Below are 144,179 nucleotides of genomic sequence, written 5' to 3'. Positions count from 1 at the left end.
TGTTCCCAATAAAATATTAGCATTTATTAAATGTAGTACGGTAGGTCAATGTTATCCTATGGGTGGTGTAGGCCTCGCAGAACTGAAAAATGAATTTGGGAGTTTTTGCTGCCAGGGCATGTAAGACCTAAAAACACATGTCCTACCTTTTAAGTACAATGCACCTTGCCGTTTAGGCTGTTTAGGGCCTACCTTAGAGATAACTTATGTTTATTAAAAAGAGAGATTTAGGACTGGCTGAAGGTTTATTTTGCCAGGTCGAATTGGCAGTTTGAAACTGCATGCAGGTTGCATTGGGAGACCTGAGAAAGGTTTTAAAGGGCTACTTAAGTGAGTGGCACAATACGTGGAATAGGAAACTAGTAGCATTTAATTTACAGGCCCTGGGTGGAAGTAGTACTATTATACTTGGGTCTTAAAAGTAAAATGAATATGCTAAGTGGATGTAAGCCAATTGTACTATGATTTAAGTAGTGAGCACATACTCTTTAATACTGGTTAGCAGTGGTGAAGTGCACAGAGCCCCAAAGTCAACAAAAACGAGTTTCAGCAAACAGGAGGGAAGAAGGCAAAATGTTTGGGTTAGGACCATACCAAAGGCTTTCCGGTCTAACAGGGCCTTTCTTTTGGGCCTAACTGGAAGGGAAAATAAAAAACTCCCTTCACCTCCTGTTCTGAAAGAAGAGCAAATAAGGTACTGGCACTACATAGTGTGCCCTGGTTTCAGCAAATTACACGGGGACGAATTAAGCATATATCCATGGGGCTGGCCTGGATTTCAGATCTAGCTCAATAATAGCTGCCAGATCCTCCCAATTTTTTGCACTGCATATTGCAGAACCCATACAAGTACCCGACTTCCTTTTTACTGTACCACTCACACAAAACCCTGACACAGATGTTGGATGTAAAAGTGAATGTAGTGTAAAAACCCTTTTCAAATTAGCCATAACTGTGTACCTCGTCTACATGAGAGTAATAACGACAGGTTTCTGCTCAGTTTCACATTTGTGTTTATCTATTAAGAAAACACTTTTAAACATCAGATACCTGGGAATGCATATTTTTTTCTCACAAGACAAATCAAAGCATGATCACAAGAGATTTTATGTATCTGATGGGAATATGGAAAACCAAAAATGTCAAATGGACACCCTTTTGGTGTTATTGTACCTTTAAAATCCTAGCCTCAAGATCTTGAAAACATTAAACCTAAGCAGAAAATACCAAGCCAATGACTTTAGGGGCTGATTCACAAAAACATTTATGGGTACAGGAAGTAGTACTACTGAATGTTTTTTTACGTACTCACATGCCTTTGTGAATCAGCTCTGAAGTGTCCATCACTCTCTTAGTTAAAAAGTAAAGGTTAAAATTGGCACAGTGCTTTTTATTTGCAGTAATTGAATTTGAATATTCTCGTTTTATTCCCATTTTAGATATTTTAGGATTGGCTCACAAATACATGAAGTCGTACATAAGAATGTATCATAGGATTACTTACTGTGCGTTAGGTGATACCAAATACATTTGTTGATAGCCCCCATTCATTTAAAAAAAAAAATTGAAATTACCCACCAGGTGGCAGCATTGCATTGCAGTAACATGATGTACTGTGACTTCATGATTAACTTCAAATATAATGTAAAACTAATGTATGCAAATAAAAGCAAAACTATATGACAGCTTTGTTTGCTGAGAATGACATGCATGTTGTTGGCCTTTCGTTTTGAAATTACATTTGCCCTGCAGAATGCTTCCTGACTTTGCAAAGCAAAACAGATCGGATGAACCAATGTGACATAATGTATCAAAAACGCATCCATATATTTTTACATTTGTAATCTGAGTGTAAATGTAAACGTATATTGCCCCGCGTCGCACTCTCAGTTTAGAATTAATGAGGAGCTCTAAAAAAGCCAATATAATTAGTAGCCTACACGATGGCACGAAGGTGATTTCATTAAAGACAATGGAGGCGTCTCTTTTCTTACTCTTTATTATGTACAGCACTTAAATGCACTACAACACCCACAATCCTGCTTTAAGTGACAAATTAACAACTAGTAAGAATAGAACCAATCCCCAAATGGCGCCCTTTAGTTTTGATTCATCTTTGATAATGTTGTAAAGTCTGTGCTTAAAGAGAAAGATCAAAAACAATAGTAGAAATCCAAACAGATGCCATGTCGTCCTCTTTCCCTTTGCATATTTTCTCTCGCAATGCTGACACAGAGTTCAGTTGGTACACTTCGCTGGTCCATCCAGTGACTAAAACCTCAGATTGCTCCCTGATTTGCTGTCCCAAATGCTAAAGTTACAAAAGAAATGCAGTCATTACCAATCAGTCTCTGGCAGGGTGAAATAGACAGGTGGGTTAATACTTGCCGCTGGTGTCATTAAAAATCAGGGCTCCCCTTCACAACGAGCTAGGAGAATCGGAATTTTATTTTATGACCCGAATCTCATATTATGAAAGTTCAAAGCTTATTAACAACTGCCATCGTTCCATGTTAATCAGCCTAACAGTAAAACATTTGATAGTGACACTTTAAACCAAACCACAGTTTTCAAGATGTCCTCTGACCTTGCACCATCCCAAAACGTCTTGGAAGCCATGCCTTCCCCTGCCTGAATGCGCCCCAAATCACCCAGTATTTGCCATGAACTTTACCTCTTGGTTAGAGATTGGGTCTCTAGTTGGCAGAGGTATACACCCTCGTCCAAGCAGAGACCACAATCCTAGTCAGTGTAAGTCACTACAGAACCTAAATTATCCTGTGCTAACCCACTGGTAACTTGGCATAGAGCCAAGTAAGTATTTGTGCAATAACCCATACAGTAACACTGTTAAGACACCACAAAAAGTACTCCACACCCGTTTAGGAAAATAGATAATATTTATCTGAATAAAATAAGACCAAAAGGACAAAAATCCAATATGCAAGTCAAGATATGCTTCTTAAAGGTTTAAATGAGCCTCAATCCTTAAGAATCAGTGGTTGTATCCCTGTAACATGCAGTACCAAGGATGCATCAAAAATAATGGTACACGGGGGCCACAGAGGAGGAGCTGCATTGAAAAATAAGGTGCTGTGTTGGATTTTCTGGTGCAGCACAGACAATCTGTTGTTCCTTTCCACACTGCCAGGTGATACGTCAATTTCCAGGAGCACAGCTTGGTTCCTCACTGTGCTGTGATGATATTTTAACACCCAGGGATGATGCACTGAAAATCCTTGACTCGCTGGTAAGAAGGGGCAAACCCTGCGTCGATCCAGTATGTGATGTGGTAATTTTTCACCCACGAAGCAGGCGCTGTGTTAATTTCTGCAAGTGTTGCGGGATTTTCTTCTCTTTGGTGAAGTCTTTGTGGTCTTGAGACCTCAGAACAGGAGTCAATCTCAATCCACGCCATTGGAGAGCACTTGTGGGTAAATAAGGCAGAGTTCTTCCAGCAGAAACAGAGGCCACCAGGCAGCAGGGCAGCAGTCCTTTCAGCAAAGCAGTCCAGATGAGTCCTTTGGGCAGCCAGACACTCCCTCTGACAGAGTCGAGTTGTAAATCCAGAAGTGTCCGATTTTGGAGGTTCACTAGCCCAGTATATATGCCCAAAAATGCCCTTTGAAGTGGGGAAAACGTCAGAGTGATTTTGAAGTCCACAGGGTCCCCTTTCAACCCATATCTGTCTGCAGTGATCCCTGTGGGGTGTTGTCAGTCGTTTGTGTGGGGTTAGGCCACTGGCCTTTGAAGTGTAAGTGAGAGCCCCTCCACCCTTCCTGCCCAGGGAGACCCATTCAGAATGCAGATGAATGCGGATGTGGCTGAGTGTCCTGTGTTTATTGCTGTCTGGGGCGAATGTACAAGGAGATCTGTCAACCAGCACAGCCCAGACATGGATTAAAGACAGCCTATAAGGCACAGAAGGCAGTAAGTGTAGAGAAATGCACATTTTCTGAAAGTGGCATTTCTAAAATAGTAATATTAAATCCAAAGTCACCAGTAAGCAGGATTTTCTATTACCATTCTGGCCATACTAAACATGGCAGGGCTCCTCCTTTTATATAAAAAATTACAATAAGGCAGTTCTAATGCTGGCCTATGAGAGGAGCAGACCTCACACTACTGAAAACACATTTGGGAGATTTTCACTACCAGGACATGTAAAACACATAAGTACATGTCCTGCCTTTTACTTATTTGCACCTTGCCCTGTGGACTACCAAGGACCTGCCCTTAGGGGTGTCTTATATGTAGGAACATGGGAGTTTAGGTCTCAGCAAGTAGTTTTAAATGCCTAGTTGAAGTGGCAGTGAAGCTGCACACACAGGTCTTGAAATGGCAATCCTTAGACATGGTTAAGGGGCTACTTATGTGGGTGGTGCCATTTGTGTGTACGAGGCTGGCCTGGTTTGTAGTGGGTACCAAAGGTACTTACACCTTATACCAAGTCCAATTATCCCTTATTAGTGAAATTTAGTCAGTGTCTAGAAGCCATGCTGTCTAGGGGTAGCTGTAGCAGAGCAGCCAAGGCTGAAGTAGAAGACATGCAAAGTTCTTGCAGTACCACTGTAGTCACAGAGTACTCATACACATGAAAGAGAATACTCAGTGTCACAAAAATAAAGGTACTTTATTTTGGTGACACAAATGCAAAAAATACCTTAGCGACTATACTTCCTTAGGAGGTAAGTAATATACACAATATATACAATAGTATCCAAAAACAGGTAAGTACACAATCAGAAAACTGTGCAAATAGTGAAAATCACAATAGGTTGCAATTGGCCTAGGGGGAACACAAACCACATACTAAACATTTCACCCTACCATGACCCACACAGCATCTAGACAAACCACACCTTGGAACTCCACTCCCATATCAGGACATTTTCCATGCGGCAATTGTAACATTTGTCCCCTTACTAAACGAACTGACATTTTGGATCTTGAGCCAATTGGTACATGGCGCCTTCTGAAACACACTAAGTGTAAAACTCGCAATTGTATTTACATGATTACCTGTCCCTGTGACCTCAGGTATATAGGTATGAGCACAAGACCGGTCAAGGTTAGGATTAATGAGCACCGCAGTAACATCAGGTGCAGTCGCTCTACCACAAAATTGAGCATTCGCTACCTTGATGCTAAACACACCACTGAGGTTATGTGGTGGGTAGTCTTTGACTCTCCCAAACATCTACCAAATGGACCTCAGTCCTTGTTGCAAAGGAAACAACGTTGGGTGTTTAAACTGGGCACTCACATCCACGGACTGAATGATGATATTCCGTGGATGAGTTTCAATATTAATACTTGAGTGGGATGATATTATTCGGTCCCATTTAATGTGCATGGACTAACACCACATACATTATCAGCATTTTTGTGGTAGTATTTATATATGACTAGCTTCCACTTTCTTGAAATAGCCCTCCTCTTAGATTTCACAATCTGGTCCTTCTTTCAATGAGTGGATTATCCTTTTTGGACTTATAACTCTATTTTATTTAGATTTCAGAAGATATTTTGGGAGCTTTTTTGAATATGGATTCTTCATATTTACATTCATTACATTGTCCTCCCACACTCACATTTAGCACACTGTGACTTTATTTTAGCCATTGCCCTGTTTCATATAAAAGGAATTTCCTCTTGTGGTCTACCTCTTTGTTGTCCAACATGTAAATGGACCCTCCCGATTCCGAGAGGGTCCTGTTTCTATTTTTAGTCCGATGGGTACTTTTTTTGATTTGTCTATCTTCTATGTCCTTTATCTGGTGCCGTGAGCTTTCCCTGACTGCCCAATCAGCGACTAGTGACGGTGCTTGGTGCACTAGCTGGAGACCGTCCTACTTTACCCGACAGACGTGTACCTTCCGTATTATTCGGGAATCTGTCCTCGGGGTAGGTCTTCGAGCTCGGCCTGACGTGACATAATGAAGTACAACCGCTCTCTCTGAGTATCTTACACTTATTTTTTTGCATGACAAGATTTCATGTTAATTACATTTTGTACTCCACACTTTGACTTGAGCTACCAGCAGAGCGTGTACTGTCTACTAAACTTAAGGTCCTGCCCGGGGTCTTATCGTTTTATCTTCCATCCACATGTGGATCGGCGAGGCAATTATACAAATATGACGGCTTGCTTGGAGCGTCTGATGTCTACTTGTGGTTCGGCATTACCGAACGTGATGCTTACTGAAGTGTACACTACACACATAGATTTAAGACCAACTACAGAAGTAGGGGATCACTCTTCCTGGCCTGATACTTTTGGTATCAAATACACAAGTGGGTATACAGTTGGAATACTATCTGATATGAATAATATTGGCCTGTTGCTCACATACTCCCTTTTAACCATTTTTTTCTAGACTTTCCATGGACATTCTTTACAGGTTCTGTTGAATGGAGGGTTATGTATCTTACAACACATCACCTAATCAATAGAGAACACATTTGCAGTATCTATATTACCCTTAGATGTACATCAAACACTGTCCTCCTGACCCTTCATCTGATTCAGGGTGCAACATGTGTATAACCAATTTTATTTAATAAATATATGTTTTTTCTGCATCTGTACAGAAATCACACCAGTCATATGGTACGCCTGTTCCTATAAAGCCTTATCCTTACCCATGGAGGGTAAGCAGTGATGCTTTAGCTGTCTTTACCTTATCTTCACTAACCATGGTAACACTTCGACCACTGAGTGCCACGTCACCATAAAGATTATTTGTCTTTTTTGAATATGTGTTTGATCCCGAATTGAGGTTGATCTTTTTAATGTGTTCATTTTTCTCCACAGGCTTCTTTTTCACATTACACATTTCATGTAGAATCTTACGATAAGTAAGTGACTTTCTGTTTTTGCATATACATCTCTAGACACACTGAAGTCTCTTTAAATAGCCTAGGAAAAATGTTTTGTTTTTGTTATTTGTTCCTAATGAAGCGCCACTAGATCCAAATGGACTTTCTAGGCGCAAAACATGTTGACCTGTGGTGACGGTTGAAGATAATCTCTTCTTCCTTCACTGTGTTTTGTTGGCAGAGTGGTTGAGCATTATCTCTGTTTCACTCCCTAACACCTTTTTTAACCTTGACCGAGACCCTTCGTCAATCAATAAATTGTGTTTTTTTGTAGGGTTATTGAGCCAATTTTATCCTCTTCTTCTCTCTCCTATCTTTTTCTGTGCGCAGGATTGAATTAATTCCTACTCTCTCTAAACCTTGGCACGGATCTCCAATTAAGATCTCTGGCAGAGTGCCCCCTTGTGGTGGACCCGTATGACATTGCAGCGCCGGTTGGACGAGGAGCAAGCCCTATGATGAAGTATGACATCCATCGGGTGTGTGAGGGCATTTGCTTCTAGATATAGAAGTGCCCAGTGGAGTTTAACACACATTTTCTCTGGAACAGTGTAGTCTTATATATTGTATCCAAATGTTCCGGAACCAGGGTCGTTTAGAAACAGTCTTGTGAGATTAAACAATGGGAACCTTTACTATTCATAAAAACAACCTAATGAAAATATTCATGTTAGAGAAAATAAATGATTCATCTTTTTTTACATGACTGCAAATACTAAGTTTTCAGGTCTAGTTATCCTAACACAAGAAATATAACACATTAATATTGTAATTAATAAAGCACATATAATATGAAAGCTTGTAAATTCAGCATTATTAATATATCATCAAAAAGAATAAAACGTCTCATTATGAATTGCACTATTTGTTAAAGCATCACATTAGGTACAACAGAGAAGTGCATTTATTTTTATGCGCACATAACTTTATACTCATAAATCACACATTAGAAAATAAATTGTGTTTTCACTACTAGCAGTTCATCTAATGTTTAAAACATACTTCAACGTTATTTAAATCTTGTTTAGGCCTGGGCTGCAGAACTCTGTGAAGTGCCAAAAATACTCTACTGCGATACACGGAGTTCTGCAAGCGGCGGAGTTTGGGTAAGGCGCGCTGTTCGCACTGATTTGCAACGCAGGAGTATCTGCCATCTGTAAAATCAGTGCAAACTGCATCATGTGGAGCGCCAGAAGGCGCAAACTCCTTTTTGCCCCTTGAGTAGATTTTGTACTTGAGCTGCAGCTTCCTCTGCGTGAGCGGCAGCTTTCTCATCGCAAGCAGGCGCAGCCTACTGGTCACATTCAGAAATCTTGCTTGCGCCCGCTAGCTTAGCGATTTCTCTCACTTGCACTCACCAACTTAACGTTGGCGAGAGAGAGAAAAAACTCGGCTCTGCGTCACTTCGCACAGTTTTTGGGAACTCCGCACTGAGCTGAGAAAACTCAGCAAACTCCATCGGCAGAACTGAATTCTTCACCCACCCATGATCTTGTGAGCACAGTGTCAATCCTGGTAGGCACAATGGTGTCTGCCACAAAATAAAACATAAGCACTTTCAAAATATGTTTCAGTGCAGCTTTTCTCTACATTAAACTTTCTAAATGAAACCATCTGCTGATGTCTGAGTCGCTAAAGGCAATACTAAATTTTACACTCCAATAGTCCCTTCTCTGGCGGCAATCTATGCCATCACAAAAGGACACTTTTATTTCTATGAGACAACTCAGAGCCTTGTAGTTTATTAACATTGTGGTCTACTGTAATTCTAAAGTCTCTTCAAGGTTTTGTAATAAACGCTCCTCATTTTCTCCATTTCAATCTCTTCCCTCCTCTGTTTGCTCATAGCTCTTTTCTTTTTTCATATTTTGTATAGTTTGTAAAATCTCAGTGCAACTAACGCACAAAATGCCACACTCAATACAGGTTTCAAGATCATTCCTAAGACTCTCTTTCCCAAATTTCCAAACCACTTTCCAATTAAAAATCATTACCTATCGCTTCCCATGAGCCAGTGGCTGTCACTCCTTTCAGGTAAATTTTCAAATGAGTGAAGTTGAAGATAGACTTCCTTATCTCCTTACTATTGTCACGTATGTATGTGCAACAATGTTGTGCATGCAAAGCTTTACAGACTCCGACTTCCTTCGCCAATATTATGTCTAACACAAGATGATTTTGCATAACCATTGATCTCACAGCAACCATCTCTGTATCCATTAGCAACATTGCTCCAGCATAATTAGTAGTTTATCTACTATTGTAGACAACTTCCTAATCCTGATATCTATCAAGATGATGGAATGATGGCACCAAATATATCACCAGTAATCTCTGCTGCACTAGCTCCTCTCTTAACTCTGGAATGTGGTTTCTCTTTCAGACTGGATTGTCCAGATGATAACCTTTCAGAAAAACTACCCATATATAACATGTACCATACCAGCCTTTCGGCAGCTTGTAATAGACATTCTTTCCACAAATAAAATAAACACCTGGTATGGCATGGTCTTGTCCATTCAGCATAACTGTCCAAACACTTTTAAACCAAAATACATGTCTACATTCACTAGTCCCTACAAAATGTGTGTTGTCTTTGACTAAAGCCTATATATACATAATTTCCTAACATGTAGCCAGTCTAAAACTAAGTATCCTTGCACATGGCTACCTGAAGCATGTACATGGTATTTTTGCCAGTCCTGTAAAACTACTCCTTTGTCTATCTTTGCTTTCATTGCTTTCCTTCTGTCATCTACTTGTCCACTGACTTCTTTCTCTTCTGGTGTGAGAATACAGGTTAAATTGTTCTTGTGTGCATATGTGGTTCCAAAAGTCAGGGTTCAAAGAAACCTCCCACACTTTCAATGTTTTTCGCTTTAGCAATACTACTCAAATGCTGATTTATAGTCACAAAAGAAAACACTAGGTGGAAATTAGAAAATAAATATTTATATACTCTTGGTTATACAATTGAGTTAGTAATGGACTGCAAGACTTTCCATATGTTAACAGCAAGCTGTGATATGTTATTCCTTCCGGTACTGATGAGGGGATCTGTATACAAACATAAAAATCACGCACCTCCATAGTCTCAATGTATTCAAACAGTAACCTGTAGTATTCATCTGAAGACAAATCTCCCTTTGAGTCATCAAGGTGAAGTAATCTCTCACCCTTATACAGGGAATCTTGTTCTGTATGCGAATCTCCTACCACTGGTGTAGTTGCGCTTTCAACCTTGTCTTTCACAGGCAGACTCAATCAAACTATCAATACAGTGCTCAGAATCACATACACTGTTGCTAATCCTATACACACATACTTACTTTTACTCCGATTACCTTAATCCAAACTCATGGCTTGTCTAGAGTCAGACCAAAATATAAAATTCAAAAATCTAAATCAAAAATGCAAAAAGCAGCTTTCAATTATTTACAGTGTACTTTTTTTCTTTAAGTGAACAAAGCAAAAACAAAATCAGAATGTCATTTCAAAGTCTTTTTGCACTTATTTACAAAGTTCTTAACCTTTTCGAAAGTTCTTCAATTTTTCTTTATTTGCAAATGTTTAGAAAGTTCAAATGTCTCTAATAATAAATCATCTTTTAATCACTGATTAGAGCTTCCAGCAAATAATGTCTCTGCTCATCAAGCGGCAATGAGATTTTAAAGTTCATTTCTAGAGCAATTTCAAGTTCCTACAAATGCATTTGAATCCGAATTGTCAGCACAAAAGGCAACAAATTCCTTTTCCTATTTGTTAGCTACAAAGTAAGTGCATTTAGGAGCTGAATATTTTCGGCTTGGCACTCTTTGTCTTTCTGACCTCCTTGTTGCACGATGTTCAGTGTCACTTTGATCAGATTCTTCAGTCACTGTTTGCCTAACTTGGACCCCTGCTCTCACCGTATCCAACCGTAGAGAAACAGGCACTGTATCTTCAATAGGACTTGGAACTATGAGTGTGTGGCTTGCATCAACCCAATTTGGACGACCAGCACACTTCAAAGCAGTTGTAGTCACCAAGATAACCTGGCAAGGCCCTTTTCCAGCGCAGCTCTAAGAATGACTTTCTGACATGTTTCTTCATCAGAACCCAATTTCCAGGACTCAAATCATGGCACTGTTCTTGTGGTGGCTGAGCAGCTGCTTCTTCACCTGGCGAGACAAAGAGCAAACCACATCAGCTAGTCATTTGCAATAATCCAGTACCAAGTCATCTGTAATGTTCACAGCTGCAATTGCTGGCACAGCTAGCAGCCTCATAGCTCACCCCATAATGATTTCATGAGGAGACAGTACTGTCTTTCTGTCAAGTGTGTTTCGAATGTTCATCACAACAAGAGGCAATGCATCCAACCTTTCCAGTGTTATGGATGCACACACTTTAACCAGTCGAGACTTTAAAGTTCTATACGTTTGCTTGGCTAATCCAGAGGCTTCAGGTCTGTAACTGCAGTGCAATTTGTGTTCAATTTGTAATGCAGCACAGAATAGTTTTATGATCTCATAATTGAAATAAGATCCTCAGTCTGATTCCAAAGAAGTTGGAAAACTGAATAGAGGAATCAATTCCCTCAAAAGTTACTTTGCAACTGTAAGGATATCATTTCTGTTGGTTGGACAAGCCTCGACCCAATGTGAGAACACACACACCACCACTAAAACACATCTCAATCTATTGCAAGCAGGCATTTGGATTAAATCAAGTTGCATTCTGTTGAAAGGACATCCTGATCTACCTATGTGGCTCAGATTAACCACAGTGTGTTTCCCTACATTCATCTGTTGACATGTTATACACCTGTGACACACTGCATCTGCAATCAGTCTGAATCCAGGGTTCTGGTCTTGGCGCCTCTGCCAATGTATGCCTGTCCATGGTAATGCCCAGCCGTTGAAGTTTACAGACTATTTGACAACACTGCTTTTCCTTCGCTGGAAACCCAAACATCATCTCTTTGAACACAACCTGCTCTACTCCAACCTCTATGTTCCTCTTCTGTCACTTCCTCCTGCAATTTCCTATCTTCTTCCCAAGTATCAATTGCTGTCATAAGGAAACTTTTGTTTGTCTCCCTGGTGCTGCCTCCATCGCTTCATTCCTCATTAAAGGATGTGCCATGGAGTGCACAGTATCTGGCCACTTGGTCAGCATAGGCATTGTCAAATGAGATGTAATCATTTGACTTTTGATGTGCTGCACATTTAACAACTGCAATTTTTACAGGTAACTGTAATACTTTCAATAATTGGTAAACTCTGTCACCGTTCCATATAGGTTTATCTGGAAGAGGTCATAAGGCCTCTTTGGGACCATAACTGTCCAAAGTCATGAACGATACCAAAACCATATTGACTATTAGTGAAAATGGTCACTTTAAGCCACTCAGAAGCACAGCATGCTTTAGTAAGAGCAACCAATTTGGCTACTTGGACAGAAAAGACTCCCTGAAGCCATGAAGCTTCTATCACTCCTGAGACTGTGCAAACTGCATAACCAGCTCTCAGAGCTCCATCATAGTCTCTTAAACAGGAGACATCAATGAACATGACATAGTCATTTTCGTCTAGTGAGGTATCTTGAATATCAGGTTTTGGTTTGGTGCACAGTTCGGTCACATAAAGGCAGTCGTCTTCCACTTCATCTTCACAATCATTTACATTTTTAACTGTACTGGATAAAATCATTGTGGGATTCAGTGTTTGGCACCTCTTGATGTTTACATTTGGGGAACCCAAGATAGCTCGCTCATAACGGGTTAAACAGCCTGGGTTAGGTATAGGGTCTTAGTTTGGGTCAAAATAAGTCCAACAGAATGGGGCAATAAAGTTCAGGAGGTGGCCAATAACAATGCTTTCGCACTGGCCAATACTGACACATGTAGCAGCAACAGATTTTAACAGCAAGGCAATGCACAAGCCAGAGGATGAAGCGTGGCGGAAAAATACACCATTGGTCTGTTGATATCTCTGTGTAACTGTCTCAAAACAGAAAGTGCACAACTGTCTCTTCAACAACAGAACAAAGAAAAACATTGGTTGTAATCAGACATTCCCAGAGCTGGACCTCGGGACAGACTTCTTTTTAGCTTGAAGAAGGCTTTCATGCATGTGTCATCAAATCGGACCGGATTAGACACCTTCTTGTGTGTCATTTCAATAATTGCTTGGACAAAAGTGAAAAATTTGGAACCCATTGTCTGCAGTAGCCAGCCATTCCCAAAACATTCTGACATACCTCTGTGTCACTGGTGGATTAATTTGCATAATTACTGAAATTCTCTCCTGGGACACCTTCCTTGCACCTTTTCTATGTGGTGAAATAAGTATTCACTTATTTTTGACAGTACTGCAATTTTGCGGGGGAAATGTTATGGTCATTTTCACCTAAATGGTTTAACAGGGCAATTGTATCTCTTCTACAGGATTCACGTGTGTTTGATGCAACCATCTAATCATCAATGCATTGTACCAAAACTGAATGAAAAGGCATTTTAAGAGACTCCGAATTATTTTTCAAAATCTGAATAAAAATGGATGGTGATTCCTTATAGCCTTAAGGCATACAGCACCATGAGAAAAAGACAGCTTCTGAATATAAATGTGAATACATTTTGGCTCTCTTTATGAAGGAGAATGAAGAAAAATTCCTGACACAAGTCAATGACAGAAAACCACTCTGCCTCATAAAGAATCTGGAACAAAATCACTGCAGGATTTGGTACCACATAGCAACATGGAACGACAATCTTGTTCACTTTTCTCAAATCCTGAACTATGCAGTATATGCCATTGGGCTTCTGCAGTCCTAAAATAGAGGAGTTGCCTGGACTTCCTAGGATCTCTTTCAGAACACCTTGTCCAATAAAATTTTCAATTACGGAAGTTATTCCAGCAATTACTTCTGGAGTCTTGTTTTAAGGCGATATCCTTGGATACAATGCATTTGGCTTCACTGTATTTTTAACTTTCTCAACTCCTCTGATGAGTCCAATATCTTTTCCTGAAAAATCCCAAACTCTTGCTATAACTGTATTTTGCAACCATTTGGGCAAATCCTTAACTGTCGTCACTGAGAACAATGAAAGAGAGGGTACATTTCTTCAATTGTACTGGGCATTTTATTATCAATATTTGCCTGGATTGCTATTCCTATGTGGCTGCAGCTATTTGAACAATATAGCTTACACTATAGATCACATCCTAACAGACTCACAGGACTTGAATCACAAACCACAAATTGGTGCTGGTCCTCAAATGAACCTATTTTGACTGGGGTATGCTTTGCAATTGGGTTAGTTAACTGCTGATTTGCTACACCTATCATCTGAATTATTTTTCCTAAGAAGGGCACATCTGGTACTTCTGCGGTTTTGACAGTGGAATGTGTTGCTCCAGTATCAACCAGGAATGAAACATCATGTCCCATTACGTTGGCATTTACATAGGGACCATGGTGATCTACCTATAAGGATGCAAACAACATGTATTCCTCATCATTGAAACTGTCACTGTTATATGTTTCTGAAAACCCCTCATCACTCAAATCAATTAAGGGAAATTGTGTTACTAACTGATTTACATTTGCATTTGCTGAGGAACCATCGCAAGCTGCTGTGGCATTGGGGACTGGGGAATCTGCATTTGCTGAGGGACTTGAATCTGCTGTGTAACCTGTATCTGTTGATGGGAGGACATGCATTTGCAGTAATACTGTAGGAACTGCTACATTTTGGATTCAGTGCCTTTGGATTCTCTGAATTTGAACTTGACCACTGGCAACAGCCTTAGCTATACCACCATTTTGCTCCACATTATTCACATTATCATATGGACATTCCTGCTTCCAATGCCCAAAGCTGCCACATGCGTGACATGGCTGCATTTGCTTCATTGACTGCACATCAATCACATTACCACTCCGATCTAATGAACACTGCGTCTTCTACCTCTAAACTGAGGCACGTTGTCAACCTGTTGTTGCACACCTTACATTCCACTAGTGTTCACCATCATCTGTGAGCTTTGATTTCCTGTCTGAGCAGCTTTCAATTGCATCACCATCAATTTCTCCCTCAACTTTTTCTGCTTCAATTCAATTTCATCACTACCGTACCTTGCGTACTGCAGTACTTCATCAACTGGTTTATTCTACCAATAAATCCAATGCTGCTGAATCATGTTGCTAATCTCAGATTTTAATACTTGCATTAAACTAAACACAAAAAACTCACATCTTTTGGCTCAGTAGTTTCCGAACCACTATGATATTTGAAAGCCTGTAGCAATTTTTCATAATAAGCATGACTCAATTCCTTCTTTTCCTGTGCTGTCCTGTCAATCATTTGCCAGTCAACACCTTTTGGGGAATATTTGTTTTTCAGAAATTCAGTCACTTTATAAAACCCTTTCATCACCTCTTCAGACAGCGCACCTATAACTGGATCTCTGGGCGGTTCACGAGTTGGCCAATCAGCACTCCGCTTGCACTAAACCCACTAGTCGACTTGAACCACAATGTCAAATAAAGTGTTTAAATCTCCCCACAGGCATTTTTAAAGTTTCACAAATCTTTCTGTCTGGTTATACCTCTCCACTGGCTTCTCCCTTAATCGTGGGTAATCAGTTGTGAATGACAATATGATACTTCTGCTCCATGGAACATGAACATAGCCTCCACCTGGAATCTCCCTCATTGGTAGTATTTTTATACAATCATTAGCTTGATTTGCTCCAGCTGGAGACAAATTCTGCTTTGCTTTCTTTTGATCTCTCTGTCCATCTGCATTCCCATTTAGCTAATGCTCCCCATGTTAGAGTTTTCGTAATTAAATCCTTAATATGCATTCTCATTCTAGGTGATCTCATGTTTACAATGTCTTTGGTACTGAATTCTAACCTGTAACTCCTTCTTAAGGGCTTTGACTTGTCTAAATCCACGTCATATTTTTCAGCAAGTTCTACTAATTTGTCATAAGTCAATCTTGCACTTTGTGTAACATCTTTGCACATTAAGCACAATTCATCTTCAATGTATGCATCCAATTGTTCCAGCTCAAGTGTTCCCTCAATTAACTCATTTTGTTTTCTGTCTCTCTCTCTGGTCTCTTCTGTTCTGGCACTACTATTTGTTGTGTCTGTTGCTCCTCTTTGACTCAGAGTGTCTAACCACTCAGTTAACTGCTGCACAGAAATACCGTGCAAGCTAGTATTGCTTCTCTGGGTCATACTTTCTGGGTTACTGCAATGTACACTTATAATCTGGTGTGGGCATACATGGAAGTGGAGTTCCCTGCAGACATCTCATATCAACTGTTGGTCCTGCTTGATTTAACATCTGGCTAGAATATGCAATTCATGTAGGGGTCAAAGTTGGAACATAGGAAGGTATTCTTTCCATTTCTGAATTGTTTGAATACATTGATCTCTGTTTATCACATAGTGACATCCCTGCAGATATATGATTAGTTATTTGGATATAACTTCCAGTGCTATCTGAAGCATACAATGGGACAACCGGACCTATAGTCACATGAATTGTCAGGGCAACGGGTCCTGTCAAATTTGTCTGATTCTGAGGAATTGCCATTCCAGCACTCTGACCAGTTAAGACTGTACTGAAAGTCTATCCTGTTTGACTCGGGGTAATATTTGGTGTTGTCTTCACTGGGGTATACATGGGCATAGTCTGATGCTTACTAACATTTTGCATGAGTGCTGTCACATTAGGTGTAGATACCTTTTGATTCACATAAGGGTTTGGCATTTCCTGATTCATGACTGGACTTGTAATGTGCTGTGCTGTACTAACAACTGGAACTGAAAGATAAATTGCGTGCACCTGAGTTACTGAATTCACAGGTGTACTTGGGACTACCTGAACCGGGATGTGTGCATTCGGAGCTGTTGGCACATTTGGGGTGACATTCTGCACTGCTTCCTCAACTGAATGATATGGTGAGGGACGATTCATTAAAAGCTGATTTATAAACTCATCTTCTGGGTCACTTTCATGTGTAACTGTCTTTTTACTCTCATTTGCTGTCTGTTTAGCTTTCTCTGTCTGCTTCTTCTTTGTTTTACGTCTTGTACTCCCATCATCTTCCTCTGTGATAGCTGGAAACATTCTCACCCCATCTAAGATCTCTGCTGTTCACATATTCAGATCTGCGTCCCATCTAGCTTCTGCTAGTGTTTTAGCTGCTTTCCTCATTCTGTTCTCAAATGTTGCCATTTCTTATTGTCTAGTAACAAGTTCCCAAATAGCAAGTGCTTCAAATTGTGTGGATCTTGGAGGAGGCTTTAATTCACCCAATATTCTCCTCAAATATTCTAAAATTCTTATATTAAAACAAGGAAAAGCTAATGAACCTTCTTTCTCAGTGATTTTGCACCATTGTTTAACCCAAATGCATGCTGAAGCTCCTCTCACTTCTGACACTTCATATGCTAGTGTTCCTTCGGGTGCTCCCTAACTGGAATAAAAACATCTCCTCTCAGCGCACTTCTTAAAGCCTTGGAAAATTGAATTTTTCCACAAAGTTAATTACTAACATGAATTTCAATCGAACCAGGAAGTAAATTCAATCCCATAATCCTTCTTGGAAGCTATTCTCAACCATTAACAACATAGTATTGTTCACCAATACAAGCGCAGCTTTCTCACTAACCAAGCAATCCCAGAACGGCACACATGATGCCATACTCACTTTATTCAGCAGCTGCAGTCCCCACACAATTGTCTCTCACACAATTACACACACACTAAATGAAAAATATTGCAAGCACTTCAAAAACCAAAAACATGTCTGCACACTACTGGTGGGGCTCAAACACTTTGAAAGCTGTGTAGCTTGCACATCTGCTGAGTTTCGCAAATACACAATAAGTGAAACTTGACCAGCAATTCTCACCCTGGTTAATTTTGGATCCTCCCTAGGCCTTGAGGATTCACCTGATACCGACCAACACATCACACTCACTCAAGGAAAACTAATGGCACTGTCAATGGGCCTCATGACCAGTACTTCACTGCAGACAATAAATTAATCAAGTGTCTTCTACACTTGTACGTTGCCCCGGGTCTTAGGCCTCGATGAACCCATCATTAACAACCGCAGACAATGTTTGAGCTCAAAGCGCTACAATCACTTTGAGTACGACAATCCACAAACACCTCACAAGATCACACTTCACCGCAATCTGTAGCAAAAAGCATTGCAAGCGCAAATACCTACTTATACTTATGCCTCATTACACCTCTACACACAACGCTGGAATTTCATCAACTTTTCAACTACCCCCAGAGCAACTTACAGGGTGGGCTATTTTTGGACTGACCAATAACATGTGCCTAATATTGAACAAACATATGGCTAGTCCTCTCATGGGCTGTAACCATCACTCTGCTATCGGAACTGCAAACGTGATTTATCATCCTTCGTAGGAATCAAGGGGCTACTTAGGTGGGTGGCACAATCTGTGCTGCAGACCTATTAGTATAATTTAATTAACCGGCCCTGGGCACATTTAGTACACTTTACTAGGGACTTATAAGTAAATCAGATATTCCAATTGGGTAGGAGCTAATGTTACCATGTTTAGGGAGAGAGCACCAGCACTTTAGCACTGGTCAGCAGTGGTAAAGTATGCAGAGTCCTAAAACCAGCAAAAACAGGATCAGAAAAATAGAGGGAGATAGGCAAAATGTTGGGGGGTGACCACTCTAAGTCTGTCAGGTATAACACTCTATTATCCATCTACTCAAAGTATTTGATGTTACGGGGCAGAAGGTTTCTTACAGGAACTGCAAACGCTTTTTCATTATCCTTTACAGGAATCAAAATGCTTCACTGAGGTTGACGGACCTCTGGACCCAGTGAAGAGTGTAGTTAACCATATACAATAATTTCAAACTTGCCCAACAAATTTAAGCACTGTGACCAATGTAGCCACAGAAGGAAAACTCCAAACAACAAAAGATTTAAGGCTATATTTCACATCCACAAATCTAAAGTTACTTAAATTGTGTGAAGAATCAAATTGCAAAAATAAGTCACTACCATTGGTTGCCCAAAACAGCGTAACACATTTAGGGGGTCATTCTGACCCTGGCGGCCGGTGGCCGCCAGGGCCACCGACCACGGGAGCACCGCCAACAGGCTGGCGGTGCTCCCACGAGCATTCTGACCGCGGCGGTTCAGCCGCGGTCAGAAGCGGAAAGTCAGCGGTCTCCCGCCGACTTTCCGCTGCTCGGGGGAATCCTCCATGGCTGCGGAGAGCGCTCCGCAGCCATGGGGATTCTGACACCCCCTACCGCCATCCTGTTCCTGGCGGGTCTCCCGCCAGGAACAGGATGGCGGTAGGGGGTGCCGAGGGGCCCCCGTAAGAGGGCCCCGCAAAGTATTTCAGTGTCTGCCATGCAGACACTGAAATACGCGACGGGTGCAACTGCACCCGTCGCACCCCTGCAACTACGCCGGCTCAATTCTCAGCCGGCGTCCTCGTTGCAGCGGCATTTCCTCTGGGCCGGCGGGCGCTCTTTTGGAGAGCGCCCGCCGGCCCAGAGGAAATGTTAGAATGGCCGCCGCGGTCTTGTGACCGCGGTGCGGTCATTTGGCGGCGGAACCTTGGCGGACGGCCTCCGCCGTCCGCCAAGGTTAGAATCAGGCCCTTAATCTACTTAACATCAACACCATTACGCATTGAAGCAGAATAATACATATCTTTAATGTTAATATTTGAGCAATAGTAACATCTCAAATCAGACTGTGTTGACATTTGACAAATCAAATTAGACAGAGATTAAGAATCAGAGTTGGACATGGGTTGTCCCTATAACTAATCAGATTAGGATATGCATGTGTGGGAGTGGACTAACATGTGGACAAAATACAAAAGAAGGCAAAAATAATTTGGAAACAATCTAGCTACGGCTAAAGGAAACTAACTAGAAAAAAAAATAGACAGGTGTAAGCATACTAATTTCTATGAGCAAAAGGGCATATTGAGGGAAATAATTAACAGGGAAATGTACCTCTCCTAGAGACAGCATTCAAGAGATGTCTTTGTCAGAAAAGCATGTAGAACATTAGCAAAGTCCATTAGAAGCACCATCAGGATAAGTGCAGAACACAAGCTGCACAGGGAACAGTTCTCGGGAATAATCACAGGACAACCAAAGAACAACTAGAGGACAGCTAACTGAAACTTACAAAGTCCATCCCTATAGTAAAGTAAACATATGTCTTTGATTTGACAGTTCAGTGGTTCGACATCACGCAAAAGGGATAATATCCAATCAGAGTCTTGGCATTTGTCAATTTTTCAGCATGGCTATGTTTTCTCAGGTTTGGTCAGAAGTCATCTTCTTCCGTGTTAATCCAATAGAATATTTCAAATTTCTAGCCCTTTGCAACAAGAAGAATTCTTCCTAGGTACATAATGGACCTGTTTTCTTCTCAAGTGAAAGTCCATGCTAAAAGAACTAATTTACTTCACCACAGGCCTTAATGTTCTGGAACCAAGGTAATTTAGAAACAGTCTTGTGAGATTAAACAATGGGGTCATTTACTATTCATAAAAACAACCTAATAAAAAAAACCAATGTTAGAGAAAATTAATTATTCAACACTTTTACGTGACTGCAAATACAAAGTCTTCAGGCCCAGTTATGCTAACACAAGAAATATAGGGGGTCATTCTGACCTCGGCGGGAAAAGGCTCTTACCGCTGGTCAGAAAGACCGCCATTCTACCGCCGCGTCCGCGGTAAACCGCCACGGTCATTCTGACCCACAACTGCCAAACCGCCAAAAACCCGACATCCACGGTGGCCGCCTCATCAGCGGTCAGCGATAAACTGGAGATGACCAAACCTCCACCGTCACGCCAACACAAACACGCCCATGCCATTACGACCCACAAATCCACGCGGCGGTCTTTCAACCGCGGTATTCCATTGGCGGTACACACCGCCGCACTCAAAATACACACACCCATACAAAACACAGCCACATTGGACAATTCAAAATACACACACCTGAGACACATACACACACCACTCCCACACACCCATCACCATATAAAACACACACCCACATCACCCACAAACCCCCCCAAATCGAAATTCAGAGACAAGGCGCAATACACAGAGAGAGAGCACAGGGAACGCAAACCACAACACACACAGGAACCCAACATCATCACCCACACCACATCTACGCACACATCACCACACACCACCACTCACATCACCACAAACACCACCCCACACCTCATCCACACCACCCCATGGCACCCCAAAGACACCCAGGTTTTCGGACCAAGAACTCAGGGTCATGGTGGAGGAAATAATTAGGGTAGAGCCCCAGCTCTTCGGCACACAGGTGCAGCACACCACAATAGCCAGGAAGGCGGAGCTATGGCAAAGGATCGTCGACAGGGTCAACGCTGTGGGACAGCATCCCAGAAATCGGGAAGACATCCGAAAGCGCTGGAACGACTTACGGGGGAAGGTGCGGTCGATGGTGTCAAGACATAACATCGCTGTGCAGAAGACTGGCGGCGGACCCCCACCCACTCCACCCGCATTCACAGCATGGGAGCAAGAGGTCTTGAACATCCTGCATCCTGAGGGCCTCGCTGGAGTAGGCGGAGGAATGGACTCTGGTAAGTCTAATCTCAACTACTTCACCCCCCCCAACCACCAGCATGCCAACCCACACCCCCACCCTCACCCCCAACCCCCCAGCACACATCCTCCCTGCCAATGTCTCACCAGCACAACCCACCCAACACAACACCAATCCCTGAATGCCAACACAAACCATGGACACCCATCACCTAAGCATGACCACTGCACATACCCATCCCCCCCCCCCACAAACCACCCTCACAACTCCTCCCACAAGGGAATGCCAGCACTGGGGGACAAGGGCACCCACAAATCGCACGCCATGGCACACACAGAAGCAATAACCATACTCTTTTACCCCTGCAGGGCCCGAACACCAACACACCGGCCAGGAGGGTCCAGATTTGTCCATCCCACCCCCAAAACAGGCCCCCAGTGATGACAGCAGCTCTGTCGACCTAGAACCTGATGACCAGCCCGGACCATCGGGGACCTCTGGACAGTCGGTTCCCCACACACAGACACAGGCCACAGCAGACCCAACCCCCTCTGGGAATACCAGCACACCTCCCACCCAGCGGGCCCATGCCTCTGTCTCCAGGACGCATCAATCAGCGGTGTGTCCGCCACTACAGGGCACCCAGGCTGACCCACCACCCCAACAACAACAGGGACCTGGGGGCAGTGGTAGTGGGCACACCGTCCAGGGGACAGAGGCCCGGGGAAACAGGGGAACTGGGAGGGCTGCTGTGCAAGAGGGGGGGGGGACCGGCCCAGGGAACCCACTCTCCAAGAGGCCCTCACCACCATCATGGGAGCATACCACCACTCCCAGGAGACGATGGCGACGGTACTGGCCAGGTTCCAGGAGATCCAGGCACAGCAGGAGGAACGGTACATGGGGTTCAGAGACGAACTCAGGAACATCGGTTCCGCAATGGGGACCATCGTCCTGGCCCTCAACCAGATAGTCACCACATTGCGGGACCATGTGGCACCCCAAAGGGCCCCTGTCACTAGCCCGGACCATGAACAGCCTACCACCTCCGCCGGCGCTAGTGGACAGGAGGCCCCCACACAACGACAGGCCACCAGAACCCCACCTCCTGCTGAAGATCAACCACCCCGCAAGCGGAACCTGAGATCACACAAGAAGACAGAGTAGGATGCCAAGACCCCTGCCAGCATAAGATACCCCCTGATGTCATCCCACTGTCCCACATTGTCACCCTGTCAAACCTTAAACAGCCCCTGCTCCATCCTTCCACAGGCATATGGACAATGCACCTGTGAGACTGAGAACTGGACTCTGCCATGGACATTACTCCACCCCCACCCATCACCGTTTTACTATCATGGACCTATATGCAGCACTTAAAATAAATCACCAATTGCACTTCAAAAATCAGGAGTCTGCTTGTATTCTTAACAAATGTATTACACATAACGGTGCAATAATGTTCAGTTACATTGTGATGACAACATACCAATGTCAATAAGCATTAGTCCATGGGCAAACAAAGCAGAAGTCACGCTGTGGGTCATACAGCTCTGAAAAGGGAAGGGAAAGTCAAAAATCAGTTAAAAGGAACTAGGGGGAAACACAGAAAGTAGAGATGCAGGAGGCCAGAAGTAAATGTAAAATGGCGTGGGTGATTCTTACCTGTGTGCTACTGAAAATACTGTGGTATAACTGTGTCCCTGTTGTCCGTGTCGTCCCCGTCGTCTTCCTCCTCTTCACTCTCCACAGGCTCCACAGCTGCTACAACACCACCATCTGGACCATCCTCCTGCAGGAAAGGCACCTGGCGTCGCAATGTAAGATTGTGAAGCATACAGCAGGCCACGATGATATGACACACCTTCTTTGGTGAGTACATTAGGGATCCACCTGTCATATGCAGGCACCTAAACCTGGCCTTCAGGACCCCGAAGGTCCGTTCTATAATCCTCCTAGTTCTCCCATGTGCCTCATTGTACCGTTCCTCTGCCCTGGTCCGGGGATTCCTCACTGGGGTCAATAGCCAAGGCAGGTTGGGGTAACCAGAGTCACCTATTAGCCACACACGGTGTCTCTGTAGCTGTTCCATCACATAAGGGATGCTGCTATTTCGCATGACATACGCGTCATGCACTGACCCAGGGAACTTGGCATTTAGATGGGAGATGTACTGGTCAGCCAAACAGACCACCTGGACATTCATCGAATGGTAATTTTTTCTATTTCTGTACACCTGCTCATTGTCTTTTGGGGGTACTAAAGCCACATGGGTCCCATCAATGGCACCAATGATGTTGGGGATATGTCCAAGGGCATAGAAATCACCCTTCACAGTGGCCAAATCACCCTCCTCAGGGAAAACAATGTAGCTCCGCATGTATTTCATCAGGGCAGACAACACTCTGGACAAAACCTTAGAAAACATAGGCTGAGACATCCCTGATGACATGGCCACTGTTGTCTGAAAAGACCCACTTGCCAAAAAATGGAGTACTGACAGAAGCTGCACCAGAGGGGGAATTCCTGTGGGTTGGCGGATGGGGGACATCAGGTCTGGCTCCAGCTGGGCACACAGTTCATGTATAGTGGCTCGGTCAAGTCGGTATCGAAGTATAATATGTCGTTCTTCCATTGTCGACAGGTCCACCAGCGGTCGGTACACGGGAGGATTCATCCTTCTCCTCGCAAGTCCCAGCGGACGGTGCCTAGGAAGGACAACATGGAGTACAGAGTCAAGCAACCCACAGGTACGTTCACCCAGCTTGCACAGTACACGAATCGCTATGCATTGAAAGGCTTGTATGAGTGGCAATGCAAGGCCTAGGCCTGTGTGACGCAGTAGTAATTAAGCCATGTGGGCCCTTGTAATGGCGGCTGCCTGACCTGAGAAGTGTGACAGTGGGATGTGAGGTCAACGCCCTGGCGTGGCACACCGTGGCGGTAGGCGGTCGAAGACCGCAGTGCGAAGGCGCATTGGTTAACATTGCACCCTATGGGTCTCAGGAGCCAATGACGATGTGCGCCGGCGGTCGCGGTACGCACCGCCGTGGGCGTGACCGCCATTTTCTATCTGCTCAATCACTCGAGAGCTGATCATCCACAGGAGAGGACCTATACTGCAAGTGCTGCTGTGACCTCGGTCTGGAAGAGACAATGGCTGCTGCGACTGGGGAAAGGGCCCCTGCCTTCACTTCAGAAGAGTTGGAGAAACTTGTGGATTGGGTCCTGCCCCAGTATGCGCTACTCTACAGTCCTCCAGACCAACAGGTAAGTACACTGGGTGCACGTTGAATGGGCCATGCCTGGGTTGTGTACGGTGGATGTAAGATGGTGGGGTGGGGAGCGAATGAGGAGTGCAAGGCACGACAGATGAGAGCATGTGCCACATGGCAAGGTTGGGAAGGGGGGGCAATCACATCTAACATGCAGAAAAATGTTGAAATTTCCTTTCCCACCCTGTACATGTCAAATAGGTCAGCGCCCATCAGAAAGTCGACATTTGGCGTGCCATCGCCAAGGAAGTCCGGGCCCTGGGGGGCCACAACAGACGGGGCACCCACTGCCGAAAGAGGTGGGAGGACATCCGCCGCGGGACCAGGAAGACCGCCGAGTCACTGCTGGGGATGGCCTCCCAACGTAGGAGGGGTGCCAGTCGTACCTTGACCCCCCTGATGTCCCGGATCCTGGCGGTGGCCTACCCCGATTTGGATGGGCACGTGAGGACATCACAGCAGACACAAGGGGGTGAGTACCAGCACATTCTGCTATCTTTACGCGCAGTGGAGGTGTCTGGGTGGGGGAGGAGGGCTGTGGGTGATATTAGGCCAGGGCGCTTTCTGTAGTGAAGTCCCCTCCTTTAGGCATGGCCCTGTGCCCCCGCCCCCCACCTCTGTAGGGTGCCAAGTACAGCAATCCATGGTCCAGCATCACCCATGTGTGCATTTGTTGTCCATAGACCTGTAGGCCTAGTCACAAGTACTGAGTAGTGTACCCCGATTGCGCGGCGTAGTGCTGGAGGCTCCTGTGTCTGTCCTCTCCGACAACGGTGTTGACAATACATGCACTCAACCTGTCTTTATTTCTCCCCCCACCCTTTTTCTTTATCTTCTTGTGCATGTGTGCATTAGCATCATCAGGCGGAGGAGAATTGGCATCGGAGCACGAGGGAGCTGCAACTCACAAGGCCCCGGTGGGCCATGCTACAGACACTGAGGTCACCAGTGATACGGAGGGAGAGGGGAGCTCCACAACGGGGACCCGTGGTGATACCAGCGACACTGACACGTCCTCGGAAGGGAGCTCCCTAGGGTGGCGGCAACATCCGTGCCCCCCGCCTCAACAGGTACAGCCGCCACCCAGCGCACCAGCTCCGCCCTCCCAGCAGCCCCTCAGCCTTCGCTCCGTGCCCGCTCGCCCAAGAAGGCGGGCATCTCCTTTGCTCCAGGCACCTCAGGCCCTGCCCCAGTTACCCCTGCTGCCCTCAGTGAGGAGGTCATTGACCTCCTACAGACCATCATTGTTGGGCAGTCTACCCTTTTTAATGCCATCCAGGGGGTAGAGAGGGAGGTGCATCGGAGCAATGCATACCTGGAGGGCATTCATTCGGGTCAGGCTACCCATCAACGATCGTTCAATGCTCTGGCCTCAGCACTGACGGCAGCCATTGTCCCTGTTTCCAGCCTCCCTCTTCTAACTGCCTCCACCGTCTCCCAGTCTCCTGTTCCTCAGACTATCCCATCCACACCATCAGACCAGCCTGCACACACCTCAACACCCAAGGGCAGCTCATCCAGACATAAGCACCACAGATCCCACAAGCATTCACCCAAGCAACATCCGGTTGCAGCCATGGCAACAGTCACTACCACCTCTGTGTCCCCCTCCTCCTCGTCTCCCTCCTCCCTCCCTGTCACGTCTCCACTCACACCTGCATGCACACCACCATCAGCCAGTACTTCCATCACCACCACACCCTCCAGTACAGTCCGCACACGTGCAGTCACCACCCCCACTGCCATTTACACGTCCCCTGTGTCCTCTCCCACTGTGTCTGTCACCCCCTCTTCCAAAACACACAAACGCAGGCAGCCACCCACACAACAGCCAACCACCACACGACAGCCTACGTCACAAGCACCTGCACCCATAGACAGCACACCTGACTCTCCTACAACCACATCCTCTCCCTCCACTCCCATACCCACTGCACCTACCCTTCCCATTGCTCCTAAAAAACTTTTCCTCTCCAAACTTGACCTCTTTGCACCACCTGACCCACCCCCTCCATCTGGTAAGAGTCCGAAGAGCACCTCAGCCACCACCAGCCCTGGATCAAGTCTGACCATTGTGCACGGGTTTTGGAGTCCACCCTTTCCCAGCACAGATACATCGGCCAGCAGCAAGGGGACAGCCAGCCCCCCCCGGAAAGAGAACCCGTAAAACCAAGGGCCGCCGTGAGAAGGCTGACACGGCTGCCCCCAAGGAGCAAAGTCGTGGTCCGTCACCTGCCACAACATCAAGGGGAGGCAAGGGCCAGAGAGCCTCATCGAAGGAGGGCAAGGGCAGCAGGGCGGAGAAGTCAGCCAGCAAGGGCGCGGACCAGGAGGGCCCCACAAGCCCCATCCCGGGTGTGACGGAGGACACCCACGGGCCCAGGACTCCGTCACAGGAGGGTCCAGCAACTGCACGGTCGGAGGGCGACTAAGCAGGGAGTCCTGGCCAGGTCTGGCTCCCTTGATAGACAAGAAAGGCACCGCTGAACAGGGCCCTGCCGTGAAGAAAGGCACCGCTGAACAGGGCCCCGCCGTGAAGACAGGCACCGCTGAACAGGGCCCCGCCGTGAAGACAGGCACCGCTGAACAGGGCCCGCCGTGAAGACAGGCACCGCTGAACAGGGCCCCGCTGAACAGGGCCCCGCCGTGAAGACAGGCACCGCTGAACAGGGCCCCGCCGTGAAGACAGGCACCGCTGAACAGGGCCCGCCGTGAAGACAGGCACCGCTGAACAGGGCCCCGCCGTGAAGACAGGCACGCTGAACAGGGCCCCGCCGAGAAGAAAGGCACCGCTGAACAGGGCCCCGCCGTGAAGACAGGCACCGCTGAACAAGGCCCCGCCGTGAAGAAAGGCACTGCTGAACAGGGCCCCGCCGTGAAGACAGGCACCGCTGAACAGGGCCCCGCCGAGAAGAAAGGCACCGCTGAACAGGGCCCGCTGTGAAGACAGGCACCGCTGAACAGGGCCCCGCCGTGAAGACAGGCACCGCTGAACAGGGCCCCGCCGTGAAGACAGGCACAGCTGAACAGGGCCCGCCGTCTCAAGCACCGCTCCGCTAGGCCCTTCCTGTCATGCACCGCTCCGCTGGGCCCTTCCTGTCAAGCACCGCTCCGCTGGGCTCTTCCTGTCAAGCACCGCTCCGCTGGGCCCCGCCGTCTCAAGCACCGCTCCGCTGGGCCCCGCCGTCTCAAGCACCGCTCCGCTGGGCCCTTCCTGTCAAGCACCGCTCCGCTGGGCCCCGCCGTCTCAAGCACCGCTCCGCTGGGCCCCGCCGTCTCAAGCACCGCTCCGCTGGGCCCTTCCTGTCAAGCACCGCTCCGCTGGGCCCCGCCGTCTCAAGCACCGCTCCGCTGGGCCCTTCCTGTCAAGCACCGCTCCGCTGGGCCCTACCTGTCAAGCACCGCTCCGCTGGGCCCCGCCGTCTCAAGCACCGCTCCGCTGGGCCCTTCCTGTCAAGCACCGCTCCGCTGGGCCCTTCCTGTCATGCACCGCTCCGCTGGGCCCTTCCTGTCAAGCACCGCTCCGCTGGGCCCTTCCTGTCAAGCACCGCTCCGCTGGGCTCTTCCTGTCAAGCACCGCTCCGCTGGGCCCTTCCTGTCAAGCACCGCTCCGCTGGGCCCCGCCGTCTCAAGCACCGCTCCGCTGGGCCCTTCTTGTCAAGCTCTGCTGGCCCATTGACAGTGCCGGTTCTGTGTCGAGCTAGTGTTCACGCTGCACTCTGGGCACCCTGCCTCCTCCATGACCAGTGGAGTCTGTAATCCACCTGATGGACTGTGGCTTTGCACTCCCCAGGATGGCACAGTGGGCAACCCACCCACTGTAGAGACTTGAGAGACTGTGGCTTTGCACTCCCCAGGATGGCACAGTGGGCATGGTGGCCCCTTCGTGGTTCTGGCGTCGTGGACTCCTGTGGCTGAGGTGCCCCCCCTTCCCTTCCCCCTGAGGTGCCTGTAGTTTTGTCATCTGATGCCCCAGCAGTGTTCTCTCCAACGGACTCAGGTCTCCTGTGTGGGCTTTACCCATGTGTTTGGTAGACATTGGCCCACGGACTGTGGATATTTGACACACTGAGCAGGACTTATTGACTATGTACATAGCTTTCGCACTGTTCATTATTTTTGCTTTGATATTTCATAAGGATAATTTTCCATGACTTCAATGAACCTAATTTATACATAAATTTAAATTAAAATTTTTATTATGTCTTTGCATTTTTCAGGGGGGTTTGGGGGGTGTCACTCAGTTGTTGCCCTGCATTGGTATGTTGATAGTTGGGGGGGGGGCGTATGTGTGTGCCCGTAACCTTTCGTCCTCCCCCCTCCCCTGTGTCGTAGGTGCAGTACTCACCGTTGTCTTCTGCGCCGGAGTTCGTACTCGTGGTAGATGAGCAGGTAGACAAGAGCTGGTAGGATGTTTAATTCGGGTTCCATGCTGTCCTCCGTCCTCGTGGAGTGTATAGAGGTGAGCATTTTCCCGTTCGTAGTCTGTTTCCGCCGTGTTTTTATCGGCGGGGCTCCCGCCCCGGAAAAGGTGGCAGATTGGTGAGTTGTGATACTGTGGGCGGTACATTGTCTGCCGCCTGCCTGTTGGCGGTGACCGCCGCGCTGTTTGTCTGTCCCGCCGTGGCGGTCGGAGTGTTAAAGTGGCGGGCTGTGTTGGCGGTTCCCGCCAGGGTCAGAATTCCATTTTTTTGACCACCTGCCTGTTGGCGGGTTGGCCGCCGCTTTATCACCGACCGCCAGGGTTGGAATGACCGCCATAATGTATTAATATTGTGACTAATAAAACACACATAATATGCAAACTTATAAATTGAGCATTGATAATATATTATTGGAAAGAATAAAGCATTTAGGGCCAGATGTAGCATGCATTTTGTATGGTGCAAACTGCGAAAATCTCAGTTTGCGCTATGCAAAATGCTGATTGCCATGCTCATTCACAATTTGCGAGTCGGTACCGACTCGCAAATTGTGAATGCGACTCGCAAATAGGAAGGGGTGTCCCCTTCCTATTTGCGACTCGCATCGCTATGCTAAATTGCTTTGTGACGGCGAATGCGGTCGCAAAGCAATTCGCAGTTACCACCAGTGTCACACTGGTGGTAACCCATTCGCAAAAGGGAAGGGGTCACCATGGGACCCCTTCCCCTTTGTGAATGTTGCCAAAAAGGGTTTTTCAGAGCAGGCAGGGGTCCAATGGACCACTACCTACTCTGAAAAACCGAAACCAAATGGTTTCGTTATTTTTTTTATTTTGCAACTCGTTTTCCTTTAAGGAAAACAGGCTGCAAAATAAATAAAAAAATGCTTTATTTAAAAAGCAGTCACAGACATGGAGGTCTGCTGTCTCCAGCAGGCCACCATCCCTGTGAGTGCAGGGACTCGCTATGGGGTCGCAAAATGCGACCCACCTCATTAATTTTAATGAGGTGGGTCTTTGCGACACCATAGCGACTCGCAAACGGTGTCTGAAACACCGTTCTGCATCTGAATTTGCGAATCGGAAATTGTGAGTTGCACCGACTCGCAATTTCCGATTCGCAAAATCGGAAAATGCTACATCTGGCCCTTAATTATGAATTGTAATCTTCAGTTAAGCATCACATTAGGTATGACAGGGAAGTACATTATATTTTATGCGCACGTAACTTTATACTCATAAATCACACATTAAACATTATAAAATCAATTGTGTTTGACTACTAGCAGTTACTCTAATGTTTAAAATATACTTAAACATTATTTAAATCTTGTTAGCACAATTTGAGTCCTGGTAAGCATAATCGTATCCGCCACAATATAAAACTGATCACTTTTAAAATATGTGCCAGTGCAGCTTTTCTCTACTTTGCGCTTTCATCATCAAACCTTCTGCTGACCTGTAGGTCACTAAACGCATTACTAAATTTTACGCTCCAACACTATCAGAAGATCAGATACAGATGTCCTCACTTCCTTTTTTATGTGGATATACTGTTTGAGGCACCGCACTACTCAAAACTTTGGTTGTGAAGAGAAACTTTAAAACTCCACATATGTTGATGCATTCTCCTTGTAATATGAAAATGAACACTCCGCAGAGTGACCTGCACGGTGGTAACATCCAATGTCCTGACCTCTGACACACTTCAGAGAAAATAAACATAATAGAGTTACTAACTTAGCAGGTAGCAGATTACTACCAACCTTGCAAATTGCCTACTTATTTGGGCTAGCCTCCTGGAGATCACAGAGGCAATGTATAATACATTTCCAGAGACCAATCCTGGAGAAAAGCATTCATTGCCAATGCCTCCAGATCTGGTCTACAGCTGAAATATGTGTCCAACTGCACTGTAAGTCTGGAAAAAAAGAAATCCATATCAAAAGGCCTCCATACTTTTTCCAAAGTCCTGAACACCTGGAAATCTAGGCTCCTACCGCTGCTGTTTAACATATTTCTTGATTACCAATCTACCACCATGTTAGTTGACCTGGCAGATACTCTGTCACTAATGCTATTTCTTGCTTGAGGCAAAACCTCCACAGAGCCTTTGCTAACTCTACCAGTGCTTTTGACTGTGTCCCCCTAACTTGTTGATGCATTGACTGCAATCTGGCCGTCCTTGCAAAGAAGCATTGCATACTCTTCTTTCACTTTTACCACATTTGTATTGCAAAGGAGCCTGCAAGTAGCTCTAAAGAATTTATATGATTGGACTACTCCTTTCTGGACCATCGTCTTCCAGTCCAAAAGGTGGCACACCTTGCTCCCCATTCCTACAGACTTGCATGTGACTCAGTACAAGACCTGGGAATAAAGGAAAAATTGCCCGTCCATTTCAGATATCTGTGTGAGACAGCCACTAAGGCACTTCTGCTTTTGTCTCCTCATCTAGTGAGACCATTTGAGAGTAACTTAGCCCCTTTTATAGATGTCTTCTTTTCAATCTGTAGAGTGCTCTATAATAAGGTGCACTGGCAATATCTCCTGCCTGAATGAAGAATGTGGGTCTGGGCTGGCAGTGTCCTTAACTCCTTCATGAGTATTCTCAACTTCGATCCTGTAAACATTATTGGCCCTTTTTCTGAATCTACCATCAAATCCAAGAAGTACATTTTTTTAATAGAAAAAGATCAGATTTATCTTTGTGTGTTATAAACGCCAATCTCTCAGTAAGGTTTACTGCCTCGTGAACTAAGACAAAACTCTTCTCTTAAATTAGGAAAATCATGTGGTCTAAATAAACTATCATCCTTAGTCTGAGGAATGCTGCCACCGGCTTTGACTGCTTGGTGAAACACCAACAAGGTGCTGACAACAGACCGAAAGGAAGGGACTTGAACCTGTATAGATCACCTTGCCAAATGAACTGGAGATACTTCCTGTGCCCATAATAAATGGGAGTGGTAAAATATGCATCTTTTAAATCAAAGCACACCATCCAATCAATGGAAGTAGAATATCTCTTAAACAAACCACCATTTGCTTCTTGAAATGGCAGTAAAACACAAAATGTTTCAGGTCCCTCAGGTTTATCACTAGCTTAAACATTTTATTTTAATTTTGTTTTTTGGTCCCTCAGGTTTATCACTGGCTTGAAAGTTTTGTTTTCATTTTGGACCAGAAAATATTGCTGACAAATGCGCTAGGATGCCTAGACTAGCGCTCTGTTTCCCTCTTCAAAAGGAGGTCCTTGACATGGGAACCTGTGTTGACGAGGCACCGCATAAAAATCTATTTTGGAAGCCCCTTTCTGTCTGCAGAGCCCATGGATCTTTGAAGATAATTTCCCATGCCTGCACAAAAAGAAGCAACCTGCTTCAAAGTTATGTAAATAGGAGAAAATGGACCATTACCTTATGTTCCTCCTCCCCTTGCTTGACTTCCAAAAATAACCAAAGGGAAAGTGCCCGCCCCTTCTTCTTTGCAGAAAGAACACTAGTTTAGTGTATCCGTGTTGGTGGTGGTGCCACGGACTGAATGGGAGTGGTCAGCCAACAAATCTGCTGGCCCCGGAAGAACCCTCTCCAAATGTTGTTTGAAGAACAGAAGGCCTGAACATAGCGCCCTAGTTCCTTTAGAAATTCGGTCCCAAAAAGAGAACCTTTGTATTCAATGAAACTTAATAGCTTATTAAATTCCCACATTTTGGGTCAATCCTTAACAATAAACCCTTCCTCCCTTCATAGGAGAGATCAGCATTAGCACTCCCTAAGAAGCAGATAGCCCTCTGGGCCCATTTAGATGTGATTTCAGGGTTCAGGCATTCCCCGAACTTTTTTGATGCTCCGCTTAACACAGTTGTCAGGCTAACAAACTCAAAATGTCCAGTACGTTCTCCTGGCAAGAAGCCCAGGCCTTGTCCACCCCTTTTCTGGGGTCCTTATCACTCTTAGAAAAGCAATTTAATGCCATCTTGTCAGAAATCTTAGATCTGGCTAATGTTTTGCTATTGTAGTCCGATCCATTGTGCTTGTCAGTCTGGATTTAATGTAACCATCAACAAAAAATGAGGGAAACCACTCCACTGAATTTGGATGTTGTATCAGTGGGGAACCAATAATGATTCCCCTCAGAATCCACCATAACCTTAGTAGATTTATGTGTTCCCCCCTTTTAGATGGATTAGAAACATTGTACTCCACATGGTATGTATCATCAAAGTGCAAGTCATCAATGCTCAAACCATTTAAATCATCATACTATGTCTTGCGGTGACCAACTTCTGCCCCCATTTCAACTAATACAGGGTCCACATCACCTTGCAGAGTTGAACTGCAATTATTTAATGCTCTTGTCCACCTTGCACCACTTGGTGTTTAGGTTTGACATTTTCTTACCCCAGCATGGGCATGGATAATTAATTATTTATGATGGATACCACCAACTTACCTATATTGGAGGGCACGTTTGTAAACAAGGAAGACAACGTTTTTGCAACAGAGCTTGAAACCGAGTTGTCAAGTAACTCAAATATATTTCCTTTAAATACCTTCTCTGTGTCACCATTATTTTCCATAATGATCCATTGACCATGTGGCTCATATTTCCAAGTATGGAACACTCTGTTGACCGAAACCCTTTAGAACCTAGCACTACCAGTGGCACAATTTCAAGTTGCTAAAGAAGCAAACAAATGTCATTCCTCACAAAGCACATCTGGACGCTCTCAATCATAAAAAGTACTCCTCTTACACGGCTGCTTCTTACACAGAAAATATAAACCCAGGCTACTTGGTTTCCAACATGCCTAGGCCAGTGAGGCCTTCCTTCAATCATCTGCAGCTCTCAGTTCCAATATTGAAATTCCACTAAGCATGGGTGTTAGACCTGTCAGCTTTAGGGTGGTATTCCAACAAATGTTTGCCTTCCTCCCCCATTTTTGCTGATCTCGTTTTTGCTGGCTTTAGGACTCTGCACACATTAACACTGCTAACCAGTGCTAAAGTGCATAACCTTGCTCCTCAAAACATGGTAACATTGGCTCATACCCAATTGCCATATTTAATTTACTGGTAAGTCCCTAGTAAAGTGGCACTACATGGGCCCAGGGCCTGTACATTAAATGCTAGCAGTGGGCCTGTGACACTGATGGTGCCACCCACTTGAGAAGCACTTTTAAACGTGTCTCAGGTCTTCCATTGCAGCCTGTTTGCAGTTTTAAACTGTTATTTCGACTTGGCCAAATAAACCTTTTGCCAAGCCCAAACTTTCCTTTTTAATACATATAAGGCACCTCTAGGGCATGCCCTAACGGCCCACAGGGTAGGGTGCAATGTACTTAAAAAGTAGGACATATACCTACACATTTTTCATGTCCTGGTATTGAAAAACTCCTAAATACGTTTTTCGCTACTCCAAGGCCTTCCTCTTCTATAGGATAACATTTGAATTCCCTTATTACATGGAATAAGCTGTAACTTCCAAATGGGAGCAGGTAATCAGTTTTTGTTTGGTGTTTTTGGAACCATACTGAAAAATTATCTTTCATGATAAGGTCAGATTTAAAATTACAATTTTGAAAATACTACTTTTAGAATATTGGCATTTCTCTGCCTTAGCCATTTAGTGCCTGTAGTCTGTTTTGGGTCACAAGACTGGGTACAGCTGACAGTTGGCCTTTGTGTATTCCTCCTAGACAGCCACACACAAAAGGAAGCTCAGCTGTGCCTGAATGGGCCATCAGTGGTAGGATGGGAGGGCAGAGCTATACTTCCACATGACTTGGCTGTGTCCTCTCTCCACACAATGGTTGCATACCCCCTTTAGTTAGGCTAGATACAGGACAGGGAAGGCAGGATGCCTGGGGGACTTAAAAGAACATTTCTAGAAACTTCTCTGACCTTCCAGAGGAAGAGTACCAGGTATAAATATTGCACTTCAGACACCACCTCTTCAGTACACTTCTGGACCTGTGGATACTCTGACAGGAAGAATGACTGTTGTGCTGTTGAAAGTACTGCCATTCTTCTGGACTGCTGCTCTGAAGCACTGCTGCCCTGCTCTGCTGACCTGCTGCCCTCTTCCCTGGGTGAGAAGGATTGGACCTGCATCTTTTGAATCCAGGACCTCAAAATTTACTCCAAGGGCTAGTTGGCTGGTCTCCTGACTAGAACCTTAGGGACAAAAGGCTTCAATAACCTTTAACCTAGCACCTGGGCTCTGCCATCTGTGATTCTACCCTATCAACTGGTGCCACCCCAGTCCTGCACCCTTGGAAGTGGGCCTGAGATGTTCTGCCAGTCTTTGTAGACCCAACAGATCCAACACGTCTCCTCTGCTGCGCAACGCAACCCAGAGCAGAACAGACGCAATGCAGCTGCCGGATGGATTGGACTTGTCACAGAGACCAGCATTGCCTCAGCAGTCAGTTCGGAACTGCCACTATGCAACGCATCATTGGTGCATGTCCTCACATCCATCAACAACGAAGCCGGACTTCGCCTCTCAGCCTTGCGGCTCATCAGAAACAGCACATTGCTCTTACTACGTGATACATCCTCAACGTTGGACGTCACATCACAAGCCCTTGTCAATGCGATCTCTTACGCAGGACCTCACACCGCACCTTTGAACCAACGTTTTGCTTTGGCTGTGCAAAGTATCTTTGAAGCAGATCCTTGCAACGCTTGGCAAATCAGGATTGTTCATCGGGTCTAGTTAAATTTATAAACCTGCCCATTAAATAGTTAACTGTGAAGGATTGAGGTCCTGGCTCTAATGTAGGCATCACTTAGAGAATAATTTTAAAGGGAGAATGATCAGCAACAAATGTGTTTTTAGATAATAATGTTAATATATGTTTATTTTAATTTGGAATTCTTCCTCTTCAGAATAGATACTTTAAACTTAAAGGTCCAGGCATATACATGTTTTAACTAAGGGCTAATTCTGAGATCTCACAATCCTACAGATGAGTTGCCCCGACAACTGGATGGTCCTACACTATTTTTAGGAATTTTTGAAAACTTTTAATTTTTTGACATTTTACTGTTTGGCCTGACCTGTGTTTGTACGTTTTTTTCAAGTTAAAGGTAAAAGGTTATACTCAAGTGCTTTCTCAAAATTGTTTTTTAAGGGGCCAGGAAGATTGAAATCTCCACTCACAATAAAAATAAATGTCTAATATGCATGCACTGTACATTCATATCGAAATGAGCTAACTATTAATTTCTTAAAATGAGAAAACATTTGTTAACTCTTTAAATAGACCTGTAGAACAACATTGAAAGAATGGCTTCTTCTGACACAAATATGATGAAGTTATTTTCTTATTGCTTGATGATGCCCTGTGATATTAAACCCAATAAAATGTGGTTAATAAAAACAACATTGAATCAATACTAAATCTTCGAGCCCAGGCTAAATTCCTTGACGCGGTCAAATCTCTTTGTCTGAGCAAATGCTACCAGAAAGAAATAAAATATGTGTCTCAAATACATGTCTGTGGGACAGCCCTCTGGCTAGCGCTCGACCCGCTGGCAACAGAAACAATCATAGAGTATCCTGAAACACACACGCTTGACCGCGCGTCAGTTTTTTTGCAAAATCAAGCTATTGCAGACTTTGGGAGGTAGAAACCTTCACGGGAGTACGGCTATTTTGGTTATAGATTGATTCAACCGTTTTATTGAGTTTCGTTCATTTTAAGAGACTAAAGCCCACACTTAAACATGGCTCGGCATGTTTATGCAGTTTTTCTGTTTGGGAAATAGAGATACTGCCAGGGTCAGCTGTACCCCCATCCCTAGTTCAGAAGGTCGGAATAGGGTATACCCACAATCCTGCTGCTTTCCCCTTGCGAGCAATGAAACTACGAATATTTTGTTTTTTTTCCTTGCACAGGTGTCACCAGTTGCACCCAAATCTGGATCATCAGTCCGATAAGAATGAGGACTCTAGGTGTGTCCTTTGGGATTATCAAAAATCACCTCCACTTTTTTTCTTCACTTTGCCAAACTACTGCTTACTTAGATGGGGTGTGATAATTTATGCTGGAAGAAATTCATGGGTTAATATGAGCACAAAAAACTTGAAAAATACAATTTCTAAAGGCAGATTCCCAGCCTAAGCATCCTACAACAAGTACCCCAGAAGTGGGAGCATATTATTTTATAGTCATTTGAAAACATCATTCTAGCCCAGGTTTGAAGCCGGGAGTATAATGGATCTCCTTGATGGACTGTACATTGAATATTGTAAACTTTAATTTGAATAATCCAGTTGCCAGGTGACTTGGTAAAAATAACTAAATACTGAGGCCCGTATTTATACTTTTTTAGCGCCGCATTTGCGTCGTTTTTTGACGCAAAAACGGTGCAAACTTGCAAAAGACCATTGTATTTTGTAGGTTTGCGCCGTTTTGCGTCAAAAAGCGGCGCAAATGCGGCGCTAAAAAAAGTATAAATACGGGCCTGAATACCTTTACCCACGCTTCCCTCGTGCCCAAAGCCAGAGAATGGCGCGCTTAAGGACCTTTTAAAAAGTTGGTTCACTGAGCAGTTGATGGTTATTCCACACATCTCGAAGACTCTTATATCAAAGGGTCGTAATGTCAGGCAATATGTTTATCTGAGTGTTGGAGCCCATATTGTTAGGTGTGCTTCTTGCAAAAACATGCAAACAAGTTTAGTGTATATGTTAGGTGTCTGAATATGTTTACATCGGTTAAAAAGAAGTATGGGGCATATGTACTTTTTATGTTCATGGAAAGTATGCTCTTTCCCTCCCAGGAAATTTGCTCCTTTGCCTTTGATGTCACTAGCTCAATGCATTTGTGATCATCTGCTCCCACTACTTTGACACAGTTTGTTCCTATACTGCATTGACACGTTGTCTGTAAATGGGGATGTTAATTTGACTGCCCATATGTCCTAATAAGTCGTTTAGGAACTGATAGAGTGTACGAGGCAGAAACCTGAATATGTTATAATGAAAACTATGTTTGACTGATCAATTGAAGACCGCTAGCTGCTTAAGCAATTTTGGTAGCATTGCTGTTGATATTCAGTCGGAGACCCTCCCGAATTAGACACAGTATGTACCCAACACTGTCTATTTCAAATCTATATTTGGTCTTTCTGTTATGCTTGCTCTGATTTACATGAGTGCGAAACATACCTTAGGTAGGGTAAAAATTGAAACCATCCACTCCCTCAACATCCTCAGGAATCTTTCTTAATGGCAGGCATTTATAAGAATGATGCAAACGTGATGGCCACATAAATCACAGAAGCTGCAGTATCTAAACGTGCTCACTCTACCGTTTCCTTATCTTGAGACAAAATCGTCTTCATGAGAACTATGTACACCTGAGTGGAACACATGGTTTTACAAGCCATCTGAGAAGTGATGTAAGGCCCTTTCTAGGGTCGAGCCTGTGTTGCATGCGCTCGCGCATGCGTATCGCAGCGAGACGCTTTAGGGTTTAGAAAAGGGCTTGGAGCCCTGTCGACGTCACGTCAGGATTTTTCATTGGTTCGTGGGCTTGCCTATTAAAATCTGCTTGCTTTCATTAGTCGAAGGCATGCATACGTCATGCCTTTTCCGGTGGCTAGCCCTCCTCGAGCGCATCGACCAAGTACAGAAAACATGCGAGGCTCGCTGTTTTCTGTCTGGCTCGTGGACTACTTTTTCTCTATTTTCCTAGCGCGATTTCGCTTGGCAGAAGTCGAGCACTTTACACAGTTAATTGCACTTATTTGGGTTGCGTACATAAATGCACTTTTGCCGATAGGTGAAAAGTCAGGTTAGGAGTTTACAGCGCTATCAGCTCTAACATGAGCAAACGCGAGACCCGTTGCATTGCAAATGCTTGTTTGACAAGGCAGTTCCTTTCGTTGTAGAGGAATCTACTTTTCAACCGTATATGACTTATTCGCAGGGAGCACTGCATCTACATGATTCTAGTATCACAAATCCAGTTTGGAGCCATGTCGGAGGAGGGAATTCCAAATCTAGTACACCACTCTCCACCATGTAACAACTGTCAGCAGAGGAAAAGGAATCTCCATCCTACCAGTTCGTAATAGGGGCAAAAAAGAGGATTTGTGAAGAAAGAGAAAGCACACTGGAGTAGATGTCAAGTCTCCCAGACATTTTTAGATGTTTTACGACTCGGGCTTGCACTCTTTTCCTTCGAGCTCTTCAAGCAATGAAGCACATCACTGGTACAGCATGTCTGACTATAACAATAAAAGCATGTAGGTGCGTAATTGCAGTGGTGTCAGTTATTCCGTCCTTTTACTTTTACCTGGTACTCCTACAGTGAATGACGACAATGAACATTCTTCCCCGAGCTCAGGAGCACCAGGATACTTTGAAAAAAGGCAAGTGCTTCAATATCACACATCAGTGCTCCACTAAAGTGAAGGCCTAGCCACTTCATTTTTGGTTAGGTGGAACTTTAGTATGTAGAGAAAAGAACTACCTCATCTCCTCCGCCACCACAGAAGCAGTAAAGACAGTAAGAAATTTGGCCATTTTGAAACTTTCAATGCATTTACAGGAGCCACCATGATGACTGTTTCATCTCTAAATTTGGTGGGCAGGCACTGCCTCAGGGAAGCAGAGTATTTTACCCTGTCTGCATGACAGACTAAATTGTCCTTTGTCAAAGTCAAAATCAGGCCCTATGTCTGAAAACAAGATATTATAATACATTTGAAATGTAGGGTAATAACATGGATGTGAATGCATCTCAATCAATCAGGGTTCTTATAGAGCGTGGCTAATCACCAGATCGGGTCTCAAGACACTGGTGGTGGGGTGGGGTATTCTGCAGCTCACTCGATGCACTGGATGGCCGGTTCAGTCGAAGAGCCAGATCTTGAAGTCCTTCCCGAATTGAGGTAGAGAGGGAGATTGGGTGAAATGAAAAGGAAGAGAGTTCCAGGTCTTAGCAGCAAGAAAGGAGAAGAATCTTCTTCCGGCTGTGGTCTTGCAGATCCGTGGGATGGTGGCCAGGGCTAGGTGACCAGAACGGAGTTGTCTCGTGGGTGTGTGGAAGGCGAGGCAGTAGTTAAGTTATGCAGGTCCAATATTGTGGAGGGCCTTGTAGGCTTGCGTGAAGAGCTTGAAAGTGATTATTTTATTGATCGGGAGACAGCGTAGGTCTCTCAGGTGCCCAGAAATGTGGCTGCGGCGAGGGGTGTCCAGGATAGTCTAGCGGCGGAATTCTGGATTCTTTGCATCTTCTTTTGGTGCTTCTGGGTGGTGCCTGCGTAAAGTGCATTGCGGTAGTCGAGCTTGCTGCTGACGAGTGCCTGGGTGACTGTTCTTCTGGATTCGATGGGGATCTACTTGAAGATCTTTTGGAGAAGGTGTAGCGTGTGGAAGCTGGAGGATGAGATGGCATTGATTTGTTGGTTATAGACTGCGAGGAGTCGAGAATGATGCTGAGTTTACGTGCATGGTCGGTTGGTGTGTGGAGGTTCAGAGCGCTGCGGTCACAAGGAGTCATCCTACATGGGGAGGGGGTGCCCAAAATGAGGACTTCTGTCTTGTCTGAGTTGAGCTTGAGGCAGCTGTCGTTTAGCCAGGCAGTGACTACCTTCATCCCATTGTGGAAGTTGGCCTTCACGACTGTAGGTTCGTAGGTGAGTGAGAGGATCAGCTGAGTGTCGTCAGTGTAGGATATGATGTTGAGTCTGTGATTTCTGATGATGTCTGCTAGTGGGGCCATGTAGATGTTGAAGGGAGTGCAGCTCAGGGAGGAGCCTTGGGGGACGCCACAGCTGATCTCTGTAGGTTTGGATGTGAACAGTGGGAGCCTGACTCTGGGTTCGGCTGGTGAGGAAAGGGAGGATCCATTTCAGGGCTTTGCCTAGGATGCCGGCATCGTGGAGTCTTGCACAGAGGGTGGGAGACAGTGTTGAAGGTGGCTGAGAGGTCCAGGAGGATAAGGGATGCGTTTTAACCTTGGTCCAGGAGATTGCGGATGTCATCTGTTGCAGCCAGGAGAGCAGTCTCAGTGCTGTGGTTGCTTCTGAAGCTGGATTAGGAGGGGTCCAGGATGTGGTTGGTCTCAGTGAACTCAGAGAGTTGGGTGTTGATAGCTTTCTCGATTACTTTGGCCCGAAAGGGGAGCAGTGAGATGGGTCTGTAGTTCTTGAGGTTCGTTGGATCTGCAGAGGGTTTCTTCAGGAGGGGATTCATCTCTGCATGTTTCCAGTCTTCAGGGAAGGTGGTGGTCTCAATGGAGCAGTTGATGGTGCGGCAGAGCTTGGGGGGCAATGGCGTTGCAGGCTCGGTTGAAGATATGGTGGGGGCATGGGTCCGAGGGGGCTTCGGAATGGACTGTCTTCATGATCTGTAGGGTATCATGGGTGATAAGGGTGGTCCAGTCGGTCAGGGTAGGCTGTGGTCTGGGTGTGGTAGCTGCTGGTGGGACTAGTGGGTCCTGTGTTGTGAAGCTGTCGTAGAATCCAGAGATCTTGCGGTGGAAGAAGGTGGTGAGGTTGTCGCCGAGGGCCCGGGATGGGGTGATATTCGTGGTGTAGTGCTGGGTTCGGTGAATTGTTTTGTTCAAGATGAAGAGTTCTTTGCTGTTGTGTGCGTTGGTGTTGATTTGTTCTTGTATGGCAGTTTTCTTCATAGCTCTGATGAGGCGGTGGTGTGATATTATGGTATTTGTGAAGGCTGCTGGGGTCTTCCTGCACCACCATCTTCTCTTAAGTCGTCTACAGGTGCTTCTAGACTCTTGGAGGGTGGGGGAGAACCACATGGCTTTCGCAGTGGTCTGTTTGCTGGAGGGTTTCCTGAGAAGGATCAGAGTTTTGGAACAGTCGGAGATCCATCAGTAGAAGAGGCATGCAGATGTGATGACATCTGTGCAGGTCGGTGGTGGTGGGTTCCGGAGGGTGGTGGCGAGTTGGTCATTGGTGACATTGTTCCAGCTTTTACGTGGGTGGCGGAGGACGTGGTGGTGATGGGTGGGTTTGGTGAAGGAAGAGTGGATGCAGTGATGGTTGGTCCATAGGAGTTCAGAGGTGTGGCTGATGGAGATGTTGGTTTTGGTGGAGAAGACGGGGTCAAGTGTGTGTGCTGGTGAGTGCGTTGGGAGGTGACCAATTGTTTGAGTTTGATGCTGATGAGGTTCTCCAGTAGGGATGGGGTGTTGGGGTCGCTCAGGTTGTCCAGGTGGAAATTGAGGTAGTTGAGGAGGATGTCCTCTGTAGAGGCAAGGGATTGATGTGCGATGAAGTCGGCTATGGATTCGCTGATAGTGGGCGGGGCCCGGGGGGGTCTGTAGATGAGGGTGCTGCATAGAGTGGTGTTCGGGTTGGTTTGGATCTGGAAGTGGTGGTGCTCCATGTTGGGTGCGTGGTTGTCGGTGCTGGTTGTGAGGCAGAGGGTGCTCTTCTTTGTGACGGTGATGACTCCTCCTGGTCGTTTGGCATGATCCTTGTGGAGGATCTTGTAGCTGTCGGGCATGACGGTGGCACGGTCTGGTTCAGAGGTGAGATTTAGCCAGTTCTCTGTGAGGAATACGATGTTGAGCGTGGTGAAGTCGAGCAGGTCCCACATCTCCACGGCATGTTTGTTGAGAGAGCATGTGTTAAGCAGGATGCAGCTGAGGTTGTTGTGTCAGTTGGAAATTGAGGTCGCCAAGGAGGTTGGAGTCTGTGGAGGGAGGGATTGATGTGCGATGAAGTCAGCTATGGATTCGCTGAAGGTGGGTCAAGGCCTGGGGGGGTGGTGCTGTAGACGAGGGTGCTGCATAGAGTGCTGTTCGGGTTGGTCTGGATCTGGAAGTGCAGGTGCTCCATGTCGGGTGCATGGTTGTCAGTGCTGGTTGTGAGGCGGAGGGTGTTCTTGTGTATGACGGTGATACCTCCTCCTTGACGCTTGGTGCGATCCTGTAGCTGTCGGGGATGACGGTGGCGCGGTCCAGTGAAAAGGTGGGATTTAGCCAGTTCTGTGTGAGGAATATGACGTTGGGGGTGGTGAAGTAGAGCAGGTCTCACATCTCCACTGTGTATTTCTTGAGGGAGCGTGTGTTGAGCATGATGCAGCTGAGGTGGTTGTGTCTGGTTCTTTGGGGCTGTGTGGTAGGCAGTGCTGGTGTGCGGCAGCAGGAGAAGGCACAGTTGCAAAAGGCAAAGGGTCCTTGGGTGTCGCTCAGTGGTGTGTGGTGACAGGCGGTGTTTCGTCTGGCGTTGAGGGTGTTGGGGAAGTTAGCGTCTTAGCGGTGAGGGGTGCAGGGACCAGGGTCCCTGGCGCTGGGTGCGGTCCAGACTGGGAGGGGGTGGGGCTGCAGGTGCAGGCAGTGGCGAGGGCAGGAATGGAGAAAATACAGATAGGAGAAATACAATAGAAAATAGCACAGAAAGAGAAATACAGATAAAAGAAAAATACCGAAAAAATAACAGAAAGACAGGAGAAACAGAGGCAGAGACGGACAATACTCACTACTGGACCTCCTAGGATGAGGGGAAGGCAGGATCCTGCAGGTGGAGGAGTGTCCTGAACACTGCAACTAGAGTACAGGGGGGCACACAGCTACCAGGTTGAGCTGCACAGCGGGGGATCAACGCATGCTGATGAGGTCAGTGAGTTCGCTCCCTCACCATGCAGCGGGCGCCATTTAGTAGTGGTGGGGAGTTGGGAGATGCTGGGCAGCTGAGAGGCGGGAAGCAGTGCTGGAAGGGGCAGGGCCGCAGGGGCAGGCAGAGGTGAGGGCAGGAAGCGCAACGGAACATAAAGGGCCACAGAAAAATACAGATAGGAGAAATATAATGGAAAATAGCAGAAAAAAAGAAATACAGAAAAAAGATAAACACAGGAAAAACAATACTCACCACTGGACCACAAGGGATGAGGTCCAGGCAGGAACCTGTGGGTGAATGAGGGCCTCGAACACTGCAACTAGAACGCATGAGGCACACAGCTACCAGGTGGAGATGCATGGCGGGGGAGCCATGCATGCTGACAAGGTCAGTGAGGTTCCAAGCATCTGCTTGTCATGTCTGTCTGATACATTTCTCATGTGAAACAGGTGGACTCAATGCAAGTATTTGTATTTGGGAGCATTTTCTAATTATCTATTGCCAGACATTTATTATAGGAACTAGAGACACCTAAAAGTAAAAAGCACAATGTTTATGATACAGTATTAATTATAAATTGATTGAAAGTAATAATACAACACAATAATTACTGAAGGTCCTGTTTTCTCATGAAGGAGTAAGTGGCTTCTGTTAGACCGGTTAGCCTTAGGGTAGTCTTCCTCCAACGTTTTGCCTGCTTGCCTCCATTTTGCCTGGATTTTTGCTCTTTTGGCTTTAGGACTCTGTGCACTTTACCACTGCTGATCAGTGCTAAAGTGCATGTGCTCACTCCCCTCAACATGGTCTGATTGGCATACACCTGATTGGCATATTTAATTTACATATAAGTCCCTTTGAGAGTGGTATAACATAACTGTAAATTAAATGCTACTAATGGGCTTGCAGCACTTATTGTTCCACCCACTTAAAGAACCCCTTAAAACTTGTCCCAACCCTGCCATTGCAGCCTGGAGGCAGTGACCCACTGCCATGTCAACTTGGCATTTAAATACCTCCCCTTTTAATACCTATAAGTCAACCCTAAGGCAGGTCTTAGTTATCCCATAGGGAAAGGTGCTGTGTAATTAAAAGGTAGGAAATGCACTTTTTATTTTTCCATGTCCTAGTAGTGACAAAACTCTCAAATTTGTTTTTTCACTACTTAGAGGCCTACCCCTCCCATATAGTAACATTGGCGAATTCCCTATTAAGAATAATAAACTGTAATTCCTAAACCAGAGGTGGTGGATATGTCTTGTTTGGTACCTATGAACTTGTAATGATAAACCCTCTTTAATGGTAAAGTTAGATTTATCATTACAAGTTTGTAAAAAACACTTTACAGGGATCCACAATCTACTCGACCACTCGCAATGGCGAGTCTTATTTGATCTGGTGAAGCTATTTTTAGGACTTACTCGCCCCTTCTGGCAGTTGACAAAGAACAGGTGTGTTCAGTTGAAAAGTGGAAGGGCAATAATAGATGCCTTTAAATCTTGTTCTTATGACACATTTGTTCTATGTTCACAGACAGAGGTCAAAAGTCAGTTTGTCTTGCAATTAATTTTCCTGCTTACTGCAGAGTTCCAGGACTTTGAAGATGAGCTGTGTGACCTGCTGTTTAGAGTGTAAAATACAAGTATATATGGTGTCAGGTTTTTCCTAACACTCAACATTTAAATAACTAAGTCATCTGTGCAAACATTTCAAAATATATTCCAGTAGCTGTGAAAGCTCATTTTTATATTTCTATGTGATGAAAAACATATTTCAATGAAATGAAAACAAATCAGAATAGTTTAAGTGTTGATTTACAAAGGATCTGTCTTATAAAACCCAATTTTCACATATTGTTAATCGATTATATAGTTTTATCAGTAAAGCTGCAAGTTAGTTGAAAGGTTTTTGGTCATTTCTTGGAAATTTAGTGTGTGTAGATGACAATATGCTACCAAATCATGGTTTAGTAATATATTTATTAAAAGTGAGTGTTTAAACAAACTGAGAAACACTCCTGCTGTGATGGCAATGCTGTTAGTAAACAAAAAGAAGTCAGGGATCATGTGTCCCCTATATGTGGGCTAGATTCTTTTGACAGATGCAGCACATTTTAGTGTACTTAACCAAAAAAAGAGGGGTTTTTGTACTGCAGAAATGGTGAGCTCACATATTTGAAGGTGCAATCATATGTGAGAATGAAGAAAAAGGTGACTGTAAACTATTTGCCTTGGATCACACAATTTGAGACCCGTTTATGGGTCAAGTACATTACAGTTAGGTTGAGTAGATTATTTAAATTACTTAATCTGAAGGTCTAGTAAAATGTCTATGATTTTTTGAGGCCTGCTTTTAAAAAATTGGCATTTTCCGCCCTTAGCACTCTATGGCTATAACCTGCCTTAGGTCACATGCCTGGGTGTAACTGTCAGTTGGGACTTTGTGAATTCACCCCAGACAGTCACACAATAGGGAGAGTAGCAGAGCCTGAATGGGCTGTTAACTGACTTGATGGGGGCGGGCTAAGCAGAGCCCCACTTGCAACTGAATAAGCTGGGTTCTACCACCACACAATAGGCTTAACAACCCTGCATTGTCAGTATAGCCAGCCATGGCAGTGGAGGCAAGGAATTCCTGGAACTTAGAGGAGTCTTCTGAAAACTTCTCCCACCTTCTAGGGGCAGGAGCACCAGGGTATAAAATTGGGACTCTACTGGACCTGTTGAAGGACTCCTAGAGGACTGCCTGCTATTTTGACCTGCTGTGCACGCTGCCAGCCTGCTGCTGTACCTGGAGGGACTGCTTCTGTTGCCTGGAGCCTGCTTGGGACCTTCAGAGACCATCCCTGTTGGAGAGCCCTACGTCACCACCCACACCCAGGACTCCAGAAGTCCAGAAGTAATTTTCAGATTTTTAAAACCTGCAATCTAGGAAAATCAAATGTATTCTGTAATTCTCCAACAGATAAATGTGCTTCTTTATAAGTGTCTGATGTACCATATTTGTGTCTGTCGCCAGACCCATGTTTCTGTGTTATTAAAAAATATCAGGGAGAGTGGGGTTGTGCTACATAGGAGGATACTTAGCAGTCTTAAAGACTTCCAAATACCTCAACATTTCCTCCCTCAAATTAGTAAAATACTGCAAGTGCCTTTAACTGTTTTCTTTACAATATGAGGGTTTATATAGCCTGCTTCTTGGAAAGTTATCACCAAATAAATTGTGGAGGGGCCAAACATTTTTTCCTAAATCCCTAATTTGAGTATATCTGTTGAGGATTGAGTCCCACTATTAGAAATGTGAATGTGGGATAGCTCAGACTTCACAATGTAAATGCAGGTCCAGGAAATGGCCATTGTTTGCACTGTGTAATCCCAGATATTTGCCCTGACTATTTCTGTTGACTGTAGAACTCTCTCTGAACTTTACCCCTATTAGCCAGGGATATAGTACCTGTGCTTCCTCATGACATTGGTATACTCCAACTGGCATAATTTTAACTTACTTGTAAGCCCCTAGTATATGGTACACATTGTATCCAGGGCCTGTAAGTTAAATATTACTAGGGGGCTGCAGCACAGATTGTGCTACCCACTACAGTGACACTGCAGACATGACTCCAGGTCTACCACCGTAGCCTGGCTGTTGCAAAAATAACCCTTTTAAACATACCTAGACCTTCCTTTTAAATAATAATTCACCTCTAAGACTTATTATTTAAAAGGATGGTTTAGGCATGTCAATTTAGTACATGATAACACTTACTTAAGTAGTAATCTTTCATGTTTCACCCTTGGTGGTGCGACCTGTACTGTGTAACTCTAGACTTGTGTTTCTGGATTAATTCCTTCATCAGTATAGTGCCTGTGCTCCCCCTTCAACACAATGACATTGGTATACCCCTAACTGACATAATTTTAACTTAGCTGTAAGTTAATAGTATGTAGTACAAATTCTACTCAGGGACTGTAGGTTAAATGTCTCTAGTGGGCTTTAGCACCCACTATGTGTGACCTGTCAAAATAACCCTTTTTAACATACATAAACCTTCCTTTTAAATAGTAATTAGTCAATTCTAAGCAGGCCTCTATGCCTATAAGTAGGGTACATGGGGCCAGATGTACCAAAACTCCAAATTGCGACTTGCAATTTGCGAGTCCCTTCGACTCGCAAATTGCAAGTCGCAATTTGGAATGCAGAAAGGTGTCTCAGACACCTTCTGCAACTCGCAATGGGGTCGCAAAGACCCACCTCATTAATATTAATGAGGTGGGTCGCAATTTGCGACCCCATTGCGAGTAGGGGCACTCACGGGGATGGTGGCCTGCTGGAGACCGCAGACCACCATGTCCGTGACTGCTTTTTAATAAAGCAGTTTTTTTTTTTTCTAAGTGCAGCCCGTTTTCCTTAAAGGAAAACGAGCTGCACTTTGAAAAAAAAAAAAAAACCTTTTGTTTCGGATTTTTTCAGGGCAGGTAGCAGTCCCTTGGACCACTGCCTGCTCTGAAAAAATATATTTTTGTCCAGTCACAAAGGGGAAGGGGTCCCATGGGGACCCCTTCTCGTTTGCGACTGGGTTACCATCCACTTCAAGTGGATGGTAACTGCGATTCCATTTGCATAGCATTGCGAGTCGCAAATAGGAAGGGAACACCCCTTCCTATTTGCGAGTCGGAAATGCATTTTGCGAGTCGGATCCGACTCGCAAAATGCATTTCTGCATAGCAAAGAGGCATTTGCGCCTTGCAAACGGCGATTTTCGCTATTTGCGAGGCGCAATCTCTTTGCTACATCTGGCCCTTAGTGTTTAAAAGTAGGAATGTAAGGGTCTAATGTTAAACATGTCCTTACAGTGAAAAATACTCCCAAACTATTTTCACTGTAGCAAGGCTGGTTGTTTCATAGGAAAACACTGGGTTACATTATTATATTTAAAAATGCTATTTTTGCTTAGGAAACAGAAATATAATTCAAATAGTCTTGTTATTCAAAATCCAATTTAATAGCAAAATTGTTGTTTTAAAAACTGTTAAATAAGCAACACTTTTAGAAAGTTACAGTTTCCCTGCCTTAAGCCTCTGAAGGCCTATTTGCATTATCTACAACTATCACCTGGCAGCTGAATAGCCCTCATGACGACATATGAAAACTATTGTACACTGTATTTCTAAGTTGGTGTGAGATTTATCTTGTGTTGTATTTTGATAGGGCCTAGGTGTAATTTTAATTACTCTGGAGTAATTAGAGTAATGTGGTAATTCTCTTGTGAGGTGGAATTCCTGAATTTAATGCCTGGTGCCATGTTGCAGAACTGATTCTCCACTACAGGGAGAATTTCGACCGAAAGAAGCACTGCAACAATACATGAGTGCAAACTTTTGTGTTTATGTTTTGGTGAATGCGATTAGGATGTTCAATAATTGTTTCAAAGGTAAGCTGCAGCATTTCGAGTAGATTTTTTACTCAAGCAGCCAGAAATTGCATTTTTGAGTCGATGTTTACCCGAATGGACAATTTCGGTATTTATATAGCTCAAAATGTACTTTTTATTTTATTTTTTTAAACCTGGCGGGAATGTCATAGTGACTGGGTGGGAGGCTTTATGAAAGAGATTGGGAGGCTGCTGTACATACAGTAGCAACTTCTTCTTCCTATCCAGAAGACTCCTCTGTCTCCTTTATCAAGTCATTGGTCACTTTGGATTTGGGGTTTGAGAGGGGCCTATCAATCTCTCTTTGTCTGCAATCTTTGCTGTATCCACACCATTAGAATCTCAACATTTTGGGATAAATCAAGTAACTTCAATGCAGTACTTTGGAAACAGGCTGTTTAAGGGAGGGCATGAAACCCTATTGATTGTTCCTTTTTATTTTTTATTTTTTAAATTTTGTTTCTTTGTTCATGGGTGGGCTGGAATTCGGGCTGGAGTAGGGAAGAGAATATGAATTAACTTTTTTTTAGGGGTAATGCTTGCACTTTTCTTGATGGTGGAGAGATGGTATTGATTATAACGTTTTCTCCATTTTCTTCGTATGTGGGTGATTTGAATTTTACACTGATTTTTTATCAATTTCCTTTGATGTTGTTAGGAGGCTAGTCTGTCTTGCACTAGGCCTTTGTATATTTTTGATCTTTTTGTCACATTCTCACTGCTACTGTGCTATATGCTTTTGAAAAAAAATCAGGGCCTGTTGACAGCTTTGGATTAATTGCAAACAGTGAGTTATTTTACTTTTTGTCTCCATGTGCCTGTTGCTGGAGAGGGTTGGGTTGGCTCCTGAAGTCCATGCCCATGTAGTCGGACATATTCCTTTTGTTTTCAGCTACCTTCTTTTTGCCCTCTATTTTTGGTGAGTTTTGTGTATGTGTGACTAGGTTGATATTGTGCTTGGGGAATTTATGAATTTTTTTTTTTTTTTTTATATTTCTGATTTAATGTTTATGGGTAAAGAACAGTTGCATGTTAGTGCCCAGACTCATTGGTTAAATAATATCTTTGAGGTCCTTTTCCCACAATCCTGTAAAGATCTTTTTTCCTGAGAGGGGAAGATGCTCCAGGCACAACAGTCCAACTGCCTTCTTTAGTCTCCATGTCTGTTTCTTTCCACGTCATACAACGGTGGCCATTTGTTGAAGCCAGTGTGTGTGTGTGGTGGCCATTTTGTCTTTGTTTTTATGCCTCCTTCTTTGCTGGCCACTCAGCAACCACCATTTTGTGGAGCCAGTTAAAGTAAATGTGTGTGTGTGTTTGGTGGCCATTTTGTCTTTGTTCACTCTTTTTTGTTGGCCATGCGGTGACCATCATTTTGTAGAGCCAATTAGTGTATGAATGGCAGATGGCCATTTTGTCTTTGTTTTCAATGCTTCCTTCTTCAGAGTCTCTTTTTTCCTAATGTATTTATATGTGCTTGTGGCTGACTGACGTACAGTGTTTTTGTTTTTATTAATTTCCTTTGCCTGCTTCCTCCTGCCTGCCATGAGCCCTAGAGGGGCACCAGCAATTCTTTATTATACTTTCTTCAATGTTTGCCTTCCTCCCGCAGAGTTCTAATGGGTGCTGGTGGGGAATCAGCAGTTTTTTATTGTTTTTTTATATTATTTTTGACAGCCTCCTATTGCCTTTCATAGAGTTCTCTTGAGTCCTAGTGAGGCACCATCATTTATTTATTTAATGCATTTGTTTTCAGTTTTTGCCAGCCTACCTCTGCTTCTCATAAAGTCCCTGTGGGGCCTGGTGGGAAACCAGCAATTATTTAATGTTGTTATTAAATTTTTACGCTGCACCCCCTGCCACCAATAGTGGTTTCATGGCTCTGGAGAGACACACACTAAGTTTTTCTGTAAAATAAATGTTATCAAGTGAAAACATAGTTCATACATGTTTTGGGAACACTATTGGTAATCATTAGGGGCAATTGTGTCACTTGTGTTACATTGGCTAGATCTTTCACTGACTCTTGTTTTTTCTTTGTTTGCAGGTGTTGCAGGTACTGCAGATTAAATCACACGTAGTACTGCTACAGAGAGAAGTCCGCAAAGGAATCAGTTGAGGGCTTCTAGATGGACCCAAAGAAGGAGGTTCTTGCCAAGAAAGTGACCAATTGGAAGGAGATGAGGCTGGTTGCTGCTACTGGCTTCAACCCATCATTGTTTTTCAGGAAACTTGATGTACCTGCTGTACCCTAATCTGGGCAGAAAGAGGAGGCAAGGATCGCTCCTACATCGAAGGCATCACAATACCAAACCAAAAGTCATATCTCTCAGCGCTCCAGTGACTACAGTTATGGAGAGCAGTGAATCTGAAATGGAATTATCTCAGCCACAAACCAAATCATCAAAGTAATTCAACAACAGGAGCCACATTCACAAACATATCCACTGGAAGTAGATTTTAAAGGAGATTGATTATCCTGCTGAGAATGATGTTGTTGAGAAGGGTTTTCTTCCCCCATTGGCTTCACAATGTCAGGCAAAGAAAAGAAATAGTACTCCACCATCTTCTCCTAGCCTCCCTCCTGATGACCTGGATATGGTGGAACCCCTGCTGAGTCAAAGAGACAAGGGGAAAGGAAGGTTCCTGAAAGCTTTGCAAGTGAGGAAGATGCAAATGATGATGAACCAGTGATCATCAGTGTGGAGAGTGGCAACAGCAGAGGTACATATCACCTCTATTCAACCTGCTCAAAGGCATGTGGCCCAATCAACACCACCAACTCCCATACTACAAAATCTCCGAATCCTTCAGCCTCCACTACCACCAACCCTACCACAGTTGCAGCACGCCTTACAGAAAGGCAAATAACAACACAACCACCTAGCTGTAACACCAATTCTTCTGGTTTTAACACAATAAGTAAGTTTTCTTCCCCAGTTTCAGACTTCTTTACACTTAGCCAGCATGCAAATAACATTACACTATGCTCCGTTTGCCACAAGAAACTTTGTTGTAGTAAACCAGGTAAGCACTACGGTACTGGAGGTCAACTGTCCCATTTGAAAAAATAACACACAGTCATGTGGGGGAGAGCACCTTGAAAACAGAGCTGCTGGTAGTGAGAGAGAGTGATAGAAGATTGCAGAGGAAGAAGAGGAGAATGCTAGCAGCATCATGCAAATTAGCCCTATAAACCTCCCAAAGTAAACAATCCTTCCTCACCCCCAGCAACTTCTGCATGTCACAAGACACAGTGGGATATAATAACTTCCACCCCAAAGCAATCAGCTAGTCTAACTGCTGCTGGTACCACTGTATTGTTTGTGGCAGTAGTACCACCAGAGAAACAGCCTATTACTAAGGCTGTGTTTCCCAAGGAGTCGCTGTACCATCGGAACCACAAAAAAGACTGTTTCTACAACAGGAAGCTGCTTAAAATATTAGAATTTGACCTCCTTCCTTTTTCTTTTGAGCTTTCAGGACATTGTGGAGGCCTTCTGCCCAAAATGGAAGGTTCCCAGCTGGACATATTTTGCCGATGTGGCTATGCCAGTGCTGCATTATGAAGTGCTGCAATTGATTGGCAACCCTAAAAAGCAGAGCGCTGTTCAGTGCATCTGCATCACAACAGACATGTGCTTCAGTTGTCAAGCAACAGATAACCTGTACATCACAGCAAACTGGATCTCTTTCCAGGGAGGTAGGCAAAGGCTAGCTGCTGGTCTCTCTGCCAATTATGCTTTTCAGGGTGCTCAGCACCATACAACAGTTGTGATGTTTGCCATGAAGGAATCACACGCAGCTACCAACACTGTGGATGAGTTCAGTGCCAAGGTCTATGAATTGTTGCAACTCAGAGGTCTCATATTTGGATTTGTTGTCACTGACAATTGCAGCAATGCAGGCCAAGCCATGGAGTCCTATATTTTGTGCTTTGCACCCACCTGATTATGCAGGGCTTTCTCAAAGAAGAAGAAGAAGTAGTCAGCAACATACTGGCCACCTGACGAGAATATGCATGAAGTACAAGTCTATGAATGATTATGTAATTCAGAGGAGAGCATATGCAAGCACCAAAGCAATGACAATGGAGGTGGACAAATGAGGGCTACTGAAGTGCCTAATGCAAATTATGCTTCCTTTCGAGATTATGACACGGAAATCAGTGAGGAAGACAGTACCTTGAGCTAAGCAGTCCCATTGTTGCATCTACTACAGGATCATTTGAAAAAGGTGGAACAAACACTCACCAGTATCAGTGAAGAAGCATCTTCTTTGGTAGATAACTTAATCCTTAGCTTGAACATTAACCAAAGGCTTACATACTTCTGTGCCACAATCTTGGATCCACTGTGCAAAACAACTCTGGCCACTTTCATTCCTTTAACTGAAATGGATGTCTTAGTTTACAAGACTTGGGTTGTCAGTACAGCAAGTGGCCTACAAGAAGAATGACTGCATATTTGAAGTTGGGCAGAAGTTCTGAAGTGTAGCCTTCAACCTCCACACAGGGAAGTGCTGTTCGCTAGCAGTCTCTTCAGCATTAGCCAGCACCATTGCCAGCTATTCTAAAACCCATAGCAACACCTTCATCAAATTCACAGGCAACCTCTGCAGAGGGCTGGTTTCTTTAAGCAGGACTTGGGTCAATTTCAGGAGCGCAGACACAGCAACTGGCAGCATTAATGACAAGTCAGAAGATGGTCCATGGTTATCTGGATGACCCAACAGAGGTGTACCTGGATCACAACACATTGATCTATTGATATCAGAAGAGGGCACAGTGCTTAGAGCACAGTAGGCACACAATCAAGTTTTTTTCTTGTCCAGTAGCCAGTGTTTCTTCGGTTCGTGTTTTCAGTGCAGCTGGCGCAGTTATCACAGTCAAAAGGACCAGTCGCTCCTCCAAATGATTAAAATGAACAAACACTTCATCCCAAAGGATTATAGTGGTCCTGAAACAACTGAGGATGACGAGGACAAGTGGTCTGACATCTCAAGTGTGGCCAGTGACTATGTTTCGGATGCCCCACCACAAGTTTGAAGACAAACTCTACTTTCCAGACTAATATAACAGGAGGTACACATAGGAGGACTATTGACAAAAATTAACAAGATAATGATATAAACAATAAACTGAAATAGAGTGGAACAGTTTGCTTCACACAAATAGCAAATCAAGAAGGATACAGGGTTAGAATTGGGGTCGCTAGTTGGCAGTAGGTTTGCTCCCTGTACAAGTAGGGATCCTCACTCTAGTCAGGATAAGGGAGCTAGCTGGTCAGATAACCCCTGCTCACCGCCCTGGTAGCTTGGCACAAGCAGTCAGGCTTATCTCAGAAGCAATGTGTAAAGCATTTGCACATAACACACAGTAACACAGTAACAACACTACAAAAGGACACCACACTAGTTTTAGAAAAATAGCCAATATTTATCTATATAAAACAAGACCAAAATGAGAAAAATTTACCATACAGCAATAAAGATATTAATTTTGCAAACATTAACTTAAAAATACAGTTCCTTCAAGCCTATAGCTCCACCTGGGGCTATCACGGCTGCAGGCACACTAATAGCATTTGCCCTGGGCACCTCTAGTGCACTTTACTAGGGATGTACCAGTAAATGAAATATGCCAATCATGGATAAATCAATCAACACAGAGAGCATTTACACTTTAGCACTGGTTAGCAGTATTAAAGTGCCCAGAGTCCTAAAGCCAACACAAACTGGTCAAAAAAAATAGGAGGAAGGAGGCAAAAAGTTTCGGGATGACCCTTCAAAAAGGGCCACTTCCAACATACAGCACTTATTTGGCCAGTGCTGGCTGAGCAGTGAGAACTTAAAAAATACAAATTCAACCTTCTGCTCAACCGCTGACTGAAATGAGCAAATAGTTTGCTGCAATAGCACACCTCAGTTTCTTAAAATTTAAAGGAACATGATTGTGTCTCCAATCCATGTCCTTTGGTTAATTTCTTTGCTGGGTGGCCAGTGAAGATTTAAAAGATTGCTCTGTAAGAAAGTTTGTCATTGATTGAGGTGGGTGGTAACCCCACTCAGACAACAACCACAGAGTTAGTCAGGGTGAACGACAAAAGTCAATAAATTACATATGTTTACTCTTCTGGTGGCTTGGCACAAACACAGACAGGTTTAACTTAGAGGCAATGTGTAAAGTATTTATGAAGCATACAAATAGTAATAAAGTAAAAACACAGCACAAGAAAAATCCCAAACCACTTTAGAGTTTTTTTAAATTGAATTCTAGCACCTGAAGGATCAAAGCGTGAACTACAAACATCTAGTTGCAGAAGACCAGGTCAAACGTTGAGGCCGACTGTGATGGAGTGCAGGTTGGATACGAGGCATGGATTGGATCCACTTGGTTTATCTTCAGACTTGGAAAAATATTAGTCAAAAAGACTCATAGAAGGTAGAGTTCAGCAGAGTAAGGCAGGAGACTGTGTCCAAGGAGGAGTTGTCGATGCTGGAGAGCTGCTAAATGAAGTCTTGGTGTAGCTGTCGACAATGGCAGGAAATGTTGGATTTTCAGGCTGAGGAGGTCATTGTCGTTAGTTAGGAGCTGGTCGTCATTGAGCCGATGAAGATTTCTACCTTCAACAACTTTTTAAAAGTCAGATTTCTCTAGAGGACAAAACTGCTGACCGATGAGAGTAGCAACGAGAGGTCACGCTGAAAGGGATTTGCTGCTGAACAGAGGAACGTAGTGGGAGCTACCGCTGATTCAGGTTAACCTGCGATGCAAGTTGGGTGGATCGGCTGGCGGGTAGTTGTTGGTTTTTGTCCGTTCTCTGGGAAGTGTTTTGTTGAAGAATTTTCCAAGTCCAAACTTTTAGAGTTAGGCAGGAGCAGTATGATCAACATCACTCCCAAGGGTCAGAGACGTAGGGGCACCACTTGTGGGAAGAAGGGGTTAGGACTCACTACAGCACAGAGCAGCAGTAGGGCTCAAGGCCGCAGGAGCTTGTTATGTCCCTATAGCTCACACAGGAAGCCAGCCAACTAGCCCCGAGTCACTCTGATTTTCCTATGTTGAAGAAGCTGGTCCGGTTGTGCTTCAAGGCACTCCTTATGGCATCAGTCAGGCAGTCCTTCTGAAGTCTTCCCTAGGTCCAGAAGTGTAGTGATGGGTTGTTCTGGGGATCCAATATGTACACCCCGGGCCAGCCTTTCTATGTGGGAGGAACTGTCCTACCCCACATCTGGTTCTTCACTTCCCCTATAAAGGCCTCAAGAAGTCTAAAGAGACAAAAGGCTAGTGTCAGGCTCCTTTGTGTTTGCTGGAGGCAGGGAATTTGGACGGGGGGTCACAGCTTCACCCCAGCCATCCTGGCAGGATGGTTCATCCTGCCTACACTAGTCCCGTTTGTGTCTCTCCCTGGGAGGAATACAGAATACAGGAACCCTAACCTCAGAGCCATTCACAGCCTTGGCAGATAGCAAAAATAGTTAGGGCAGGGAAAGCATCAGCTTTTTAAAAGTGTATTTTTCAGAATTTACAATTAAAAAGGATTTTAAATGACAATTCATTTTAAAACATATGACATCTCGATTTGCCCCCAGTTTATTACTTATTAAATGTAATAGGGTAACTGAGTGTTAGTCACTGGAAGATATAGGCCTCACGGTAGTCAAAAATGACTGCAGAGGTTTTTCACTACCAGGACATGTAAAACTTAACGCAACATGCTGCAGTTTTTAAATACCATGCACCCTGCCCTGTTTACTTTTAGGGCCTACCTTAGGGGTTGACTTATGAATATTAAAAAGGGCGGGTTAGGCCTGGCAAAAGGTTTATTTTGCAGGGTTAAGATGGCAGTTTAAAGCTGATCTACAAACTGCAATGGCAGGCCTGAGACATGTTGTGCAGCGCTATTTTAGTGGTTGGCACAATCAGTGCTGCAGGCCCACTAGTAGCATTTTATTTACAGGCCCCGGGTACAAATAGTACCATCTACTAGGAATGTAGAAGTAAAATACATTTGGCAATCAGGCATAGGCCAATTGTACCATGTTTTAGAGAGACAGCAGAAACACTTTATTACTGGTTAGCAATGGTAAAGTGCACAGAGTCCTAAAACCAGCAAATCTGCTTTAGCAATGGAAGGACGTCAAGGCAAGAAGTTGACTGTGCAGATAGGGCCAGGTCCAACATGCTTTACATTGTGTATTGCTTCCACAAGTACCTTACTTCTACTAATGAGTATCACCAAATAACTCACTTCTGTTGTGATTGATGGAAGGGTCTGGTAAGCTACATTTGATAATGTAATATTTGGGGGATCAATCTGCATCAATACTTGCCTTGCTTCGAATATATATTTTCATTACCTTCAGTTGAACATTGCTAGGTTATTCTGAGACCAGTTCGTTTATGTATGAAGATTAAACTAATCCTCAAATTCTTTAAATTTTCTTGTAAAAAAGAAAGTACTGTCTCTTTCAGCTGAAACCGTTGACAATGACCAAAAGAACGACCATTGCTTATCTGCTTTAGTGGGAAACAAGAGGACTCAGAGACTTACCCTTGTGTAATTGAGAGGTACGTTGATTAGGAAAATGCAGGGTAGTGGCTCAAACAGCAAAGTATAAATAAGCAGTTGCTTTGTGACGCTTTATGGGATACGGCAAAATGTTTTTTATTGTTAGAGCAATCAGCCATGTACATGAAACTAGTTGATTGAAATTTGTGGGAGGGTATTGGTTCTGCACCAGCCTATGCCCTCTTGCTCCTCCTGCACCATCATGTTTACTTTGACTAAGACTTGAGGGAATGATTATGCTTATCTTATTAAGTAACTCAACACTATGGGGGTTATTCTAACTTTGGAGGAGTGTTAATCCGTCCCAAAAGTGACGGTAAAGTGACGGATATACCACCAGCCGTATTACGAGTTCCATAGGATATAATGGACTCGTAATACGGCTGGTGGTAAATCCGTCACTTTTCCGTCACTTTTGGGACGGATTAACACCTCCTCCAAAGTTAGAATAACCCCCTATGTTGCTAATTGTTGTTTTATTATGGTAGTCTCAGTCTTGGTTTTTCCTCTCATTCTGTGTTTTATTTTAGCCAACTTGCTGGTTGTGATGCACTAGTTCACCTCACCATATTTATTTGGAATAGGAATGATGCCCTGTTGCAAGCCCTGTGAAGTTGCCCCTTTAAGTGCAGTTGGTCCACCATCTCTACTACTAGGAAGGCCCTTTGCAAAACCTTGCATTAAGGTATGGAGCGATCATAGGAGAGGTATTATACATTGTGTTATTTACTCTGGTAAGAATCAAAGCTCTCTGGAAGGAAGGATTGGTATTTTTGCAGTATCAGTGGTCACTAGTTAAAGAGGGTAGGGCAAGGGCAGTAAGTAGTTACAGGTACCTAAATATGTGTGTTATTTTTGGTGGATGCTGCTCATCCTGATGACGCAAGGGTAGTAATGTTGTATATGGTCACTCATATCGTGATGTAGAATACTGTTTGCAGGAGGCTGTGGACTAGAAAAGGTAGGGTAAGTAGGGTATTCTACTTAACAACACACGAAAGGGAGATTGGGTAGGAAAATATTAAAATTCTGAAGGGGATGGACACATTGGGACAATCGGTTGTAGATAGGTATGGAAAATAGCCTTTGTTGTCACTGCATTGGTAGCACTTCCTCTTTAACTGTATGTGATACCACTCTAACCAGTACTGGAAATGCAGATATTCATGATAATAAACAAACATTTTTGTTTGACAAAAATATATAAATGTCCCACCCTCTCCTCCCACAACAGGCCCATCCCCTCACATAAACTCAAAAAACCCTGTCCTTAACTCCCACATTCTCTCCTCCCACAACAGGCACAACCCCTCACCCAAAGCCACAAAACCACAAGAAACCCTGTCCCTAATTGTCCTTCCAAACATCACCACCCACAATTCCCACCCTCCTTAGAAAAAATTGGACTCCACAGGCTCCAACTGGTGCTAAAGATCCTGCTGGCCACTCGTTATCCCCTCTAGGTCCCTAGTGATTTATTGAGGAGGGCTAAATCTGGTGATGGTGGTTGGTGGAGGGGCAGCGGTTTGGGTGGCTGGAGACCTTGGCTGCCTGCAGTGGTGGAAATGTTGTTGCCAATGTCCCTCTAGCTGTCACTCCAAGGCAGCGGGAGCTGCCTCCTCCTCGAGCACCACTAGTCGGCAGCAGTCCACCGCAATTGCCTTCATTTGGAGAAGCACAATTGAGGAACTGTGTCTTGCCAGGAGTGGCCCTACAGTGCAGGTCCTCCAGTAGGAGTATCTTGATGACATAAAGAAAAGGCAAAGAACATCAATTATAATACTTAACACAGTGTACAGTAGTCACAACATTGCTGTTCTCCCAGGGTTATTGAAAATCTTTTGATGCAATTCTTGGTCAAAGGGTAACATGTTTCCTAAACATACTTCCTATAATGCAGTAGCAGAGTGTGGTGTGAAAATCTGTGATCACCACCTTAAACAAAAATATAATTTTTTACCAAAATGATGTATAAGTTAAAATGATTTCATGTGGTAATACCTGCATCCCACATGTAATGTGTGTTCATTAAAGAATGAGCCGCTAAATATAAATATATATTTCTATTGACGGATATACCATATTAAATTAATGCTGCAGAATTACTTGACTTTAAAGTGCAACATTATTCAAGTCATCCTGTTTTTGGGACAGCTAGTGGCATGTCATCATAAATTCCAACGGCCCAGCTCTTATTCTTCTTACTCCCTCCTGAGTCCCACCTTGAGTGTGACTCCAGACTGAGTTCCACATTACTCCTTCCACCCAAAACATTACCTTACATATAATTTTTCCCTTGGCTATGGAGTAAATAAGTGACGGTGTAGGGTGAAGTAAGTTGAAGAGTACGCCTTTATGTTTGGGTATGGATTGGTTAGGTGTCATTTACTAGCAGGCTTACTTGCATGGTTCATGGGAGGTAAAGGCTAGAACAGTCATAGAAGCCATGTAAGTAATTACTTAGGGTGAAACTGTGAGAGAAATGTGGCACATGCTGAGCTGGTATTACAGTTTACGGGCTGGGTTGGACAGGAAGAATGATATAGGTTTTAGGCACATGGGCACTTGGCATAGCATCTTTTCTTCTTGAATGGTAGCGTGGATGAAACAAAATCATAGAAAGCTGCATAATTTATAAAATAATTGATAAGTGGATTTGGAAGAAAGAAACACCTTAACAAATGCAGTGCTTGACATTAAAAAAGGAAAGTGATGTGCCTCTTGGGCCAGCAGCCACCCCTTCTTCCCTCCACTGGATTGTCTTCTCTCCTCTAAAAGAGCCTGGGGTACTTCTGGCCATATACAAAAAATAACACACATATTTAGGTACCTGTAAACATCACAATATTTTGCACAAATTGCAAAAGCAATACATCACAAATTTTAGGTTATCTAATACCCAAAATATTACTTTGAAAGGTTTAATGTGCTAAGTAAGTCATCAACCATTCAACACAATATTATCTTTTTTTCATAATGCAGGGACATGGCACCAAAAGAGACAGAAAAGATATGAAGGAGTGCAAAGAAATGGAATTGGTGTATCATGTTAAACTGCCATCCTACACTGTCAGGACACATTGGAGCCCTGTATGACATGGCATACTCTTGGAGCCCATGCAAACCATCTGTGTACCTGTACTATGGACTAATTGCTAAATAAAGCTTTCTGTCAGCCTCCATGTAGTGCATACATAGGCCTCTTTACAATACCAACAGCGTTCTGTTAACACAAGAATAGGCATGTAAAAGAGGGATGAAGGAAAGGATTTCTTTGATGGGCCCTGGGTGCAAAAACAAGATGGGCCAAAATGGGGACACCCGTTTTCCCTATTCTCGGGGGGCTCCTCTGCTCTGCTTTCTATACCAAGTAGGGGTCCAGCGGGACTGGGGCCTTCCGGTGAGGTTACTACTCCGCACGCGAGCCACAAGAACAGTACGGGGGACCCAGCGAAAACAGGGGACCTCCATTGAGGTTTACCTGCCCGTTAGTGAGCCTAAGTTACTTCACTGGGGAAGGGGGGCCCGGCGGTGCTGACAGGCTCCGATGAGGCTTCTGCTCTGCCCACGATGCACACAGACTAAATCCGAGCCCAGCGGAATTAGGGGCTTCCAATGAGACTTCCACCATGCCTCCATTCCTCAAATCAAGAAGAGGAGGGCCCAGTGGGACGGGGGACCTCCGTCGAGGTTTCCTGCCTGCGAGCCTCACAACAAGAATGGGGGGCCTGGTGGAGTGGGGGGCTTCCAATGAGGCTTTGTCCCCATCCGACGGCCACGTGCAATGTGGTGCATGAGCCTCTCTCTCCTGGGCCGCAGCGGAGAGTACACAAAAGGAAGGGCCCGCCGGTTCCCTGGGGGCACTCCTATTAGCTTTCCTTGCCCCGGGGCACCTTCACAATCACGCTCTGGATGCGCTGGATCACCGCAGCTTTCCCGGGCCGCGGCGATGATTCTTCCCAGCAGCAGGAACAAGTAAAGCGCTCTCCAGGAGCTTTAGTAAATAAAAACAAGACGCTAAGGAAATAAGTAGAGTGCTACTCCCTGTGCTCTAATGAAATAAACTGAAGTGCTCCTCAGGCACTCTGCCCCACTACAGGAGCCTCTAGGTGCAGCACTATCCCTGTGCTGAAAAACAAGTAATAGCGGGGGAGCAAGGGCCACAGCACCCAGCCCCTGGGGACACAAGTGAAGCACAAGGCGGCAGGGCCCAACAACTGCCCAGCACAAGGGAGATGTCACAGATCATCACAGCAGCAGCAGTCCAAGGTGGTTCCTAGTGAGTCCCTCCAGCAGCATTCTGTGTCCATTTCTTTAAGATGTTTCTTTCTGCGTTTTACATGGGGAAAATCCCACGTACTTATACTCAGTTTGGCAAAGCATTCATAAAGAGGGGGAGAAGAGCTTTCAACCAGTTACAACTGGTCCTAGGAGTGTCGCCTCTCTCCTTCAGCACAGGCTCCAGACATCAGTTGGGGGTAAACAAGCCCTTTGTGTGAGGCCAGGGCACAGCCTTTACAAATGCAGGTGTGCCCCGCCTCCCCTTCTTTCAGCCCAGGAAGACCATTCAATATGCAGATGCACCTCTGTGACAACTCCACCCATCCTGTGTACAGGCTGTCTGAAAAGTATGCACAAAGCCCAGCTGTCACTCTGCCCAAGACGTGGATTGGAGTCAAGCTGCAAAACACCAGAGTCTTAAGCACAGAGAAATGCTAATTTTCTAGAAGTGGCATTTCTACATTGGTAATAAAAAATCCACCTATACCAGTAAGCAGCATTTCTCACTACCAATAAAACCATACCAAACATGCCTTCGCTACTCCTCATAAATCAGACAATACCCCTTAGACATAAGACAGGACATTTCCAATGCAAACCTATGAATAGGGCAGCACTCACAGCAGTGAGAAACCAAATAGGCTGTTTGTCGCTACCAGGACAGGTTACACAACCAGGCACATGTCCTGCCTTCTACATACCTATCACCCTGCCCATAGGGCTAGCTAGGGCCTACCTTAGGGGTGACTTACATGTTGTAAAAGGGGAGGTCTGGGCCTGGCAAGTAAATTTAGATGGCAAGTCCCTGTGGCAGAAAACTGTGCATGCAGGCCCTGCACTAGCAGACCTGAGACAGGTTTGAAAGGCTGCTTCTGTGGGTGGCGCAAGCAGCATTGCAGGCCCACTAGTAGGATTTAATTTACAGCCCCTGGGTATAGCGATACCACTGTACAAGGGACTTACAGGTAAATTAAATGTGCCAATTAGGTGTAAGTCAATCACACCAACTTTAGTAGGGAGAGTACCTGCTCTTTAGCACTGATCAGCAGTGATAAAGTTCTCAGAGTCCTAGAGCCAACAACAAGAGGTCAGAAAAAATGGGAGGAAGGAGACAAAAAGTTTGGGGATGACCATGCAAAAAGGGGAGGTCCAACTTAGGCACTCTCTGATGCAAAAAGTACATTTATTTATGTGAGAGGCAGACATCAACATTAAAAACCTCCAAAATGAACCCTGTTCACTGCGAACACTGTACAAGAACGCACATCAATAATTGTTTTTTTCACACCTGAGGGCACATCTGTGCACACCCATACTTTTTGCTGCAAAAATGGGCAAATGAATTACAATATACAATTAAAAAGCATATATACATACTTAAAAACATTCTTGTTGCGTATTTTATGAAATATGATGTATAATAAATACATAACATACACACATATTTGCTGACATCAATATATACATAAATTAAAATGTTTGAATATATTTAAAAAAATGTATTTATATGGCAATGTGTGCATATATATTGTGTATGTATCTATGCATACATAGCACACAAAAACAAAACTACTTATCTACAGATATGTAGTTCTACATATATATAAAGTATATATGTTTATAATAAATAACACATTTAAATATATGTAAAATATATTTCATATTTAACCCCTTCGTTACCAGGCCTTTTCTCCTTCAGGTGGCAGGCCTATTGGGGCTATTTGGGGCAGTTCGCGCTTAGGCCCTCATAACGTTTTGTCCACATAAGCTACCCAAGCCAAATTTGCATCCTTTTTTTCCAACATCCTAGGGATTCTAGAGGTACCCAGAGTTTGTGCATTCACCTGGAGGAGACCAAGAAATTAGCCAAAATACAGCAAAACGTTCATTTAAAAAGAAATGGGAAAAAGGGCTGCAGAAGAAAGCTTGTGGTTTTTCCCCTGAAAAGTGCATCAACAAAGGATGGGCAGTGCTAAAATCACCATCTTCCCAGCTTTCAGGAACAGGCAGACTTGAATCAGAAAAACACATTTTTCAACACAATTTTGGCATTTTACTGGGACATTCCCCATTTTTTGTGCTTTTAGCCTCCTTCCAGTTAGTGACAGAAATGGGTGTGAAACCAGTGATGGATCCCGGACAGCTAAATATTAAAATGTAGACAAAATTCTTAACTCAGCAAGGGGTCATTTGTATAGATCCTACAAGGTTTTCCTACAGAAAATAACAGCTGAAATAAAAAATATTGAAATTTAGGTACAAAAAAGGCAATATTTCTCTACGTTTTACTCTGTAACATTTTCCTCTGATGTTAGATTTTCAAAAGCAACGTATCTTTTTGTCTGCTGGATGTTTCTGGTTGCAGGGATATATAGGGCTTGTAGGTTCATCAAGAACCCTAGGTACCTAGAGGCACAAAAGGAGCTGCACCTTGCAATGGGTTTTCATTGTATACCTAGGTATACAGCAATTCATTTGGTGAAATATAAAGAGTGAAAAATAGGTATCATGGAAACCTTTGTATTTCCACAATTGGCACAAGATAAGGTGTTGAGAAGCAGTGGTTATTTGCACATTTCTGAATTCCGGGGTCCCCATACTAGGAATATGAAATTCAGGGCATTTCTCAAATAGACATCTTTTTTAGACATCTTTTTTACACACTGTATCACATTTGGAAGGAAAAACTATGGAGAAAGACAAAGGGCAAAAACAGTTGTTCTGCTATTCTGCATTCCCCCAAGTCTCCCAATAAAAATGGTACCTCACTTGTGTGGGTAGGCCTAATGCCTGCAACAGGAAACGCAACATGGACACATCAATTTTTAAAATGAAATCTGATGTGTTTTTTGAAAAGTGCCTAGCTGTGGATTTCGGCCGCTAGCACAGCCAGCACCTAGGAGAATCCGGAAACCTGGGCATTTCTGAAAATTAGACACCTAGTGGAGCCCAGGATGGGGTAACTTGTGGGGCTCTCACCAGGTTCTGTTACCCAGAATCCTTTGCAAACCTCAAAATTTGGCCAAAAAAAACACTTTTTCCTCACATTTCGGTGATAGAAAGTTCTGGAATCTGAGTGGAGCCACAAACTTCCTTCTACCCAGCCTTCCCCCAGGTCTCCAATAAAAATTCTACCTCACTTGTGTGGGTAGGCGTAGTTCCCACGATAGGAAATTCCCCAAAACACTACGTGGACACATCAAAATTATCGAATACGAAACTGCCTGTTTTTGCGGGGGCACCTGCGTTTTTGGACCTGGGCTCAGCAGCCATCTAGGGAAATCTACAAAAACCAGACATTTCTGAAAACAAGACACCTGAGGGAGTCCAGGGAGGTGTGACTTGCGTGCATTCCCCAGGGTTTCTTACCCATCATCCTCAGCAAACCTCAAATTCAGCTAAAAAAACAATTTTTTCCCACATTTCTGTCTAGGATCACTGCACCTGCACAAATTTCCTACCACCCAATGTTCCCCTCAGTCTCCCAATAAAAATGATACCTCACTTGTGTAGGTGGGCCAAGGGCCTGTGACAGGGAAGAGACAAAAACATGTTGAAATTGATCAGGAACCAAAGCGGGTTCAAAAGGGTAGTTTGGAAAAAAAAGTTTTTAGGCTGACATGTGGGGCAAACATTTTATCGATATAGATGCAACAATGCTGGGTGGTAGGAATTTTGTGGATTCCTGCAGATTCCAGAAGGTCCCATCACAAAAATGTGGGGACAATGTGTGATTTTAAGCAAAGTTGGAGGTTTGCAGGGCATTGTGGGTAGGAAAATGGTGGGGTGTGCATGTAAAGCACACCACCCTGGACTCACCCAGATGTTTAGTTTTCAGATATGTCTAGGTCTCGTAGATTTTTCTACATGGCAGCGTCCCAAAGTTCAAAAAGTGCAGCCCTCACCATTCCAAGTGGGATTTTGAGAGTAAGACAAGCTCTCATGTCCCAAATGTAAAACCAAAACCCAAAATAATCAAATGTTCTCTTGCTTGCCATTGGGATAAGGTCTTCTACTGTGTGGGGGGGAGAGTTGAAAAACTGTTACCCCCTTTACTGTAGTTGGGGTAGGGGCATAACCATACCCATACTGGTTGGTAGCCACTAACCCACTTTTTTTTTCTTAATTCCCTGTCATCTAGTAGGTTTTCTCCCCCCCAGGGAGTGGATCGGGGGTAATTGCCCCATCTGCCCACCGGTGCACAGAACAACTTTGTTCCCATTTATTTGGGGTAGGGGTATGGCCATTTAAAAAAGAATTCTTCCCTGGTCCCACCTGGGGTTTGTGCTCCCTTAAGGGCAGATGGGCCTTCCACAAATAGGCCAATCTTCCCCCAAGGGGCGCAAAAACGGGCAACAGTAATGTGCCCCCATGGGGAGCGACCCTTGCCAAGGGGCTGCTTCCCCCTAACAATGCACACACACACCAATCCCTGGTGCCTAAGTGCTTTATGTCCCCCAGGGGTAGTTCGGCCTAATAATAACAGGCCGATCTGCCCATCAAGGGGGGCAGAAATGGCCTAAAATAAATGTGCCCCCCAGGAGAGCGACCCATGCCTAAGGGGTCGCTCCGCATTTGCAAAAATAAATAATAACAATCCCTGGTGCTCCCCATTTGAAAAAAAAACCCTGGTGCCTAGTGGTTTCTGCCCACCTTGGGGGCAGATTGGCCTAAGAAAAAATAAAGTAAAGTTTTCTCCACAGGGGAGCGACACTTGCCTAAGGGGTCACTCCCCATCTGTAAAAAATAAAAAAAATAAAAATCCCTGGTGCCTAGTGGTTTCTGCCCCTCTTGGTGGCAGATCGGCCTAATTAAAATAGTCCGGTCTGCTCCCATGGGGGGCACAAATGTTCTAAAATAAATTTGCCCCCCAGGGAGGTGACCCTTGCCTAAGGGGTCACTCCCCTTGCATGTAACTGACCTGAAAAAAATATCCCTGGTTTGTAGTGGTTTCGCAGATTGGCTTAATAAAAATAAGCGATCTGCCCCCATGGGGACAGAAATGGCCTAAAAATAATTTGCCCCCCAAGGAAGCTCCGCCCCTACTGTAAAAAAATAAAAAGTAAACAATCCCTTGCATATAGAGGTTTCTGCCGCCCCCCGGGCAGAGCGGCCTAATTACAATAGGCCAATCTGCTCCCAGGGGGGCAGAAAAGGTCTGAAAAAATGTCCTCCCCTGGGGAGCGACCCTTCCTCAAAGGGTCGATCACCTTACATATAAATATAAAAAAACAAACTCCCTGATGTCTAGTGGGCATTTCTGCAGAAATGCTCACAGAGACATGAAAGGAAAGGAAAGGCCTTTCCTTTCCTTTCATGCCTCTGCCTGCCCCCATCCCTCGATCAGAAGAGAAATGCTTTGCATTTCTCTTCCGATCCGCGCGGAGCTTTCAGCGCGGTGGAGGTGCGATCTCTAATGAGGAGGGGGTGTGGGCCGGGTGCAGGACAAGCTGGTCTCGTCCTCGGCACACGGCAACCGTGGCCGAGACCAGCTCGTACCGGGCACCTGAGGGGTTATATTGGGAATACGCACATCATATTTATAAGACATATCATTTTTCTAAAGAATAAAATAAACAAGTATATGTGTGTGTGTATATATATATATATATATATGTATATAGATATATATATATATATATAAAGTCACATTACTCACTGCTGGTTGCCAGTAGGGAGTTATAGTTAGGAACTAATTCCCATAGACAAAGCATTCATTGTTTTGCCAATAACTTCTGGCACTGTTTGGCGAATCTTTGATGAAAATCAGTTGGTTTGGTTTTTACGTGTAGTTTGATGAATCTTCAAAAAAATGACAAAACTCGTACGGTAATTATTTCAGCTGCTGTCTTGAAAGTTTCAGGGTGATTTGTCACATGGGGGCTGGGAAAAAGGGGGGGTGGTCCCAAAATAAATTTTCCCAATGTAATTTCCCATAGGAATTTTGAACACGACCTGAACCGCTGAACGGAATTACACCAAATTAGCCAGAAAGCTAGATATTGGTCCAGAAAGATCTCTTTTTGTAATTTGGTGCAAATCCATTTAGTAGTTTTTCAATATTAAAATAAAAAGAAATATAGATATCTAGGGACATGGATCCTCTGCTCATCCGACAGACCTTATGCTGAGATGTGATTGGCTGCCAACACTTCAACCAGGAAGTGTTGGCATTCATTTTGGGAATAGGACTCAGCCGAGTCCCAAAAAAAAGTAAAAAACAAAAGAGAAGGGGGCAGGGTAGAAATATCGTGGCCCCCTAGGCCAGCTGGTGGGTTCCCCCAGGGACCCCACCAGGGCCCTAAAGTTTTTTAAAACATTTTCCTGTGAAAATCACAGAGGATCCAAGAACCTTGGGAAAAATAAAAAAAAACAAGTGCAGTCTCCTACGTTTGTTTATAGTTGAGCCCCGGGTGGGCCAGGTCCTGAGAGCAAAAGTCAATAATGATTTTGAGGAGGGGGAGCATATGGCCCCCCTCCACATGGCTGATATCGGCCCCGGGGACCTTCAACTCCCTTGGGCCAGGCCATCGTTAAATGAAGAGGAGGGGACCATGCAGACCCCCCTTTCCATGCCATTTGCTGCCCTAGGGACGCCCCTTTCCTGGGGCAAGGCCATACTAAGACAGGGGTGGGGGGGCACACTGACCCACTTCCTGGGTCCATTATAGCCCTGGGCAGCACCACCTCCCTGGGGCCAATCCGATTTAGGAAAAGGGGGTAGGAGCCATGTGGCCCCTGTCCTGGGTTGTTTTCAGCCCCAGGGGCCACCACATCCCAAGGGCAGGCCCTGCAAAAACAAAGGATACTGGAGCCATTAATGTCCCTGGCGACTGCCACCCCCTCTGTGCCGACTCCTTATGTCCTGAGGTACCCAACATCGGAACATAGTTTTTTGCTGTCACTTGGCGGGAGCTTTGACAGCTCCCGCCAAGCAAGAGCGAACAGTAAGTCAGTTTCCAGCATGCAGGAGCAGGAAAACTGCTCCCGCCCACTGGGAGTGGACTTTTCTTTTGTTTTCCTTCCAAAAACAGATTAAAGAATTGCTCCTGCATGCAGAGAGCAGCATTCGTAATTCACTAAAAACAAAGGATAGAGGGACTTTATATTTAGGTACAGATTTAACATGCACAAAATCATAACACTTCAACAGTTATAGTTATAGCTATCTCAAGAAACTGTACATTGTGCCCTAAGGTAACTATAACGTATGCCCTTGCCATGCACTGCTACTTACCCCACATATTATATCAGTTATAGCGTCTTTTATAACATAATTTATAATATAACTGCAACATTTGCAAAAAACATTATTGATGAGAAAACTGTGCAAGTTATAGTTATCTTAGGGTACGAGTTATAGTTTCTTGTGAAAGCTATAACTGTTAAACTTCTATGGTTTTACACATGTAAAATCTGACCCTAACTATAACATCCCTTTAACCTTTGGTTTTTTAGTGAACTTTGAAGGTTTTTTAATTCTAGTTCCTAATCACAACGCCCCTGTAACCTTTGTTTTTTCAATGATTTTAGATGTTTTATTTAACATTAAGTAATATTTAATTACCTTATCTGAGAAATTTGGTTGTTGGTTTACTGGGGTATGGACCCTGATCAAGCAACAGTCACAATTCCTTGTAGGATGAACCACAAAAAGTCAGTAAATTAACCGGTGCTTTAACCTGGGTAGCTAGGCACAAAAAGCAGTCAGGCTAAACTTCTGGAGTCCTGGGTGTAGGTGGTGATGCAGGGCTCTGCAGCAGGGCTGGTCTCTGAAGGTCCCAAGCAGGCTCCAGGCAGCAAAGATGTCCTTCCAGGTACAGCAGCAGTCTGACACAGTGCATAGTAGGCAGTCCTCTGAGAGTCCTTCAACAGGTCCAGGAGTGAACTGAGGAACGAGTCTGAGAGTGTTCTTTTTATACCCTTGTGCCCTGCTCCTAGAAATTGGTAGAAGTTTCCAGAAGGGTTTGCTGAAGTTCCATGAATTTCATGCCTCCCCTTCCCTGGCTCCTAGTTAGCTGCACTGACAATACAGGGCCGTTAAGCCTATTGTGTGGTGGCAGAGCCCAGCCTATTCAGCGGCAAATGGGGCTGTGCTTAGTTCCACCCCCCATCAAGTCAGTTAATGGCTTTGCTAATCCCCCTATTATGTGTCTGTTTGCTGTGAATTCATAATGCCCCAGCTGTCAGTTACACTCAGTCATGTGACCTAAGGCAGCTTACAGGCACAGAGGGCTGAGGCAAGAAAAAGCCATCTTTTTAAAAGTGACATTTTCAAACTTTTGATGATAAATCCTCTTTAATGATAAAGTCTGATTTATCAGTAAAAGTTCATAGGTACCAAACATGGCATATCTACCAGCTCTGGTTTAGGAATTACAACGTATTAAGTTTAATAAGGAACCCCAATGTTACCCTATAGGAGGGTTAGGCCTCTCAGCAGTGAGAAAATTTATCTAGGAGTTTTTTCACTACGAGGACATGTAAAACTAAAAGGTGCATATCCTACCTTTTAACTACACAGAACCCTGCCCTATGAGTTCCTTTGGGCCTACCTTTGGGGTGACTGATATGTAATAAAAGGGAAGTTTAAGGCTTGGCAGGGGGTTTTAAATGCTTCAAGCTGCAATGACAGGCCTGGGACAAGTCTTAACCTTTTTAGTGCGGGCGTCGGCCAGTGGCCGACGCCCACACTCCCTCCCTGGTGCGGGTCACGACCAGTGGCCGACACCAGGAAGGGTATTAATATCCCCGGGAGACACGGAAGCTTCCGTGTCTCCAAGCCCCCCACCCCCCACCCGCCCCTTTGTGACGTCAGCGCGCCGCGAGGCGCGCTGACGTTACAAAGGTGTTTTCCCCATCAAAGCAGGAAGCAGCCTTGTGGCCGCTTCCTGCTTCAGTGGGGAAAACGGCCTTCCCCACGTTTCCCCATGTTTCCTGGCCCCCGGTCGCAGCACAGCTGCTGCGATCGGGGGCCAGGAAACACTTTCAGGAAGGCCTCGTAAGAAAGGGGAGACTCTCCCCTTTCTTACGAGGCCTTCCTGAAAGTGTTTCCTGGCCCCCGGTCGCAGCACAGCTGCGATCGGGGGCCAGGAAACACCACTAGACGCCAGGGATTTCACAAAATGTATATTTTATTAAAAAAAAAAAAAATGGGGGGGGGGGGGGGTGGGCGCGATTGCGCCCCCCCAGGGGAAATTTTATTTAAAAAAAAAAAAAAAATGAATAAAATAAAAAGACAGGGGGTCGCCCGTGGGCAGGGTGAGCCCCTGTGGGGGCAATATTTTTTTTTTAGATGTTGTAGGGTTTCCCTGGGGGCCATTGTGGCCCCCAAGGAACCATACAACAACTAAAAAAAATATCTAACTATATATAGATCTATATATGTATAGATATATCTATATAGATATATCTATGTACATGGATATATCTATAGATATATCTATGTAGATATATGTAGATATATATATAGATAGATCTATATATATCAATGAATCAAAGAGATTTATAAAGCGCGCTACTCACCCGTGAGGGTCTCAAGGCGCTGGGGGGAGGGGTGGGGGGAGGGAAAGAGGCTGGGAGGTTCACTGTTCGAAAAGCCAGGTTTTGAGGCCCTTCCTGAAAAGAAGTAGGTTTTGGGTCTTGCGAAGGTGGGTTGGGAGGGCGTTCCAGGTTTTGGGTGCAAGGTAGGAGAAGGATCTGCCCACGGTGGTGGTGTGTTTGATGCGGGGGACAGAGGCGAGAGAGGGGTCAGCTGAGCGGAGGTTTCGTGTAGGGGTGTGGAAGGTGACTCTCGTTGAGGTAGGCAGGGCCTGTGTTGTGGAGTGATTTGTGTGCGAGGATGAGGATCTTGAATGGGATCCTTTTGTCAATGGGGAGCCAGTGGAGGGATTTGAGGTGTGGAGAGATGTGTTCGTATCCGGGGAGGTCGAGGATGAGTCGTGCTGCTGAGTTCTGGATGCGTGTAGTTTGCGCTTGAGTTTTAGAGTGGTGCCGGCGTAGAGGGCGTTTCCGTAATCAAGTCTGCTGCTGATGAGTGCGTGAGTGACAGTTTTTATGGTCTCTGTGGGGATCCATTTGAATGTTTTTTTCAGTATAAGGAGTGTGTTGAAGCATGAGGAGGTGAGAGCGTTGATTTGTTGGGTCATCGAGAGGGAGGAGTCTAGGATGATGCCGAGGTTGCGTGCGTGGTTGGCGGGGGTGGGTGCAGGGCCTAGCGTGGTGGGCCACCATGAGGGGTCCCAGGTGTTTTTGTGTGGGCCAAAGAGGATTATTTCGGTTTTGCTTGAGTTGAGTTTCAGGTGGTTGGCTGTCAGATATATATCACTTTGTCAATATGTGTATGGTTTCCCTGGGGGGAAAAGGGTCAGACTTGTCTAGTGGCAGTTTTAGTGCCATAAAGAAGCACAGAAGGTTAATATGCCTACTGCAAAGAGCAAATCTGTATTTTATTTTAAATAGCTGAGTACATTAGTAAAGTCAGCCATTACCTGCGCTATAATACCAATGAAATGTATGTGCGGGGTGGAGGGCGGCTATGGAGAGATGAAGGGCACTTTTGCTGGGTGGTAATAAGGGAATCCTAGGAGGAGGGAGTGGGAGCACCAATAATGATTGTTGGACTGGGCGCAGGAGGTGCTAAAGACTGTGACGAATGGTATGTGACAAGGTGTTTTTTGAGTGTCTTGAAAGAACGTGCTGATTGAGGGAAGAAGCACAGGTAAGGTGGCCTCTACTGTTGCACGTATCTCACACACACCATCGATTTTGTGACTGTCTACGTAGGCTAGTGTTTCTTAGAGCAACAGTTTAGCCAATAGCAGAGATGGCATCTTGATGGATGACTGCTGCCTGCACTCGGGTTATGGAGGATCAGAGACTGAGACATCAGATACTGAGACAGCATCTGAGGGATAGGACAATGGCGCAGACTCTGGGAGTGATTTTTCAGTCGGAGGAGTCCCATTCGATAACTCCTCTTCCAGTACATTATGAGGGAGGTGATGAGGACAGTCCTGCTGTCCCTTCGCAAGCTGTTTGTGCAACTGGGTAATAGTGGGTTAGCCCAACCCAGAGAGCAGGTGAATGCGGCGGCAAGCAGAGAGAGAGAGAGTGCTCTCTTGGGAGCTTCTCAATTTAGTTCAGCCCCAAATTCCACCACCCAAATCGCATTGTGGAGACATCAAAATTATCTATGGCAAAAGAAACTGGTTTTGTAAGGCAGGCACCTGTGTTTTTGGTCCTGGATTCGGCGGCCATATAGAGAAACACACTAAACCCAAACATTTCTGGAAACTAGACATTCGGGGGAGTCCACAGAGGTGTGACTTGTGTGGATTCTCCAAAGTTTTCTTACCCAGAATACCCTGCAAAGCTGAAAAGTTGAATAAAAACTCTATTTTTCTCGCATTTCTGTCACACAAACTACAGGAATATGCTGGGATCCACAAAATTCCTACCACCCAGTGACTCCTCACCTGTCCTGATAAAAACACTACCCCACTTGAGTGCCTACACCTAGTGCCTGCGTCAGGAATGGATTACCCCAGGGTCAACAGCTGCCTCACGTAAGGACCAACATTGACCGTTGTGTGATCTATTCCTGTCGCGGGCACCAGGCCTACCCACACAAGTGAGGTATCATATTTATCGGGAGACTTGGGGGAACGCTGGGTGGAAGGAAATTTGTGGCTCCTCTCAGATTCCAGAACTTTCTGTCACCGAAATGTGAGGAAAACGTGTTATTTTAGCCACATTTTGAGATTTGCAAAGGATTATGGGTAACAGAAACTGGTCAGAGCCCCACAAGTCACCTCATCTTGGATTCCCCTGGGTTTCTAGTTTTCAAAAATGCACTGGTTTGCTAGGAATCCCCAGGTGCCGGCTGAGCTAGAGGCCAAAATCCACAGGTAGGCACTGTTTTCTATGAAAAAATTTGATGTGTCCACGTTGTGTTTTGGGGCATTTCCTGTCGCGGGCGCTAGGCCCACCCACACAAGTGAGGTATCATTTTTATCAGGAGACTTGGGGGAACTCTGGGTGGAAGGAAATTTGCGGCTCCTCTCAGATTCCAGAACTTTCTGTCACCATAATGTGAGGAAAACTTGTTTTTTTAGCCACTTTTTGAGGTTTGCAAAGGATTCTGGGTAACAGAACCTGGTCAGAGCCCCACAAGTCACCCCATCTTGGATTCCCCTAGGTCTCTAGTTTTCAAAAATGCACAGGTTTGGTAGGTTTCCCTATGTGCCGGCTGAGCTAGAGGCCAAAATCTACAGGTAGGCACTTTGGAAAAAACAGCTGTGTTTTCTGTCAAAAAATGGGATGTGTCCATGTTGTGTTTTGGGGCATTTCCTGTCGCGGGCACTAGGCCTACGCACACAAGTGAGGTATCATTTTTATCGGGAGACGTGGGGGAACGCTGGGTGGAAGGAAATTTGTGGCTCCTCTCAGATTCCAGAACTTTCTGTCACCGAAATGTGAGGAAAACTTATTTTTTTAGCCACTTTTTGAGGTTTGCAAACGATTCTGGGTAACAGAACCTGGTCAGAGCCCCACAAGTCACACCATCTTGGATTCCCCTAGGTCTCTAGTTTTCGTAAATGCACAGGTTTGGTAGGTTTCCCTATGTGCCGGCTGAGCTAGAGGCCAAAATCTACAGCTAGGCACTTTGGAAAAAACAGCTCTGTATTCTGTCAAAAAATGTGATGTGTCCACGTTGTGTTTTGGGGCATTTCCTGTCGCGGGCACTAGGCCTACCCACACAAGTGAGGTATCATTCTTATGGGGAAACTTGGGGGAACACTGGGTGGAAGGAAATTTGTGGCTCCTCTCAGATTCCAGAACTTTCTGTCACCAAAATGTGAGGAAAACTTGTTTTTTTAGCCACTTTTTGAGGTTTGCAAAGGATTCTGGGTAACAGAACCTGGTCAGAGCCCCACAAGTCACCCCATCTTGGATTCCCCTAGATCGCTAGTTTTCAAAAATGCACAGGTTTGGTAGGTTTCCCTATGTGCCGGCTGAGCTAGAGGCCAAAATCTACAGGTAGGCACTTTGGAAAAAACAGCTGTGTTTTCTGTCAACAAATGGGATGTGTCCACGTTGTGTTTTGGGGCATTTCCTGTCGCGGGCGCTAGGCCTACCCACACAAGTGAGGTATCATTTTTATCGGGAGACTTGGGGGAAGCTGGGTGGAAGGAAATTTGTGGCTCCTCTCAGATTCCGGAACTTTCTGTCACCGAAATGAGAGGAAAATGTGTTTTTTTAGCCACGTTTTGAGGTTTGCAAAGGATTCTGGGTATCAGAACCTGGTCAGAGCCCCACAAGTCACCCCATCTTGGATTCCCCTAGGTCTCTAGTTTTCAAAAATGTGTTTTGGGGCATTTCCTGTTGCGGGCGCTAGGCCTACCCACACAAGTGAGGTATCATTTTTATCGGGAGACTTGGGGGAACATAGAATAGCAAAACAAGTGTTATTGCCCCTTATCTTGCTCTACATATTTTCCTTCCAAATATAAGAGAGTGTGTAAAAAAGACGTCTATTTGAGAAATGCCCTGCAATTCACATGCTAGTATGGGCACCCCGGAATTCAGAGATGTGCAAATAACTACTGCTCCTCAAAACCTTATCTTGAGCCCATTTTGGAAATGCAAAGGTTTTCTTGATACCTATTTTTCACTCTTCATATTTCAGCAAATGAATTGCTGTACACCCAGTATAGAATGAAAACCAACTGCAGGGTGCAGCTCATTTATTGGCTCTGGGTACCTAGGGTTCTTGATGAACCTACAAGCCCTTTATATCCCCGCAACCAGAAGAGTCCAGCAGACAAAACGGTATATTGCTTTTGGAAATCTGACATCGCAGGAAAAAGTTACAGAGTAAAACATAAAGACAAATGGCTGTTGTTTTCAGCTCAATTTCAATATGTTTTTATTTCAGCTGTTATTTTCTGTAGGAAAACCTTGTAGGATCTACACAATGACCCCTTGCTGAATTCAGAATTTTGTCTAGTTTTCAGAAATGTTTAGCATTCCGGGATCCAGCATTGGTTTCATACCCATTCCTGTCACTAACTGGAAGGAGGCTGAAAGCACCAAAAATAGTAAAAATGGGGTATGTCCCAGTAAAATGCCAAATTTGTGTTGAAAAATGTGGTTTTCTGATTCAAATCTGCCCGTTCCTGAAAGGTGGGAAGATAGTGATTTCAGCACCAGAAACCCTTTGTTGATGGCATTTTCAGGGAAAAAACCACAAGCCTTCTTCGGCAGCCCTTTTTTCCCACTTTTTGGAAAAAAACGAAATTTTCACTGTATTTTGGCTATTTTATTGGTCTCCTCCAGGGGAAACCACAAAATCTGGGTACCATTAGAATCCCTAGGATGTTGGAAAAAGAGGACGCAAATTTGGCATGGTTAGCTTATGTGGACAATAAGTTATGAAGGCCTAAGCGCGAACTACCCCAAATAGCCAAAAAAGGGATCAGCACTGGGGGGGGAAAAGGCCCAGCAGCTAAGGGGTTAAGGTACCACTTAAGTGGGTGGCACTATAAGTGCTACAGGTAGCATTCAATTTACAGGTCCTGGGTATATGTTATACCAGTCTATAATGGACCTACTTGTAAATTAAATATGCCACTCAGATATATGGCAATCAAACCATGTTTAGTGGAGTGAGCACATGCACTTCAGCACTGATTAGCACTGGTACAGCGCACAGAATCCTAAGGCCAACAGGGCAAACATCCAGACAAAATGGAGGCAAGCAGGCAAAAATTTGGGGGAAGAGCACTCTAAGGCTGACAGGTCTAGCACCTTACATTACTTCATACCTGAGATGTACTGTTACCTGAAAATTAATAAATGTATTAATAAAATAAATTTTACAAAACATCCCTTACCTAGTCCCTCCTTTTCCACTCCCAGCTGATCCATGGGGGGTCCTGTTCCCAATTGATATCGGGTGAGCGATGAATCACTTGCTGCTGGGGATGGGAGATCCCAATGGAGCAGTGCATGCAGTGTTGCACTCTCCCCCACTGTAGCCATTGCTCCGCTAGGCCCTAGCCCTGGCCAGAACTACCGCCTTCCACCAGCATGAGGGAAATGAGGTGCTGTCCTTCTGCCAGGTTGTAAATGTAGTGAGGCATCACCCCCTTGTGCCGCCATCAACCACAGATAGGTGTTGCAGGACTCGGCAGCACTGCCTGCCTCGGCCTTAGCTAGGGGTTTTGGAGGATGAGTATAAAAACAGACTAACCGGACCACAAAAATGTAAAATAAACATACGGGGAGGGGGGAACTATTAAATGAAAATGTGGTGAGTAGTGAAGCAGAATCAGGTGGATTTTGTTGAATGGGACCTAGGAAGCAGGAAAAACAAGGGTATGTCTGAGGAGGAGCAGGCCTAAAGAAACTAAATTTGAGAAGCTTTGAGAACCTCAACATGACAGATTCTAGAAGGATGTGCAGGGAGAGAAGGCTGAGGCTAGCGAAGGAGTGTAGGGGACTATCAGATTGCTCTCAGAGCCTGAGAAGAAATAAGCCTGCTTGAGTTCACCTCGCAGGAATAAGTGAATGATGAGGAAAAGGATGTGGTGGATTAGATAGAGGCAGAAGAGGAGATTTACATTGTACTAGCTCCAGTGCAAGAGGAAGATTTGTCCACAGGAGTCGGGTCCCCTGCATTGTCCAGAGCAGGGAGCAGTGTGTCCTACTGTACATGGACCCAGCCCGAGTTTGAGGGCAAACATGCAGAGAGGGCCTAAAGTTGTAACCGGCTATTCTGGCCAGGGAACCAAAAAAAGCAGCATCAATACTGGTCTTGGAGGAGAAAAAGTTTAGACTGAGGGAAAATTAGCTAGAGCTGGTCTTTAAGGCAAAGAGGTAATTTGAGTTCAGTGATGATGGTGGCAAGTGACAGTGACAATGAGGTGCCTAGGAGAGGCAAAACTTCCACATCCCCAAAAGTTAGTTTTTGGGTACAGTGCAGGGTGTACTGTTCCTGGGAGACAGGGAGATGGTACCAAAAGCTCACATGACTGATAACACTGAGAAATACTAGCAGTGGCTTACCATCAATGGACAGAGGGTAGAATATCTGTGAGACACTGGAGCCAGCATGACTATTGTTAGGTATCATCTGATGTATTCAAAGTGGTTAATCCCTTTTGTAACAGCTGACAATCAGGTTAGCACTATCCTGAAGGGCTTAGTTCTCCTGGAGTTGGGTGGTGTCTTTGGTTCTCTAAATGTAGATGTGAGTCTAGCAATGCCTGTAGATAGCTCTCTGGGGAATGACATGGAGCATATTATCTGGAAGGAGATGGAGCTCAGGTCACACCTTTTGATGTTAGGATTGTCTGGGTGGGTGCTTTCAACCACGCAGTCCATGACAGCCTAACAGGAGAGTCAAAATGAAATGAAGCTTGAAACATTGGCCCAGGTGCCTGCCAGAAAGAGAAAGGGCAATTGTGGGAAATCTACTCTAGTAGTTACCATGGTCTAGTAGAAGGTTAACTTTAAGCCCTGGAGCCTACAGTTGAAGATATTTCTGACTTGGTAGGCCTGTCTGAGCTAGCCAGGTGGCAGGATGTATGAGGACCTTCTTAGACAGAGTTGTGCAAAATGCAGAGTGAGTACCCTCTCTTGAGGGCCTACGGCAGCAGATCAAGGCCCAGAAAAATTGTGACATGTCTGGTGATCACCACATCTATGTGGAGAATGATCTGCTGCATATTGAGCCAAGTTCCCTGAGCCTGGGCCAACCAGAGTGTTGGTGGTCCCTCAGTGCTGTAAGACATCTGGGGCAGGCCAAAAACTTTGACCATCTGGTCACCCATGTCATTTGGCCAGAGATGAGGACTGAGTCAGATGCATTTTATACAACCTGTGTGACGTGCCAGGCCAAGGGTCCCCTCTAGTCTTTCCTCCTGGTGGGAATACACTGTAAAAGAGTGGGAGAGTGCGAGTAGATATTGTTTGGCCTCTGGACAGCAGGACAACCCCAGGGAACATCTTTATCTTGATAGATCATGTTATATGGGACTGTAGTAGGCTATGCTAAAGAAACCTTTTTACTGCTTCCGTCCCCTCCAAGGTGTGGGAATAATAGGTGACTATAAGTATGTATACAATGACACTTTTCTTTATTTCGACTTATTGATTACTCTCCTCAAGATCTACTGTTGATTTGTTCTAAATATCCTCCTTTACCATCTCTCTAGTATTTTTCTTCCATTTCTTTTCCCTTCTTTTTCTTCTTCTCTTCCCCCCTCTTTTTCCCTGTTATTGTCTATTCTTCCTTCTGTAGTGGTCTGTCTCCTTTTTCCTTTTTTTCTCTTTTTAATGTTATCTTGTTTGGTTTTCCTTTTAGGCGCAGCTCAGGGTCCTTTGGTTCTTGCTCCGGAGCATGAGGAGAGAACAAAAAGGACATAAGAAAAGGAGGTAAGTCTTGCGGTCTGGTTCTCTACTCGTTCTTATTAGAGTTACAGTAAGTGAGGATGAGTGAATAATTGTGAATCCTCTTGTACTAACTTTTCTACCCTTTATTTCCCCATGAATGTGTGCAAGTGAAAAAAAAAAAAAAATTAATAGTTGGTATAGTTCTTTGTGCATTGTTAGAATTTCGAGTAGCTGATTATATATATTCTCCTTGCGTCTCGCCAAAATTTATGTCATATTTTTTTACCGCCTCCCTTTCCCACTTTTCTTTCTCCTTCCCTCCCGGTTTGTGCCTTTTGTCTTAAAGCAATGGCCTAGCCACGTATACGGGCACGTACCTGCTCTAGCCATGTCCCTCCGGGGATGTGGTGGGTTACCGGGTTCCACATCCGGAATCTGCTGCCACTTTCGGTCTTTCTTTTGGTCGAGGCGCTGTTTTCTATTTTCTCCTCTCCACTCGTCCAAGCTGTCTTTTGTCTCGCTGCTGCCTCAAAACAAATAAGGTTTTCCTCGTCCTCTTGCCTTGGTTGTTTCCTCTCTCTGGCTCTCTCCCCATTCGCGCCCTCTTCGTCTTCTTCCTTTTCTTGACCTGCACTTCCTCTTCCTGCTTTTGGAGGGCATCACTTCGTATGGATGCGATACTCTCGGAAGTGCCCCCGGGACACTTCTCTATCAGCCCCAGTTGCGCGTGAGGTTCCCGGATACCAGGAACTCTGTTACAGGGACTGTAGTGAATCCTAGTTTGTTTCAATGGGATAACAAGAGTTAGCTTAGCCTCCGGCTTGCAGACTCGCGCCCCGTCACCTAGTGACTTTTAACCTACTTAGCTTGCTCTGTCTTAGCCCATTTAATTATTTAATTTCTCTAAGATGGCTGCCTTGCTTATAGTTAGGCCACTTGTTATGCTTTGCATTATCAGTGCCACCGCGTTAAGGCGTCAAGATCAAGTGACAAAGACAAACAAACAGTAGGTGTTCACACTTAGGGACTTTCCCTCTCTATACTTTCGAGGGAATTTTTTACATTAATTGCCGCCCCAAGCATGCCTGTTATCTATTGTTTGGGAACACACCTACGTCAGGGGTCCAAGTAGATCTGTATAAATACATCACACTTTAGACAGCTAATCAGAGGGATTCCGATTAGAGGGCATCACCACCATCGATGATATTGATGCTGCACGTCGTCTTGACGCTGACCCAGTCTTCGTGTCCCTGCGGAGTCTGAGATAGAGACCTCATTCCAAGGTAACGAGGGTTGGGGGCTCCTCATGGACATGGCATTGGCAGATTAGGTTTAACATACCCAGCTCTCCTTTAGGTAGGAGGTTAGCCCTATCATGATAGGGTATTAGGACATACTACACACCTTATGTCTTTCCATGCTATTGCAAGATGGTTGGGGTCTTTATAATAATGACTCTTGTCTTTACAATTCCGTTTCTTGCACCGTTCATTATCCTAATCATTGCAGCCCATGCAATATATCGCAGATTGCAGTTGTGTTAAATAAAAACTATTGAAACTTTACAGCATCTTCGTTATTGCCTGTGTTTGGATGAGACATGATGTTTCTGTGAGAAAGGGGTAATCTCCGTTTAACCACGACACTCCCTGAGATGTCATACTCTTGAGTCCATGCATAAAGGTTGCCACAAATCACCTCTTAATACTTGGGTTTTTGGTGAGGTACTGCTAGTGAGCCGGAAGGGTTGGGACGACAGCTGCGACTTGTTGTAGGATAGGCATAGTCGCCTACAAACATAAGTACTGTCATCCTTAAACCAGCAATCTTGCCTAGCGCAAGAGTCCAAACTACGACAGGACCCTGAGACATTAGGCTTTAGAACAGTGACTGGGCCTGTGGTAGTCAGGGCACTGACGGGGATCTTTACTTGAGTAGGTTACTCTAAGGAGGTAGTGTCTGATAGTGTCCAACTTCATGTCTTTCTACATGAAGGCCATATGTGTTGAGTGTCAGGTTAGATTCTCCACCCAATTCCAACCACAGTGGGCTTGTTGAAAGATTCAACAAGATCCTGAAAGTCATGATCTTTTTTTAATATATATTTTTGTTAATATAGTAGACCAGGTTATCGCTACATGATGGCTGTTCATTAAGATTGTAATGAAAATTAACTGTGTCACAAAAATACCCAGATTACAGTCAATCATTGGCATGTTAGGACCAGAATACACAGATTACAATCAATCATTGGCACGTTAGGTGCGCATTCCTAATCAGTTTGTGAATATTGTGTATGGCTCTAATCCTGCAGTGCTATCCACGTGCAGTGTCTCAAATGTGCGGCTGCTAGTGCTTTCTGAGCTTGACGTTGGGGCTTACACAAAATACTTTTTGTCTCAGGGTTCCCAAATGATTCTGGGTCCAGAATAAGGAAAGAGGGAACTTGGGAAAGGTAGGAAATAACATTGATAACTTTGGGACCAAAAATTAATAAATCATAATTTAAATAAAAAATATAGGGGGTTATTACAACTTTGGAGGAGGTGTTGATCCGTCCTAAAAGTGACGGTAAAGTGACGGATATACCACCAGCCGTATTACGAGTCCATTATATCCTATGGAACTCGTAATACGGCTGGTGGTATATCCGTCACATTTGGGGCGGATTAACATCTCCTCCAAAGTTGTAATAACCCCCATAGAGAGCAACTGAAGTGTCTCAGGGCATTCAACTCTCAGATGGTAGTTAATAGGTTGGGAGGGGTGTGGTTCCACAGGTGCTAGCGGTGTGTGTGTATCTGCTAGCCTCTATAGTAGAATTCTCCATGTCCAGTGATAGGGTAAGTGGCATGATACATAAGGTGCTGTGGGAGGTGCAGTCCATGTAGCAGGTGGAACGTGGTGCAACACCTCAGCTATCAAGTGTTCTAGTCATCTTTGTGTGGCTCCATTTCATCTCTCCCCTCTGAGTTTCCTTCATGGCTCTACTACTCCTGGTCATCTTGACCAACCTGTTCTAAACCTGTATCACTTCCTGGATGTTCTGAGTTCCCCAGTACCTCTGTCCATAATTAAGCAATAGGGTGTCTCCTAATCTCCCTGGTGTCTTCCCTAAGGAGGGCTCTTTCTTCAGCGCTGGCCCAGGTGGTAACACTTCTGACCCATGCTTCAAGCATGGGTCTGGTCCCTGATTTCCATGCTGTTGCTATTCTAAGTTTGGCCACTATGAGGGCCAGGTTGAAAAACCCAGTGCCTACTTTGCATGCTTTTGGTCTGGGGAACCCTCCCAGGGGGAAGGTCTCCATCGTGCAAGGTAGAGAGCGGCACAGCACAGTCTGGAAGTGGAGGAGAACTGCAGTCCAAAACAACTGCAGGATAGGGCATCCCTATGTTATATCTGCATTGGGCAGCCAAACACCTGGGACATTTACGAGGCTCCCCACCGTATACGACCTGCAGTCTATGGGTTGAGATTGGTCATGTGCACAATGTTAAATTATATGTATTTCAGTCTCACATTTTGCAATACCTTCTTAGGGTAGGCTTATATCTTACTCCATTCACAGGAGTTTGCGGCCTAAAACCCCATCCCATCTGGCCCTAACGGTCATCAATGGTCTCTGCCCCATATTGTTCAAGGTCTTATAAAACCATGCCACTAGGTGTCGGGCCGAACCCATTGAAAGCAAAAGCTGGAATACTGCATGGGGCACAGGTTCGTCCTGTCCCCTGCCCCAATGATCTGCACAAGTCAATGCCAATGCTTGATAGTTCAGAAACTGACCTCAGGGCAGAGTGTATTGTTCCGATAATTGTTCTAGAGTTATGAAAGGCACCCAACTGGTAGCTGTCTCCTACTGTCATCAGTCCAGCCTCTGTCCAATATGAGAGCTGGGTGGCAATAAAATAAGCAATAGGGTGTCCATAGGGTAGACCCACCAATGGCAAGGCAGGGGCATAGAGCAGTGATTTCTGGGTCCGAACCATTAAGGAGCACCAACATTGCATAGCCGCTAGTAACTGGGTGCTCGTTTGTGGAATAGGCACTTCATGGCATAGCAGCCGGGCCAGCAAGATTCCCTGATAAGGGGTCAAGCCTATAAGGTCCATCTCATCCCTTTGGGACCCATCAAGCCAGTGGGTGACCCACTGCATCTGTGCTGCCAGAAAGTATTGTTCAAAGTCGGTTGACCCCAGTCTTCCTTCTTCTGGTGGATGTCTCAGGATTTCAAGTGATACTATATGGTGGCCCCATCCCGTAGCAGGTCATGGAGCAGGATAGCCAACCTTTTGAATCACTTTACAGGCACCCTAACCAGGAGATTTGTGAAGAAATATAGCAGGCAAGGGAGCATCACCATTTTGGAAAACGATATTCGGACCATAATCGGCAATCACAGGGATCTCCAAAAAGCGACACTGGTTTTAGGGAAGCAAAATGCTCCCTATAGGTTACCCTCTCACAAGTTGTCCAGGCTGTGATATATCTGAATGCCCAGATAATTTAAAGATTGAGGGTTACCATGTAAGTCCTGGGAAAAAGTCAGGAGGTTGGTGAGCTCCCTGTCTGCAGGAAGACATGGAGGTTTTGGCCCTATTGACACATAGGCCTGAAAGTGCCCGAATTCCTCCAAGCAACGGATCATATCTGGAGCCTCCGCAGGGCCACCAGACAGGTAGAGGAGGTGGTCATCTTCATAAAGCGTGATGATATTTCAATGACCGTCTACTATAATACCACTACCTCACCCTCCCTTTGAAGTAATTCTGCTAGGGGTTCAATAGCCAAGGCACATAGTAGGGAAGATGGGGGCAGCCCTGCCTCATGCCCTGAAAAATGTCATACATGTTGGAAATCGGAGTGTCAGTCTTAAATCTTGCTGTTGGCCCAGAGTAGAGAAATGTGACCTATTTATTCCAGCCTTCCCCCAGTCCCATCCTACGCATGACCCTTGTTAAGATGTCCCACTGTACCAAGTCGAAGGCCTTCTCTAGGTCCACTGACATGAGCATTGCCTCTGGTAAATCCACCCAAGGGCAGGCCTATAATCTCAGGGGTAAACTCTGTTTGCTCCAAATTGGGAGCTTTGATTGACAAAGAGCTTCAACCCTTCATGATTAATTTACCTTCTTACGTCAGAGACACCAAAGACATTCTTCAGAAACTACAGAACATAGATTGGCAACCTGATTTTCTCCTAGTCACTATTGATGTAGTTAGCCTCTACACCTCAATTAAACACAGTGATGGTCTAGCGGCAGTAAGCAAATGTCTCTCTACCAAATCAGTTCAATATATGGCAAGGAATTCCATGATACTGGATATGCTCAAATTTAGCTTAGAAAATAACTATTTCCTTTTTGACGGCCAGTTTTACCTACAGCTCCAAGGTACAGCGATGGGGGCAACATTTGCTCCCCCGTATGCCTGTATCCTAATGGGAGCAGTGGAAAATTCATGGCTTTGGAATGACCAATCAGAGCACTTTACCGAACACATCATATTTTGGGGTTGTTACATCGATGATATCTTGCTAATCTGGCAGGGTCATCAGGCTCTCCTTCACCAATTCATTCAGTCTTTAACACCTAATATTTGGAATATTGACATCACCTACCAAATTTCCAACTCTTCAATTGAGTATTTAGACCTATTGATATTCGTGAAAGATAATAAACTTCAGACAAAGTTCTTTCGGAAATCCACAGCAGCTAATTCGATTCTTCATGCTACCAGCTGCCATCCTTCCAGCACCATCCAAAATATTCCCAAAGGAGAGCTTAGGAGAGCGAGACTTAACTGCACCAACATCTCTGATTATGATACTATTTCCACCCAAATAATTGAGAGACTCACTACTAGGGGCTATAATCGCAACTCACTAGACATTACTAGGGGACAACTGAGAGATATGGACCGCAATCTTTTGCTTAATAAATCTAAACAGACCAGCAACCATCAGGTAATTAGGTTTATCACAGTATTTCACAATGGCCATCACCGCATTCGGAAACTGCTCAGCAAGCACTGGCATTTACTTTTCAACAACCCTTCCATCCGTCAATACATCACACACTCTCCCCATATTGGCTTCAGACGGGCCCCAAACCTATGCAATAAACTTTGCTCATCATTTTTTCAACAAAAGACAGCATCCACCTTTCTATCGCCCAAACCAAAGGGATTTTATACCTGTAGCAAATGCTCTGTTTGTAAATTGGGCCTTTCTAAATCCAGAACTGTCACCATCAATCATTTAGTCCACCATATCCATGATTTCATTAATTGTGACAGCTCCTATGTTGTTTATGCCATCTAGTGCCCATGCAATCAGGTTTATATAGGCAGTACTATTCGGCCCTTAAAGACAAGGATCCAAGAACATTATCGTAATGTACAGAAACTAGACAGCAAAGCACCATTAGTAGATCATTTCACCGAAGTCCATTCTCAACAACGTACATTCACTTTCAGTGGACTCCGCCATATTACATCATCCCCACGAGGCGGTAACATACTGCTACGACTACGTCAGGAGGAAAGTCGTCTTATTATTAAGTATGATACAGTTAATCATGGATTGAACAAGGACCATGAATGGCACTTCTGGTTAATGTAATTTCAGCACTTTTTCCAGCTCTAGGCTGCTTTACCTGTTTTACCTCAGAGAGTTTGCTTAATTACTTATGTTTCGTTTTCTTAATCATATATGTGTCCTTTTTGACAAACAAGAGTTTTTGAACAGGAGTTGTACAAATAACATGGTAATAGTTAGTCCGCGCAGTTTTGCTTGCCTTTATTCTTTTCTGCTCATTTCCCTTAATGATAGTTTGTTTTTTCAAACTCTTTAATGGTTTAATTTTATTCACATTATCATTTTCCATCTTACTTGGTTCAATTATTGACCTTTTACTTTACTCACCTCACTTCGCCACTTTATAAAGGAATATGTATACCTTTGCCTGTTTTCAAAATGGAGCCGCCCGTCATGGACCTTTGTAGTCCTTTCTTTCTTTTTTTGTACCCAGCTTTCCCCATTAGAGATAGGACCATAATTCTCCTGGTATTTATACACACTGTCGGCGCCCCCGCGTCCGTCTCGGCTTCTTACAAGGAGACGAACGCGTTTCTAGGTTCGTTGCCGGTTTCCTGAGGTGAGTCCGATGGCTACTTTTCATGCACCACCGTTCGCTCACCTATCTGCTTTCTAATAGCATTAATGCGTTTAACTTTTGGCTCGTATTTATTTTTATTTTAGCTTACATTCTACCGCACTTTGCCTCCGTCTAGACGAGGCTTTAAATAACTTTAATTACTTATAAGTCTTTCAACCATATCGCACCCGCGCTACTGGTGTTATGCCTTCTCGTAAACATTTAGATAAATTTACGTTCTCACTGTATACTTTTCACTAGTTATTTCTACCTTACATGGTAATTGAACTGCATTTCTATTTTTCCATTTTTCTCTTTTCCCTTGTTCCTGAGGTTCACGACACTTACGTAAAGCCCATGGTTTTCTGTTGCTTTTACCTTAATATCCCAAATGTAATTATCACTACAAGGAAAAAGTATTATAAAGTTGGGAATGTTCTAGTTATGTTTAGGTAAGGCTCTTTCTGCTGTTTTCATCTTAACCAAAAAGCATACAATTATGTGTATTTGTTGCAGATTAAGGACAGACCGCATGGTTATATATATTACAGAGTGTTCTGCATTGCTCTACTTTACCAAATATGGTATGTCTGTTCTAAATGCTTATTTCCTTTGTACAACCTATTTTCACTTATCATTTTATAACTTTGGTTACTATTTTGCATTCAGTATTTGCATCTAGGCACTATATTGGGGTCCACTTCTTCTAATTTTTCCGATTTTTCTAACATTTCTTACCAACACTAATTTTTTCTAACATCTCTTGACTAACACCGTTTCCTCCTCATGCATCTCCTTTCTCAGGTTTATCGACCGCGTTGATTATCTTTCTTCACATCAATGTACATTGTCTCTTTTGATTCCCGGAAGATTAACACTCACCATGTGTTCATTGAATTGCACTTTGGATTTCTCTGGATATTTCTCTTGGGATCACTTTTACTTGAGAACGCCAATGATCAGCATGCAACTAGGTATTCCCTCACTCCCTGGTGTTTTTTCTATACTAGTCCTTCGCTGTCTTAATATTAGACCCCCCTAAAGATTATTTGTCTGAGTGGGATCTTGTTTCCCTTTTTCTTCCAGCCTTGAGAAAGCCCTGGCTTACGTGCCCCTGGGGCAAAACACGTGTTGGCTGAAGTTTCACATGTTGTTGTTCAGAGTTCATGATTGATGTTACCTACACTGGAAATCTTTGTCCTATCAATACTAACTAATAAGGAATTTGTGGACCGGCTGAAGTTTCACATGTTGCTGTTCAGAGTTCATAATTGATGTTACCTAAACTGGAAATCTTTGTCCTTTCAATACTAACTAATAAGGAACTTGTGGACCAATAATGAAGTGGAAAACTTTTTGTTCTACTCATATCATTAAATAAGGAACTTGTGGACAAATCACGAAGTAATTGCGTTTACTATATTTTTCATCAAATCCTAAGTATTTGGACTTTTTTTGTAAAGACTTTAATTTTAAGGGACTTTCCCATATATTTATTTTCTACTTTTGCCTCTGGTAAAGCCTGCACGTCTGAGTGGTAGAGAACAAGGTACAATTTCCTGAAGTTAAGGGAGGTACTGTGGTTCGGCATGAAACTGGTTTGGTCCCATTGGACCAGAGACGATATAATTAGGAAAAATCTGCACACTAGCACCTTACTTAGTATCTTGAAGTCCATGTTAAGCAAAGACAGTGGGTGGAAAAGGAGGTGGGTGTGCCTTGATCTTGGGGAGAAGTACCTCTGTTGAGTCGGGTAACCAACCCATCCTCAAGGACGTAGTCTATAGTGATTCCAGCTTCTGGGTTAATTGATCTACAAATGAAAACTGCATTGGGAGTCCATCGTGGCCCGGGGTCTTTGCCAGAGGCTATTTACTTAATGACATGCCTTATCTCCAGCATTGCCACTGGTCCTCCAATGACCTCCCTTACCTCAGGTGGCAGTGCCAAGAGTGGCAGATGGTCCAGGAATTCATCCTGTGAACCTTTTGGGAATGTCTATGAACAGCAGTAGATTGCCTCATAGTAATCCCTAATGCTTCATTGTTGGCCCCCTGGGAGTAGATAAGCATCCACGCAGCAAATTGGAGGTACGTAATGAGTACACCCCGCAGTTCAGAGCAAATGAGCCACTCCAAGAGCCCCCCAAATTTGCCCTCCTCTTTGTGAGCCCGGGCTATGTCATTTTTATAATTGTGACATCGCAGGCATTCCAGAGTGATATTATAGTGTTCCTTTGCTTCAAGAAGCTTATGATGTGCAACAGGATCTACTCCTAAACTATTTTCTAGCATATGAAGTGTGGCATCACGAGTATGTAACTCCTTATCCAGTTTCCTGCAGACTCCCACTGACTGCCCCAGGCAAAGGCCATTGATCACCACCATAAAGGCCTCCCATTTTATAAGGGCAGATGATACCAAGCCATGATTATTGGTAAAATACTCAGTGATGGCGGTGTGTAGGGATTCCCTGTGGCAAGTATCTTCAAGCGCCATTGGCAGGAGTCAGGTATCACCGATCTATCATTAATCGTCCAGAACCGTATAAGTATTGGGCTGTGGTTGGGGGTACAACCTAGGTATTAAGTAAAAGTTGCGTATTGTCTGAGCTTCTCCAAGCACAAAAATCTGTCTAGCCTAGTTTGTAGTGCATAAATGTGCTGAGTGCCCCACATGTCAGCCAGCTCCCTGTGTTGTAACCACTCCCGCAAACCTGCTACTATTCTATGAGCCTTTGCTCCGGGTAAGGAGGGAGTAGAACGGTCCAGGAGCACATCTGTGACACCGCTGAAGCCATCCACCACGAGTAGGTCCTCGCCTGCTAAATGCTCAAAGGGTGCCAATAGTGAATGGAGGAACGTTAGCTGGTCCTGATCAGGCACATAGATGCTCCCCAATGTCACCTCCTTCCCAAATAGTGTGCCCTGACCAGAACATATTGCCCTTCCTTATCTATTGAGAGGTGAATACGTTTAAATGGGGTCCCAGCCTCGATTCACTCCAGTGCCCTCCCTCGCAAAAGCATAGTAAGAGGAGATATATAATTGACTGCACCACTTACATTGCAGGCACTCCACTTTGATCGCTGTGAGACAGGTCTCCTGCAACATTGCAATGTGCACCCCCACATCTATGATATCTATACATTTTGTGTCACTTAGATGTGGACCCCATCCCCCAGATGTTCCAAATTATACAAATGAGCCCTGGATTCCTAGTAGACATATATTCAATCCTATCAGTATCTCCAAATAGCCACACCCACACCAAACCCAGACCCACACCCCCCTCCTCAATAAGCATTGCTCTCCCTGAGACAGACAATAACCGATGCCCCAACTTTAAACTCCCCATCCACAGGGCAGGTCAGCCACAGCTGTCTGCCCAAACATAGTGTAACTAACAACCAGAGTCATATGTAAGGCTCCACTAAACCCCCAGGAAGGGCCAAGTGGTGAGGAGCAATCAAAACTGGTCAGCATGTCCGCTCCAGCCTACACATGGTATGCTCACTGGGAGCAGGTTGTGGCCCCTATTAAGGTAAGAGGGAAGCCCCTGTTCCGGATGTTCAAGGACTTCAGTTTAGACAGTCACCTCATCGTCCATATGCAGTGTTGTAGCATAGTTTACAGCCATCCTCCAGGGGGCAGGTAGTGTTTGTAGCTGTCGTTAGTACCTCACCAACCATATTGTAGTGTCTGTAGAGGGGACAAAGGACAGCATATAAAGTTCTGCAAAATCAGATCGAGTCATCAGCTGATTGTGGGGTCATGACAGGGAGACCACCACCGTCCAACACCAAACCCTCCATCTCTGATTCCGCTGACTGTCTCTCAGATGGAGAGCAAATCTCTTATTCTGAAACTGACTGTACCATGATGTCCACCATTACTTGAAGTGCTGCTGAACTCTCCAGTTCAGCTTGGGTTTGCAATAAAACAATCAAACAGAATTTGTATATCGCTACTAATTTCCGGTGAGGGCATCCAGGTTCTATGACTTGCCTACACGGTAGGGGAAGGAACCCCTCCACTGAGGCTTCAGCAGATGCGCAGTGTCTGTGCGAGGGCGAGGGCAGTGGAGTGAAGGTCACTGGATAGTTGGTGAAATTTCAGGAAGTGGTTGATATATGCTGGTCCTAGGTCATGGAGGTCTTTGTAAGCATCTGTCAATTTCTTGAATTGGCATTTTTGCTGGACAAGGAGCCAGTGAAGGCTCCTTAGGTGTGGTTGGTTTCTTCAGTACTCCTCTGCTTTTGGGCCCTGCTAGGTCTTTTCCTAGGTCTCTGCTTGTTCTCCCCTTTCACCCATCAAGGGCTGGTAGGGTTGTCCCTGCTTTGTAGGTATGCAGCCAGTCCCATGCCACTTGAGGCTCTTCACAAAAGTGAATTGTGCTATCCAGGAGAATCTTCAGCTTGGCTGGGAACATCAAGGAACACTGAAGGCCCTCTTCTCTAGGTGCCTTTTCTACCTTTAGGGAGGAGGCCTTCGTAGCCTGCACTGCAACGGTGTAGTCCAGGAACAGCAAAACCTTCCCATTTCCAATGATGTATGGGGCCTTCAATTTGTGGCTTTTGCAGCAGGACATCCTTATATGTAAATTAGTGTGCCCTGAAAGGCATGATGATGGGCCTATTAGTGCTCTTGAGGCATTATTGGTGCATTCTATTATGCTTTTTGCAGGAGAATCTTCAGCTTGGCTAGTAACATCAAGGAATGCCAAAGGCCCTCTTCTCTAAGTGCCTTTATTACCTCTATGAATGAGGGCCTCAAAGCCTACACTGCTGCAGTGTAGTCCAGGAACAGTGAAACCTTCCTATTTCTGATGACATATGCACCTTCCATTCATGCCTTCTGCAGCAGAACATCCCTATACCTGAAATGGGGTACCCTGAAAGGCATGATCATGGGCCTGTTAGCTCCCCTGAGGCATTACTGGTACATTCTATTATTATGCCTTTTGTTTTCCTACAGGGAGATACCATAGATTGGAGGTGGCTTCAACCCATTTGAGCTTCTCTTTAGCCACTCTGTGAGAGGACCACCCAGTCTTGTAAATGAAGCATGGGAGTTTGCTCCCAAGAAGTCCCCTTGAGATCTTGTCAGTTACTTGTTGGCCCTCATAGCCAAGATTGGGTGCTACACAAAGAAACCCCTGAAAATGTAGAGGTCAGCCAGGAGATCATAAAGCAATGGTACTACCAGAAGGCCCCCTGGTGAAGTACCAACTTAGCTAGAAATAGTAGGTCATGGAGCCCGTGGAGTCCTGAGGATTCTAGGACCAGTAAGCAGGGTCTTATGAGGTAAAAGAAAGGAAGGGTGAAGTAATCTACCTGGTGGAATACCAGACATCCAGGGCCCTGTCAACGGTCCTGCATGTAAACAAACTCAAACCTGGCTTTGAGGTGTCTGAAGCAGCAATGCAACAATGCACATGGTGACATATGGTTGTGAGGAGGAGAAGGTGAGTACACTCCTCCCAGACCTCCTGTCTTTCAAAGAGCAAGATGGATCAGTGCAGGTAGAGATCCTTTTCCCCACAATGACAAATGAACAGCATAGGGACTGTCGCCAATTAGTGTACCTAAGTTAATACAGGGGACAGCATGCCTGTCAAAGATAAGATTTACAGGCTGTCTGACAAAGTGAGAGGAAGCATCAAATAAGAGATTTCCAGGATGCTGGAACTGGGGGTGATTGAGCCTTCTTGCATTCCTTTGTCTAGCTCAGTGGTGCTGGTACCTAAGGCTGTCCCCCCAGGTAGCCCCCAAGAGCTGAGGTTCTGTGTGGATTAAAGGGACCACAGTTCAGTCACCAGAACAGGTGCTCACCCCATTCCCTGAACTTATGAGCACAATGACTGGTTAGGGGCTGCCAAGTTCTCAGTACCTTTTATTTGACGTCAGGGTTTTGGCAAGTTTCACTAAGTGAGGAGGCCAATGAGAAGTCAGCATTCTAACTACTAGAGGGCACCTCCAGTTGAAGGTTCTGCCCTTTGGGTTGAAGAATGTCCCTGCCACCTTTCAGAAGTTGGTCAACCATGTCCGGACTGGGTTGGCGAAGTTCAGTGCCACCTACCTAAATGACATTCCTGTCCTCTATTCCAGTTGGGATGATCACCTACACCACCAGAAAGAAGTTCTTCAGTCCATGCAACAGGCAGGCTTGACTATCAAGGCCAGTAAGTGCTAGATAGGACAGGGGACTGTGGTATACCTGGGCCACCAAGTCGGTGGAGAGCATGGTCAACCTCTCCAGCCCAGAATACAGACTATTATGGCCTGAGAACATCCCAAGGCACAGACCATGGTGATGGCCTTTTTAGGCCTCACTGGGTATTACAGACTTGACTGAGTTGACACTCAAAGAAGCAGCCAAAGAAGGTTATGTTATACTAATTTATATGGTGCATGGCTGCCATGCAAGGGTTTCTCAGAGATACTCGCTTCTGCTGTGACCACCTCCCACAGAAACCCAAGCCTAGGCTGCACACATCGATGTTCTTAACTGTTTCCTGAAGTAGAGGAGATTAGGACTTTTCCACAGATGTGTAGGCAAATTATTGCATAACACTGGCACTCTCAATGGAAAGGAGCGTCATTCCTTCTTCAACAATATAAAAAGGGGGTACCACAACCAAATTGGAATCCTCTGATCCTAATGGCCTGGTTGGATTGTAGGGCTGGAACAAAGGCAGCAAACTGAGTGAGCCCTGCTTATTTATGATCCAGTGAGACACCCCACACAAACCTTTTAACTGGATACACTTCTCTAATGGAAGCCAATGTAAATTGTAAAATTGCTAAGAGACTGAACAGACTTTAGGCAGGCAATATAATCTCCAAGCTGCCTTCTGGACAGACTGCAGTCTGTATTCTATCTGTCTAGTGGTACCTTAATACAAGAAGTTACAATAGTCAAGGTGTGAGATGACTAAAGGCTGAATGATCATCTTGCACAGCTGAGTATAAAAGAAGCCAGTAATACTTTCAAGGCTTCTAAGGATGCTAAAGCAAGTAGAAGTTAGTGCTTTGACTTGTGTCTTGAAAGATAAAGAATCGTCTAACAAGATGCCTAGGTTTTTAACAGGATATTTAGGCTTTGTTTGAGACATTAGCACACTGGGCCACCAATGATCAACCACTCTTGTCAGTGTTTCCCTAGCAGGAGAATCTCTGTTTTATTGGTATTTAACTTCGAACAGTTAGAATGCATCCATTCAGCAACAGATGTCACACAGGTATTACCAGCTTCAGTCCCTGCAGATAGAGATATAATAAGCTGGGTATCATCGGAATAGGATACTAAAGATAACCCAAACAATTTGACCACATCTGCCAGTGGCCTTACATAATGTTAAAAAGAGTAGGAGTCGAGGCTTAGCCTTGTGGGGCACCGTACTCTAAAGTCCTCTTAGTAGAGGCAAAATGTGGAGATATCACCTGAAAAGACCGAACTTTTAGAAAAGAGGCAGGTCAGGAACACACATTGCCCCTCATCCCAATCTCATACAGTTGGTTCAGGTGCACCTCACAGAACACTGTATTAAATGCTGTGCTTAAATCTATCAGAATAAGTGATGTGAACCCTCCATCATCAGTAATTTGTTGAAGGGCCTCTGTCACTTTAAGAAGGGAAATTGTTGTACTATGGGCAGGTCTAAATCTGTTGTGCAAACGGTCTAACAGCTGATGCTTTTCTAAGAAATCCACAAGGAGACTGTTCACCTGTTTCTATACTACGTTCCGCTGGAAGGGAAAGAGAAATGGGGCTATAATTGTCAGGCAGCGAGCGATCTATAGGTCTAGAGTGATGGGAAATACAAATCTTTTCAACTTTATGTATCAGATCTGGTTTAAGCAGATCATCATAAGAACTCTACTTTTACCATAATGGCTTTGAAGGAAGTGTTATCCAACAATTCAAACTCCACCATCCTGTGACAAGTTACCAATGTTTGAAGTTGGCCATCCAGGACTGGAAGTGGGGCTCTCACCCAAAAGGTGTGTCTAAATATCCTTAACTTTTTAAATAAATTGATCTAAAAGTTTCTCCATGTGCGTTCAAGCACCTTACAGCAATCTGGACAGATGTGTGCGAATAGGCATTTTACCCTAGCGGAAGCCACGTGTTAAGCACCGGGCCCATGACTTCAGTAAAGAATTCCTTGCGCCGACAGATGCTTCAAAGCATGGTATTGGGACTGGTTGCAACTGAATGATGAGAGCCTGGACCAACCTCTGGCCACCTTCATCAGCAGATGGCTACTACTAAGAGATCAAAGGTAACATTACATTAAAAAAGAAACATTTGCAGTGGTCTGGGCGCTGAAAAAACTGAGCCCACACCTGTTTGGGACTCATTTGCAGGTTCAGACAGACCAGACACCTTTGATGCCTTTAGTTTTGGACTCCACGAAGGAGCATAGCCAGGGAGTGACTGTGCCGATGCTGATCCGGGATATGGACTCCACCATGGAAAATAGTCCTGGGAGTGACTATGCCAATTCTGATTATCTTTCTAGGTTTTTGTGCCATAGCACTCGGAATTCCCATGGGGTAGCTACTCACTGCCTTCTGCTTCAGGTGGGACAATGTAGGAAATGACCATCTTTTACACTGTGTACCCCTAGAGTTTTGCCCTTACTGTTTTTGATGGCTGTAGAACGTTGTAGACCTTACCCCTGCCAACCTGTGGTAAAGTGCCTGTGCTCACACTTTCACAATGATGAAATTGGTATACCCCCAAAGGGCAAAGTTTTAACTGAACTACATGACCCTAATATATGGTGTAACAGTCCTGCAACTTAAATGTCACTTGAGACTGTAGCACCCATTGTGACAGTATGAATATGACTGCAGGTCTACCATGGTACCCTGGCTGGTGTAGTTTCTAACTGCAAATTCGACCTGTTAAAATAATCCCATTTGAGAGGCCAATCTCCTTTTAAATATGAGTAAGTCACTATTAAGGAAGCCTTACTGCCTATAAGGCAGAGTCCTTGGTATTTAAAAGTAACACATATAAAGGTTGAATGTTAAACGTGTCCTTACGGTGAAAAAGCCCTAAAAGCTATTTCACTGTAGCGAGGCCGACTGTTTCATATGAAAACAACTGGCTTACATTATTACATTTAACAATGCTAATTTCTCTTAGGATACAGCTAGAAATATATTTCAAATACTCTTTTTAATAGTTGTTCACAGCCCAATGTAGTAGTAAAATCAATTAAGGAAACAGTAAATTTAGAAAGTTACCTTTGTCCTGCCTAATGTCTCTGGGGGCCCAATTGCATGTTCTCCAGCTTTCTCCTCACAGTTGATAACCCCCATGAGGAGGTGAAAAAAGTCCTCCGAGATCCAGCAAAAAGGCCTTGGGTGTGGGGAGGTGTTTCTGTTCCACTGTCAGGATGAATATTTGTGCTGCTCACAGGAAGATCATAAACTTCACAGAGGCCTACCCTATCTCAGGCAAATGTTATCTGACACCTTGGCAGAATCATTCTGTGTAGGTCTGGGAGTAACTTGCAGTTTAACTCCATGGAATTCTGCGGAGACACATTAAAACTCTGTGAGATTCCGCAGAGTTCTGCGAGTGGGTGGAATTCACAGAGGTCACACTGCTCGTGCTAGTTTCTAGCGCCGGGTGCTTCTTTGGCACTCTAAAATCTACACTCATGGCACCATGTGGTGTGGCAGAGGGAGCTGCTTTTTCTGCTGCTCAGGTAGATTTTCTACTTGAGCAGCAGCTTTGCTCAACTTGGGCTGTCACAACCTACCCGAACTGCCCGTGTTAAGAATTCTCACCAGGAGGTGTTCTAGCACCCGAAAATCATGCTAGGGTATGGAAATGATCACTCGCATTTGCCAACTTAATCTTGGCGAGCCATGCGTGACAACAAACTCCACCACGTGGCAGTTGATGGAGTTTTGCCGGAACTCTGCACTTCAAGTCAAACTCAGTGGTGAAAACTCCACAAACTCTGCCAGCAGAGCTCAATTTTTCACCACCCCTACATCTTTGTTCCCCTTGTCAGGCAGGCATCAGTCCCCATGGGAGAAGCAGCATTGCCTCCACAACTGGTTTAGAATACTGAAAAGAGGAATTTGCTTATTTTCACTGCCACGTGTCTGGGGTGTGCACACAGGCTCTGCACAAGGGAAGAAAGATTTTGCCATTTTGGATTTTGGCACTGTGGGATTAGTTGCTATAGGGCACAAAGGAAGTACAGCAAAAAACGAGAAGGGTTACCCCAGGCAACTTTTACTGTATGGTTAGGGATGGGCTAGGAGCCCCCCACCCACAAGTCGCTATCAGGCATAAATGTGGCATCTACTGCACCCTCTTCAGAACACTACTGCACCTGCAAAATCAGAAGAGGACTCAACCTGCTGTCTGAGACCTGAGAGGAACTTATAAGTCTGCACCTGCTGTCCCCCTTATAACAGGACAAAGAAGTGGACTCAAAGAGCCATATAGGAGACCTCCTGTACAAGCTAAATTGACACAACAAGCAACAAAAGGCCTTTCCTGCAACTTCCCAAAGGACCAGTTCCAACTGGACCTGCCTTAGACACATGGACATAGATTTGTCAAAATTCCATGGGTAGAGGAAGTGAATCCACACACTCTTGACCTTAATGACATTGCAGGAAGTGACAACATATGATTTTGACCCGCAATCTTCCTAGGAAGTGATGTTACTTGACCATAACCCTGGTCACTTCACAATTATTGACATTACTTAAGTTGTGTGTTAAATGCATGATTGATATAATAGGTCAAATAGATCAGTGTCTGTTTTAGATGAAAAACTCTAGCTGCATTAAAACCTAATTTTGTATACAACAAACTGTCATGATTTATTAATTCTCTGCAATGGGAAGGTTGTAGGTACATCTTAGGGAGGAAAAAAGAGATTCAAATAAATCAATTTTAGCTATGTCTATATGTACAAACCACTTAACTGCTGAGGCTTTTTCATCCCACTGGTGAAAATGTAATAAGGCAACTCTCACATTATCCAATGGGAAAGATATGCCTTGCAGTAGTGAAAAACAATTTATGAGTTTTCATTACTAGGACAAGTAAAACTTAAAAGTACATGTTAAACTTTTTAAATACACTGCAACCTGCCATTAGGGCTGTCTAGGGCCTGCCTTAGATGTGATTCACATGTATTCAAAAGGAAGGTTTTGGCCTGGCAAAAGGTTTATTTTGCCAGGCCGAAATAGCAGTTTAAAACATCACACACAGACACTGTAACGTCAGGCCTGAGACATGCTTAAAGGGTTACTTAAGTGGGCGGCACAACCAGTGCTGCAGACCCACTAGTAGCATCTATTTACAGGTACTGGGCACATGTAATGCCGCTTTACTAAGGTTGCATAAGTAATTTAAATATGCCAATTAAGTATAAACCAATTCCACCATGTTTTAGGAAGAGAGAATAGCACTTTAGCACTTGTTAGCAGTGGTAAGATGCACAGTCCTAAAACCAGCAAATAATCAGCAAAAACAGGAGGTCTGAAGGCAAAAAGTCAGGGGGGGCACGCCAAAGATGCCAGGTCTAGCAGTACCAATACTAGCATGTGATTCAGAGGGCATTTTTTAAAATGTATTCTTTCTTACACACTGGCCTATATTTGGAAGGCATACATGCAGAAGACATCACATTTTCCACTGAAAACTGACCCTTTTTTATGAAATGTAGGTAGCTGTGGACTTTGGGCCGGCAGCGCCATAACCCTGGCAAAACAAGACATCCAAGAGAATCCAGGAAGTAGTGACTTGCCTGGTTTTCACCAAGTACTTTTACCAAGAAGCCCTTGCAAGCCCCAAACATAGGCTGAAAACACATATTTTCCTCACAATTATGTGACCGAAAGTTCTGGAATCTGCAAGAAACCACAAATTTTCCTCTCACCCAATGTTTCTTTTCCCTGATGTCTCCCAATAAAATGGTACCTCACTCATGTGGGAAGGCCTAGTGTCAGGAAAGGGCCCCAAAATGCATCCGGGAAAGATCAAATTTTTTCACTGAAAATTGACTCCTTTTTTGCAAAGGGAGTAGCTTTGGATTTTGGGCCCTACCTCAGCTGGCTCCTATGGAAACCTAGCAAACCTGTATATTTTCTAAAACTAGACACCTTGGGGAATCCAGCATGGGGTGACTTGTGTGACTTTCACCAGGTTTTTTTGCACAGAAGCCCTTGCAAACTTTTTACTTTGGGCAAAAACACACTTTCTACTCACAAATCTGTGTGGGAAAGTTCCAGAACCCTTGGAGATCTACAAATGTCATAATACCCACAGTTCCCACATGTCTGCTGATAACAACTGAAAAGGCCCTAAAGTGCTGCATGTAGATATCAGTGATAAGTTTAGCTGCGGTATTTGGGGCCGTGCTTGGCCATAATCCATGGAAACCTACGAACCACAGACATTTAAAATAAATGAATAACCAGTGATTCTAGGGTTGTGTGCCTTGTGTGAATCCCATGAGGTTTTCTTATCCACAATGCCTTGCAAACCTCAAACTTTGCTTAACATCACAATTTTCATTACATTTCTCTGATAGAAACTTCAGGAATCCACAAAAGTCATACCTTGCCTTACCTCACTGCCCTTCAACTCACCCACCATCACCAGACCTCAACCCCAGACATCGCATAGAAACTGGACAAGAATAACCGACAATCAGCTCACCGCCGCCCTCTCCATCGCCGCACTCACCATTGCACGCAAAGAGGACCCAAACACCGCAACACGGACCTTCCACAAGTGGCTCACTGACTGCGCCAACACTATGGCCCCCCTTAAAAAGAACAACAACACCCACGCAAAGAGAGCCAGCTGGTTCACCCCAGAACTCTGGGAATCAAGAGGCACCTGTCGCCGCCTTGAGAAAATCTGGAGAAACACTAAATCCCGAGAAGCCCACTGCAACTTTAAAGCCGCCACCACCGCACACCACAAACTCATCAGAAACACCAGAAAGAAGGCTATCCAAGACAGGATCTCCTCACAACCAACCAACAGCAAGGAACTCTTCAACATCATCAAGGTGTTCGCCCAACCCAACAGCGAGACAACGGACATCCCACCCTCACAGGATCTATGCAACAGACTCAACACCTATTCCACCACAAAATCAAGACCATCTACGACAGTTTCAACAACGACAACCCACGCGCCGAACCCCCCGTACAACAACCGACACCAACAAACCCACAATCTCTACCTGGACACCCCTCTTCACTGAAGGTACATTGAAAACCATGAAATCCATCCACTCCGGGGCCCCCCGCGGGCCCATGCTCCCATCACATTTTCAGCAGAGGTGCAGACACCATTGCCCCCAAGCTCTGCTTCACCATCAACTGCTCACTAGCTGCTGCCACCTTCCATGATGACTGTTAACACGCTGAGATCAACCCACTCCTCAAGCAACCATCAGCTGACCCTACCGACCTCAAAACTTCAGGCCCATTTCCCTACTTCCATTTCCTGCGAAAGTCATAGAAAAAGCAGTCAACAGCCAACTCACCATGTTTTTAGAAAACCACAACATCCTTGATATCTCCCAATCCGGACTCAGGTCAAACCACAGCACCGAAACAGCCCTCCTGTCCGCAACAGAGGACATCGGCTCCCTACTGGACAAGGGAGAGACGGCGGCACTTATTCTACTTGACCTCTCTGCAGCGTTTGGCACAGTCTCCCATCACACCCTCATAAGAAGACTCCATGAAGCCGGCATTAGAGACATGGCCCTGGACTGGATCCAATCCTTCCTCTCTGGCATAAAGCAACGAGTGAGACTCGCCCCCTTCCTCGCAGAACCCAAACACACCACCTGGTGAGTGCTCAAAGGATCCTTCCTCAGCCCCACGCTGTTCAACGTCTACATGGCCCCGATAGCCACCATCGTCAGAAGCTACAGAATAAACATAATCTCCTATGCCGATGACACCCAACTCATCTTCTCCTTCTCCAACGAACCAGACAAGGCCAGACACAACTTCCACGAGGGCATGAAAGCAGTCCCCAACTGGATGAGTGATAGCTGCCTTAAACTCAACACAAACAAGACTGAGGTACTCATCCTGGGCCCCCAGCCCAATGCATGGAGCGACTCCTGGTGAAAACCAACCCACCCATGCCTGCCATGCCCGCAACCTCGGAATCATCCTGCACCCCGACCTCAGCATGAACCATCATATTAATGCAGTCACCTCCACCTGCTTCTGCACCCTCCGCCTCATGCGCAAGACCTTGCAATGGATTCCCCTTGAGCATAGAAAGATCGTCACACATGCCCTCATCACCAGCAGACTGGACTACAGCAACGCACTCTACATTGGAATCAACAAAAAACACACCTGCAAAGTGCAAAACATCCAGAACGCCACCGCCAGACTGATCCTTGACCTACCCCGACACTGCTACATCTCACAACACCTACGCACACTGCACCGGCTCCCTATTGAAAAAAGAATAACTTTCAAAATCCTCACCTATGCACACAAAGCCCTCCACAACACCGGACCTGCGTACCTTAACCAGCGACTTAACTACCACATACCCCACAGTATCCTACGCTCAGCACAGCTCTCCCTCGCAGAAGTACCTCACATTAGGAAAACCAGAACAGGAGGACGCTCCTTCCCCTACCTTGCCGCCACCACCTGGAACATCCTACCCATTCACATCAGACAAACCACCTCCCTCCCCAGCTTAACAAAAAAACTGAAGACATGGCTTTTCTAATCCACCACTGGTACACGCTACACCCCCACCCCCCAGCGCCTTGAGACCCCAACGGGTTAGTAGCTCTGCTCTATAAACTCTGATTGATTGATTGATGGAATTGTGTGGCTGTGCCTAGTGCTTGTGACAGCAATGGCTCAAGCTAGGTATTTTCTTTTTTGAAAATAAAAAAAATGCCCCCTTCCCCTAACCGCTGGGATTTCTCCTGTGGGTGGCCGGCACTGAAAATTGACCTGTATGTCTACCCATCTATATTGGATGGGTGGACATAAAGGTCAGCCTCCCAAGGGCCATCAGAGGAATGTAACGGTGACAGAGAAGTAGTCTTTACCACGGTTACGCCAACGGTTTGCCTGCTTTTAAATCTGGCGGGCAGACTATTAGCTTGGCAGTGAGGATACTTTGTTACCATTGTGAAAAAGTGTCCTTACCTCCAAGCTATAAATCTAGCCCTAAGTCTTTGAAGTTAACCAGCCATTACACTGTTTGGCTTTGGCACCTTCAGAACTGCAAGCTTCAAAGAACATATACTAATTACAGTATCTGAATATTGAAACCAATACTACTGAAGGTGAGCTGTATAGCCACGTCCAGGCACCAACCACAATAAGGACCATGTACACACTATTCACACACCACAAAAAAGATGTTCATACTGCCAGCCACAGCCGCAGACACAGTCCAACACATCAGGGAACTTACATCAACATATTGCTGCAATTTAAGGGATCATCACATTCATTTGTCCCAGGGCTGAATCCCCAATCAAATGACCTCTCACCCAGTCATCATCCAACTTGCACACAAACAATCCACAGGCAAACCAGTAGACACATATGTCCGCAAATATTAGCGGTTGGTGGTTCAACGACCTTCACAAATGAAACAAATCTTTGCCTACGTTTTTACTACCTGTCAAGTATCTACCTCTGTTGACATTCTGAAGGCTACATGAGGCTAAGAAGGTTATCTTTCAGGTGACTTTAGCACACTCACTGTGCTTAATCCAACTCCATCCAGTTTGCAGATGTGAGTTGGGGGGTGTCCGAAGAAGCATGGGTGCCTAGATTACTCCAAGAGGAAGCATTTCTCTCTCTGAAACTAAGATAAACTTGCTGGGGGAAACAATCCTAAGTTCCTTAAAAAGCATGTCCTAAACTACAAAGAATGGTACTTATTGTCACACTGGTTAGTCAAAGAGAATGTGGCTTATGTCTTGTCCACTTTTATGCTCAATGGTGTGACTGTAAGGCACTTGTGATACAGCAAATAGAACATCTACTACATTCTGACAGATGATGAACATGACAAGCAGGGCACAAATATGACCCATATGGCTACTGTTGGGTGCAGAGTTCTATGTAAAGTGTACTGTCACACAGGAGGGTATTCTGCCTCTGATGGCTAATTCAGGGACTCCCCTAGATGAAGAGCCAAACTTTCAACTTCGTATGGAGAGCAACCATTTTAGAAGCGCATAGATTTGTAAGTGCAGGTCATTCTAGCCTTTCAGAAGAAGGTAGGATAAGTCACTGATGCCCGTTCTGATGCTGCTTATGCATGGGAGGCTGCAGAACAAAAGTGTCTTGATGGTTTATATAATCTGAGATGGTTTGGTATGCTGGGCCAGTGTTGTGTAAGGCTTTGAATCTGTGTGGTCAGAGTTTGAAGAAACCTGTAGATTGGGGAGCCAGTGAAGCTCTTTGAGGTGCAGGGTGTGTGTCTGGTGGAAGGTTGAGGGAGAGCCTAGCTTCTGTGGTCTGTATGGTTTTGAGTCATCTGCTTTGTTGAACGAGGGAGTAATTAGGTATCGAGGTGATTGTGGCACCAATCTGATTGAGTCCCTTGGTCAACATGAAGTGACAGCATGCCTATCCCTACTACCTTGATATCTTCCTTCTAAATGTGCGATATCCATGTAAAAGCACACCGAACCTGAGCTTTTCCTAGCTGTTCATATCTGTCTCCTTCAAAATTCTGACTAATTCTTTATACTTGATAAGTGAATCTTTACTAACGCCTTCCATTGCTAGGTACCTGAAGCTCAAGCAAATGTGTCTTTGAAGTGCCTTTACTGTGCTTACTGTACAAAATCCAGCTCCTTTCAGTTTGTGGAATAAAGTTGGTGATATCAAAGAACGCCTTCTGGGGCCTAAATTCCTCCAACTGAGCGAGCGTTTCTACCTTTGAAACTAAGGCAAACATGCTGTGAAAGACTAACTATGTGCCCTAAAGATCACTTCAAAAACTATTAAAGACTTTAGGTTTTGCCACACAGGGTACTCAGTGGCAATGTGGCCTAAATTCCATACACCACCTGTGTACTCAAGTATACAGGCGAGCTTGTGAGCTTCGGCCAACTGACCCTAAACTCTATCTGGGAAAGTGCTTCCATCATTGATTGTGGTGAGCATGTACACATCCTGCTTATCAGAGAATTTGACTGCAAAGAGTTTGTTGGAATGCAACACAGTACTCTGGGAGGTTCTTACAAGCAATCGTCTAGGAGAAGTCTTTGTGGTGACATCATACTGTATCACATGCCGCAGTGCCAGCTTTGTACAGCTCGCTGAATAGCTCTTCTCCCGTTCAGAAGTTATTCATATAAAGGTTATAATCTTAATGAAGGAGTGGTTAGACAAGCTCCCATACAGTCTTTGCTGTGGCTCCTAGCATGGAAGGGCAAGCTACAGGATTCAGAGCAGAGTCCTTTCATGAATACACTCTTAGGCTGCTTATATAACCAGTAGAGCTCTCACACAGCATGTACATTTTCATGCCACCATGAGCTGTTTTGATCGGTATGTACTGCATGAACAGAAGTCACCTTTTGTAAAGGATGAAGGGCTCATCAATGAGAAGATTGTTACCAGGATTATAAATCTCTAGAAACCTGACAGACAAATGTTCCAAGACAGGCCGAATTTTGAACAACCTATCATGGCCAGTATGGTCCGGGGGCAATGCAGCAGAATTACCATTGAAATGCAACATATGTTGCAATAGCAAAAAAGGATCCGTGCTTATGACGGGCGAAAACTGGGAGTTACCCAAACCATATGAGCAGATCACTAGGACGGTATGCTTGGTCTGTGCACTAACCCTATTTTGAGCGTGAAACTCAGAAATTTCTTCAACTGCCCAAGAGAGGTGGCAGTCCACCAGTGTGCCCTACAATGAGGCCTAAGGGTGCCTCCATGCTCCCTCAGAAACTGTCTTACGCACACATTTATTTGATGCACAATTTACTGAAGAAGTCAACATCCAAAAAGAGATGGTTAACAGTTAGTAGGCAAACAAAATGCTGCATCGACTTTATGACAAGCATCTGCAGTGAACAGGTGAATGTGACACTAAACTAAATTAGGGGGCTGCCAAAAGAGCTGTCTGTACTTGCTGCTGCACATGCGTACTGTCTTGGCTGATCTACCCTTCTACTGTCTCTCCACTGCACAGATTGTGCTTGCAAAGGGACATCACAACCTCTATTACCATGCTCCTTACCATCACTGGAAGGCAAGTAATTGTTAGGAACTCTGCCCCATGAAAAAAGTGCTTCACATTCTGCTCCATTTTTTCTTCCCCATCAGATGCTGTGCAGTATTTGATCCTGCATCAGAGCTGTCCTTCATAGGTCAAGCTTAGGGCTGTGGAGCAATGACCTACTGAGACACCATATGTGTTGACAGTCTAAAATCTTCTTTCTAAAACACTGTCCTACGTGGAAGGCAGAAGTATGGTTCTAAATCAGTCGGTGAGTGTGTGCAACTGTGAGATGTGTAAAAGCACAATATGTAGGTGTGTGCATCTGTGAGATGTGTATGATACTAAAAACGCAACAAAGCACGTTCCAATGCAGCTTCTCCGAAGACATTAAAAACACATCATCCTTCAGAGAACAAGGGTTGAGCCCACTTCAGCCACTGTTCATTTATTATGGCACTGGCATGCTGCAGAAACAATTTTAGGTGGGAAACAACTAAAAAGCACAAATTTGAGTCAGACCCAAAAAGAACAATAAGTGCGCCCCATTAGCAATCAGATAGCTGAACAGCCATTTGCATGGCCAAAAGACTGGCAGAAACTCCTATTTGTCAATGCTTGTTGTGCCAAAGCTTTTGCAAAACTTTATTATTGAGGGAGCTGCTGGGTCATTGACAGTGTAGCAATAATTTACTGAAGGCGAAAATCAAACTTTGATCTCTAGCAGCACTCCTTTACATGGTAGCCTCCGGAACTTAAGATGTATACTTTGTGCACAGGTGCGCCCCTTGTGAAAATTCACATTGCGGTCACCTACAGTGGAGTCAGCAACTGCAGAAGTAGCCTGAGCCATCACCACATGCCCCATGCTCCATGCTGCACTGGGTGGAAGAATAATGTGAACGGCACAACAGACAAATGGACAAAGAGTGCTGGCTATAAACCCAACGAGTAAACCCACCATACATATATATATATCTATATGAAACAAATAATGGGTATCAGGAAAATTGCCCGGCTCTATCTCTCAATATACTGGTACCCCACCCTACTGGTGTTTGTAAGTATAATACTGTAAAAGTCAGTCTGAGATGAAATAAAGATAATGTTCCAAGTACTTGAAGACAGGAAAAGCATTTTTTGTTTTCCTAATAACTTCGGTGCTGTTTGACATATCTTCATGAAATTTTCAAAACTCGTGTGACAGTCAATTTAGCTGTGCTGTCTGGAAATTTTCGGGGTGATTCAACCCCACTACTAAGCCTAGGGGAACAGGCATGTCCAGAGTCCCAAGATGGCTGCCACCACTTCCTGGTTGAAGTGGTGGCAGAAAATCAGATCTCAGTGTGGTATCTGTCAGATCTGTGGATCCTCGGCATCTGTAGATATACATCATTTTTATTTCTTCAATAACTCCAAAACTACTGAACAGATTTACACCAAATTACAAGAAGCGTTCTTTCTGGGCCAAGATCTAGCTTTCTGCCAAATTTGGTGTAATTGAGTTCAGCAGTTCGGGCTGTAGTCATGTCTAAAATCCCTATGGGAATTGCATAGGGAAAATTCTTTTTGAGACCCCCCATTTGTCTCTGCCCCTGCTTGACGAATCACCCCAAAACTTTTCAGACAGCATAAAAAACAATTCCTGAAGATTCATCAAACAGTGCCAAAGTTATTAACAAATCAAAAAACATGTTTTCTATGAAAACAAGGTCCAAATTATAGCTACCTACTGGGGATAACCAGTAGGTGATATTTATATTCATAATCTCTATAATTCGTATATAGATAATATCCAGTGGAGGCACAACTGAGTAGTTATAGTTAAGTCTGAGTTTCCATAGGAAATGCATTTTTTGGTTTGCTAATAACTTTGGTGCTGTTTGATAAATCTTCAGACAACTTTCAAAAAAAGCGCTTGGGGAAAGTTTCAGGGTGATCCATCAGGTGATGGTCAAGACAAAGGAAGAGGTCCCAAAACGCAAAATCCACATGCATTTTCCATAGAATTTTTTTAAAATTTTTTAAAAAGGGCTACAGCCCAAACAGCAGAACGGAATTACACCAAATGTGGCAGGAAGCTAGATCTTGATCCCAAAAAACATGCTTCTTGTGATATGGTGTAAATCCATTCAGTATTTTTTAGAGATTTGTGAGAATCCTTCTGTCATTTGAATTAAAAAAAGAAGACATCTGATTAGGGACTTTTTTCCCATTGGCTGTCATGCTTCCACTTGAGCGAGAGGTTCCATGCAAGTCCTGCGGCATTTTGAGTTTTGATTGGTGGGCTGCAACATGAACAGAACTGTGGCGGCCACCTTTCCAGGACACAGGGACTTGGTGCCCTTATCCTGAAAATTAAAAAAATAAATAAAGTATAAGGAGGCAGGGTAGGGGTACCATGGCTCACTCTGGGCCCAAATACAAAAAAATATTGTTTTGGTTTTCTCCATCCCATGGGTGTTAACGAGGCCCCTGGACTACCGCTGGAGTTCCCTGAGTACTTCTATCATGGGGCTCCCACAGGAGTAAAATAATATATACATAATAAAAGGCTGAGCTTGGCTTGGGGTAGGCCAGGCCCGGCAGCCAACACCATGCTGTACACTGTCAAAGTGCATGCACTGTGGGGGATTGGCTGCCCACAGCATTGGCTGCAGGTCATCCTGCGGTCAACTTCATGCTGCACACAGCCAAAGACGCCATGATGGACAAGCCATGAGCAGGAAGCTGTTTGAGGAAGGCATCACTGGAAAGAGGCACTCTCGCCTTTCTAAAGATACCTCTCTCAAGTGGGGGAGGTATCCTTTCCCCCAAAAACCCCACTGGGCAGATGGGAGAGAACTCTCCTGCTGCCTTTTTCAAGTACTGTGGGGAAGTGGGACTTTGGTGCCACTCACGGCACACCGACGCCACAGATGGACAGGAGCGAAGGGCGAGTGCTAAATTAGAAGCAATTCCGCTTTGCCTCTAACTCTCTCTTAATAAAAAAAGAAACCTTCAGTGCAAGCACAGAGGTTTCCTTTAAACCCTCTCACGCATCGACCAGTGACTTACATACACTGGGGCCGATGTACACACCAAAAGGGTTCATTCATGTAGACCAGATATTGAACATGGACTATGTTGTTGGTTCACATTATTCGTTACTCTTAATACGGAACTGACGTTTTTATTCAGATGCTTTTTATTATTTTGATGTTTTCATAGTAATGACATATGGCAACAACTCGTTGAAAAGCATTGACAAAAGCAATAGCTCTTGCCTACACAAGGTTTGTCAGTGTTTTTAGCAATGTTGGCTGAAAGCCTTTTTTTGTTAAGCACTATGGTGCAGCCGGTGCCATATAGCTATTTTGTCATTGCTGGCGGGCGTGACAGGAGGCAACACAGACAACAACACCAACAGAAGCAAAGAAAGCTTTGCAATTGTGAAGGATTCCACCTCATCAGCGCCTGCCTCAAACTCGATCACCCCCATGCAGGAACTCTGTAACAATCTCTAAATTTTTCAGCAACAAAATCAGCACCATTTACAGCAAATCCAACCCCCAATGAAATCCGACGGATCTCACTAAATGCCTCCTGATCCCATCCAAAGAACCAATGCTAACCACCTTGCCCATCATCACTGACATCACCCCAGAGGAAACCACCACCACAATGAAGTCCATCCAGTCAGGGGTCCCATCAGACCGTTGCCCCCACCACACCTACTCTAGAGGACTGCAACTTCGTTTGTGAAGTTTCACAAGGATCCTCCCACAGCCCATCATCCTCTCTCACAACATTAACATCCTCTCCTATGTCAATTACATGCAACTCATTTGCTCCCTCTTAAACAAGACACCCAGCACCCGGATAAAAATCAACACCTAAATGAATTAAATTGCCCACTGGATGAAGCCCAACTGTCTGAAGCTGAACACCGACAAGGTCAAAATCATGATCTTCTGGAAAAGCACTTCATTGTGGGACTCACGCTGGTAGCCGACAGACCTAGCATGACACCCACACGCCAAGAATTTGATGTAATCAACATCAAATTCAACATGCTGCCCAAGTCAACCTTGTTCGCGCCTCATGCTTCTATACCTTGAAGATGCTAAGGAAGATTTTCAATTGGCTCCCTATCGGCACCCGGAAAACTGTCACACACGGCCTCATCACAAGCAAGAGGAACTATGGGCACATGGGGGAAGATGGAGCTATGGCGAAGAATAGAGGACAGGGTCAACGCAGTGGGACAACACCCAAGAAATCGGGAGGACATCAGGAAGAGGTGGAACGACCTACGGGGAAGGTGTGTTCCGTGGTCTCCAGACACCACCTGGCGGTTCAGAGGACTGGCGGTGGACCCCCACCTCCTCCCCCACAACTATCAACATGGGAGGAGCAGGTCTTGGCGATTCTGCATCCTGAGGGCCTCGCAGGAGTAGGTGGAGGAATGGACTCTGGTAAGTCAAAGCTTTACTACTACATCTCCCACCCTACCTGCATGCTATCACATACCCCCACCCTCGCCCTCACCCCCATCACTCCTACTCCTCACAAATGTCCCAACATCACAAACCAAACATCCCAACACCAAGCCCTGCATGCAACAACAAAGCATGGGCACCCATCAATAAAGCATGCCCACCGCACATACCCATACACCCCCCTAAACCATCATCACACAAGGTCCCACACAGGAATGCAAGCACTAGGGTACACGGTCACTCACCCATTGCACACCTTGACACACAAAGATGCAATAATCATGCCTTTATACCCCTGCAGGACCCCTACCCAACGTCACCGGACAGGAGGGTCCACACATGTCCACACCACCAACAGAAGAGGCCCACAGTGATGACAGCACCTCAGTCCAACTGGATCTAGATGACCAGCCCGGCCCATCGGGGACCTCTGGACATTCGGTTCCCCACACCCAATCACAGGCCACTACAGAGCTTCCTCCCTCTGTAAACACCAGCACAGCACCCATCCAGCGGGCCCATACCTCCGTCCTCAGGACACGTCAATCAGCAGTATGTCCACCACTACAGGGAACCCAGGCTAACCCACCACCCCAACAACAACAGGGACCTGGGGGCAGTGGCAGTGGGCACACGGTCCAGGGGATGGAGGCCCAGGAACACAGGGGAACTGGGAGGGCTGCTGTGCGACAGGGGGCGGACAGGCCCAGGTAACCCACTCTCCACGAGGCCCTCTCCAACATCATGGGAGCCTACCACCAGCCCCAGGCGACGATGGCAATGGTACTGGCCAAGTTTAAGGAGACCCAGCGCCTGCAGGAGGAACAGTATATGGGCTTCAGGGAGGAACTCAGAACCATCAATTCCACCCTGGGCACCATTGTAGGGGTGCTGAAGGAAGTACTCAACACCAGGAGGGACACTGTCGCACAACAAGGGGCCCCTGACACTAGCCTGGACGATGAACTGCCCACCACCTCCGCCGTCGATAGTGGACAGGAGGCCCCGCCACAGGACCACCACACCGGCTCCCCACCCCTTGCAGAGGGAGAACCACCTCGCAAACGGTCCCTGAGATACAGGAACAAGACAGGGAACGATGCCAAGACCCCCGCCAAGAAATGAGACCACCCTGATTGTCATCCTACTGTCCCACTTTGTCACCCTGTCCATACTTAAACTGCCCCAGCTCCACTTCCTATGCCCATATGGGCAATGCACATGTGAGACTAATAGACTGGACTCTGCCATGGACATTCCTCCGCCATCACCCCTCACCATTTTGCTACCCCCTCCAATTTTGAGCACTAAAATAAACACCCTTAAAGCACAAAACAATCTGGAGTCTGTCTGTGATTTCGGAATACTGTATTAGTAATAACTGTGGCAAAAAGCTCTTTCATTTGTAATGTCAACATACCTATGTCACACAGCTCTAGTCCATGAGGAATCAAAGCAGATGTCACACTGTGGGACCCATATCTGTGAAATCGTAAGGGAAAGTGACAACTCAGTGACCATACACTGGGTGAAAAAGACAGACAGTAGAGAGGCAGTAGTGTTTAAGTACATGTAGTAGGCAGGTTTGTATCCTTACCTGTGTTTCACTGGAAATATTGCTGGATCACTGAGTCCCTGTTGTCCATGTCTTCTTCCTCTGCTTCCTCATCTTCACTGTCCACAGGCTCCACAGCTGCAACAACACCGCCATCTGGACCATCCTCCTGCAGAAAGGGCACCTGTCGTCGCAAAGCCAGGTTGTGAATCATACAACAGGCCACGATGATCTGGCACATCTTCTTTGGTGAGTAGAATAGGGATCCACCTGTCATATGGAGGCACCTGCACCTGGCCTTCAGGAGGCCGAAGGTCCGCTCGATCACCCTCCTAGTTCGCCCATGAGCCTCATTGTAGCGTTCCTCTGCCCTTGTCCTGGGATTCCTCACTGGGGTCAGTAGCCATGACAGGTTGGGGTAACCAGAGTCACCTGCAAATGGCGAGGGACAACTGTTAGACACACACTAACCTGGAGGGATATCCCCAGACCCAGACAACCATTCCCACTGACTAGTTTCCGGGTGCTCACCTAATAGCCACACACAGTGCCTCTGGAGTTGCCCCATCACATAAGGGATGCTGCTATTCCGAAGGATGTAAGAGTCATGCACTGAGCCAGGGAACATGGCATTCACATGGGAGATGTACTGGTCTGCCAAACATACCATCTGTACATTCATCGAATGCTAACTCTTCCGGTTTCTGTACACCTGTTCACTCCTGTGGGGGGGGGCAAAGCCATCAGTGGCACCTATGATGTTGGGGATATGTCCCAGGGCATAGAAATCACCTTTCACTGTAGGCAAATCCTCCACCTGAGGGAAAACGATGTAGCTCTGCATGTGCTTCAGCAGGGCAGACAACACTCTGGACAACACATTGGAAAACATAGGCTGGGACATCCCTGATGCAATGGCCACTGTTGCTTGAAATTACCCACTTGCAAGGAAATGGAGCGCTGACAGCACCTGCACTTGAGGGGGGATTCCGGTGGGATGGCGGATAGCTGACATCAGGTCTGGCTCCAGCTGGGTACACAGTTCCTGGATTGTGGCACGGTCAAGCCTGTATGTGATTATAATATGTCTTTCCTCCATTGTCGACAGGTCCACCAACGGTCGGTACACCGGAGGATGCCGCCATCTCCTCACGTGTCCCAGCAGACGGTGCCTATGAAGGACAATAGCGAGCACAGAGTCAAACAATTCAGAGGTACGTACCCACAGCTTACACAGAAGACCATTCATACTTAAAAAGTGGCCTGTATGTGTGTTGAGTCTAGGCCTGGGTATGTGTGACGCAGTTGAAATTGAAGCCATGTGGGCCCCTGAAAATGGCGGCTGCCTGACCTCTAAAGTGGGACAATGGGATGGGAGGTAGCTGCGCTGGTGTTGTACACCATCGCGGTAGGCGGTCGAAGACTGCAGCGCAATGCTGCATTGGTTAACATTGGACCCTATGGGTCCCAGGAACCAATGAAGATGTACGCCAGCGGTGACGGTACGGTCATTTTCTATCTGTTTAATCACTCGATACCTGATCTTCGAGAGGAGAGGACCTACAATGCAAGTCTTGCTGTGACCTCGATCCGAAAGAGACAATGCCTTGAGTGTCTGGGGAAAGGGCCCCTGCCTTCACATCGGAGGAGTTGGAGAAACTCGTAGACAGGGTCCTCCCCCAGTACACGCTACTCTACGGTTCTCCAGACAAACAGGTAAGTACACTGGGAGCATGATGTATGGGCTATGCCTGTGTGGAGAGGGGCGGATGTAAGAAGGAAGGGGGGAAGAGTGCGGCGTGCATGAAACAACGGTGAGTGCATGTGCCACATGGCAAGGGTAGGGGTGGGGGCCAATCACTTTGACGGTGCAGTTGGTAATTACTTTCTCTTTCCCCTGTAGAAATCATGTAGGTCAGCTCCCACCAGAAAAAACATATTTGGCATGCTATCGCCAAGGACGTCTGGACCCTGGGGGTCTACCACAGACGAAGCACCCACTGCCGGAAAAGATGGGAGGATATTCGCCGCTGGAGCAAGAAGACGGCGGAGGCTCCGCTGGGGATGGCCTCCCAACATGGGAGGGGTGCCCGTCGCACCATGACCCCCCTGGTGTTCAGGATCCTGGCAGTGGCGTACCCGGAGTTGGATGGGTGCTTTAGGGCATCACAGCAGCCACAAGGGGGTGAGTACACTCGCATTCTGCTGACTTTGCGTGCAGTGGAGGGGTCTGGGTGGGGGAGGTGGGCTGTGGGTTTCCTTAGACCAGGGCGAGTTCCGTAGGCAAGGTCCCTCCGTAAGGCAGGCCATGAGGCACCCCATCCCACCTCTGTAGCGTGACAACTACAACTAGTCATGCCCCTGTGTCATCTATGTGTGCAGATGTCATCAATAGCCTAGTAGGCCATTTCCCAGGGATTGAACAGTGGAGCCCAAGAGCGGGCGTAGTGCAGGGGGCTTCTGTGTCTGTCGTGTCTGCCAACTGTAGCAGTAATGCATGCACTCAACATGTCTTTCTTCTGTCGTCCCCCCCTTTTTGTGGTCTCCCTGTTCTTGTGTGCATTAGCATCATCAGGCGGAGGAGCAGTGGCACCGGAGCACCAGGTGGCTGCATCCCACATGGCCATGAAGGGCCACACTACGGAATCAGACTTCACCAGTGGGACGGAGGGCGAGGGGAGCTCCACGGCGGGGACAGGAGCTGAGACCAGTGACACGGACTCGTCCTCTGATGGGAGCTTCCTTGTGGTGGCGGCAACATCTGTGCCACCCCATCTACAGGTACAGCCACCACCCCCCCTTCCAGCACCGCCCTCCCAGCAGCCCCTCAGCCTTCGCCCCGTGCCCGCTCACCCGGGAGGGTGCGCATCACCTTTGCCCCAGGCACCTCAGGCCCTGCCCCAGTCACCCCTGCTGCCCTCAGTGAGGAGGCTATTGACCTCCTCAGGTTCCTCACTGTTGGGAAGTCTACCATTTTGAATGCCATCCAGGGTGTAGAAAGGCAGTTGCAACAAACCAATGCATTCCTGGAGGGCATTCATTCTGGTCAGGCGGCCCTTCAGCGAGCTTTTCAGACTCTGCCCTCAGCACTGATGGCAGCCATTGTCCCTGTGTCTAGCCTCCCCCCTCCAACTTCCTCCACCCCGACCCAATCCCCTGTACCTCAGCCTATCCCAAGCACACCTACAGACCAACATGCACACACGTCAACACACAAGGGAAGCTCAGGCAAACATAAGCACCACACATCCCACAGGCACTCACGCAAGCATCACAAACATGGAGACACACCAGCATCCACTGCCTCTACTGTGTCCCCCTCCTACTCGTCTCCCTCCTCCCTCCCTGTCTCGTCTACCCCCCCACCTGCATACAGTACCTCTACAGCCACTACGTCCCTCTCCAGCACACCCACCACCACACCCCGCTCACGTGCAGTCACCACCCCCACTACCATTCACACGTCCCCTGTGTCCTCTCCCAGTGTGTCTGGGACGCCCCCTCCCAAGATAGACAAACGCAGGCACACACCCACCCAACAGCCATCCACCTCACGACAGCCTCCAGCCCATGCACCTTTACCCAAAGCCAGCAAATGAACACCTCCTACAACCACCACCTCTTCCTCCACTCCCAAACCCCCTCCAGCTACCCGTCCCAGTGTGTCAAAAAAACCTTTCCTGTCCAACTTTGACCTCTTTCCCACACCTCCCCCACCCCGTCCGTCTCATAGGTCCCAAACTAGCACCTCAGCCACAACACCTCCGGGACCAGTGGTGCCTGTAGTTACCGGAATCTGGAGTGCACCGGCCACCAGGGCAGCCAGTATGGCACAGAGCTACAGCACAGACCGTCCCCCACCTGCTAAGCATCAGAAGTTGGCCAGTGCCCGGCGGGAGAGGGGAAAGACTCCAGCCACCAAAGCCGCTCATTGGGGTCCCGGTGGGAGTGTGGAGTCAGCTGTGACACCTTCCAAGGTGGGGAAGGGCCACAAGAAACCCGGCAAGTCTGGGAAGAGCAGCACGGCGGAGAAGAGCGCCAGCACCAGCCCATCTGCCCAGGAGGCCACCGCCAGCACCAGCCCAGCTGCCCAGGAGGCCACCGCCTGCACCAGCCCCACTGCCCAGGAGGCCACCGCTCGTAACAGCCCCGCTGGGCCATGAAGGACTGCCAGCAAAAGCCCCGCTGGGCCATGAAGGACCGCCAGCAAAAGCCCCACTGGGCCATGAAGGACCGCCCGGAAAAGCCACGCTGGGCCATGAAGGTCCGCCAGCAGCTGAGTACCTGCTATGGAGACCGCCGCCTCAAGCACCGCTGAACAGGGCACCGCCGTCTCAAGCACCGCTGAACAGGGCACTGCCGTCTCAAGCACCGCTGAACAGGGCACCGCCGTCTCAAGCACCACTGAACAGGGCACCGCCGCCTCAAGCACCGCTGGCCCATGAGCGCCAAGGGCACTGACGATACTGAGTCTGTCACGGGGTGAATGAAGCACTCTGGGCACCATGCCCCCTCCAGAACCAGTGGAGAAATACATCCACTACCTCTGTCCTTAGCAGGATGAAGCACTCTGGGCACAAGGCCCCCTCCAGAACCAGTGGAGACTGTTATCCACTTGAGAGACTGTGGCTTTGCACTCCCCAGGATGGAACAGTGGGCAACCCACCCACTGTAGAGACTTGAGAGACTGTGGCTTTGCACTCCCCAGGATGGAACAGTGGGCAACCCGCCCACTGTAGAGACTTGAGAGACTGTGGCTTTGCACTCCCCAGGATGGAACAGTGGGCAACCCACCCACTGTAGAGACTTGAGAGACTGTGGCTTTGCACTCCCCAGGATGGAACAGTGGGCAACCCACCCGCTGTAGGGACTTGAGAGACTATGGCTTTGCATTCCCCAGGATTGAACAGTGGGCATGTGGCCCCCTCGTGGATTTGGCATCGTGCACTCAACCGGCTGAAGTGCCCCCCCTTTCCCTCCCCCTGAGGTGCCTGTTTAGTTGCTCTCTGATGCCCCTGCAGTGTTCTCTCCGTCATGGTCGGGGATCTTGTGTGGGCCTCGCCCATACCGTGTGGTCACAGTGTTCTACTGACTTAATTGGAGCACTACCTGGACTACTATGTTTGGTATATATTTTGTAAATGGTGTATATATATATTTCTGCCTACTTGATTTTAATATATTACAATAGTTACACTCATTTTCTATTGCCTTTGCATTCTTCCTGGGGGTTTGGGGGGTGTAACTATGATGTATCAATATGCATTAGTGTGTGTGTTGTAGTGGGTGAGGGTGGGGGTGCTGCGTGTTTGTGTCCCTGTTTTTTCCCTCCCCCCTCCCCTGTGTCGTAGGTGCAGCACTCACCGCGGTCTTCGCCGCGGGCATTCGTGCTCCTGGTAGAGGAGCAGGAAGACTATCGCAGGTTGAATTTGGAGATCCAGGTCCATGGTGTCCTCGTTCCTCGTGGGGTGTGTAGAGGTGAGCGTTTTCCCTTCGGAATTCCTGTTTACGCCCTGTTTTTATCTGTGGTGAATCCGCCCCGGAAAAGGTGGCGGATTGGCCTGTCATAATAGTGTGGGCGGTACATTGTCTCCGGCCTGTCTGTTGGCGGTGACCGCCGCGCTCTTTGTTTGTACCACCGTGGCTGTCGGAGTGTTAAAGTGGCTGTCTTTGTTGGCGGTTTCCGCCACGGTCGTAATTGCAAAAAAAATTCACCCGGCCTGTTGGAGGTCTTACCGTCACTTTAACACAGTCCGCCAGGGTTGTAATGACCACCAAAGTGTCCCAAAACCCAACATGGAGACATCAACATTTACTGTAAAAAAAGCCATATTTTGGTGGTAGGTGTGATGTGTAGGCCTGATCTTAGCAAAAATGCCCTGCAAACTTCAAACCTTTACCTAAAATCACACATTTTCCTAACATTTCTGTGACAGAAACTTCCAGGATATGAAGCGATCCTCAGATTTCCTACCACCCAGCATTCCCATATTTCTCTAGATGAAAACGGTGCCCTACTTGTATATCTGGGACATGCTCCAGTGAAAGGTACAGACCAAATCACAATCCATAAGATGATCACATCCTTCGCAGATGCTAGGCTCAGCTACTCTCTTCTCACTTCTTAGTCTGTAAAGGCAACCAGCAGAATTTATAGTGGGGTCCTTCTCACTACATACTCTCAGGCTGCAACACAACATGTATATTTTGTTACCATAACACATTTTTTGCATGGTTTGTACTCCCTGAACTGCAGTCACCCTTTGCAGATGATCAAGAACTCATTGACTTCCACATTCTATTTAGAGCCCCAGTGTAATTTTCATTAAACCAGCATAATTTGGCATAGTCTCTCTAATTTACCTTAACAAAATGTATGCTTAATATCCAAGATAATGCCATTACACCACTTAGAGTAATGAACATTTTGTTTGGGGAAAATTCTAATGATAGAAGCATGGAAACTGTGTGAATGGCAGTTTCAGCATGATACAAGCAGCATTTTCCAAACATAAGAGCCAGTTGTTTAACTTGGGCAGTCAACATACATTTCACATTCTTTTTCTATCTGATCTGACCGTCCAGGTAATATTTTGAGTGTAAATCCCCATACAGAATGTGAGAGGCAGTTCATTTAACTCAGGTGTCACATACATGTTCAAGTTGAATTTTTACTTAAACTGACATTTGGGTAATTTTTTAGTGTGAACCACTTTTTTTTAACTGAGAAAATTGACACAGACACTGGGAGGCTATATTACATACAGTAACAACTTCCTCTTCCTGTCCTGAAGAACAAAGCACCAATGGTAGTCTTTGGTGGCAGTAGACCAGAAACTAGGAGTGATTTCAGGCAACTGCGATAGAGTGCAAGTTGGATACACCTACCTGGTTCGACCCGGTTGGAGGTATTACCTTGCGATTTAGACTCTGAAATGTAAGTCAAAATGCTTCAGTGGAGAAATGTTGTATGCTGTATCTGAGGAATCGTCAGGTTTTGAACAAGGTCCTGCTGACGTCATTGGTTTTGGTGGGAAAAGCTTTAGGTGGCAACATTTTAATTTTGTGTCCATGGAATTCCTCTTGCCAGTTGGATACTGTTGGTGCCTTCACCCCATCAAGATTTTTCACTTCGGACTCTATCTCTTTTTTAAAGTTCAGAATTCTGTAAGAGAGCAAAGCAAAGGGCTGTATCTAACAAAGGCTCCACCAGGGCATAAACCTCTTGCTGAGGGCCCCCAGAACTGGATTTGTTTCTGCAAAGAAGCTCCAAGTCAAAGACCCCCTGTTTCTTCAGCCCAGCATGGTCTGCATTGGCTTTATTAGCATGAAGGGTTGTCCTGGTCCTCCTGAGGTCTTGGAGCTAAAAAGGTTTCTAAGTCCCTGCTCTTCAACGAATGTAGAAGTTTGGTTATACACTGTCAAGGGTCCTGGGACCTCAGGAACAGACCCACGACACCAACGCAGGCTCCAGGTAAGGTCCATTTGTTACTGGTCAGCTGGGTCCATTAGGAAAAACGCCTCTTGTAAGCTTTTTGTATCTCTGTGGCTGGCACAGGTCAGCCAACTGACCATTGGAGTCCACATCTTGGTTCTGGGTACGAGTGGGAGCAGGTCCTGCCTTCAGGTCTTCTCAAAGTTCTCAAACAGCAGGTTCAGCCGCTCTTGTGTTCTTCCTCAGTTCCAGAGTCAGGTGCCGTATTTGTGCATGGCACTAGCTATTATATGGGAGTGACTCCTGGCTCTCCCTACCAATGGGGTAAAAGTTCCCAAGGGTAAAACTACCCACTTTTGCAGCAGCTCTTGTTTGCCCTACTTCAAGCAATACCATGATACCCCTCATTCTCATAATCCAGGATAGAGAAACCGTTCAATGCTTGTGCAAAGTATGTGTGTCCACCAAGAGGGGTGACCAGGGTAAAGAAGAATCCCCTACTTGGTCACTCCAAGCCAGTTCTGGGTAGCTTTCCCCCAACTAGGTTTGGTGCCTTCCTAACTGGAAAGGCAAAAGATGGGGGCTTTTGATGAGTCCCTTAATATTTGTGTGTGACAGAGAAGGCTCCTTTGAAGTAAAATAAGGTCCTGGGCACAGACCAAATGGTCTTTCTGCTAGAGGTGCAAGTCTATTTTCCCTTAATATTTATAAAAAATCTGACTTCACCTTCGAGTTAGGCTTTTAATAAATATTTAAAATACTTGTGGAATTATTTTTTATAGCTTGTCCCAAAGCAGAAATAGCTGAATTAATATTTAATATTGTTCCTTGATGTTTCTGTATGGGATAGCCAGCCTTTCAACAGTGAAAATCGTTTTTGGATGCTAGTCTCTGTAACTTTTACTTTGAAATGTCTACATGTTTTACTTTTAAATACCATGTGCCCTGCCTTGTGGTCTATAAAGCACAAATAGGGATCACCGATTTATATTTGAAAGAAAGGTTTTCATCTGTCAAAAAGTAATTTTGAAAGGTTGGCCCACAGCTTTTAATCTGCAGCGGGTGGTTTCCTGGAGCCATGTTTGACTGGTTACACTAGTGGATGGCAGAGTTTTACTGTGTTTCTTAGGTGACATTTGACTTTCCATGCCATGAGTGTACTTTGGGCACCATAGGCTGTGGCTGTATAGGAAAGTTAAATATGCTATTTAGGAGTTAACCAATCTTGACTTATTTTAGGCATTAGTGATCATGCCTGCTTCGCAGTGTCCCAGTGCATCAAGTCAAAAATCAACTGCATCATGCCACAAAAAATGGGGGTGACTAGGCAAAAAAGATGCACTTTTTCACTGGCCTCATGCAAGGTTAAGGTTTTGTAAGGGATAATGTTTGCTCATTTTTAGGATGGTAGAGGCCTGGGGTTATATGTACATTTACTCCATTTTCTTGTGTGTTTTTTGGAAATTCTGTACTGACTTGTTAACCTTTGTACTGTGTTGCTGTTTAATGTTTGGGGCCTTGTCTACCCTGCAATAAGTATCATGTGTCTCTTTAATGTATTCTTTGCTTTTTCACTGATGCCATTTACCTATTGATGGCTAGGTTCACAGTGGCTTCTTGAGTCCAGAACCATGCAGCCTTACATTTTCCTTTGTTCTCAACTACCCTGTACCCCATATTCTTGCCATTATTTATGTGTTTGCGTATGTGAGTCTTAGTTGAGTATTCTGTTTTTACTGCAACTTTAGAAGTATTTAGAAGAGGGGTAATTGATGTTGACTTAGGCTGTTTGTGTTTTGGATATTCTTTAAGTGTATTTTCTCATCTGACATCGCTGATCTACTGGTGGTGGGTAAATACCTACTGCAGTAACAGGTGGGGCTCAGACACATTTTTTGCATTCATATTTGTATGATCCTTTTCCTGCAATTATAAAAGTTAGTTGGGAGGTGGTGGAGAAATAAGGTGCTTCAGGCAGGATATGGCAGCAATGGTCTTTGTTTTCCATGTCTCCTTTTTTTCTAGCCATTGGGGCGACAACCAATTTGTGGTACTTGTGTGTGTGTGTGTGTGTAGATGCACAACCTTCTTCGCAAGCCATGTGGGTGATGGCCATTTTGTCTTTGTTCTGTATGCCACATTCCATTCTGGCCCATGTTGTGTGGTAAGCAATCACTATTTTGTTGAGCCAGTAAGGGTTTCTGATTATTCATCATTTAATTCAATTTTGTAGGCGTATGGATATTGTAAGCCCATGCCATTTTTCTGCTTTTTTAATATATTGTTTTCCATGTATTTATTTGTGCTTTTGGTGGATTGTTGTAGTCCGTAATACACAGTTGTTGTTTCTGATTAATTTGATTGAATTTGCTTTCCCATGGGTCTCTCAAGGACCCTGGAGTGACGCCAGCTAATATTTAATTGATTTATTCTATATTTGTTTGCCTTTCATAGGCATCCCATGAGCCCTAGAGGTACAACAGAAATATTTAATTAATGTATTCAAGCTTTGTATGTCACATCCTTGCCAACATAGGGATCCTTTTGGCCCCGAAGGGACACCATCTATTATTCAATTTTTTTTTTTTTTGCGTGCCCCCTGCCTCTCTTAGAGGTGTAATATGTCCTGAAGGAACATCAACTTAGTTTTTCCTGTGTAATATCTAGCAAAAAAAAATCAAGTTTGTTTATACATGGGTACACTATTGTTAGGAATTTGTGGGGTTGGCGTGGGCTGCATTACATTGGCCATATTGCCCAAGTCTCACTGGCTTCCAGGTTAGTTTCTATTGCCTGCAGAGGCATGAGACGTCACACATGATATCGAAACTGAGATAAGTCTGTGTATTATCTGACAGTGACACCTGAGTCCCCTGCAGTGTTCCTTCTCATGCTGAGTTCTAAACCGAAGAAGAAATGAAGAAGATGACCTCAAGATAGGACGTTCCTGCTAATTAATTGGTTAGTGAAGAGACGAAGAAGAATGCTATCAGTGCCATCACTAGAATCTAGCCCTTATCCTTTTTCCAGAAACACTACATACCTGCTACATTCTCTTCTGGGCAGGAAGAAATGTGTGGAGGAAGACCACCACTGGGTCAATGGTACCACCACCAAAGTCGAAGCCTATGGATCCCTGTGCTGCTGTGACTGTAGGCATGGGTTGCACGTAGTCTGAAATTGATGTGTAGAAGCAGCAAACCTAATCTTCACAGGAAAATCAACAACAGTACCACAGTCAGCAACACCTGTTCTTCCAAAAATAGGAGCAGAGCAGGACAGGGGATCACAACTGTTAGACCTGACAGCGTTATTGTAGTCTTCCCAACAACTTCTTACCTGCTTGCCTCACATTTACTGCTGAAATCTATTTGTTGGCCTTAGGACTCTGAGCCATTTACCACTGGTGACCAGTGCTAAAGTGCATGTGCCCCCTCCCCTAAACATGGTTTGATTGGTATATACCTAATTGGCATAGTTAATTTACTCATGTGTCCTTAGTAAAGTGCACTACCTGTGCCCAGGGCCTGTATATTAAATGTTAGTAGTGGGCCTGCAGCACTGCTTGTGCCATTCACTTAAGTAACACTTTATAAACATGCCCCAGGCCTACAATTGCAGCCTGAATACAGTGTTACTCTGCCATGTCTACTTGATCTTTATTACATATGTCACCCCTAAGGTAGGCCATATGTAGTCCATGGGGCAGGGTGCTATGTAATTAAACAGCAGGAGATATACTTTTAAATTGTACATGTAGTGGTAGTGAAAAACTCAAATCTGTTTTTTTCAGTACAGTGAGGCATACCCTTTTCATAGGATAACATTGGGGATTCCATATTACCTTAAATAAGGTAATATTCCTGATTGGGAAGGGGTAGACTGTAATGCTTAGTACCTAAGAAATTGTAATGATAAATCCCATAAATCCCTTTTAATGGTGAAGTCAGATTTATGATTAAAATGTTTAGAATGCCACTTTTAGAAAGTTAGCATTTTCCTGTTCTGAGCCCTGTGTGCCTGCAGCCTGTCTCCAATACACATCAGGAATGGGGTGACTGCTGGACATGTGCATTTACTCTAGAAAGCCACAAACATAGGGTGCTTAGGTGTGACTGATGGGCCATCAACATCCTCATGGGCCACCCTGGGCAGGATGGGAGAGAGAGGCTGGCACTTACATCTGAATAGGAAGTACCCTGTCCCCACACAAGGGCTGCATACCCCCCTGTAGTGAGTCTAGAGCAAGGGCAGAAAAGGCAGGGACTCTGTGCACCTCAAAGGCCTCTATTTTAAGTCTTCCCCACTTCAAAGGCACCACTGGGTATATGAACTAGACTTCTGACTCTACCAACTTAGTACACTTCTGGACCTGTGGATACTCTGCCAGGAAAAAGAACTGCTGTGCTGCTACAAGGACTTCTACTCTGCTGGAGTGTTGCTCTGGTAGAACTGATTTCTTTCTGTGCTGACCTGCTGCCTGCTGCCCTCCTTGCCTGGGTAAGAAGGACTGGACCCACAACACTTGAACCGAGAACCAAAATGACTCCAAGGGCTTGCTTGCTTGCCTTCTGTTCTGAAGTCTCAGGGACACAAAATACTTCCACCGCATCACCTACAGTACCTGAACTTTGCTTGCTGCAACTTGCCATTTCAAGTGGTGCCAACCCAGTCCTGGACCCATGGAAGTGCTGCCCCAGTCTAAAATCCATGCAATGATGCCGTTGCACCGATCAGAACCTGTGCATCTCCATTGACGCCGCTGTGGCAAAGATTGAGAACACCGCACTGCTGCAAACTCTGGCACATTGCTGCTGCTGTGAGGATTGGGAACACCACATTGCTGACTGCATAACGCATCGCATACATTCCCGACGCATCTCTGCCTATGCACAGATCAGAGCAGGCACATCTGCAGGATCGATGCCAAGGCATCCCCTATTCTGCCCCTCGCACCTTGCTCCTGACGTCGATTCAACTCCGAAACTAAGGTACAGTTTTCAGCGGGCCACGGCTGGTCCCTGTATCTGACCCCTGCGCCATTGCAGTCAGTTTGACTTTTCAGATTTGACTTGGTCTAGCGTAACTCGAAAGCCCCTGTTGTCACTTTATGTTTCTAAGCAGCACAACTAACTTTATTGTTTAAAAATGTATAGCTCAAGTCCTACAATCTGGATTTTTGTTGTTTCAGTCTTGTTTTGCTTATTACATTAAACTCTAGTTTTATAACCAGGTCTGGCTCATGTTTGTGTAGTGTCTTACTGTTTTACTGTTTGAAGAGTTGAACAAATACTTAACACATTACTTCTCGAGTTAAGCCTGACTGCTCTGTGCTAAGCTACCAGTGGGTGAGCATAGGTAAATTTAGGGTGTGTTAGAACGTACCCTGACTAGGACTGTGGTTCCTGCTTGGATACAGTGCATATCTCTGCCAACCAGAAACCAAATGTCTAACAACAATGTTGTTGTAACTGCTCTTCCATTGGTCACATTTGCGTCATAATCTCTGGCAAGGAAAAAAAAGATCACTCCATTATCTTCTCAAATCATCCCTTCCTATTATCTTGACATGGATTGCAATATGACTTATACTTACCACAAGAAACTAGGGAGACATTAAGGTTCCTAAAAGTCTTTGAAGTGAGAATGATGATGCTGAACCAGTGATTGTTAGAATGGAGAGTGGCACGGAGGAAAGACAGAACAGTTCAAATCAGCCTACTTTGAGTCATGTAGTTCCACCACCGCCTGTTTTTCCATATGTTCAAGACCTCAAAAGCATGCAGTCACCACCACCTCTATCACAGTAATAGTCTGTCCTAGCACAAGGCAAACAAAATAGCCCAGCTTTACCTCACATCTTTCTTCAACCTTTGGCAAAATAAGAAAACTATCCTCCCCAGTTTGAGACTTATTTGTGCTCAGACCGCATGAGGAGCAGATTTCAGAATGCTAAATTGTTGTGGTAAGCAGCTGGTCTATCTGCACCTGCCTAGAACAGCCACAAAGACAATGATCACAAAAAAAACAAAAGGATGGCTTTACCTAAAGACACTTCTCATCGGAACAACTGACTGCAGCCCCTTCTACCCCTTCTATCTACCAAGTGGCAATGCTACAGGAAGGCCCTAAGTGAATTTCCATAGGAGCCTTGACTCCTTTGTTCCCACTTCCCTGTCTAGGTCTCCTCCATCCTGCGTTCTGATACACTTCCACTGTCTTGGAAACAACGTCACCCCCAACTTGTGCACAGGAACATCGAAAATAGAACCCATAGGCCTTAATCACTCTGCTTCATGCATACATACAATGCATATACTGCATTAGCCACATACACAAACATGCACAACACAAACTTGGATGGGATTAGGTGACAAAACAGGGTATAATCTGACTGCGTATTGTTGAAACACTCACACAATGCCAAATAACTCATTTTTAGCAAGTGAAAAATGTTTAATTTACAAAATAGTGAAAGAAGACCTTTAAATGTTTATATGAGACATTGACATTTTTTTTGCTCTAGCTTCCTTGTACAGTGTACAGACCCTGTAACAACGTTGGGATACTCCAGACTTTAAAAAGGCTGTCACAGGATTGGTACACAACAGTCTAGGGCTTTTCATGTTTAAGTGATGTGTTCACAAGAAATCATATGTTTAAGCTGTCTGCCACGAATATGGAGCACTATGTATAATATTATTTCTTTCTACAGCTACATTTTCAGATTGCCTGCTATTTCAGAAAGCTTTCTCCGCTTGTACTCCTAAAAACCTGCATGAAAAACTGATGCTGACATATTTTTTTATTTGGAGTGATCTTTTTTTACCCTCCATCCTCTGCATATTTCTGAGTGTATCTTTGTACAAAGAACATGGAGCAACCGCCAGAACTCAGATGGTTTTCCTGCTTCATAGGGCAGGAAGGATCTTTCTTGGAGGGGGGAGTGCAACCATGTCTCCCCACCATGGTGCAAGAGGGATACACCCTCCCAACTCAATATCCTAATACGAGAAAGTAACTCTAAACCTACTCAATGGTCACACTACTGACCACTAATTACAATGTGATTCCCTTTCTCAAATAAAAATTATGATTTTTTTTTTAGTGACCCTCACCCACTCTAGAAGTGGCATGCTTTATCATCAGGTCGGCCTTAGCTTCTAAAAGCCAAGGTGGGCTCAACCGAATGATGGGGGGAGCACTTAGTAAAGATCCTACTGGGGTGGTCTACATAAAAATATCTTACTGGTTACCAAGTTATCCCTTGATTCATAGTGCCAGTAGATATGATTATAATATCGTACAAAGGGGCTCTCTAGATATAAACTTGTCCTAGGACCCTTATCTAGGTAGATATATTATTTGGGTATCAACATCTTTCAGCCCCTACGAAGGCCAATGATGTCTTGGTTTTTCATCAGGGCAAATACAGGATAATGTGTCCCCAGCTGGTGATTAGTGAAGCACATATGTGACAATTAGACTCATCACTGATGATTTTTTGTGTGGCTTTTAGCAGCATGCAACAGTTGCGATGTTTGCAATGGGGAAATCACATATGGCTGCCAACATCTTGGATGAATTTAATACTATGGTCTACAAATGGCTCAACTCAGGATTACTCTAAGCTTGCCAATTGATTCCTGTCTTATGTTACCGTTACTGCTGCACTACCACTCATTCATTGGAGCAGGAGGACGTTGCTGTAAAATTTAATTCCTAATTACTTCATATTTTTCTAGGTACTAATGTTTCCTTTGGTATTGCTGTACCTTGTTTCACCTCACAGGATCAACCATCTGTATCAACCCCAAACAATAAGCTATTGGTTTGATAGTAGCTTTCTTCAATAAAGTAGGACTCACTACTTGAAGTGTGTTTCCATTCCCCATCAAACATGCCACACAAGTTGCTCTTATTGATCTGCACCTTTTAATGGCATTTCTTTTTCAGACATGAGACTAATCTGCCTAAAGTTCTCATTTGGTTCAGAATCAGAATAAATAACTTCATTTTTACTGCAAAAGCCTTCTCTACAATGCTTAACACAAACCTTTTGATACATCCTCTTCTGTTCCTGGCTTCATTATTGATACCGCCTCTTCTTTGATTGATTGATTCCTCCTCTTCTGTTCACTGGTTTCATTGATTTAATGATATTTATGACCCTTTTGCAGAAAAAAACATTTGTTGAAGCTCCTTGAATTTCCTGTTCCTTGCATTATAATGGGCATATTTCTTGTGCAAAAGACTCTCCAATTTACATTCCTTATTTTCACTTAGTATTATTGTAGCAGGTCAATATTTCTTTGTTACACCTTCATTTCAAAGTCTACTTTTGCTCATTATTTTCCTAAGAAACCTTTGGGGGCTCTCACCAATATTGTGTTTTTCTGTTGCCTTCTTTCTATACTGTTTTGTTGTGTAATGTCACTGGCTTTGCAGTAGTATCCCCATTTCATCTTCTTCTACCACTTAAGTAGACACTGTCAAGGATGGTAAACACCTGCAGAACAAGGATGACTCAATGGAAAAAATATGTATTAAAATAGAATATTTGTACTACTTTTGCATATAAATACTTCAATAAGTAATACCGTTACATTTTATCATAAATAAACACAGCTTTAAAGTAATATGTTGAGTGTAGTGGGGGACTGGCCTGTTGATACAGAGTGTTGTTTAGGAGGACAGATGTATGTAGAAGGTCAGCCTACTAACAGGAGGTGTATCAGGGATGAGACTGGCGTTTTCATGCACAGCTTTGTTTAAAGAGATAGCTGTATGTAGAACACCCTTAGACTACTAGTAGATGGTATGTGTGGTGGTTGACTGCAGTCTTCTGGCTGACCTTTGTTAATAGAGAAAATTGTTTATTTGGCTTAGTACTAGTTGATCTGTATAGTGGGAGGTTGGCCTCTTTAAGCAACTATTAATTTAGGAGTGCAGCTATATGTAGAAATGGCTGAGCATACCACTGAATGATGTGTGTACTGGGGGACAGAAGAGTTCAGACTTACCTTTGGGGGACTAATTTTTAATGCAGAGATTTCCATAGAGACACACCTGTTTATACAAGAGGCACATCCTAACAGGCATTATGTCTGGTGTAGGTCTGGCCTCTTATGGCAGAGATTTCTTTAGAAGTACAGATATATGATGAAGAGGCTTGGCCTACCAGTACCCTCCATGTTTGTTAGGGGACAGGAATGTTCAGGGTGAGTATTTGAGGAACTTGTCTCTTCATCCACATACTTTTTTAGAGGGACAGCTGTATATAGAAAAGGCTTGGTCTACTAAAAGATGATGTTTCTGCTCAAGGACTGGCCTCCTGATGCTCAGTTTTGTTTAGGAGGACAACTGTATATACAAGAAGCTCGGCTTAAACTAAACAAACGTGATGTGTCTTCTGTGGGACTGGCCTCTTGACTCTCAGCTTTGTTGAAGGAGACTGCTCTTTGTGAAAGACGATTGGACTATACATTGGATTCTTCAACCTCAAATTTTCAGGCAGAAAGTTGTGTGTAGAAGGAACTCCGGTTAGAAATTGGTGAGATATGTAGTGGGGGACTGACCTGTTGATGCAGAGCTTTGTTAGGGTGGACACATATTTAAAATGGGCTTGGCCTGCTTAAAAGTAATGTATGTGGTGATGGGATAAAGGTGTATGTTGAAGAAGCTCACCCTGGAAATAGTGCATATGTTTCCTGCAAGTCTTTTATGTTGAGGTTTATTTTTTTTAGGTGGAGAACTGTAAATAGAAGACACTAAGGGCCGCATTAGACCCTGGTGGCCGGAGGTCAGCTGACTGTAACACCTCCAATGGGCTGGCGGTGTTCCGCCAGCTATTATGACCGTGGCGCTATAGCCACGGCCATATCGCCAGCCCCTCCACTATACCGCCAGGCTTTTGCCTGGTGGTCATAATCCCCAGGATAGCGGTGCAAGCACCGCTGCTCTGCGGAGTATGAGTCCCTGACCGCCAGCCTGGCCATGCGGTAAACACTGCCATTGAAAGGCTGGTAGTAAGGGGGACTTGGGGTGCCCACTTGGCATGGGCAGTGCAGGGGCCACCAGGCATAGCCCTGTTGCGCATTTCACTGCCCAAATTTCGGGCAGTGAAATGCGCGACGGGTGCTACTGCACCCGCTGCACATCAGCATTGCCACCAGGTCTATTACGAGCCGGCAGCAATGTTGATGTGACTTTTCTGCTGGGCCAGCGGACGGTAACACTGTTACTGTCCGCTGGCCCAGAGGAAAAGTCGTAATAGGGAGCCAGAAATACCACCAGAATATACTTAGAAGAGGTTTGGCCTACCAGTACATGATATGAGTGATAAGGGACTAGTGAATTGAAGATGAGTTTTGTTGAGGTAAAAAGTTGCATGTAAAAGGGGCTTGACCCAGTAATAGCTAACGTGTCTAGTGGGGAACTGGCCTCTTCATTCTAAACTTTGTTTTGGGGGATAACTGTATGTAGAAGTTGGTGGGCCTACCAGTATATGGTATGTATGGCAGTCGTGGGGCGCAGAAGGGGCAGGTGGGTACGCAGACAGGGGTTTGGGAGGTGTGAAATAAACATTAAATTATATTTTTTTTAAACCCACTTACCTGCACACTGCCACGCCGCTCCGCTCCTCCGTCTCCTCTGTTGCAGGCTGCTCAGAGCAGCGTCAGGATTGGCTGAGGGCCAGGGTGTTCCCAGGCAGACTGGGAGCCTGTGCATGCTTTCTCTAGCCCGGCAACTGTGTTGCTGAGCTGGAGAGAGCCTACTGCGCATGTGTGTTTGGTCGGCCTGAGACGGCCGGCCAAACACACATGCACTCTGAGGGGAAGTGCTGTGCACTCCCCCTCACTGCTCGTCACACCCGTGGCCCGCCCCTTTACAAGAAAACGATAATAAACGCAGTTCATTATAGTTTTCTTGGAAAGGGTTTGCAGCTGCCGCTGCTGGCGGGAGGACAACGCTCCTCTGCCCTAACGGAGGAGCCACCCTTGATGTATGGTATGGACAGGAGTCTTCAGACTGAGCTCTGCTCAGTGAGTCACTTCATTCAGAAACCGTGTTTAAGGGGAAAGATGTAGGTTAAATTGGCTAGGCCTTGTATTAGGTGATGTGTGCACTGGGGAACTGGCCTTTTGATGCAGAGCTTTGTTTAGAGGAGGCAGCTGTATGTAGAAGTGCCTTGGCCTACCAGTATATGCTATATGTCGAAGGCAATTGGAGTCTTCAAGCTCAGCTTTGCTCAAGGAGAAAACTGTATGTAGAAGAGGCTCGGAATGGTATTAGGTGATGTGTATAGTGGAGAGCTTATCTCTTGTATCACAATTTGGTTAGGGGTACAGAGGTAGGTAGAAGTGGCTCAGCATACCAGCATACGGTATGTATGAAGTGGGACAGGAGTCTGCAGACTGAGCTTTGGTCAGGGAAAAAGTTGTATGTGAAAGAGGCTCAGCCATTTAATATATGATGTGTCTAGTAGATGAGTAGGAATATGTGACAGAACAACTAGGTCCTAAACAACTATAGCCTAAACCACTACTGCTAAACAACTAAAAAGTCTCTACAACTAAGTACTGAACAACTACTGTCTGAACAACTATTGTGTCTGAATAACAATTGCCTGAACAACTAATATATATATATATTCTAAACAACTAATAAACCATAATAACCAAAAGGAAAACCTTACCTTAAAATTAGTTGTTCAGGCAATTGTTATTCAGGCACAATTGTTGTTTAGACAGTAGTTGTTCAGTACTTAGTTGTAGAGACTTTTTAGTTGTTTAGCAGTAGTGGTTCAGGCAAGTAGTGGTTTAGACCTAGTTGTTCAGGATGTTTCCCGATGAGTAGCCTCTTCATTCTGAACTTTGTTTAGGGGGCACCAGTATGTTGAAGTGGCTGGGCCTAGCATTAGGTAGTTGTGCTGCTCATGCTGCAATTTAACACCAGTAGTGGGAGCAGTACTTGAGAATTAACATGAATGGCACCGTGTAGTGCACCAGAGCGCACAGCCATTCGAGTTGATTTTGCTGCTGCTGGAGTAGAAAACCTACTCGAGTGCCAGCAAATTTACTTGAGAAGCAGCCCTCTGTCCGTGATTGCTTGCGACCACCCAGGTTAGGAAATTGCGCTAGGAGACACCAAATCTTGCTCTGGCACACCACTCAAATTTCTAAAATCTCTAGGGGAAAACAAATCCATGGGGCATTTGGCAGAATTTGGCTGCAACTCTGTGTTACAAAAGTAAGGTGGAGTCGCCAAAGTCAGCCGATTCAGCAGGCGGAATGAAACATTCTGCCCATCCTACGATTTGGTGATGTGTGTCATAGGAGGCTGGCCTTTTGATGCAGAGCTTTGTTTAGGGACACAGCTCTGTGTATGATTGGCTTGACCTACCAGTATATGGTGTTGGTAGAAAGTGACTGGAGTCTTAAAGATCAGAGGCTCAGCCTATTAGTATAAAAGGTCTCTAGCGGGGTACAGACCTGTTCATGCTGACGTTTGTTAACAGGGACAACTACATTTAGAAGAGGCTTGAATATTAAAATAATACATGTGCTGTACTGTACCAAAAAAGGCCCATCTCACACAACAGAAAGCCCCTTAATAGTTACCAAGGGCCCTTTAAAAAGGCACCTTTCCATCTGGAATGACAGAACTGTTCACTGAGAGGTCAGTCTATAGCCATATATATATATCACCTTTTAGTTTGCAAAGCTAGTTTTGTCCTATACCCAGGTTATCATGCAAATGCCAGTCCCACACAATACACATCACCTATTAATTTACCAAGTCTCTTCTACATACATCTATCACCCTAAAATAGATCATCATGGAGAGACTTGTACGGTACCGCACACATCACTTATTCCTTTTTCCAAAGCTCTTCTACATAGAGTTTTCTCACTGAACGCACCTTTTTGCAGAGAGGCCAGCCCCCTCCAAACGAATTACCTAATAAGTGGCCAACCTTCTTCTACATTAGTTTGATGTGGCTTCTTTACAGAGAGTACATCTTATTATTAGATCCAAATGCATTAGAAATTATTTACACCCTTCTTTCTTCAAACAGTTCACATACTTTTCATACAAACAATCACTTTCCATTGCTCCAATTTCTTTTCCTCTTCTACAATTATCTTTAGCTCATATTTTAACCCACTAGATACTCAGTATTATTAAGATTAAATCTACAACTTAACAGGCATCCCTACATAATATTTCAAATAGAAATTGACATACACTTCAAATCCACAAATACCGAAAAAAGTAAGACACATTTATTTACTATACATTCTATTTGTCATCTCCAATTGCAATAGGTAGCCTTAAAAAGTATTTCTCTGAAGTGCTACACAATGTTTTTAACACAGAACCACATATACAGTGACAAGAATACATTTGTCGGGGGCCAACGCACACATAACGTAGCGGGCCTATTAAGGTGGCACACGTAGCCCTTCAGGCTAAGCGCTGCACGCCACGACTGCTCGTCATCAGCCTCAGCACTCTCTTATGTACTCACCTGTGTCAGAGGCTCTGTCCTCTTGTTCTTGGAGTCTTCAATTCCAAGCGCTCGGCGTCTCTTGTGCGGCTGTTCCCTTCCTCATTGGATCAGTTTTCTCTACTTCAGCGCTCTTCTAAAGTCTGTCATCTTCCAAAACATAAACAAAGGAGATATTTCAAGCAGCAGTCAATGATTTCTGGTAACATTATCAACGTTTACTGAAAACAACGAGAAATCCTTATATAAAGGAATCCTGCTAAAAAGGACTGGTGAAGCCAACCAATTTTTCTTTCTTTTGTTGCTTTCCCTAGTGGAAAGAAAATACATTTATTATTTTTCAGCAGCATTGTTTGACATGATCGAAGACTTGTTTTCAGGTTGTTATATTTATATATGTACATGGCATTCATTTTCACTGAAGTGACTTTTAGCTAGATAAATGATATATGGTGTATTATGATTTCAGGAGATAAAAACTGATGTATCCTAAGAACCATTATTGAACCTTGATCACTATAAAGCGACTGATGTTAATTACCTAGATTCAAAAGGCCTATAAACTTAGGTAGGTGTTAGTGCAAACAGCCATATACACATTTGTAGGTGTGATCAGTATCTGTGGAATTAACAGTTCAGAGTTATTTTCTATTACTGCATAGCATGTATCAGTCTACAGAATATAGTACCTAAACAAGGGAGAAGGGACATTAGGTAATCAAAGGTGGGTTACATAAAATTGGGAAAGAAATCTATTTGAGAGATATATGTATTAAAAGTTGTTTTTGTGTTTTTTTTTTTAGAAAACTAAACGGACACTTGAAAATACAAGGTGGAATTCTGGTAGGGTCCTGGTCAAGGTTCGTCCCATTCATCCCGGTGGGTCAGGAGGGTGTCTATTTGGGATCCACTTGATTTACACGGACGTTGGGAACTATTGTCATGTCCATTTCACTCCTGTGGAAAGGTACAAGCCTGACAACATTTCTATATTGATCTGTCGTTTCCTCCTGTAAGCATCAAGTGGATACAACTTTACAGTCCACATTCAACATATTTTATGCTGTACAAAAGTAATGTACACATTAGCAAAATTGGAAAAAACAAGTACTCATTATAAATACCTAAAAAAGAAGCTGTAAATCCAATGTAATTGAATAAAGAGATTTGTGCCACACTCTGATTAGTACACTTTGAGAAGCAAGAGCACAAGAGAGCTTACATCCTGCATGTCCTCATCAGCCATAGGTAAACTCAAGAGTGAAGAATTATAGCTGGGATATATGTACTTCTAACCTTAAACACAGCAGCATTTTTTAGAATTTTGACTGGGAATAGTTACTATTGGTTGAACCTAACTTTACCTCTTAGTACATGTACTGCTGGGTTCATGCACCCACAGCATATTCCCAATGGTAAGCTTCACTAAGTGATGCTTATATGTCAAGATTTGTGGATCCATCACGATAATTGGTGTGGCCACCCTATATAACTCTGTGATGGAAACACAGATCCAGTGACCATCCTTAAAAAGTAAAACAGTAAGGGAGAGATAGGCTATTGCTATCTATTCCTATTCTTTCCCTTCCACTCCAAAAATAACTAACATACTGTGCCAACCCATTTACATAATTTATTCCCATTATAAATGTGCACTCTCCATTACATCCTTCCCCTATAGACCTTTCCACAAGTCCAGTTTTCAAGGCAACCAATTTGGAAATCTTTATATTTAAGCTCCAGGTGAAAGTTCATAAAGCTTTGACTGCTCTCTAAATCTATTTGGCCATGTCATTGGAAGTTGCCCTGTACAATATAAAAGTAGAAATCTACTACGATGACCGTAACAGAAATTATTATCTTTTTCCCAATCAGAGTAAGCAATTTAGATAGCATTTATTCACTACCTAAGATTCAGCCCTCCAAATTCAGCCAACCACAAAGTTTTAATTTTTTCTATTTCTCTTCACTCTCTATGTCCTTTGTGAAACTTTTTCATTCTGCTACTGACTCCTCCTCTGTCCTCCAGTTCCTGCATACTAGCATCATGGTTAGAGTATGGATTGTGCAACACAGGTTTGTCTTTTGACCCAAAGAGCATGGCAAAAACTGTGGCATTGCAAACATTTTGGATTTCTCCAAGTGGCCATTATTTGCACTGGCCAGAGCGGTATGAAGTGGCATCAGTTGTTGTGGACTATTGAGAGCACTTCGGATTGCAAGCACTCAGATCTCACAATTGTGCACTGTGGTGGCAACAATCTGGTCACAATTACAAGGGTTGAACTTGAAATCCAAATGAAGACGTTGGCACAATGAATGGCTCTCTTTCTGCGCTCTGCTGTTGTGTACTCCAACATATGTCAACTACAGAAGTGCCAGTGGTCATCTCAGTTGTGTCCACAGATTGAGAAATCTAGGAGACATTTTGATAAAACCCTTTCAGCATTTCTCCATCACCATAGGATGGTCTTCATTTACCACAATAATATTCACTTTGACATGCCAGGAGTGTACTGCAAGGACAGAGTCCATTTCACAGCAGAAGGGAACAAAATCTTCCTGAACAACACCAAGGTTTTATTGAAATTGTTCAACTACATGCTTCTGGAAGGGGCGCATGCACTGAATTCTTGGGCTGAGGCTGTAATTTGTTTGATTTTGAAACCCCGTAAAGATCCAACACAATGTTCTTCTAATCGGCCTATTTCATTACTTAGGGGGTCATTCTGACCCTGGCGGTCGGTGACCGCCAGGGTCACCGACCACGGGAGCACCGCCAACAGGCTGGCGGTGCCCCGTCGAGCATTCTGACCGCGGCAGTTCAGCCGCGGTCAGAAACGGAAAGTCGGCGGTCTCCCGCCGACTTGCCGCTGCTCGGGAGAATCCTCCATGGCAGCAGAGCGTGCTCCGCCGCCATGGGGATTCTGACACCCCCTACCGCCATCCTGTTCCTGGCGGGTCTCCCGCCAGGAACAGGATGGCGGTAGGGGGTGCCGCGGGGCCCCTGGGGGCCCCTGCAGTGCCCATGCCAATGGCATGGGCACTGCAGGGGCCCCCATAAGAGGGCCCCACTGTGTATTTCAGTGTCTGCAATGCAGACACTTAAATACGCGACGGGTGCAAACTGCACCTGTCGCACATACCCACTCCGCCGGCTCCATTCGGAGCCGGTTTTCTCGTGGGGAGGGGTTTCCCGCTGGGCTGGCGGGCGGCCTCCTGGCGGTCGGCCGCCAGCCCAGCGGGAAAGCCTGAATGGCCTCCGCGGTCTTTCGACCGCAGAGCGGCCATATGGCGGTTCCCGCCAGGCGGGCGGCGACCGCCGCCCGCCGGCCTCGGAATCAGGCCCTTAATTCAGATTATAAAATGTATACAAGCTTGTTATCTAAAAGGTTGGGGAAACTTATTTCTGGACTAGTCCATCTAGAGCAGAAAGGGTTTCTTAAAGGTAGACAGCTGCAGGAGTTAGTGCAAGACTTGCTGGCGGCAATGGACCTGGCCTTAGCTGAGAGGCTCCCTCTGGCAATAATAACTTTTGACGCGGCTAAGGCATTTGATCAGGTAAATTGGCTATTTTTGCAGGTTGCAATGGGGATGTTTGGATTAGGGAGCACTTTCATTAGAGCAGTCAAAGAGCTATATAGGTCACCAACAACGAGAATCTTGATTAACGATGTGATATCATAGGAAGTAAGCATTTTTAGAGGGACACGTCAGGGTTGTTACTTATCCCCTCTATCATTTGATTTATATATTGAGCCTCTTGCAATATCGCTTAGAAGTAACGGGGAAATTCTTTCCTTTCAGAGTAAGGGTTGGGAGAAGAAAGTTGCATTGTATGCAGATGATCTGATGATTTATACTAGGGATCTTTCTTTTTCACTTCCCTTTATAAATTCGGTGATAGAAGGTTTTGGTAGAATGTCCGGCTACAATGTTAATGTTGAGAAGACAGAGATTATGTGCTGGAATATGTTATATGAATCCCCGTTAGTTAAACAAGAGATTAGATATTTAGGAGTTCAGATTATAAAAGATCTGGGGGAGCTAGCAAGGATAAATTTTGAGAAAGTCCATTTCGAGACTAAGAAACTCCTTAGAGCATGGGCGGTTCTCCCTCTCTCTTTAATAGGTAGATCTAATATTTTGAAGATTATAATTTTGCCAAAATTGACTTTCTTATTTAACGCTATCCCCTTGGAATTCAAGGGTAAGTAGTTTACAAAACTGCAGGGAGATTTGTCTTTGTTTGTCTGGGCACATAAGGGAATAAGGATATCTTGGAAGAAGCTTTGTAAGAAGAAGGAATGGGGGGGATAGCAACACCTGATTTCTATAAGTATTATTTGGCTTTTCAATTTAAGAATAGCAGAATTCTTTTAAGTAAAAAGTCCGAGTATACCCCAATGTGGGAAGCTTTCACAGCACACGCGGAGGAAGGGGGCAAGTCTTTTTTGTATAAATTTGGTCATCCAAGGTTTTAAAAAAAAGTCAGATTTAAGATTCCACGGCAGGCCTGTAAGGTCTGTCTACAAATTCGTAACCTACTAGGGATAGCCTTTTATTCTGGATTAGCCCCAATTTGGGATTCACCAGGTACACCAGTATGTCTTCTTGATAAGCTATCAATTCCGCTGAAAGTGAGTGGGGTACTACGGTGGGGACAGATTATAGAGGATGCGAAGTTGATTCCATGGGCTACATTTTTGGAGAGAGCGGGGGGGTCAGTTTCTAAATTTAAATATTATCAGTTGGCTAGTTGGATTAAATCGTTACAAGAAGGAGAAATTGGTAGATCAAGTTGGGAGGAGAAATTAACTCAGAAAAACTTTTTTAATGGCTTTACCGGATCTGCAGATTAACTGCAATACCCATAACCAGTCCGTTAACGATATTTCTGGCTAAATAATTTGCCACAGTGGAACCGCGAATCCAATTAAAATTTTAAAAAATATGTGTTCCTTCCTGTGTCTTTCTGGAAGAATGCATAACTGTATATGTGTGTGCACAACAATGTGTGTTGTGCTTTGTGTAAGTGTGTGTGTCATTATGTCTGTGACAGAATTTGAGATGATCTTTGTGTGGTTGTGTGTGTCTCTGTGTATAGAAATGTGTATGTGTACATATAGTTGTGTAAGTCTCTCTTTATATAACTGTGAGCCTCAGTGCGTGGGAGTAGTTCCATTCCTGTGTGTATGTGTACAAGGCAGTTTGAGTTCAAGTCTGTGTTAGTGGATGTGTGAATGTGTGTGAGATTTTGTATGTGGGGTTCTATGTTTATGATTGTGTGTGTGTGACTGTTTGTGTAAATGTATGTCAGTGAACAAGATCACATATCTGTATGGGAATTTGTACATATGCATATGGAGGTCTGTGTGTGGGTATGTCTGTGCCTGTGCCTGTGTATGTGTGACTTTGTGTGTGTGTTTGGGGGTGCATTTCTGTGTGCGTGTGTGAGAACAGTTGTTTCAGTGTGTATCTGTGTGTTTGTGAGGTGGTAGAGTGGGGTTTTCGCTGAGTATGACTGTGTAGGGTTGCGTAGTTGGGTGTGTGACTATGGGGGTCATTCTGACCCTGGCGGTAAAAGGCAGTTACCGCCGGTCAGAAGACCGCCATAACACCGCCGCGGCCGCGGTAAACCGCCAGGGTCATTCTGATCCACAACTGCCAAACCGCCAAAAACCCGACCTCCACTGAAGGCCGCCACATCAGCGGTCAGCGATAAACTGGAGATGACCAAACCTCCACCGTCACGCCAACAGAAATACGCCCATGCCATTCCGACCCACGAATCCACGCGGCGGTCTTTCAACCACGGTATCCCATTGGCGGTACACACCGCTGCACTCAAAATACACACATATCTACAAAACACTGCCACATTGGACAATTACAAATACACACACCTGACACACATACAAACACCACTCCCACACAATCAATATGATATAAAACACCCACCCACATCACCCACAAACCCCCACAAATCGAAATTCAGAGACAAGGCGCAATACACAGAGAGAGAGCACAGGGAATGCAAACCACAACACACACAGGAACCCAACATCATCCCCCACACTACATCTACGCACAAAACACCACACACCACCACACTCATCACCACAAACACCACCCCACACCTCATCCACACCACCCCATGGCACCCCAAAGACACCCCAGGTTCTCGGACCAAGAACTCAGGGTCATGGTGGAGGAAATAATTAGGGTAGAGCCCCAGCTCTTCGGCACACAGGTGCAGCACACCACAATAGCCAGGAAGGCGGAGCTATGGCAAAGGATCGTCGACAGGGTCAACGCTGTGGGACAGCATCCCAGAAATCGGGAAGACATCCGAAAGCGCTTGAACGACCTACTGGGGAAGGTGCGGACGATGGTGTCAAGACACAACATCGCTGTGCAGAAGACCCCCACCCACTCCACCCGAATTCACAGCATGGGAGCAAGAGGTCTTGAACATCCTGCATCCTGAGGGCCTCGCTGGAGTAGGCGGAGGAATGGACTCTGGTAAGTCTAATCTCAACTACTTCATCCCCCCAACCACCAGCATGCCAACCCACACCCCCACCCTCACCCCCAACCCCCCAACACATATCCTCCCTGCTAATGTCTCACTAGCACAACCCACCCAAACCAACACCAACCCCTGAATGCCAACACAAACCATGGACACCCATCACCTAAGCATGACCACTGCACATACCCATCCCCCCCCCCAAACCACCCTCACAACTCCTCCCACAAGGGAATGCCAGCACTGGGGGACAAGGGCACCCACAAATCGCACGCCATGGCACACACAGAAGCAATAACCATACTCTTTTACCCCTGCAGGGCCCGAACGCCAACACACCGGTCAGGAGGGTCGAGAAATGTCCATCCCACCCCCAGAACAGGCCCCCAGTGATGACAGCAGCTCTGTCGACCTAGAACCTGATGACCAGCCCGGACCATCGGGGACCTCTAGACAGTCGGTTCCCCTCAGGCAGCCACAGGCCACAGCAGACCTACCCCCCTCTGGAAACCCCGGCACAGCACCCACCCAGCGGGCCCATGCCTCTGTCTCCAGGACAGGTCAAGCAGCGGTGTGTCTCCCACTACAGGGCACCCAGGGCAACCCACCACCCCAACAACAACAGGGACCTGGGGGCAGTGGTAGTGGGCACACCGTCCAGGGGACAGAGGCCCAGGAACAAAGGGGAACTGGGAGGGCTGCTGTGCGACAGAGGGAGGACAGGCCTAGGGAACCCACTGTCCAAGAGGCCCTCACCACCATCATGGGAGCGTACCACCACTCCCAAGAGACGATGGCGACGGTCCTGGCCAGGTTCCAGGAGATCCAGGCCATGCAGGAGGCCCAGTACATGGGGTTCCGGGAAGAACTGCGCAGCATCAGTTCCGCAATGGGTACAATCGTGGTGGCACTCAACCAGATTGTCACCACATTGCGGGACCATGTGGCCCCCCAAAGGGCCCCTGCCACTAGCATGGAGGAAGAACAGCCCACCACCTCTGCCGGCGCTAGTGGTCAGGAGGCCCCGACACAACAGCAACGGGCCACCCGGACCCCACCCCCTGCAGAACAAGAACCACCCCGCAAGAAAGGCCTGAGATCTAGGAAGAAGACAGAGTAGGATGTCAAGACCCCCGCCATGCACGGATCCCCCTGGATGTCATCCCACTGTCCCACTTGTTCACCCTGTCCAACCTTGAACTGCCCCTGCTCCACCTTCCACAGGCATATGGACAATGCACCTGTGCGAACGAGAGTCTGGACTCTGCCATGGACCTGCCTCCACCATCACCCATCACCCTTTTTGAACTATACACCAATTTTTGCACTTCAATAAACACAATTATTGCACAAAAACCATCTGGAGTCTGCTATTTATTTTTTTAAACCAAATGTATTCGATATAACCAACCAAAAATGTCCAATTACATTGTGATGACAACATACCAGTGTCACACAGCGGTAGTCCATGGGGAAATAAACCAGAGGGCACTCCGTGGGGACCAGATCACTGAAATAGGAAGGCAAATTCACAACTAAGTTACCATACATTGGGGGGAAAGGTCAGACAGTAGAGGGCCAGTACTGTTACAGATATAATAAAATGCAGGAGTAGATTCTTACCTGTGTGTTACTGGAAATACTGCAGTATCACTCTGTCCCTGTTGTCTGTGTCGTCCTCTTCGTCTTCCTCCTCTTCACTCCCTGCAGGCTCCACAGCGGCCACAACACCACCATCTGGACCATCCTCCTGCAGGAAAGGCACCTGGCGTCGCAAAGCCAGGTTGTGAAGCATGCAGCAGGCCACGATGATATGACACACCTTCTTTGGTGAGTACATTAGGGATCCACCTGTCATATGCAGGCACCTAAACCTGGCCTTCAGGAGGCTGAAGGTCCGCTCGATCACCCTCCTAGTACGCCCATGGGCCTCATTGTACCGTTCCTCTGCCCTTGTCCTGGGATTCCTCACTGGGGTCAATAGCCAAGGCAGGTTGGGGTAACCAGAGTCACCAATTAGCCACACACGCTGTCTCTGTAGCTGTTCCATCACATAAGGGATGCTGCTATTTCGCATGACGTACGCGTAATGCACTGACCCTGGGAACTTGGCATTTAAATGGGAGATATACTGGTCAGCCAAACAGACCACCTGGACATTCATCGAATGATAACTTTTTCGGTTCCTGTACACCTGTTCATTGTCTTTTGGGGGGACCAAAGCCACATGGGTACCATCAATGGCACCAATGACATTGGGAATGTGTCCAAGGGCATAGAAATCACCCTTCACTGTAGGCAAGTCACCCACCTCAGGGAAAATGATGTAGCTCCGCATGTATTTCATCAGGGCAGACAACACTCTGGACAATACCCTTGAAAACATAGGCTGAGACATCCCAGATGAAATGGCCACTGTAGTTTGAAATGATCCACTAGCCAAAAAATGGAGGACTGACAGCACCTGCACTAGAGGCGGAATCCCTGTGGGTTGGCGGATGGGTGACATCAGGTCTGGCTCCAGCTGGGCACACAGTTCCTGTATAGTGGCACTGTTGAGTCTGTAGGTGAGTATGACATGTCGTTCTTCCATTGTCGACAGGTCCACCAGCGGTCTGTACACGGGAACCTTCCTTCGTCTCCTCGCAAGTCCCAGCGGACGGTGCCTAGGAAGGACAACATGGAGCACAGAGTCAATCAACCCACAGGTAAGTTCACACAGCCTGCACAGTACACGAATCTCTCTGGATTGAATGGCTTGTATGAGTGTCGATGCAAGGCCTAGCCATGTGTGACGCAGTAGGAATTAAGCCATGTGGGCCCTTGAAATGGCGGCTGCCTGACCTGTGAAGTGTGACAATGTGAAGTGAGGTCATTGCGCAGGCGTGGCACACCGTGGCGGTAGGCGGTCGAAGACCGCGGCGCAAAGCAGCATTGGTTAACATTGAACCCTATGGGTTTCAGGAGCCAATGACGATGTGCGCCGGCGGTCGCGGTACGCACCGCCGCGGTACGCACCGCCGCGGGCGTGACCGCCATTTTCTCTCTGCTTAATCACACGAGACCTGAGCATCCACAGGAGAGGACCTATACTGCAAGTGCTGCTGTGACCTCGGTCTGGAAGTGACAATGGCTGCTGTGACTGGGGAAAGGGCCCCCGCCTTCAGTTCCGAAGAATTGGAGAAGCTCGTGGACGGGGTCCTCCCCCAGTATGCGCTACTCTACGGTCCTCCAGACCAACAGGTGAGTACACGGGGGCCAATGCATAGTGGGCAATGCCTGTGATGAGTGGGGTGGATGTACGATGGAGGGGAGGGGAGCGAATTACGAATGCATGGCACGACAGATGAGAGCATGTGCCACATGGCAAGTTTGGGGAGGGGGGGCCACTCACATCGAGCATGCAGAAAAGTGATGATGTTTCTTTTCCCCCCCTGTACATGTCACATAGGTCAGCGCCCATCAGAAGATCGATATTTGGCGTGCCATCGCCAAGGACGTCCGGGCCCTGGGGTCCACAACAGACGGGGCACCCACTGCCGCAAGAGGTGGGAGGACATCCGCCGCGGGAGCAGGAAGACCGCTGAGGCTCTGCTGGGGATGGCCTCCCAACCTAGGAGGGGTGCCAGTCGTACCTTGACCCCCCTGATGTCCCGGATCCTGGCGGTGGCCTACCCCGATTTAGATGGGTGCTTGAGGACATCACAGCAGGCACAAGGGGGTGAGTACCAGCACATTCAGCTATATTTGCGCGCAGTGGAGGTGCCTGGGTGGGGGAGGAGGACTGTGGGTATCTCTAGGCCAGGGCGATTTCTGTAGGCTAGGCCCCTCCGTGAGGTTATGTCCTGTGCCCCCGCCCCCCACCTCTGTAGGGTGCCTAGTAACGCTATTCATGGACCTGTGTATTCTGTGTGGGCAGTTGTCGCCCATAGGCTTGTAGGGCATGTCCCAGTGAATGAGTAGTGTACCCCAAGTGCGCAGCGTAGTGCAGGGGGCTTCTGTGTCTGTCCTCTCCGCCAACGGTGTCCCCAATGCATGCACTCAACTTGTCTTTATTTCTCCACCCCACCCCCATTTTCTTTGTTTTTCTGTGAATGTGTGCATTAGCATCATCAGGCGGAGGAGAAGTGGCATCGGCGCAAGAGGGAGCTGCATCTCACATGGCCCCGGAGGGCCATGCAACGGACTCCGACATGACCAGTGAGACGGAGGGCGAGGGGGGCTCCACCACGGGGACCCGTGGAGACGTCAGTGACACCGACACGTCCTCGGATGGGAGCTCCCTTGCGGTGGCGGCAACATCCGTGCCCACCGATACTACAGGTACAGCCGCCACCCAGCGCACCAGCTCCGCCCTCCCAGCAGCCCCTCGGCCTTCGGCCCGTGCCCGCACGGCCAGGAAGGCGGCCATCTCCTTCGCCCCAGGCACCTCAGGCCCTGCCCCAGTTACCCCTGCTGCCCTCAGTGAGGAGGTCATTGACCTCCTGAGGACCATCATTGTTGGGAAGTCTACCCTTTTGAATGCCATCCAGGGTGTGGAGAGGGAGGTGCATCAAAGCAATGCATACCTGGAGGGCCTTCATTCGGGTCAGGCTGCCCAGCAGCGATCGTTCAACGCTCTGGCCTCAGCACTGACGGCAGCGATTGTCCCTGTCTCCAGCCTCCCTCTTCTAACTCCCTCCACCCAGTCCCACTCCCCTGTTCCTCTGCCTATCCCATCCACACCTACAGACCAGCCTGCACACACCTCAACACCCAAGGGAAGCTCATCCAGACATAAGCACCACAGAACACACAAGCATTCACCCAAGCAACATACAGATGCAGACATGCCAACAGCCACTACCTCCTCTGTGTCCCCCACCTCCTCGTCTCCCTCCTCCCTCCCTGTGACGTCTACACTCACACCTGCATGCACACCACCATCAGCCAGTACACCCATCACCAGCACACCCTCCAGACCAGTCCGCACACGTGCAGTCACCACCCCCACTGCCATGTACACGTCCCCTGTGTCCTCTCCCAGTGTGTCTGTCACCCCGCTTCCAAACCACACAAACGCAGGCAGGCACCCAACCAACAGCCATCCACCTCACGAAAGCCTCCAGCACAAGCACCTGCACCCAAAGACACCAGACTTGACTCACCTACAACCACATCCTCTTCCTCCACTCCCATACCCACTCCAGCTACCCTTCCCATTGCTCCTAAAAAACTATTCCTCTCTAAAGTGAACCTCTTTTCCTCACCTGACCCACCCCCTCCATCTCGTAAGAGTTCCAAAAACACCTCAGCCACCACCAGCCCAGCAACTCTCAAGAACGTCGTGCCTGGTTTTTGGAGTCCGCCCTTTCCTTGGGCAGGGACATCGGCCAGCAGCAAAGGCACAGCCAGCCCCCCCCCCCCCCCCGGGAAGAGGAGCAAAAAACTGAAGGGCAGGCGCGACAGGCCTGACACGCCTGCCCCCAAGGAGGGTAGCCTTGCACCGTCACCTGCCACATCGTGTAAGGGAGCCAAGGGCCACGGAGAGTCTGCCAAGGAGGGCAAGGGCAGCAAAGCGCAAAAGGCAGGGAGCAGCCGATCTGGCCATGAGGGCCCCACCAGCCCCATTCCGGGGGTATCGGAGGAGACCCAGGGCCCCAGGACTCCATCACAGGAGGGCCCCGCAACGGAAAGGTCCGATGCTGACTGAGCGGGAAGCATTGGCCAGGTGTGGTTCACTCGAAACACAAGAC

Source organism: Pleurodeles waltl, chromosome 12, assembly GCF_031143425.1.
Source record: "Pleurodeles waltl isolate 20211129_DDA chromosome 12, aPleWal1.hap1.20221129, whole genome shotgun sequence".
Lineage (NCBI taxonomy): Eukaryota > Metazoa > Chordata > Amphibia > Caudata > Salamandridae > Pleurodeles > Pleurodeles waltl.
Note: the sequence above shows the minus strand (reverse complement) of the source record.